This window comes from Larimichthys crocea, chromosome III (assembly GCF_000972845.2).
Source record: "Larimichthys crocea isolate SSNF chromosome III, L_crocea_2.0, whole genome shotgun sequence".
NCBI classification, from domain to species: Eukaryota; Metazoa; Chordata; class Actinopteri; family Sciaenidae; genus Larimichthys; species Larimichthys crocea.
Window position 1 is genome coordinate 13,631,830 of NC_040013.1, and position 144,179 is coordinate 13,776,008.

Here is a 144,179-nt window from a genome sequence, read left to right on the forward strand (position 1 = left end):
TTGTCCGAAGCTGTTCCAAGGTCGTTAAACTCAAAAATATCACAGCTGTTTAATATGTTTCATTCAAAGCACTTTTTAAAATTTATTTTGTTGTTAGTTATGTTTTATTATTTTGTTTTTATGGTATTATTTGAACTATTTTTCTTCCGCGAAGCACTTTGTGACCTCGCTCTGTGAAAGGTGCTACATTACATACAGATTTGATTTACTTTATACATATCTTATATTTACTATATACATATCATTTTTATGAATTAACTGTGTTCCATTTGTTCCACTAGTTAGACGAGGAAACCTTGGTTGTGAGTTTTTTACAACATGTAGTATAACTTCTTAAAGGAGTTATTATGACTGCCATTGACCTTACTGTAACCTATAATGAAATAAAGACCCAGACTGTGTTAGCGCTCAAAAATACAACACAAGTACACAGGAAATAAAGCACTGAATAACATTTATTGCACATGTGTAAGGCAGGTGCCATTAATCAGTGTAAATAAAAGATGCTGCAAAGAAAAGTGTAAAATATAACCTCTGATACCTGGTAACCACATACACACTGGATCGTCCTCCACAACAGGAACATCACCGCTCCAATTCTTTCTAAAAGATGACACTGGTGTCAACATCTGCGACTGCAATATATCTGTTTTAACATACATGTAGAGGTTTCAATTGCTTTTTTCAGTGAAAGGCAACAGTCAGTGTTAGGATTTTTTTTTTTTTTGCAAAATAGCTAATCATGTAGACGTGGTAAACCAAGATTGAGGTAGATATTCAACGAAACAAAGACTTTCAAAAACACACATTAAAGTCACTCAGCACGACTTGAGGAAGGAGCACAGAGGAGTTACAGTGAGAGCAGCAGGGAGACATTTTTAATCCGAGGGACCATGCTGAGAGGCTGATCCATATTCCCCCTCATTAGAAGCTTATTTACAAGATTAGATTATATGTGGCAACAGGATCAACTTACATTACTGCAAAAAAAAAATGAAATAAATAAATGTACTGTAGATGCATAAAACTGAATTTAAGTGAATTTTGGCCGTCTTTAACAACAGTTAATTTCAAGGATGCTTCAACACTTCATCCTTTTGCTTTTATCTAACATGTTTCACTCAGAATAAATGGATTTTAACTTGGAGCGATGTAAAATGGCTTGCAGCTAATTGCTCGTGAAGTGGGCTGTGACATCAGCAGCCATTTTGTGTCCTTCCTGTTTACCATACTGTTTAGCTAAATTGAAGTCACAAACGAGTGCACATTAATATCAGTTCGAGCTAAATTCAATATACGCAGATATTGCTCTCATCACTACCACAAAAAAGTTCAGATCACATTAGTTTGCCGATGCTGTCTCATTTGAATTTGGTCAAGGTCGGTGTTATTGTCTCTGAGGGGAACCCATTAAACTGAATATGAAAATTAGTGCGATGAAAGGACAGAAGCCAACAGAGGGAGGGGATTTTATGTAGCCTATAACCCAAAGAAAGATTGTTTTCCATTCACATTACAAGCCATGAGAAAATAAATACATGTCCAGCAGGGGGCTCTTTCAACTCACAAATGAAGTCAGTTGCACACATTTGATGTAATACCCATCTAAAATTAGACCTACTCACACTGATAAAACGAGATAAAAAAGAGAGATAAAACCAAGCCTGCAAGCTGAGAGAAATATAAAAAAAATAATTGCTGTGCATCTTCAAAGTCAGATGTGAGTTATAATTCACATGTGTAAAAGAAGCATGGCGATGTGAGACATGAAGTAAAAGGGAAAGTGTCACACAGATCTTAAAAGATGAAAACGCAGATAGGGCAGAGTCCTTAATGTCACAAAATTTCATATACACCCACAGAACTTTTCAAACATTAATCACAGCAGGACACTTAAAAGTAGAATTAAAGCCTTTGAGTCAAACTCTCATTAAACAGCGCTCCGAATGAAAGCTTGAGGAAAATAATATACATAACAGCCCAATTATGTTTTTTCTGATACAAATCTTCATTTATAAGGTGATGATAATGTTTAAGTTACTTTTTAGATGAACAAATAGTGAATTTCCTGAAAAAGAGTAATTGTACTCATCCTTCCAAATGTGAGTTTCTGTATAAGATATATCACAGGCCTGTTTAGTCAAAGTTGACTCAAAACCTTCTGAAATTAGTCGAGAACATTAAAACGACTCTGAAACCTGTTATAGCAAATAAATAAATCAAAACTCCAGTCTTAAGACAGCCCAAAAACCAGACAATACATAGTAACACAGACACAGTGCTGGTCAGTGAGTGAAAAACCAGGATGTAGACCATGATGCTGTTAAAACACACAACAAGAAAGTTCAAGTACATTCATGAGTATGAGTACAAAATAAAAAGTCTGAAGTTAGTAGTGTAGTAGTCCGATTTCCTTTGCGTGGATGAAAATCAAAGATATACAAATAAAACCAGAGGAATCATCATACACAACACTATGTAAACAATAAATGCCAATGATTATTATCTCAGGCACTCACAAACACAAATCTTCAACATTTGCAGCGATGTATGATTGATAACAAAAGTGAGAACCTTAATGCGTCATTACGATGACAAGTTGCTTATGTAATTATATTGTCAGGTCCCATCACAAGCCCCATTAGACAGGAAAAAAAGAAAACACACACACACCACTCGTTCAACCTATTTACAGATTAAACCAACAGTAAAGGTGAATGTGAGTTCACATCACACTCGATGAACATAAACAACATTAAAAGTACATTCTTTTCATGTGGAAAGAAAATCTGCTCTTGATGTATGCGTCTTAGACAAACAGAATGAGTTGCAGGTTTTTTGTATTACAAAATATATGGCGAACTGATGCATAACCTACAGAAGATGGGAAGACATCTTTATCAATGATTATACTGCAGATTCTTAAAAAAAAAAGGTCATGCACAATAAAAATGTGTCATGAGTGCTGATTTCTTAAAACAAAGCTCTCAGTAATCCAGAAATGGATTCATCCAACTTCTAGTAATAATATTACTGATGAATATCCATGCTACATTTACTACAATTATTAGTACCATCTTTAAAATACATTCTTGAAGAGCACGCTTAAAAATAAATAATTTCCATATCTGCACTTTGGTTGCATAAGGAGTTTCAAAAATCTGTTATTTTTTTTACACCTACACATAAATTCATTCAACTAATCTCTTTCTCGCACACACACACACACACACACACACACACACACACACACACACACACACACACACACACACACACACATGTGAGATGTACCTTCTGCCAGCACATTGGCTTATCTGAATAAGAACAGAAGAGTGAATAGGCATGCCCATTAAGGAGGCAAACAAATAATTAAGATTATGTTATCAGACAGGACTAAACGTGATGAAACAAAGTCATTTCATGGTCTTGAAAGACTTAATGAAAGTTGACAAGGAATGCATTACATCACAGTAGGGGGTGTAAAAACAAGAAATAACTTAAAAGTACCATTGCGAAAAAAAAAAAGGCTTTGAATTGAATTCAAAAACAAAACTGACAACATCAACACAAAAATAAACTCCTGACTGCATCCAAATGCTATTGTAAAGTGAACAAAAGAGGTCTGTTGTGAGTCTGTCCAATAAACTAGAACTGAGGAAGCTGTCAGATACAGCGAGGATGTCCCTTCTTCTGCTCTGAAGTCAGAGCTGGACGTCTGTCCTTGAGTCGGCCTAAACCGCTGTGCTGGGTTTATAGAGCTGGAAGAAGACAGTCACTGGGGTCACATGTCCCAGGAGGTCCGCGGGGCCCTGGAGAGCCAGGAGGGCCCCGAGAAGCGATCCCAGGAGGGCCTTGACAGAGAATTAGACATGATTAATTCCTATGCCAGGCTGTTATTTATCATCATCATCGTCTATGCTGGTTTTCTAGAAATGGAAGTTATGAAAGCTGTTATGGAAGCTATGGAAGTATAAAGGGAGGCTACAGTATACTTTATATCCACCACAGATATTTCTGCTAGAGTTAGACAAATAAATCAGGTTCACATATTGGCAGAAATGAACTTATTTTGTGTACATGTCGGCCAGTAAATAACAAGAAACTGTAGCACTGAAGTGTTAAAGGTCATTTAAAAAATAATGTCAACAGTGACTCTTACACTGTAAAAATGTACCGTTCAGTGTCTTGGTCATTATATCATCATATCATTATACAATTATAGTATCATTATAATGCTATTGCATGCATCATATATATTCATTATATTATTAACACAAGTGTCAGCCACACATGCTTCTTTACTCCACACACCAACCCAGATCACTAAACACAGACACACACCACTGCCTCTCATACAAACCTCAAAACAACACATGGATTAGCCACACTACTTAATCTTAATCTGATCTCTACTCTCAGACTATTATCATATTACTACATGCCTCATTATTTTTCTGTTTTAATAATACATTTAAAAAACAAAACAAGCAACCCCCTTCCTCACCCCAACAAATCTAAGGGATCTTTATCAAGATTGTTTGTTTATGTTTGTTTGTTTGTTTATGTTATGTATTTATGTTGTCTTCAGGCTTGCAATAACTATATAATATATAGATATATATATATATATATATATATATATATATATATATATAATATATATATATATATATATATATTATTATATACAAGGCCATCATGGTAGATGAGAGATTAGTATTTCCCATTACTTCAAAACAGCTTGCTGAAGTGGCAAAGCAATCCACATTGCCTCCTTGTCTCTCTTATACAGTCTATATAACACACAAACAACAGCCACTGACAACATTTTCTTTCCAAGGTATCTCTATAAGCCTCGAAAGAACACTGCAGTCCAACAACAGGAGTTCATAACATCAGTCAGACCAGTCACAGCTCAAGGGAGCCCTGCCTCCTCTACAGTTCATACAAAAGGAATCACAGGTACTGCCTTGTCCTTTTCCTCCCTCTGAAAACACTACTTGCCCTTTTCATCACTGCCACATCCATCTCCTGCTTAACTGCTCACACACAAACCTTTCACAGTGCTGTGGTGCTTTGTTCTGTCAGTACCAGAGCAAAGGTGCACAAAGTAGCAATCATTATCCAAAAATTGTTTTTTTTTCCCACTGAATTTTTTAAATCTGTGTTTTCAGGGTCAAGTATAGGTGACCACTGACAACCTGTAGTGTAACCTTGCTAATTAGCTACTGCAGGTGGGCATGACTTAAAAGCAGCATCATTGGGCATAATTGCCATCAAGGTCCATCGGGGTGCAAAACTGTGAGGGCAAAGAACATTGCTGTCACTCTCAGATAGATTACTTGATATTATCAACTTGATAGCAGTAGTTTTCATTCACTGAGATGATTCATAGAGTTTTTCTCTGGCATTGTAATCCAAACCAAGAACACAGAAGTTGTAGCCTGCCTAATAGTAAAACTGATACATTTCAGTTGTGATAATCTTCTGTATATGACTCATATCCTCCCCACTTTATGAACCTGTAGGTGGTCCAGAGGGAACCTGCCCAATGTGTAATTCAAGTGGTACGTGCTGTCCCTCATAATGATTTCCAGGTGACAGGGATTTTGGTTGGTAGAAATAATCTTTCGTTGTACAGGGACTTGTAAATCTACAATAAGCACACAGGGAAAACCAATTCAGTGGCCCAGAACATTCATAACTCTTTACAAGATGTGAAAACAGCTGAAGTCTAACTGTAGCAGTTGTACCGAAGGAGCTTTCTATCACTGTGCGCCCGTAGAAATTATATCTTTCAACTGCCGTGATTTGTTCTCTCCAAAGAAGCCACGTTTCCTTTGCCCGACACATGCATTATGCACATAGATAAGATGAGTGACTTCAGGTTTAGTGATAAACTCCTACTGTCACAGTCTGGAAGTCAGTGAGGTAATCCCACTTCTCATCACTCCATCAGGGCATGGGGAGTTATTTTTTGAGTTCACAGGAGCAAGGGACAAGCTGACATCTTGTATTGTACATAGTGAAACTTTTGTTCAGGACAACACCAAGCTGGGTTTTTTTACTTAGCAGAACAGACGTCATTGCTCCGTCACTGCAACATTTTGTCCTCTATTGGGGTCCCATTTGTGTCACAGCAGTCGGCTGGGTTTTAGCAAACATAATGCCATCTGGGAGCTGTGTTATCTCGTACATGTTGGGACACCAAATGAGGGCTGAAATAGAAGTACATACAAGTATCTGATATCATGGGAAGATACACTACGCTTCCCTCCTTTCAGTGTTAAGAAAACCCGATAAACAGTTGTATATGTGGAGGAGGCAGAGCACAGCCTGGTCATTATGTGAAAAATGTGGTATAATTGAAGCATGAGTGGCTCAACTGCCTGAGGTACCCTTATACATAGGGACAAACACTTTTTTTTTACTGGTCTTTTCAAATTGTGTTTCCACTTTATTTTAGCTCTGTTCTGCTTTCCACCCGGAGGGAAATATCTGTCTCTTTAGTGGCATAATGCTTTACTATGTTCACTGACTCTGTTTTCTGCTTGATGCTGGGTAGGTAGCGTATAATAGGTTTATCAGAACCTTTATGCTAAAATGATTGGCTTGAAATGATGCTGATAGAAGTGGTGAGAGTGAAACCAAAACAATAAGCTTTAAGATGGTAAAACACTCCATAGAGCTGAAGGGAACTGCAGAGTTGGATGATAAGTCTCTGTGGGTTCATCTTTATGAATGATGCATTTCTCTTTCTCTCTGCACACACTCATTTGATTCATTATTATTTCACAAATATTGATCATTTTATTGTTTTATAAACATCATGCAATGTGCTGGTCTTACCTGGTGGCCCCATGAGTCCTGGATCTCCTGGTAAGCCCAGACCAAGCTGCCCTCGTTCTCCTTTCTGACCCCTGTATCCTAAAGACAGACACAACACTGGCTGAGTGCATATACTGCCAAGATGAAATACTATGTGGTGCCATGTTCACGAAGAGTGGAATATTAGTAAGATTAGTACAAATGCCATAACATGAGGATGCACCTTTGCAACCTTTATCTGTCCAGGTGCCCATACAGATTAGCTTCTTGATGATAAACATCATCAATGCGACCGCAATGTCAGGCATCATGTCTGCACTAATTTTGATAAAAGCAGCTTTGATAGTCAATCTAGAGACAAGCTTCTCTGGATTCTCAGATTCAACCCCAAACCCTTTAATAATAAAAGTATGTACTGACATCCTGTCAAAATAGAAATCATCAAACAAGCCATCTGTGTGTTAGTGTTCGAAGAAGGAGGCATTGTGGGCTTGTACAGCTTTCTGTCGACAGCAGGGCCACAAGCACATCTTTGAAGATCTCAAAACAGAACAAAGAGGCTTTTTTTTTCAATTGGAGGTCTTATATGTGGGGTCACTAAACACATAGAACGAAAAGATAGACCTAATAAAAGGTGGACTCATTCAATAGAAAACAAACAAATGCAACATATGCAGAAAACAATCGTGCCTATTCATGACAGCTACCTAAACATCATAACATGAAACACAAGCTAGTCCATAAAAACACAGCTTTTTTCTGTTTTGTCCACAGAGAGAAAACTAGATCATCTCGTGTTAAAATTATGTCCAGTGTTTTCTATGATGGTGACTACCTCTAAGGTGAAAAAACAAAAACAAAACAAGCAATGCTGACACAAGGGCATGCTTAATCGGTAAAGAACAAAACAAAAAAAATGAGCAAGTGTGTTGTTTAGAAGAACATGCACACAAAAGACTCTCACTCCATGCAGAGCTGGTAAGTCTTTACAGTTTAAAACAGCAGCATACCAAGTAAGAAGGCGCTGCGAAAATATTTCCCCATGAGGCACTTAAAGTAATGGAGTCTCAGGACCAACGGTTGCATGGAGTGCATCAGAAACATTGACAGGAGTATCAAGCATTGCACCGCCTCGCCCAAAGGGGAAACGCTTCAACGCTTACATGTCAGAGAAAATCTCAGAAAAAAAGGCTTAAGAATGCTCTAAAACTGAGTCTCAAAGAGAGAGAGGGGCTATCCACACATTTCTGCAATAATGAGACTTCTTTCAACACTCACAGAGCCTGGGGCATTCATTCAGGGAGGAGACGTTCCATGGAGAAAAGAGCACTGTACCTTAAGCAAAAAAATACTGAATAGCACACAGGGCAATAAGCTTGGGTGGCATGCTGGATTGGTATACTCTGATAAATCAAAAATGCCATAGTGAGTCTGTGTAAATTGTTTCTAGGGGCACTAATGGACAAAATATGTTGAAGATAAAAAAAAAATAACATTGCCACAGAGTGGATTTCATGCTTGATTGATAGGATTGCAGCCCTGCACTTGTTGTACATGGTTGTACACAGTATTAACATCTATTCATTCATGCTATGCCTTATAAAAGAAAAACACCTTCTTTGAGCAGGTGCTCCATCAAAGACCAATTACTGTGAGATATTTACTGATATTTTCATATTGTACAGCACAAAGCAGAGCAGCTTTGAAACAAAGAGTTTACAACCTGATATAATAAAAGACACTTGTTCAGTCAGTATTAATACATACACAGAATGCACTCAAATACAAAATTATAAATGAACGTCGAAACAACAAAATGTAGAATTTATGAAATATGCACTTAAACATCATGACTTACATCAGTGAGTATTTTCATTTCGATCTCAAAAGTAAAGTATGAATAGAATGATAAATGAGCACTCAATTACAACAAAGAAGGGGGAAAAAACTAAAGAAAGAAAGAAGCAATGATGCTCTTCAGCATGCGTCCTTATGGGTCTTCTCTAACAGCCTGAGACTTTCACCCATGTGAAATCAAACCATGAGGGAAAAAAGACTGCAAATTCAACAGAGGGGTTATTTTTCTCCATAAACAATTCATTTTGGCACATTGGAGAAGAAGTCAAATTGGATATTCCAGAGGAGCACAGTCTCCAGCAGAGGATGACGAGAAATAATGAGGAAATATTACCCCAAACTCTCTCCCCAGCTGAGTGGAAGCACAAGTCAACAAAGAAAAAATTAAGAAGTTGTTGAATTTTTGATTTGTCAAGGGAAATAACTTTCCTCTTTATTTTCAATAAATATTTATTGCAAAGCTGCATTAAGAATCACCTATAAAACACTCTTTTAGCATAAAAAAATAAAACAGGCTACACAAAGTCCAAGACATGTGTAATGCAAGTGGCATTAACACAGCACAAATATTTATAGGCGAGTAGTTGCCTACTTTAACTACATTAATTATGAATGAAAGCAGCATTTTATATTATAGCAGTGGGTTAAAGTGTAAATGGTCTTGAATAATGTGAGGTAGATACAAAGCTCAAAGAGAAAGGCCAATGCAGTGGTGCTTTGATCTGCACCAACACGTAACACACTCCTCCTCTCGAAAAGTTGAGATACCGTAGTTCTGCTGCAGACACAATACAAATCTAAGCAAGTCTGAGGAATAAAGCCTGACCAGCGAACCATTAGTGTTGTATGAGCAGTCAGGAAGTTGATTCAGTTTGATAAAGAACGTCCACCCTCTTCCCTGACTATGCTCCTTTTGTACTTTAGAGGCTTTCTTTCCTGGAGTGAGGTATCAATACTGAGGCTCTTTCCTGTCCACATTGATAATACTTTCTCTTATTCACAGCCAATTCTTCCGTTTGTCTTCATATTTCCCAGAGAGCCGCTGTGCACCACACTCCTGGCCTTTCCTCTGCTTCCCGCCCCTCAGTCTGCATTGATATATGGGTGTAAGCAAGAGAAAAATACCCATGAATCCCTACAAAATAAAACCTACATTGGTGCCCCCACCTCAGTCTAGCCAATTTCAATTTGTTTCATCCCAACTCGTTGCATTGAGAAAACAGTCTTTAACTGAAGGCTGTTGCACTTCACTCTGCTGCTTCCTTTAAATATACATGCATGGTACAGCATATGGTAGTTGTACTAATTAGTATATTTAGGTACCAATGGCATGGCTATATACATAGATTGCAATTACATCGGGCAACAATGAGTTCATTAAGTTTCACCAATACTTCTGAGCAACCAAAGGTAAAGAGTGTTATTTAAAATTTAGATTTCAGCAGAGGTGGTTATTTTCCTGAGGTGGTGTTAATGTCCAGCAGTTCAGTCTGGCAGCCAGAGTGCTTACCTTGAGGACCAGGAGGCCCGGGCTCTCCTGGCGGGCCTGGTAATCCGTCCTTGCCAGGAGGTCCTGGAGGCCCTTGGAATTGTGAAGCTAAGAGGCCTGCAGGTGTCTTTTGCAGCATGGCAGAGCTCGATAGCCTCTCTACAGGGTAAGAAAAAGATATCAGAATGCAGAAAAACATCGAGAGAGTAAATATGGGGAGGAAATATGTAAAATAAATTTGGAATGATTTGTACCTTCAAAGACCTTCAAAACTTCTTTTCTGATAAATGTTTGGAGTTCATTCAAGAAGCCGGGATCACCCTGTGTGCGTGGTAGAGAAGAATAGAAACTTTACTGAGACATTTTGAATCAAAACAGCAAGTCATCTTTCATTCATAGTAATACAGCAGTTAATGGGCATGGAAATTACATGCCTAACATGTAGAATTCAATAGTTCGTTAAATCCATCTACGCTGAAAAGTCTCTATATGCCTCTAAATGTATGCATTATGAAGGCAAATATAAAAATATATGCTCTGCTCCATAACAGATTCAGAAACCCAAAATAGCACGGTCAGAAGAAGACAGTACACTTTATGTCAGTCATGTCAACCTTTCTCACAAACACTGTTAGAGCTTTGCAGGGCTGCACCAGTAACAATGGCAAACGAGAGAACCTTGAATCATTGCATTCAAAACAGTTTTTCATCTTTGAGGCGAGTGTTATATAACTGTTGTGACTGCGTACAGTATGTGTAAAATGTCTGTGACACACGGAGGTGTTTTCACTGCTCTGCAGAGCTCACGGCACGCCCACATATCTCTGTCTTTCTCTCTGTCTCCATCTCTCTCCCGCTCTGACCTTCTGTGGTGCCTAGATGAGGAGTGGGAAGCGTTGAGCAGAAAGAGAACAGCAAACCTCCCTTGCACAGCATCATTTGATGTCTCATGCAGAAATCTGTAGCTGCACCATTTTCCATACGGGGAACGAGTTACACAGGCTCAGGAAGGAAATATGAAGAATCAGGTTTTAATCATCACGGAGGATAGTCTGTTTGTTTGGAATTTGCGTCTTACCAAGACATTTGCACTCTCCAACTGTCCTGGAGGGCCAGGGTCGCCTTTTTGTCCACCTGGTCCGATCGGTCCAATTGGGCCAGGATCTCCTATACGACCCCTCTCGCCTTGAACACCTCTCGCTCCAGGAATCCCTGGATCACCCTGCAATAAAGAAGCCATACATGTTTCAGGTGCAGCACTGACCAGACTGTTAGATCTGTGTCTACAGTAAAGCTTCATTTCCTGGCTTGCACAAGCGCATATTTTCAGTAACACATACCCAGATGTATTACTTACTGTAACATGCTGTGCACTGGCCTTTTTCTCCTAATGTGTCCGGTCGGTCACCTGTCCTGAGGTTCTGCTGCCAACTATAAAGCTAAAAGCCTCATTTTGCATCCTCCATTTGCAATAGATTACAGCGGAAGTGTGACAGAGCTCTTTAATTTTGCCTTGCAAATACAATAGGAAACTGCACTGAGCGTTAAATGCCTTTATCTAGTGCTTATGTGCTTGTGGGGATTAGTCCTATTTGTGCTGAAGTGAAGACTTTCATTACTATTCATCAAAACCGTTTTTTTATGTGCATTATAGTCTGAGTCATAAAAAACAGCTTCTTTTTTTAAAGAAACAGGACTGATGCTACTTACACGTTCTCCTTTGGATCCTCTATCCCCTGGTCTACCTGTAGTTCCCTTAAAACAAAAAGCAAGGCTTTGTTGTCATAGAAACACAAGGATAATTGCAAAAAGAAATCATGCTGACCTTAAAAACTTTTCACCCATTACACACAAAGTATTGATGTTCTGTAGCATGCAGGGGCACACACAATACTCCATTATTCTAATCTATACATGTGAAGCAGAGATTTCTATTATTTAAGCCCACCATATTGACATATTGCTCATATTTACAATGATATTTGCCACAGTTTCTGTGCTGTTGCCTGAAGGGAAAAAAACTAAAACGTGAGCTGTTCCTTAATAACTTGACTTTGAGAAATGTACACTTTTCAGATGACTGTGCATTGATTGCTTCTTACTCAGCTCAGGTGTATTGCTTGTATAATATCTCCCTGTATAGAGTTTCACCTTCTACAATGTCAAGGCTTCTCTGCGTCACTCATGTTTTCATTTGAGATGCTTTCCCACTAGCTGTCTCTACTGTATGGAGGCGCTCGGAACGAAAATACCTGTCTCTGACTTCATGTCACAACGTCTTGTGTTTTCCAATGCCTCCCTGTCACTCCTCATTGCTTCTCTTTACTGTGCTCACAGCAATACCTCTGGGAACATCTTTTGTATCAATTTCCTGGTGGATTACAGGAGCCATGCAAAAGACAATCTGGCATGATGTGGTTTTAAAATGGGCATCTCTTTGTGATGCTGTTCTCCTCTGCCTACTTTAATCTGTGGTACTCTGTATTCCCCAATGCCTGATGGGAGGCTTAAATCTATCATCTTGCCCACTGAAATGTGCTTCCCTGAGCATTACATTAAACCTCAAAGCAGTGTGCAAGGAACCTGGCTAGAGGAGCAAAGCCACCTGCTAGATGGCACTGTTGCCCCACCAAAAATACAGGCACTATGTCAAAAAGACACAAGGATAAAACTGTAAAAGGGCTGCATGCAATGCTGAGATTTAGGTGGAAGCATATTAACTAATAATATTATGAAAACAATAAACTGCTGGGGCTGTCATTAAGGTATAAGCTGATAAAAATCGTGTAAATCGGAGAGCAAAACAGTATTATTCATAGTCAAACCAGTTTGGTATCAGACCATATGAGTATTCATGGCAGATCTGTTCTGCATGCTGTTAGCCCATTTTGTGTGATTATGTAGTAAATAGTGTCTCATATATTTGAGTTTGCTGCAGTATTTGTTTCAATTTCAGCCAGGTTCATCAGGCAGGAAAATGAATATTTAATCTAAGCATCTACTGCCCTCTATTACAAACATTTTATCATTGCCTGAAACCATTAACTGTATAATTTGGGTAAAAAGACAAAAAGTCAACAAAGCCTTAAATCTGCAGGATTTCATTTAGTTTTTATCGTTAAAATCTCAAATATGCAAATGGGTTTAATGCACTCAGGATGCTGTAGCTTGAGGGGGGGATAAAAATCTGCTGTGCCACCTTTCTGTAGCTCGGCTGATGTAAAGCACTTTCTATAAGGGGATTTGCAACATGTTCGCACAACTCACCTTGTATCCAGGAGTTCCATCTTTTCCAGGTCTCCCCTGCTCAAGGAGTGCAACACAAACAAAGACGTTTTGTATCAGCTCCCACCTTCGATTGGATCAGCACTGTTGCACTCTTAGTAATCTCCACAGTTAATGAGATATCTCAACCAAGGGATAATGATCCTGATTGCTGTGCGAACACTGTTCCATTGTGCGCTTACAGCGAAAATCACAGAAACCATCTCTGATGGTAATTACATAGTGGAATGTAATCATCTACAGGACAAGTGATCGCTAACATACATATTTTGTCCATATTGTCCTTGAATCATGTTATTTTTCTCACACAGGCTTATAGTAAAACAACCATGGATAAACGTTTTAATGCAGTGGAGCAGGGTGTTATTCAAATCCCTGATTCCAGCCTTACATTACTGTAAGTTGCTTTGGCAACATCTTGCAGTGATTATTATTATGGAAGAGCAACAGAAGTCATGTAGCATCCTTACAGCAACACCTTGGGGTCCCTCGGGCCCTGGGAATCCTGTCTCTCCGATCGGCCCCCTCTCACCCTGTCAGAAAACAGAGACAGCTGATGTGTCAGTCGGCAGTGACAAAGGAATGACACGTGGATTGACAGCTCAAAGAGAGTTAGAGGCTGCAGCTCACCGGCTCTCCTGGGATCCCTGGCTCGCCACGAGTGCCGGGCTTCCCCTGTCAATCAAAAACATAGGAAGAGAAGAGCTTGTGTTTGACAGGCCCTCAATTGTGTCATATCTACAGCACCTCTCCAGCCTCCTATTTATAATATACCAATCAGCCTATAGTTGCACAGAAAATCCACAGAACAGACAAAAGGTTTATATTCCAGCTCTTAAACAAAGCAGCATTGTGTTATGGGACTCTGTTATGATAGCTGCTATTCTGTGTACTTTATGAAACATCATCGACTTGTTGCCAGCAGCAGACTAAAACAACACAGATGATTGATTAAGGAGGAGTATGAGTCTGAGTAAATTAATCGAAAAAATAAATTAATAAAAAAATCATCTCACTTACCGGAGGACCTTGTATACCCTGAGGACCAGTCAAACCAATATCACCCTGAAGGAAACATTACATACATGTCAGATAGATGACATACACTTTACATAAAGATTACACATAAATCACTGTCATGTCAAGCAGACACACTATAGTGTAGTAATATCAGAATCTGCCTAAATCTGCGTATAATGAATGCCCCTGGGATCCTCACAGTTTGAACAAATGAAATGCTAAAAAAACACTTAAAAACACTCAGAAAAATCACAAATGATAAACAACCTTCTTATGAACTTAAGTCTTCTTCATATTTCAACAGCCAACACTTTGTCACACCTTTGACAGTATTCCCCTAAAGGATAAATTACTCTGGATGTCACAGAAACTGAAATGTTCCACCCCTCAATACACATACACAAACACACACACACACACACACACACACACAGCCAATCAGTGGCAACTTTTTCATACAGATTTAGATGTAGAAAGTTATAAAAAGCTATTTGTTTTGTTCCATTAAGTAAAATGTGTCCAATAGCAGCCGCTAATTGTGCAGATGGTTGAAGGCTTTGGCTCCAAAATAATTGCTGTGGTGTTACTGCGTATCCAGTACTGAGATTTCAACCTGAAATTCCTATAATATTTCAAGTGATTGAATTCTCCTAAACATAATTAGTTTTCCTTAAGTTGACTTATAACTTGAACAGGAACAAATAATGTGTTTCACTTTCACATTGGCAAGCCTTATTTTTCGGGTTATGAGCTAGATATCTCATTTCAGGAATGAACTCTTTAAATGTTCTGTAAAGAAATCAAAGTACAGATAAAGCACTTTCCCTCACTTTGTAATCAGGTTAGGTCATGGCAGATGAAATGCTTCTCTGCGCTGATACTGTTGCTTACCTTGGCACCAGGTAGCCCTTCAAGCCCGGGTAATCCCATGGCCCCTGGTTCCCCCTGTGAGAGAAAAACACCTGCTGTGTCAAGACAAAAAAGTCTTTCCTGATGTAGACTGCAGGTTGTTAGTTCACCCTTTTTGCAGGAAAAAAATGTGCTATTCTTGTCTCACAGTCCTCAATAGGAGGGTGAGTTTTATAATGAGCTACCAGAAGGTATACAGTGTCATTATATGACTGTCAGTAAACATTACACATAAATAAGCAAATATAGATCAAAGCTACATGATGGCAAGTAAATTTAATTCTGCAGGAGCCAAGATTTTACACATTCCCATCTCTCCCTTTGATATTGTCAGTCAAATATTAGTACAAGCCTGCATGTGTCAATATGAAGATAATCCTAAGAGGACAATACATCAACCTGGGCCTATAATATTATATGATCTATGGCACATGCTGTCACACCTTGTAGGCTTTAGATGGGATAGAAAAAGAGGCCCATTTGACAATCACAATCAGACTTGCTTTCTGCCCTAAAAATAGACATCCATTCCCAGTGTTGGAGCAAGTGATGGCCTCTATCCACCTCATCTTGCTCAAGCTGCCATGGAGAAATGCCATTACACAGAACAGAGGGGCAACCAGTGCTGACATAGACGGATTGTGCAGGTAATTGTCACACATGTAGATTGTCATGAATAAGCGAGTGCGGCTAAGGGGAGAGTGGGCCAGCCAGAGGATCAGCTGTGAGACGGATTGGGGCAATTCCACCACAGCACTAGAGCTGCTCACACAATTTATTAAAATGTCAAATTAACATCTTGGTGAAAAATCACTGTGCAACAAAACAATAAAAAATGCAATTGGCCCCGTGAGAATAAAGAATTCACGTTGATGGCAGAAGTGTGGAATTGTTTTCAAGCGCGTCAGTCCGAGGGTGGGAGGGGAGGCAGAAAAAGATCAGAGGTTCCCACTGGCAAGACAATATGGTACAACGGTTTCATATTTGCAGGAGACATGATCATTTTTTTTTTGCTGTGTGTTGTAGTTCTACCAAGAATAGTTAAGTGCCCAGGCTTAAGGGTGTATTGACTTATGTTGTGGAGAACCACAGAGACAATGATGGAAAGCAACTAGCAACTCTGACTCTATTTCTCGGACAGCATGGAAAATAGACAAAAATCTGAATAAAGTATGTTCCAGAATAAAAAGCAACTCACTGAGGATCCTTCATCTCCTTTGGGACCCTTAAAAGAGAGAAAAAAGGACAGATCATTCATGTGAAAGTGACAGGCGCTACCATACAAATCATAAATACAGTCTAAAATGACATGTGGCTACTGCGTGTTATTGTCGTTAAAATAAATAGCATTCATTATTGCTTCTCTTTTCTGGCAATTTCTGTCTGCAAATCATGCTCACATTGTGTTATGTCTAACTGTAGTCTTTCAAACAAGATTAAAAATGATCACATAATCCTGTCTGGTTAGCACATGTGCTTTTACAAACACTGACCATGCATGTTTAAATTTTCAGTATAGTAGTTCAGCATTTTCCCACACTAAATAAGCAAGGAATAATTGATAAATTAGGCTCCTCATTCCTCTTAGCAGTGATGAAGATGCTCTCTCATTGATTGCTCCAGAGAAGCTGTTAGGCTCTGATAGATGCAGTACAGGGAGGGGCATCCTCAGGATTTAACCGTGGTTCATGTGCGTTGTGCACTGGGGATATTGGAGTGTCTGTTTTATGACACCACCTTTAGTGTTTGTTGTGGTGGATGGACCCCTGAGAGGTATGTGAGTGTATGTCTCCCAGGACTGGACCAGATTACAGACTGTCTGATAAGGTGGAGCAGGGGCAGCTGATAAGCAAATCAGGTCATTTCTGCTTGGCACTGTGCAGAGCAAGTGGACCTCCAAGTTCATTTTGCATATCAATGAGGCTGTGTGTCCTGAGGCAGGTCAGAGACACCTGTTTCAGAGTCAGGAAGCCTCTTGGCCTTCACCACCCACCAGCTCTGAATGAACTTGACTGACCGTGATGGGGCCTCAGAAGCTGTAATAAAACTGGAGGGCTGTTTAGGCTATTTGTCTGTCAGAGGTTCTGAGGCTCATACAGTATCAACATGCCCGTGTGCTAGTGTTTCTCCACAGTACAGTGTAAAGGATTTACTTTAGGCATAACAATGAATGTGCTTACCGGCGCACCAGGAGCTCCAGGGGGGCCTAAGAGAGCTCCACCACTCTGAAAATATATATTTTTAAATGTTATGACATTATGGATCACACACATTTTAACCACAAGCATAGATTCTTTGTAGCCAATATGATTGAAGGCACTGTATGGTACATTCAATGGATGACAATGACATTATCGCTGAGCTAAGTCATTTAAAAAGTCTTTACCTGCAGCTTGTATAGACTGCTCATCCCGTTGCCCTCCACATAGGGTACACCCTAAAATACAATCAACAGTAAATCACTGTTCTGTGACTTTTAGGCACCAAGAGTCTTTACAGTAGGTCTGGAGCAGTTATACACTGTTAAGCCCTTAAAAGCTACATAAGATAGATCAATAGCTCATTTGGTGATTACACAAAGAGAGAGGAAGAGAGTGTGATAGAATGAGAAGTGAAAAGAACAGGAAAAACAGCGAACAGTAGACTTAATAATCCTTTAGCCAGCAGTAAGTCAAGTATCTCAGAAATACAAAAGAACACACCGATTAAAAGAGAATGAGTGTATGAGAACTAGGTAATCTAGACTTCTTGGGTAGTATTAGAACATAAAAGAATGTTTTTCTCATGATATATGGTAGAGGGCAGCTATTGTAAATGTAGAAGGAGTCAAGGCTCTCATTTAGAAGCAAGCGGACACTTGTGCCCTTTTCAGGCCACTGAGCCATCCCCTGTCCTCCTAGACTGCAGTTTATGAGACCAGGGTGTGAGGAGAGGGGAGAAGGGTGGGGGCACGGCAGGTTCAAGGGGATGGCTGATGAATTATAGATTTGCCTTTGGAAGTGCTTACTCACTGGCCTTTTAAAAGGAGGGAACATGATTCAATGTCAGTGAGCAGGTCGCCACAATTTTATCATATTTGTACTTGTTTGTCAGTTATGTTTTTCTCGTTACGCTAAATACTGTTAGACTGGGCAAAATGTAAGTGCACTGATGGTCATTTGTGTAGGAAGACCTGCAGAGGCAAGGTTTTCCACCTAACCTTTACTTCATCATGGATAGTGCTGATAAAAGCAAGAAAAAATCATGCTTTAATGTTTTCGCTGTGCTTGAATAGATGCTGGAAATCTGTAACCTTGTGATTTTTTTCTAACAGAATAAAGAAGTGTGTGCCATGCGAGTCAATGCAAACATATTTAAGCATATATGTCACGCTAATGGAGGTTCTGCTGCTTGTTATCACCATCTAACACTTGTTGTGGCAGGAGAAACTTACCGGAGGTCCTGGAAGCCCTTGTCTGCCCTGTGGTCCTTCATTTCCCTGCCAAACACAAACTGTTGTTACAAATGTAAATTGTTTACCAGCACAGTACAGTCCAATGCTAATGCAATATATGGAACTTTAAAAAAATTAAAATTTCTTTAAAAATCTGGTTTCCTACAGTTTGATGGACTGCATTTGAGCATTTATATTGTAGGAACTTGAGTTATTAAGTTTAATTTTAATTTTACCCATTTATTGTCAACGTATGATAAAACTATATTTATTTGGGGAAAAAGTGTAGAAGATATTGATACTGCCAGTTAAACCCATTATGTAGAAAACTGAAAAGATGTAAAAACACCTTACTTTTTCTCCTTTTCCTCCCGGCTGGCCCATTGGCCCAGGTCTACCCATAGGCCCCTGCAAACAGAGCAGCATCCATGAAATGAAATCTGCTTTGAGTATTAACCTCAGAAAAAAAAAAGCGTTGCACAAGTTGCAATAAAACTGACCTCTAACCATAAAAAGGTACTTTGTATTATGAAATAATGAAAGAAATTCTGTAAACTATCAGACCAGGGGCTAGATGTATAAATTATGTGTACAGACAAAACCCATGTGTACGCCTTTTCACATGGTTTTCAAAAGATAGCTGCAGGTGAAGTGATGTGAAATAGATGAAAGATGTAATCCAGTTTGCCAATTTCACTGTTTTTGACAATGGGGGACCATACAGTTCTGTAAAATGTCACTCAGAGGCACGTTTTAATCATTATTTTTATTTACATTGGAACCATAGATTCCCTGTTAATGATTTTTCTAGTTGATCTGGAATTCCAAAGTGCTTTGTCTGTTTCAATATGTCATGAGGTAACTTTTGTTATGATTTGGCACTAAATAAATACAACTGAATTGAATTAAATTGAATCAATATGAGCTGAGCTCTATGAATTAATCATTGATCATCTCTGACCTTTAATAATGACAATGGAGATATCACTGTGATGATGGTTTAAAGGTACAAGTGATGAATTAGTGCTATGGGTGCTATAAATAGCCGTAACATACGTAATGGCTGCATGTAATGACTGATGCAGTTGGAGAAACTTGCTGATGAAACATAATTGGTTTTAACTGCACTTTCTCTTCGTTGCCGTTCTTCTAAATGACAGGTCTAATGAGTGGCTCAGTTTCGATTTCGATTAAAGGCGTTTCCACATCCATTTATGGAAAGAAAATTAAGCTTGTGCACAGGTTCCTGTTTTCACAATTTGTGAGATTTATAACACAGGACCATGTGTATGTACAGCTTTAGATTTTACAGCTACACAGTTTGATGTGTCTGGCTGCGGGCTTCTTACCGCTGCCCCTGTGCGACCGGTGACACCGGGAAGTCCTGGTACTCCTGCGGCTCCCTGGAGAAGACAAAGTGGATTATCATATTTAAAAAAAAAAAAAAAATTTTAAACATTACTTACAGTCAGTCCATTTCTAACACTTTAATCTACGGCAATGACAGAAATAGGTGATGTGGTCAAGGTAATCATAACTGAAACTGATCCAAACTGTGTCCTTATTGCCTGTCCAGGGCTTTCTAGGAATTCATTAGTAACAACAATCACACATGAACGAATACAACACACAGAGTTTGTAACTATATTGTAGAAACCTTTTTATTGATGCAATGACTAGTGGGATTATATTCATATTTTTTGTCTTCATAGCACCTTTGAATATGTAGAAGCTGTGGAACATTTCTACATGCACCTATATTAAGGTATATCTGTACCATTGATGTGATGGCATTGAATGTGATTCTCTTAATTATTTCTTATCGCTAAAATGAAAAAAATAAAATAAAAACTTCGACAGGGCTATAAAACATGTTTTTACTGAGCCCAAATAACCTAGAAACAATTGTGCCTGTTAGCAAAACTCTTCTGCAGTTCAATGCTAAACGTCGCCCCATGAAATGCTTCTCAGCTCCTGCCTTGTTTTTAATTAGCACATAAACATGCAGGCCATCTACCTTATTTATACAGTAGCTTCAGAGTGCAAAAGATAGGGCATAGGGCACATGCAGCGCTGTGGATAGCTTTTGATAGCTTCTTTGGAAAACAGACTTTCAGAGTAGACTGTAAGATGAGGCAGACATTACAATATATTTACATTCTTTTGAAAAGCCTCCCTTTCAATGTCACGGTGACTTCCAGATGGTGAGACTACTGGATTCATTTGTTTATATTAAACTTTTTTCACTCACCTCATCACCTTTATCTCCTGAGGGGCCTGGGAACCCTCTCTCTCCTTTCACTCCCTGCAGGAAGGCAGAACCAATGACGGGGAGAAAAGTGAATGTTTTTCACAGAACATGAAAAGGCCTGAAACTAAAGGCTGATGTAAACTTCAAAATGTCTCTTCCCCTCTTACAGCACACAACTTGAAATCACCTAGCCCGTTTCACTGTGGTACAACACTGTATCCATAGCAACAACATCCGCAGTGAGCACATACAGTGTGAGAGTACAGAATAATATTCGTTGTGTAACAGCTGGTTAGGCTTCCAGAGATAATCCAAAAGGCAATTTATGAAAAGCGTTTGTCACTGTAAATCTCTTGTGTACTAGATTAAACACAGATTTCAATAAATACTATCATAGGAAGAGGCTATTAGATTTACAGACTCTTTTGTCATGCTAAGGAGCTGAATAATTAATTTAGATCCATACAAACAATTACATTATTATTTATAGAATATATTTATGTCTGACCTTAGGGCCTTCTTTCCCAGGATTACCCGTAGGACCTCTTACACCTGGATCTCCCTGTTTAGGAATAGAGGTACACAGTGAATATGGGTGTACACATTCACTCAACGTATTTATTAAACAAACCTAACAAGTGTCATGTACTGCAAAGTATCATGGTCAGAAAAACACATTTACAGTCTATTCTAAATTGCCCTCCATGATGACAAGCTACTTTTACCTTTTCTCCCACCAAGCCTTCTACTCCTTGCACTCCGGGGGACCCCTTCTCTCCCTTCTGCCCAGGAAGCCCAGGGACTCTCGCCTGGCAAACACTGCAGGCATTCTACCAACAAAGACAAGTCAGGAAGCAAAAGTGGTGGCACAGATAAGATTTCATCAAGCTGAGCTGAAGCACTGGATTTTCGCCCTTTATTATGTCACATCCCCTGGGTGGAGGACAAGACCCCAACTGACACAAAGTGTTCTCTAAATGTCTACAGTCCAGAAATAATGTGAACCCACCAAGACTGTCTCCAAGACTGTCTCTCATCTAGGTGAGTGGTGAACTTTGTCAAACTCATTGACTGTGACATTTAGGCGTGAATCTTAAATATCATTGTCCCTGATCCGGGCTAGATATCGGCACTGCACCTTCCAGGAAACAAGTAGGAGCTCTAAGTTAGAGAGATGCAATAGAAACAGGCATATGCTGCAAATGCAGCAATAAATTTGAATATAAAATACAGTGGATCATTGTTATCTAAGGAAATGCTATTGATAAAACACAATAAGAAGGGTGTGTAATTGTTTGTGAATTTATGAATGGAAACAACAAAAAACTGATGAAAATGTTCTGTCCTTTTTCGTAGACCTGTGCCATTAAGTACTAATTAGGTGCCACTAGACAACTCTAATCTAATAGAGCACTTAATGGATAAAATAAATTGACATGAAAGAAAGGGGTGACAGAAAATCATAAGACTGCAGGCAACATTAAAATGCTTTATTTGGCAAAGTGCTGTCCTGCAGGTATTATTATTAAGAAAGGTGACTAATCTGCTTCAATCAAAAGACAAAAAAGAACAAATCAGTAATTTGTATAGGTTTTGATAGAAAATGCCAGTTTTTAAAGTTAACCGTGACAAAACAAACACTTAACCTCCCTATTTACCCTGTAATCTCAGGTAATAAAAGGTGAAAGCTTAAGTGTTTCACATCAGAAATCGACCTTGATTGCTGTTTGTACCAACTGATGGTTTTGGAGCGAAAACCTTTAAGATGAACATAACGCGTTTCGTGTTTTAGGACGAGCCTTGTGAAATCTTTGGTAAGAGTGTTTTAGCATTCTTACCAAATGCTTTAACGTTTGATAATGAAGGGGATGAAGCTTTCTGTGACAAGGGAAATCTACCAGAGGAGATTAAATTAAACCATTTTAGAGCTAAAACAAGTGAGAGCTATTCTCAAAGGCTTTTCTTACATAAGTTTTTTCCAGGTTTGGACAGACAGACAGTTATGGTGTTACAGTCAGATTTATAACAGAACACAGATTATTTAGCATTTTTACATTTTGCTGCCACATTAGATCAAATCAAATCAAATCAAATTTTATTCGTATAGCCTAAAGTCTCAAAGTACATTTTCCTCATAGGGCTTTACAATCTGTACAGGGAGTGACACCCTCTGTCCTTAGACCCTCGGTTCGAGTAAGGAAAAACTTACGACTGATTTGTGCAGTATTACGTATAAATTAGGAAAGTCATCCCCTAAACAATGTATGTTTGTGTGCATCAGCAAAGAGGAATAAATTGTTATTTACAACAATTTACAATTACCAAAACCTGAAAGCCATTTCACATGTGCCTCATGACTGCTGTGAAATAAACTAATATGATATATTTAAAGAGTTTATTGATTAGTTTCTGATACTGTAATCTCTCTATCAAAGTGTTGCACTGAACAGCACTGATGTGATATTTCTATGTTTCATTATCTTTCCCTAAAGGCTTTGTTAAACATGTCGTCATACAGTGCGGCTTAACTGTGCACCTGTGGTGAATGAGTAAGCCTGTGTTTCTCAGGAGACTATTTGAATGTCTTTTGAACAGACATTTCTTACAGTCATCCTGATGGAGGCACTCGAGGGCTTTTACTATCTCTCTAAACTGATAGCATCCATACATTGATACTATAGTACCCTTTTGAAGGAACAGGTTGTGATAATTTTAGAACATAACCTGGACGACCCCTTGCATGTTATTGTTTGTGGAAAAACTACAGTAAACAGTAACTTTGAAAGTATAATACCTTAAGTAAAGCACCCATGTCTCCAACGATTGGCAGGGCAGTCTGTCAAAAAAACAGAAGAAAGAAAATCCATGAAACACCGCCGCAGTCTAACAAATCTTTCATGTTGCGGAAACGTTCTGCCATTGTTTGTTTGCTGCAACTGCATCTTGTAAATTGCTCAAAACATCAATTTAGAAGACCATCTTATATGCCTTTAAGGACTGTGGTTTCACCCCAAACATTTTTTAAGAAATTTCAATTTAGTGTTTCATTTTCAGTTTAAAGAAATGGTTTAATAACTTTGTAGCTCTAAGACAGAATGCTCACATCTTCAAAATATTGACGTTCTTTGGAGTTTGGAGAAAACATTTTGAATTGCAGCCCATGTATTTAACATACAGTGGACAATAGATGTGTTTCCTGAGTCTTTACAACACATGAATATATATATGTATTTAAATTTAAATCTTTATCTAAAATCTTTTACTTTGATGAAGCAGCAGCATTGGCGCTACCCTACAGCTATCAGAACTACTGTAAATGTTGGTTACTTGAAACACATGAAAAGACAAGAAAGACATGAAAACATGTTCTGACAACAGGGTGCTGCCAATTTGTTGTAAAAACGTTTCTTGAAAGTGATGTTGGTTAGTGAACAGCAGGACTAACTGCTAATTATCCAAAAACTGGAGCTACACTCTGAAAAGTGACTTTGAAATTGAGGTGCGCTCAGAAGTTTTCAGTGCTTCTTACTTACTGGTTCACCTGGGGGTCCAGCAGGACCTGGGAGGCCTGGTCTACCAGGGGAGCCCTTTAATTGAGACAAAGAAAAGAGTTAAAAATCCTTCTGGCTATGACAGCAAGCAGACACGCAAGGATTTACTGTAACTCCTCCCGCTTTTACACCCATCTCTGTTGGTGGGGATTTGTGTCCAGGAGCTGTGATACATCGTACTTGTTCATCCACAGTAGGTAGCTGACATTATTTCATGCTTCCAGTCATCTTTTATCTGCAGATGTGTGAGGCAGTGAATATATGTGGAAGGACAGACTCATCTCAAACTCACCTCTCTTCCCTGAGCTCCAGGAGGACCTAGGGGTCCACGAGGGCCCTGAAAAACACACAGACCCTCTATAATGTTGATGATTTTGACAATCATGTCTTATACAACCAGCTAACATCTGACACACATGGAGACTGTTATTGTAAAATAATTGCAATACTGCTGGCCACAGCATCCGTAAGGTAAAAATCAGTGAAAAATAAACTTCAACATCCTGTTTGTGTGTTGTGGACTCAGAGAATTTTCCACAAACCTCAATTCCTGGCTTTCCTGCAGGTCCCATGGGGCCCTAAGAACACATCACACATCTTGTTAACACCATCTGCCCTCTAGCACCCAGGATCCAATAAAGGAATTGTGTTAGACACCTTTTGCTCTATTGATTCTCTGTCTCCAACAATCTTGTATTTCAAAAATGAAAGCACACTCACTCGCAATCAAATCTGTGAGGTTCAAACTATCAGTTCAGAGCATATATGATGAAGGCAGAGTGCAATACGCCAGAGTCTCACAGTAATGACCAGGGTTTTCATCTGAGAGTGTACTTAATGAACACTGATCGTCATATTCAAAGAGGATCTATTTCTTTCAATACCTAAAGCCAAGAATCTGAAGGTATCACGGTTTGAAATAATGAATGTGGGAGATATAGACCAATCAATACAACATCATACTCACAGGCGGGCCCATGATACTCTCTCCAGGTTCACCTTTTTCACCATGGTCTCCAGGCAATCCTGGGACACCTCTCTCTCCCTGACAAAAAGACAAGGGAACAGTCAGTGGGGCTTCAGTGTTTGAGAATCCAGACGTCATAGAGAGCTGCATGATCATTATTCAGACTCTGCCTGAACTCGTTTTCCCTTTATGTTCCGCCTTTAGTAGCTTCAAGGGTAGGAAACACAACTATGTTCAAGGCTAGTGGCATGCACATGTTCATTATCTCTCTCATTTAAACTCATACATGTGTATTCAACGTGCCATTATTTCTTTCGATGACAACACCTTTGAACTGAGGCATCTTTAGTGCATTATTTTACGAACCTGCTCCCAAACTCAGCACGATATCATCAGAAGGTGTACGTAATGGATATATGGTTGAAATATATATCTAAAAGTAATGGATAAACGGTTGAAATACTTAATTCTAACAACTATTTATGGTATATGGCCAATTGTAGTAAATTATTATTGTAGGTTAACAATATCCACTCTTAAATATTAGCAGTAAATAACATCTAATTCAAAATCAATTTAAATGAACACATTGTGGGTGGTGTTCATGGAGTGCTTGAGTTCATCTGACAGGGGTGTGAATGTGTTGCCAACTGTTTTCCAATTAAAGCAGCTAGCAACAAAAGTCACTAAAAGTCACCAGATTACATCATATGGCGATTTCCATATTGATGAGGCCATAATGCATTCATTTGCATAAAGCTTTGTAGTCACTTGCACTGAGGGAGGGGATCACTTCAAGTCATATAAAAAGGTAGATAGAGAAATCTTGAGCCGAATAATCACAAATTCAATACGGGAACATATTTGAATAAAAACATTATTTTTTTTAAATCTACAAAGGGAGGAAGAAGATCAAACAAGTTATTTAAATATTTGCAACATGAAACGAACCATTCGCATATTTACGAGCTATTGGAATACCCTAATCCACATAATCAGAAGGGAAAGAAAGTGTCTCTACTCAAACCTGCTGTCCCACACTCCACATCTACTGCTGCCTGTTAGCATGGCGCAAAAGGAGAGGGACAGACTGGATGCTGTTTGCACAAGAGTTGTACAGCAAGCATGGGAATAAATTACAATATAATATTTGAATATTTCTCACCTTTTTTCGTGAGTTGCTAAATCTAACTTTATTCACTTTATATAAATATAGTCGCTGAGATGGTGGAACAAAATCTAGCTAAATCTAGCGAGCAACATGGCAGCACTGGTCTGTGGGGTTTTTAACAATTCTTATGTGATGACCTAAAAATAAGAATTTAAGAATGTTTTTTTAGTCATCTCAAATGCACAACAATAATTTCCACAGTAACCCACAATGGACAAACCAAGTGCTGGCTCTAGATAGGGCATCAAGTAGAGTTTCGCACCCAATGTACATTCTCCTACACGCTTGGGAGGCGAGCAGTATAAGTCAGTTGTTATGCTGTAGATGCCACTAAATCCTACACACTGGGTCTTCAAGGTTAAACATACATAGTTGCCATAAATATCATAATAAAAATCTATTTGCAGGTTAACATAGATGGTTGTGTTGGTGATGCTCCACCTCCACAGTGCTTCCTACCTTGGGCCCACGAGACCCTCTGGTTAGAGACAACCCATCGCCCTGTAAAACAACAGCAGGAAGACATCATGGTGGGGATTCACTGTGCATTTATCAGCAATTCACTTTGAAACCAAAGGTGCAGCTCAAGCACTAGAACATAGTGCTGGAACTTTAACAGGAATATCTATACGAGCTATACTCAACAGTGCAAACAGTCTGAACACAGCATTGCATTATGTGCTCATGTTCAATACTGTTTACAACATTTTTAATAGTTTCTATGTACTGGCAGAGGCAGACTGATAATGCCATACAACAGAGAAAAACCTTGATTGGAATAGAGGCTACTGTAAGCATTATTTACTGTACAGTTCAGATGAGGCATTGATTTCTGTGGTCAGCATGTATTAGTGTTACAAGTCCTACATTGCACAATGTAAATTAGCTGGGCAGAAGTTGTATTTAAACTAACACAGCAATTCTACAGTTTTAGGGTGAAATGTACCAATTCAATCAAGCATAAAACAGAGAAAAGTTTGGGAAGAACTGAACTTTATGATCCTATGCCTGCATTTTCTTTTTGAAAAACAAAAAAAGTTACATTAGGGATTATGCATCAGCACGCTACTGAAACAAAACTTTTAAATCAGTGCTTTAGAGTAGAGGGAGACTGCAAATCTATGCAAATAATAAAAGTCAAAAGAAACGAAGAGTAAATTGCTCATTATTCATTTAAAGGCAAAATCAATAAAGTGACATTAACTACTTGAGCAGGCTGACTCATTAAAGTTGCTCAGACCAGCACTGAGTTCTGTTTATTGCTTTTCTTCCTTTCTTTTCTTTGTCTTACATAACAAAGAGAATAAAATGTTTAGATTCCATTTTCCTCCAATGCCTCCAGACAGAAATGGCATTCATAAAAGACCTTCAGGATCTATGCAAAAAAACGTCTTCTACAATAGACATCTCTCTTTGTTTAGCTTTTCAGCTGTGTAACAACTTGTCATTGGCCTGTTGTAAACATCTATCATTGACACACACACACACAGCCCTCTTTTTCAATCACGTTCCAATTTTCACAGCACTGGAGTACATTAAAGAGGTTTAAATACTTCTGCCTGAACGCAATCTTTCCCTTATTACTCTGCTCAACTGAACATAGTACCACTTGCTTGATGAGTAGGCCTGCTGTCGGACTTAATGTTCAGTTCAGCTTTCCCGCACACAAACAAACATGATTGTTTAAAGCCGTAGAGCACTTGCCAGTGATTGAGGAATACAAGTGTCCTCAACCAAGACTGAGGCCTTGGCTGCACATGCACCGCCTTTTTGGTGAGGCTGTAATGAAGATTTCTATATGCAAAGCCATGTCCATAAAAGAGAGTGCTTCAACAGCTATAAGCTCCAAAATGGGAGGATAGGTCATTACACAGTGCTGGGGTTATCCAATGGTGGATTACTTATTGGCATTGCATCTCCATAATGTCATGGCAGCTACACAGCTGGGGGAGCTAGTTTCCTTTAACATATCTGCTGCTGTTACAGCTGTTTGCAGATGATCTGTTTTATGAACTTGAATTTCCCTCTGTTTTTGTTCCTGTTCTACACTAAGAGTTTCTGCTTTTGTGTCCTGAAGCAAAGAAGGTCAGATGAAGGTAACTGTATAAACTTAATATGGTACCCACCATATATCCACCTCCAGGCTCACCAGGCTCACCCTTAGGACCTGGAGGTCCTGGTAAGCCCATCACTCCACCAGAGTCCCCCTACAGACACAAAGACAGACAGTATTCAGATACTGAATGGAAAATGCAAAATGTCAGACAGGCTTTGTCATCTCAACAATGGAAAGGATCTGCTGTATTATACACAGGGATGTGAACAAAGAAGAGTCTGGGCCATTTTGCACATCAATATGTATAAACATTATTATTTTTTGTTGAAGGTGAAGTGCTGTCCACAAGGCAGAAACAGGAGCCTCTGCCTTTGGTTTCTTGCCTCAGATATATTTGGTGACTCTTGTCAGGGATAAAGTATCATTGAAATGTTTTCAATGTTCTAGCAAAAGAGCAAAATTTTGAGGCAGCGTTTCGCTCAGTCGGTAGAGCGGACGCCCCACATGCGAAGGGTCGCCGCAGGGGCCCAGGCTCGAGTCCCGACCTGTGTGTCCCTTTCCCGCATGCCATTCCCCATCTCTCATCTTCAGCTGTGCTATCAATAAAGGCAAAAAAAAGAGCAAAATTTGCTTAATTTTGATTCATCCCCCAGCAAATGTGTAAAAACAAATGTAGCACTATGCTAATTGTATGACATGCCACATTTATGTACACACATTTATTGTCCCCTGAGAATGATTTGTACTCTAGAAGGACCAAATTTAAATTTGCCCACTTCTCTAGTTAATGACTAAACACATGCAAAGCTCCAATCAGCCTCACCTACTTTGTCCTTGACACACTAAACTAACTATGGTAGACATGGTTTTAAATATTACCTATAAAATCAGCATATTAGCATTGTCACTCGGAGTATGTTAGCTTGCTGACCTTAGCATTAGCAATCTGGCATATAAAACACCATAAAACAGCAACTTATTTTTTTTAACATTTCAGTTTCTTTATGAATCAAACAAACAAAATTGAATGAATTAGTTATTCAGCTTTAGAGGTGCTGTTAGGCAGATGTATTTTATATATCCACAGAGCTAGTCTGGACTTGGTGTATCTAAAACTGAGCTAATTGTCTCCTGGTTCCAGCTGCATATTAAGCATGCAGACGTTGCTTGTTTTTTCACATGTATTTATTCATACACTGCCACACAAATGTACAACCAGAACTGCCTCTTGCATCAGTATAACAAAGATGACAGAGGAGATTTAAAAATGGGAATGGATGTAGGAGGCTTAAGCATTTTTCTGCCCTGGAGTGTAACAGTGTGACTCCAGTGGGAGGGGAATCTTGAGCACAGCTTCATTTATTTTGACGAGTGACAAACACTATCATGCATGTCAACTGTGCACTTTTCTTTAACTTTCAACACAGTATTTGCTGGTCCTACTGCAAGAAAAATGTACAAAAAACAGAGTAGTCAGAGGCATCAAAGGAACAAACACAAAGTCACAGCATGATTGAAGATGGAATGCAGGGCGAGTAATCTGAAAGGTGTCTTCACAAGTTGTCTAGCATGTTCAACCTGTGATAAAACATCATAGCTTTATTTTTTTCTTTGAGGTGAGAACTTGATTTGAAGTTTACCTACCTTTTCTCCTTTCAGGCCATCTCTCCCTGGAACCCCTCCCTCCCCTGGCGAACCCTGTAAATAGTGGTGAAAAGAGACACATCTATCACCGGGCCTTCATCTCCTCACGCACATTTATCTCCTCCTCCTCACTGCTTCAGCGGGCTGCCGTGTTCCAACATAATTTCCCTTAGCCAGGATTTATGAAATGCCTCTTTTCCCTCCCTGCTTTTGAGTAAAGACAGATGCTCATTACCGAAGCAGGTGTGGAGAACAGATTGGGCCTATGCCTCCATTCCTGGCATAAAGCGCTTAGATTTGCCTCTTTCCACTAATTAATTCTTAAATTTGATTACTGATCGTCTGTGTAAAAATTCTGGACTTTTCTTCCTACTTCCTCTCTGTCTCTGCCTGTTGACATCTTTCTGTTTATATCTCTCTTTCATTTTGGCAGAATGAATTAGATAGAAGAGGATATGGCAAGGTGATAGAAAAAAAAAGCAATGAGAAAAGAAAGGCTTGACATGAAGTGCTAGTGTCTAGTGCCAATATACTTACTGGCTCGCCTGGGAGTCCTGGGAGTCCAGGCAGGCCTTGCTTCCCCTGGCAAAACACAAAGAAAACCCAATACTTTAGGCTATTTTCTCCCATTGCTTGTTCACAGAATTGTCTGGACTTTCAAATGTTATAGCCCAGAGTTTTTTAGATAACAGTGTTGTTTAATAGCTGCTCCTGCTGTCTTTTTAATAAACCATAGTTAATTTCATGACAATTGGTACCGCTATACAATCGTTATACGGTTATTCTAGGTCAGCTGTTCATATACATTCCCACTTTTGCCTCATTATTATTCTCGCATACAAGGCTGAATTCAACAATCCACATACAGTATTACCACGGAAACTGCACAGTCAAATGATAACAGCTGAGAAAAGGAGTACACAAGCACCAGTATCCTGGCTGTTTATGTACAACACCATATGATCTAAAATATTGTTAATGAGATTCTATTAATGAAAAATAACGTAAACCTGAGTAGCCTTTGTCACACTCACAGGAGTATAATGTGGGTCAATCAACAGACCTTTTATCAATATTCAGCAGGTTTAAAATACTACAAAAGGTACCACAGACACAATACAAGACTCACCCCTGGTCCTTGATCTCCCTTTAGTCCTGGTGGCCCTATGTTTCCCTGTTAATATCCCCAAAAGGGATGAGTAAAAGGTAGGGGAGAGGAAGATTTTTTTTTTTAAAAGAACATAGTTTTAATTAGATTTTCTTTGTCAAAATAAATCTAGAATACAAAATACTGAGAGAAAGTATACATATATTTAATCTAGTATGTATCTGATTTCTTTTTTAGTTCAAGATACAGTGTTGCAACTCAAAGTGCCTTTAGACTACATATTTCATTCACCCATGCACACACATTCATACACTGATGCCATGGAAGATGCCAACTGCTGATCGGTTTTCGGAGTTAACCATTCATATGCATCCACACACCAATGGCACAGTTCGGGGTTCAATATCTTGCTCAAGGGCACTTTGACATGCAGAGGGGAGGAGCCAGGGATCGAACCGCAGATTCTCTGATTAGTGGACGACCTGCTCTACCTCCTGCCAACAAAAAGGAGTGAAGGTCCACTTCAGTCCTTTCTGAAAAGGAAGTACTTCAGTGCAGTGAAATTTTAGGCCCTGTTACAACAGCTCAAAAACACCAAAATGGATATCTACAATGATCTCTGGCAAGTTGCAGGTCTGTTGTCCGGTTCGGGACTTATTGTATGTCAAAGAAATTTTTTGTTTTATTTTCAACAATAAAAATGGCTGTTGCACAGATACTGTGCAGGGTTACACCAGGTGGTACTCAATGGACAATGAACCTGTTTTGTTGGCAGGGGATATCGATGCTCAAGTTTTTGTGCAAGTGCTAAGTCTTAAGTTACAAGCTACCTTGAAGCCTTGCGGTCCTTGAGCTCCTCTCTCCCCCTGTAAAAAGTCAAGAAGATAGACAACCATCATTTCTCAAGACGTCCAGAAAGAAAACAGTCAGGTAAGCAATTCCTCTTGCTGACTGCGGTAAGGTTTAAAACTTCCTCAAGGACCTTCATGAAGTTAGCTTTCATTTTGTGGGAAGGTTAAGAACATAGAGTTTTTCCTTTGCCAAGTTTGCTTCTTTGTTCTGAGAATGTGAATATAATCAAAGCAGAAACTTTTTCAAAACATTTTACCTCGGAGATACCATACGTAACATTTTTTGCCTCCGTTACGCTTAAACCTATCGTGGCCATATACTGAATATTTGTTTTTGACGCCTGCCATTATTCAGTAAGTCTTTCTTTCGTGGAGTCGTATCTCTGTTTGTGTAATTTCTTTTTCATTTAGCTGACATTCATTTGACGTTTGGTCAATAGCTGCTTCAGTGGCCTTTGTAATCTGCTTGCCTCACACATCTGTTGTTTTGAGGTCCAAACAATAATTGTACACCAGTGTATTCTGTGATCCAACTCTGCAGAGCACAAAGAAGATGTCGTACTCTGAACAGCAGGTGATGTTCAATTGTTCTCACTGAAATCAAATGTCAGCGCAGCTTTTGTTGATGTTATATAAGCAATGGAATAAATGTTCAAGTTGTGGTTTCAGTTGTTGGATGTGAATACAAGGTTCCTTTGGTTAAATTATCTTTAGTGAGAAATAATGATGAAGGAAATAGTTACCTGATCTCCCTTTTCTCCCTTTTGGGTCTTCTCCTTCATTTCCTCCTCAAACACAAGAGAAAACAGAGCACTTCAAAATCGGACTGGAGTGTACCTTCTGTACAAGTTGAAGGGCACCAACAGAAAAAGTCATACATAAACACTTCACGTGCTATGATACAACAGCTGCTTACAGTTCCAGAGAGCTGTCTTAATCCGTGAGCTGTCATCACCTAGAAGCAATAAAAAAGACACAGTGTTCTCTGAAGAGTCTCCACTAAACCCGCAATTAGAGTAAATAAAAATCAGATGAAAACTCTGATGGAATGTTGATTGTTTTTATACAGAAATAACACCATCTCTTACATACAAAGAGTATTTGCCCAACCTAAGTCTCCTGTTCCTGTACCAATCTGGACCTACAGTACATTAGATTAGAAAAGAATCAAACACTACTTAGATAGTTTTCTATTTCTTTTGTGTTTTCAAGTTCAGAAATGGGGTGACAGGGTCACTGCGGAGAGTCGTCTACAACAGAATAAAATAAAATGAAAGGGGAAAGGAAAGAAACAAGATAAGACACACTTAGTCCTCGAACCAATATAGCTGGAGAAAAGTCCAGATTAAATCCCAATTTAAATCAGCAATTGCTAGGAGTGTTTCTACAAAGTGACTTGATCTTCATTTCCTTATTTGCTCTAATTTTACATCAAATCAAAGAAAATAAAAATACACGACACACTGAGGACTAACTAACGTAAGTGGTCACACTGAGGACAATCGAAATCACAGTTTAACCCAAAAATGTATAAACTGAAAGTTGTGTTCAGATTTTTTTGCTTTTTCCACAACTTTAAAACACTCACACACCAGATAATGGTGAAATGGTGCAGTTACTGGTGGTACAAGACATTGGGACACTCGGACTGCTGAGAACATAACGTTTCAGTGCTGAAGACATATTAATAGCAGAGGCACATCTACCATCTAGATATGAAATGCACAGTAGAAATGTTGGTGTAAACTGCAGAAAAGGTTTTAAAGCGAGGCCAGTGTCTAAGGCCCTGTGAATAAAAAAGCGAGCAAAGCAATATCATCAGATTCTCATTACATCTTAATGTCCTCAAGGTCTTTGTGTTGTGTTAACCACATGTTTCATCCTTGTATGCAGTTATAACCAGTTCAGTCTAGGGTGGTTTTAGCATAATCAAAAAAGAAGCAAGAGACAATTGAAGCAATCTTGGAATTGAAAGTCATATCCAGGTGGGGAGACTTTTGGTGCCCCCATGGCACTTTGCCATTAGTTTACTCCCTTGATTTTTTGCCCTTGTTTCCTGACTATGTGCCTGTGAGCCCTTTGAGAGTGTTACTGTGATTAAGGGCTATACAGTACAAATAAACCTGACATGAAGAGCCTCCTTTAGCAACATGGTCAAAGTAACCTTCAGTAAGGTATTGAATCCCCTACTGTCCCTGTGGACTGTCTGCATAATCAGTCACCCTTCAACCTGCAGTCACTCACTGTAGCAGCTGCTGTCAATTTTCTTGCCTCATGCTGAACAATGTCTCAGTTCCATCAGTCAGTGACCACATCAGACATTTTTTTTTTTGCCAGAATATTTCACAAAAGCAGTGAAATGCTGCGGATTTTACTCAACATAACTTGGAATAACAGATTCAGTTTAATAGGTTATAAAACTCTATTGTAAAGCAATACTGGCAGCAATAAAAACAGGACGGTCTCAGAGCTGAAAAGACTGTTGTGCCACGTTAAAGGCGGTGGGGGAAGTGATGGCCGTGCATGCCTGTAAGCGCATTGCTCCTCCCAGTCACTAATAAATAGAGGCACAAGAAGGTTTATGAAGGGAGGGTAATGATCTGAACCCTTGCTTCTGCTGTGTAAGGGAAATCAATGCTTAACTGCCAAAATTATCTGCCACAGGAAAGCAGAGAGCACAGACAGAGACTGGTACTAAATATTCAAACAGCCTCATTTATCAAATGACTAATGTTTTCCCCTCTGCTGTGTGCTATAGCATACATCTCTTATATCCTGTGTGGCTCATTCCTCACTACACAACAATGAACAAGACTCAGTATTTCAGCTTTGATAGAACATTTCTTTATCTACCTCTCCCAGTTGAAATGAAGTTTAGGGAAAACAGACAACTATTCAAAAATAATTGCAAAGCAAGACCTCAATTAAACACCAGTTAAAATCACCTACATTGATATCTGTTCGTATTAAGGGAGTAGACTTTTTTTTTGGTTAGACAAAGACTCAGTAGGCTGCAGATATTTAGAACAAAACCCATTAACACAGAGTCATCTAAATGTCAGACCCTCTCTTTGTGACACGTTCTCCAACACCATGTTTTCATTGACACATTTTATACTTTAATTTCTATTTTACTCTTTAAAAAATGGTTCTCTTAGCTGCAGCATATCTTTGGAGTATGTACTGCCTCCCTACTGATCTATCACTGATCTTTTAGAGTCCATTTTTGATATTAAAATGTCACAGTAATGAGTTCTATCATCCCAGCAACACCCACTCTGTGTCACCTTCAGCGCACATCAGTAAACCACAATGATATCAGAGTTTCTCTATTTTATCTGCTTCTCAACTAAAAGTAGCACTAGAGTCTTCCAGCATCCTTTTTCTATAATTTACAATTATGAACATTATGAGTCGGTCATCTGCTGCATGGCCCCTATTAATTCACACTATAAAGATTCTTTTTGTAGGTAGAGCCAATTATTATTTGCATTTATGGCATCATCATCATCATAATGTGCCTGATAGTCAGTGCAATTTTAATGTGATACTAGATACACAGCTTTTAAGATATTTTGTGCATATTTCTCTGCTGTGAATAATAGTAAAGTGACTTCACCTGAAAAACAAGGGAGCAATTTTTCGAAGAAATCCAACGTGATTATTACATAACATCTTTGAAAAGGCTGTACATGTTCTGTGCCCTTTATCAACCCTGATTCACTGAATACACAGAAATTGACTGGACATTTGTTACAAGATGACATGCCAGCATGTTGGAGGTGTGAGGTAAACACTGCACTGCTCTTGCCTTTTCCTGGGCCCTCTTCTTCATATTAGAATGTGAAAAGCTTATTGATGCACAAAAGTTTGACATTTTCCCTTACAAGTGGGTCCCAGAGAACAGAGCATTGATGCTTTAATAATTTCTTATGTTGTTACTCATCCAACATGGTGTCCCTAGTGAAAACAAGATCGACAAAATCTAATACTTATTGGCCATGGATGGTATTTTGTGGGCTTTCACTGCTATATTGTACTTACAGGACCAGGAGGACCAGGGGGGCCAACGTCACCCTGAAAATACAGAAAACAGAAACATAATATCAATCACCACAGATTGACAGAGGGAAAGGAAAGGAAAGGAAATGAAAGAAAAGAAAAGAAAAGAAAAGAAAAGAAAAGAAAAGAAAAAATAGACAGCATAAAAAGGCACTTGACAAACTACTTTTAAAAGCAAGTTTTCACAGGTGACCTAGAACAGCTATATCAATAGGTTTTGAAACAACAATAAAGGAAGCAATAAGATGTCGAGACACTTAAGAGAAAATATTGTCTAATGCAATTGATGCGAGAAAAGCCATGAAATGAGAGGAAAGAAATCATTAAAGAATTCTTGTTAAAAAAGTATACAGCGATGGTGTGCATTTCATGTGCATCGTGCAGAGTGCTGCTGTACTTATCTCCTGTGTATATACAGTATATACATTACTGTGTAACCCTTTGTAATGGGCATACTGGGTACTCCAGGGAACCATACAAGGTTCTTAATTGTGATGCATTGCATTCGGGAGCCTCTATTCTCCCATTTATAATTTACAAGCTTTAACTTTCTTGCTTTTAATAAAACAAGAACACACAGCACATCTGCTACTACTATAAAAATACTCTGACAGTGCATGCTGTACCTTACCAAACCTAGACAATCCTCTACATTTTTAATTTTAAAAACAAAAAAAAGATTTAGAAGTTTTTAATCCCCATCTGGATCTGAATCAAAACACACATGATCATAGACAACCATGTTGAATACCTACATCCTGAGAACATAAGGGCTTATGGGGTTAATTAAAAAAGTCACACTGCTCAACTCCAATGTACCATGCTTTATACTTGTGTTATTTATGGGAACAGTTTTGGTTACCATACCATCATCAGGTTAAGGTTTTTAACCTTGTTAGCTGCATTTCTCTAGGGATGGCAGTGACAGCCAGTCCATCACTTTAGTCCATGTGGATGCATCACTGTTTGATGAATTGCCATGACATTTCATACAGACAATCGTGGTTCCCAGAGGATGGATCCTACTAATATTGGTGATCCCCTGACTTTTCATCTAGAAGGTCACTTAACCTGTGAAATATCTCAAGATCTACTAGATAGATCAGCACACACATACGCACACAGTCATGGTGATCCTCTAACCTTTTCTGTAGTGCCACAATTAGAACAACAATGTAGGATTGATCGTAAACACTTTGGTGATGCAGTGACTTTTTATCTAGAGTCATCATTTAATATTATTGTACCTGCTTAGCATTGGAGCATTGTCATCATTAGCATGTTAGTGTGCTCAAAGTAGAGCCTCACAGAGCGTTCCCTTTTAGGCTTAAAAGGAAACCCAAAATTTCTCTCTTTTGTGTGTTATTTTGTGTCTTATCTTGTGTCTTTTGCTGTGGATGAATTGTGAACAATACAGAATTATCAGAATTCATGGCTTTTCAATGAAAACAAATTTCAACCAGACTGCCCAGAGTTGATATGTGCACCTTGGATTGGATTAAATAAATGAGGATAATGAGTTTGACTAGAAATGATAACAAAGTGGCACTGTCTACATAAACAATAAAACATTATTTCTTGACCTAACACATGATCAAACATTCCTAAAAATTTAGCTTGATACATATTTTTTTGATTAGTATTCTGTATACTGCTAAGTGGCAGATAAACAAACTGAGGTAATTAAATAAAAGACATAAGGGCATAACTGAAAACCCTAGCCTTGGCTCTGTGCCTTCTGCAGGGAGCTTCAGAGGAAAGAGGAGGATAACTAACTCAGAAGGTTTAGCCTCTGAATTCTGGTGTATCATACCAATTATATCGCTTGAACTACCTTACCTCCACCACCTCTTTCTCTGTTTTCCTCTGCTCTGCCCCCACATCCCCTCTATACACACACAGGCTGAGTCTCAGGGACCATAAACAAAGGGAATCGTCATGTATGATGTTTGACATTGATGTGACTTACTTTTTGTCCTTTCATCCCGCTGGTCCCCTCAGCACCTGGCTGACCCTGTGGGAGGAGGCCTCTGTTAATGACTCTGTAACACGACAGCATTGTAAATGTCACTGCAGGAAAATACATACAGGGTCTCCTCTCTCTCCTTTCTCCCCTTTTTCCACTGGGACTCCAGACTCACCCTGTATGTGAAGAGAGCAGATCACTGACAGTGATTGACAGAAAAGACAGAAAGCTCAGAGAATGAAACTAATTACTATAGGAAAAGATAGACTACACTAAAAAAAAAAACACCTTGTGGCTTTATGAGGCTATGGGGTTGTAAGTCGTGCAGGATAATGAAAAACTGAAGCCCCTGTTGCATTGCAGCACTTTTCCACATTTCCATGTTAAAATCATTCCCCTGTCTGCCAACAGATGGCACTTTATGACTGCTTGTGAGCTGTCCTTGGAGTATTTTTTAAAATCTGATTTCTTCCTGTCTGTTATGTGGAGAATACTCTAAGTAAACAAAATTGTAAAACTATGTATGTTTATACGTGCACCTTGATCAATTACACATTCACACAGTGAATGAATAATTAGAAAGATTTGTGACAGAGATCTTAAGATTTTTATAAAGATATATGCAGGAGATTATAAATTATACTATGTGCGTTCCCCAACGTCTTACTACAAGTGTTTCATTTTTTATTTTTTTTATTTATTTTAGCTACACAGCAGCAGTGTGGCTAATCATTAACCAAGTGCATCTGTAATAGCAGAAACCCACATCTCACATCTCCTGACACTCTTAGTACAGCTCATTGTGATGTGTTTTTCCTCTCCAAATAGTAACACACATAACAGAGAGCAACAACAACAACAAAATAATGTGGCTGTTCATCAGAGATTATTGTAGTTTCGCGTGACATGTGTGAAGATTTGTAGGGAACGCTTCAGATACTCTGTGCTGAGACATTATAGAGCATCTGTTTAGCAATCTGAGAACTCAGAGAGGCATCTGAGAAAGGTTGCAGCGTATTTGCTCACTCTTTAGCGGCACCTGGACTCTAGCACACAATAATTTCCATTCAGTCCCAGCCCCTCCCCCATACCTTCAACTTGCTAACGACTGCCGCTGTAATACCATTCATTTAATAAGATATAGTCACTGTTTTACCATCCAAATTATGAGCTGATATTAAGTCAGCAGACTACTGCCATGTGTGAACAGATGGATTGTCCTATTAATATTTTTAGGCGGGGAGGACAGACAAGTGACAAAATTGACTTTGAGTACTAATTGTGTTCTGTGCCGATTTATCAACCACATGGGATTTCATGACTTTACCACCATAATCTTACCAATTATATCACTGTTGTCATGCTATCAGTTAGAGGCCTTTTTCCTAACAAAAGCTGCTTACAGTACTGTATTTGTAAAGTCTTACAGTAACTGTAAACCACATACTAAGCTCGTTTCCCATTGGCAGTTTTCTGAGTTATGACTGACATTCAATGTAAATTGTATTCTGCAATAGACGTTATCATTGTTCGATCTCCATGAAAGATCATTCAAAGTCAATTTATTTGGCAGAGGGGTATGTAAGTTAATAAACCTTTCAAATGAGATTAACTGCAGCACGGTCAGTATTTATCCAGATTAGCACTGTATTTACACAACGAGAAAGCCCAGCGTGTATAGGACAGGGAACCAGTCCACCAGTGGAAGTCTGTGGGTGATGTTGACTTTGAGGCACCCGGAGTCATCAAACTGCAATTAAGCCTGTCTGCATTCCTCTCCGTCTCTCCATCAATATCTGCAGTGTTCTGTCAGAACCCGTTTGAGACTGTCAGTGGGAGATACAGTTATGGAGACGTGATTCATGAGAACACCGCCTTCCCAGCACATAATTCACCGCACAGACCTCCTTTTTTTCATTTTAAAACATTCACACTCTGCTGAGTGAGCGAGAGGGGGCTCAGCTCACACAGATGTTACACAAGCTGCAGTTTAGTCTAACTTACATCTGTTTTGTCCAAGCTAAAAAATGCACAAGGACGGCCACTGAGAAGTATAGAGAATCCCTGATGCTGCTCATTTATTACTGCCTGTGGAAAACTGTTACTTTGCATTCCTCACATCTATCTGCTCATGTTGGATTGTGTAAATTCTTCCAAATTCTTGGCTTTACTTGTTTCACTTCAGTAGATTCAAATGTGAAGCCATTCTTTGCAACAAGCGAGTTCCCTTGTCCTCCACAGCAGGCATGAATTTATAATGACAAAGCAAAGATGTATCCGTAATGTAAGGGCATGACTGATTCATCGCATGGGCAAGATTGATTTGCACATTAAATTTAAGCGTTAGAGCAGTGTTTCTCAAACTTTTTACTCAAACAACCTCAGAAAACATTAGGTTTTCCCTGTACCACTATTAGACCTTAAAATACAGCAGCATAGATACAGCTATGAACGGTTTACACATGAAGCAGGTTTTAATTCCAATAAGATAATTTATTGTTGACTGTTGTTAAATCCTGAATGAAACCACTTCCAGAATCAGAGCTAATTTGGTGGAAAAAGAGGTACTCTTGATTGATACATCTATTTCTAATATTTCCCATTTAGAGACACAATTGAAGTGTTTTTGAAAAATAAATTTTTTGTCTAGTAACCTTTTTGTCCACAGATTTGAGGACTCTTCCTATTTAATTTAACAAATATTTCATGTACCATTGGAGAAACGTTACGCAACTCCAGTGGAGAACCAGTGCTGTAGAGCATTTTCTGGACCCAACAGGAGTCCTTGAGTGTGTTGTTTCTTGGAACAACAAGGGAAAAAACAGAATTAGCCATCTTGATCATTATTATTATTATCAGTAGTAGTAGTAGTAGCAGTAGTAGGAGAAGGAGTAGTTGTAGTAGTAGTAGTAGTAGTATTTCCCTTCTTCTAACTCGCTTGTCGCAAAGAATGGCTTCATATTTGAATCTCAGGGAAATACATTTCACTATGATTGGATCTTATGATTATATCTGACAAATAATAAATTGAATTAAATTAAATTGACCTGAATTGATTTGTTTTTGTAATTCCCGGGACATCAAACACATAAATGGGAAATAAAATGGATCAGCATGAGCACAACACTATACCACCTGTTGTGTTTTATGAATGCTTTACTCATATGCTATAATCATAATGAAACCTTTAATCTAGTCCCAAAGGGATAGTTTTAACAGACACTGTTTACACTGTACAATAATTATACTGTTAATTTTACATTAGCAGCACCTTTATGGCAGCTATTTTTTTCCACTGTTTTCACAAACTGCACAGTCATTTATTTCAAAGTGAAGTAGCAATTGCAAAAATGATGCTGGACCAACAACCTCAGAGCTGTTTCCTTTCTGCCAAGTGAAAGTTTGAGTTTTACGGCTTCATTTTATGATATGAGACTAATTCAAGTGAGATAATAAAGCTGCAACTGAGCAGCAAATTACAGAAAATGCATGAAAACTTCATCAAGGTAACCTCTGTTAGGTAATACTGTGCCATTTTTCATCCCAACAAAAACCACTATCCATTGTGCCTCCGCCTATGGTATACCTCCTGCAATCCCATTTGTTTTGAAGTATAATAAGTGTGTCCTCATACAGACAACTTTCTTTTTCAAGGTTGGCCAGCTGACACTTCTCCTTCCTCTGGGCAGAGGGAGCAGGAGGAATTCTGCGGCCTGAGCTGACACCCCAGCAAACGACGCACCTATACATCAAATGAACAGCTGCGGTCAAGAGGTTGTCCACTACACAATAGCTTTCACTCTCAACGTGATCACAAGTGGGCCACTGGAGCCTTGGTAGGTGGTGGGTGTGTGCTGAGGGGTTGGGGGTGTGGTTGTAAAGGAAGCAGGTAACAACAGAGACAGTGGGAGGCCTGCTAGAGGTCCATGTTTTTACACTGCACAACACATGTGCCTCTAGTGAGCTACAGCACCCCTGGGCTTCATGAAAATGATTGCAGAACCTTTCTGCAAAAAGCAATGTATGTAATGGCCATCTGTCTGCTTGGAGTGTGAGCATTTGAGTCACACTGTGCTGCGCTGCGGGAGGTGTAGGGCGGAAACGGCTATTTAACTTGCATAGCAGATACGCTACAATTGACTGAAAGGTGCCATTTCTGATGAGAGAGATCAGTCCGAGACTGCAAACACAAAAAGGTCACTCAAGGACAGGAGGTCTTGTCACACATGTGTTTGACTGACTTCTTTGGGACAACTACACACACTACATCTTTATACAGACAAAACAGTGCAGATGATTAAACTCCTCGTCCATCTGGAGGACTGCAACAGTGAAAACTGCTCAGTCATCTTGACAATTCACCCTTGCTGGAAGAGCACGTATGGGCCAGTTTATCAAACATGGAGACAGCTCAAATCTACTTTAAATGCCAAACGCCTGTACTTTGTTTTGTGATGAATAATATTTTGAGTGATACCTTGACACTTGCTCCTGCAGAGGTTCCTGAGGGACCCTGCAATTACAAGCAATGAAATAGACTTTTTACACAGACAAAGGATGAAAGATTTTGTGTCACAAAAAGACAATAATATGAACACTGTTGACTAATACGTATGTTAATATTCATCATCACTTTCTAACCTTACTAAGCCTTTCCTAACCCCCATTTAAAGCAGTGAGTTTAATTGAAAAATATTCCTTTATAATATAATATTACAACAAAGGCCTGTTGTATTATATTTTCTAACCTTTGCACTAATGCTAGCTCTCATTTAAAAAAAAACATGGCTGGCCCCCAGCAGTCTATAGATTATCTTTGAGTGTGTCTTTGTTGTGTGCCTTTCACTGACTCTCCTGTTGTCGTGCAATGCTAATTTGACTTTAAAAAATATCTGCTGCCCCCACAACTGCACTGCAATGTCCTGCTGCCAATGGACAAGAGAGAGTGATGCCCTGGTGTGTGTTTTGAATAGATGATTTTGCCCCTGAGATCTACCTCAGCAAAACAAGTGACTCATAAATGCCAATACCAGGGGATAGAGGTACGCTGGCACATGCTAAGAGTATCATCAGGACACTGCCATTTAGAAATGTCACACCTTCTCCAGCCTGCCTTTCTTTTGTCCTATGACTTTGTGTCCTACAACTTTATGAGTTATTAAGGAGGCAGGGGATTCTTTGCAGTCATGCAGCAGTGGTTTAACAGTGAGTGCCTCGATTATATTAAAGATAATTGAACCTATTGAGCAGAACAGTGACAGAAGCAGAACAGAAACTTGATCTGGATTTCTGGGCGAAATCAAAGAAGACAAACCCTATGTACTGATCAAGAATGTAATCAGGGCAATAGGGCATGAAAATAATTGGACACCCAAAGCAACAGAGCTACATGATCCTAAACAGTCCTATTTGTCCTGATATCAGAGCAGTTAAGAGTCTGACAAGCTGTCGCCTATAACACATCGCAGTGTTTGTGCCCTTTAGTGTGTGGGTCACTACACAAACACACAAACAATGACTGGGATTGGTTTGGATGCCCTGAGGAAAAGACCATAATTCAAGGAGTCAACGGGCCTTACAGGCAGACTTGTCCTACTCATCAATACGACTATTCTAAAGTGCTACCTTAATATAGCCCTTGTGGTTTTGTGCTAATAATGTAGCTTGCTTGCAGCAATATAGGGGAATGGGAGAAGATTTTAAAGAGATCAATAGAGCCTGTGTGATTGCTCTTTTTAAGCTGTATTGCATGTCTGCTGTGAGTGTTTGCTTTAATATGCTTTTATAATTACAATAACTTTGTAGCTTTCGCAATGTGTTCCATTTTAGACGAGTCTTGATGGAAAAAGACGCTTGTAATCTCTTGTAAATTCTGGGTGAAATAAAGTTGAACTGAAATTGATTTTGAATGGTAGAAAATCTAGAAAATGAGCTACTGCTGTTTTGTATCGCTTGAGCTAAGCTGTCAGTGTTTGTTATTCGGTTTCAACTGCAATCACTGCAGATGTATAGCAAGTCATTATTCATTATGGTGAGATGGACGCATGACACTCTAAACTGTTTTTATATACAACAGTAGCACTGCAGATGCTGATGGAGTTAATCTCTTTACCTTAATTTAATAGGTACAATGTCAGTACAAATGTGTCTGCGATGTGTGTGTTACTGTATAACTTACAGGCAGGCCTCTGGGTCCAGGCTCCCCAGTCTTTCCTCTTCGTCCCTAAGGAAGGCACAAAAAAAGAAAAGACCAGTGAGTGAAGATGCAACAACAGGTGTAGCACCGTATACATGCTGCCAGCAATTAAGGCTAGACAGCAACTCCTGTCGCAGTCTCTAATTTGCTTTTAATTAACAACAAGAAAACAGCTTAATTGCTGCACCCCGTGTGGCCCACTAGTCTTTGTTCCCTCCTCTGGTTTACTGCCTCCTTTCCAGCTGTGTGAGTCCCTCGGTGCATTAATCAACCCAAGGAGCAGATACAGCAGCAAACAGGCCAAGCCAGCCAGTGCTGTCCAGCATTGCAAAACAAGGTCAGACACAAGTGAGTATTTTGAAATGTCTTTTTTTTTTTGTGACATTTTGTGAATTGCAAAAACGGCCTTGGTGCTTGAAAATCTGCGAGTCTTGAAAAGCTGACATCTTAATGAGATGTAATGCTATCTGAACCAAACCAAAGTTGGTATAATTTACATCAAGAGGGTTTATGTCCTCGTGAGAAAAGAGGATAAAGCTCTGTGGATATCCTTACAGCTATCCTATAAACTGGCAGAGCATCACTAGCTGTGCGTTATAAGGAGTGCCTGGAATTAGCTGGCAAGATGGGCCGAAAATCAACCCAATTAGAAGATGTTAATACTCTGGCCAATATCAATTCACTGTACGGCAACATAATCAACAGCAGAAGCATGAGACAATGCAGATTTCTGTATTACCGCTAAATATGATTACCTCTTTCTAATAGGAGTTTCATCATCTGACACAATTGCTATATTGAAAGATTATATTTCTCTTCTACTGTATGTGTCAGTACGGGTGACACACAAAATCACTTCTTCCCTCCATCGAATTAGTGGCAGAGTAGATGTCTGTGGAGAGGAAAGGATCAGTGGCTGCTGAAAGAAAAGTAGAGAATCACAAAGCAACGCCCCCGATTCTTCCCTCTGACACTCTATGTATGCAGACTTTGATTAACTGGGTCGAATTTGACATGTGCGTTTGCCTCCAACAAAGACAAAGGGAGGAACTTCACTGAGAGATGTTGCTTTTAATCATCTGTTTTCATGTGCACCCTTGCTTATATGCTATGTGTGTTTCTCTGTTTGGAGTCCACACTTTACAGGATTATGAAAAGGTATAGTAGAGTAAATATTAACCTTAATAATGACACAGTTAAATCAGTGTGTGCCTACTCATGGGAATGGTATGCTGCTGTTTGATGTACCAACACAGCCTTGGCCAGTCTCTTTTCATGATCTGTGTTAACATAGCTAGTAGGATACATGCGTTTAATGAGAGCATGAATGAGCGCTAGGTCGACAAGAGCTGGAAGACGTCGAAATGCATTGATGTGCAGGTACACCTGCTTCAAACCTTGAAATCCTTTCCTTCAAATGACTGACATTACTGTATATTGCATTTGGGAATACCCTCTTTGAAATGTAATTGAGGTTGGTTAGGTTTGTGGCACAAAAAGAGCAGTCAAAGCAGCAAGTGTTCAGTGAGTGACTATGTATTCAATGGGTGCTACCTGCAGATTCAAAACACATCACCTTTGTGTAAAATAAATGGTTTATTTCTCTCAAACAAAGACAGAGTTTTTGGTGACGGTGGATGTTGTTATTTTTCCTCTTTCACTGATGATGAATAGGCTGACACTGATTGCTACAGTTGCAAAAAGACTGTTTTTCATAGCCTAAGCCCCTACTGCTGCCCTTTCTCCCCTGAACTCCACAACAAAAGCAGATTACGATAAGTAATTTAGTTATTGAATATTTCATATGCTATTATTCCAAGCTGGTCATGAATTATGCAGTTTTTATTCTCCATGTTTGCCCTTAAATCTATTTTAACACCAAAGTGCATGTGAATTGTATGTCCATGCATTTGCATATTATCAAAATAAAGTGCAGTAATCTAGATTTTAACTTTCAACAAATTAAGTCAGGTGGTGATCTGGGGTTAACTTCATATTATTATTAAACATGTACCTGAAGCATACCTGCAAGTTATAAAAATTTTGTTAATAAGATGGTTTGATAATGCTTTCCTACTTTTCTGTCGTACATTTTGCTCATTAATAAATACACCTATCTAAACCAAATGTATTGTAATACAACAGCCATGCTATAAATCCTACCTCTCTGATGATAATAATGTCCAATTTTTATTTAAACTTATGTAGAAAGTTGTTAAATCAGCTTAATGGCCTTTTGGAGGATTTGTGTTGCTTAATTGTATTGCATTATACTAAGAGGTGTTTTTTTTCATTACTTAGTCTCACTCATTGACATAAACGGGTTGGACAAACCACTGTATGTAGCTCAGTGTAGATAAACTTGGTGAGGTTTCTTCTTTAAAAATATATTCATTAAATATTTATAAACACCAACAGCTCAGGCAGTCCAATCCATTAAAAAAAGACTACACCAGGTGACCTTGGGGTTAAACTGACACTTAGCACACCATCCCAAACAAATCTGTGCACAGTGACAAGAAATAATTAGTCCAGAGCACAGCTGTCATCACCGTTTGCACTCAGTTGACTCTAAACTGAAACACCTGCAAGTGACACAGCGAGATAACTGCCTCTGAAGGGACATACTGGCTCTGGAATATTGAGATAATCAAGATGCCTTCGACCACCACAGTGCCCATGGAAACCCCAAAATTACAGCAACAGTTTGAGAAGTGTCTGAAGTGTTTCAGAGCATTATCTCAGGGTTTTAAGTTAAATTCGGTGTTGTTAATGCAATCCCAATTATTTATTCTGTTCTAAATGTCATGTTTGGACCTCCTGGACTTGTAAAAGAGTAACTACAGGGTTACACTGACATTTTGAATCGAGGTAATTTTATAATCATGTTGAGACATGTTAGATTTTTTCTTTAGTTACTTTGAAACTTACCTAGAAAGATTCTACACAGAGCAGGAAGGATGCAATTTGATGCTAAGATTGTTATAGCTTTCTAGATTCCAAACAAATTCCAGAATATTATGGATTTTATACAAAGTTTTATCATAGTTTTGTTTTATTATTCTTTTTTGGGGGTTGTTTTTACAATTTTTTTCTGGTGAAAAAGATAGACACAATACAAGAAGAAAGATAAATGTCAGAGGTGACATGCAGTCTAAAGCAGTCTCTAGGCAACAAGGATGAACAGGACACTGAAACTGAGGACTTCAACATCAAAGAAAAAAGAAAGAAAGGAAATGTAAGACGTGTCAGGTTGCCAGTTACGTCCATGTTTGGACTCTTATGTAGTGAAGACTTCGCAGGAATTTACGATAACAACAACAACAATAATAATAATAATAAAATTTGAAATTATCACTGTATTGACATTTATGATTACAGTGAATAATTTCTGATGAGACACATGCTGTCACTTAGAGACTTTTTTTTAGAGAGGACTGATTGAGACCTTTAACACATGATGCACCTGAAGTTCAATATCAGGAAAACCAATGAGTTTGTGGTGGATTACTAGAGGAACTGCAGACCCCCATATAGGTTACCATTCAGGGAGAGGAAGTGAATTGGGTAGTACCCTGAGGCCCAAATCAATACAAAACTGGACTGGACTCACAACACTGAAGGGCACTTCAGAATGGGACAGAGCAGACTGTTCTTCCTAAGGAGACTCAGGATAGAAATGGATTTGGCTGGACTTTGCTAAGCTATGTTGTTCTTATTCTGTTGTATGTGCGTTCCCTTCTTTGTTAGTCTCTTTGGATAAAAGTGTCTGCTAAATGACTAAATGTCAATGTAAGTCTTGTATTGTCAACAACAACCCAAGGATGTTCAGTTTGCTGTCAAAGAGGAATAAACAAACCAGAAAATGTGAGGCTGATTCAGCCTGAAGCTGACGACAGAAAATTTTAGTTCAATTACCAAAATAGTCGCTGTTTCATATAATAGTTGATAACTAATCAATTCATTTAATAATCATTGCAGCTCTAGTCACACTTTCCCTTTCTGTTGCTAAAGTTAGGGTGTTTTTGCAAAATTGTGCTCACAGTGACAGTGATGTTGACCTTTGATCGTTCGGATATAAAATACCATTACTTCATCCATTAGACATCCTGTTAGATATTTGTGTGACATTATATTATTAGTGTCATGGCCAAAAATATACTTTGCAAGGTCTCAGTGACCTCAACCTTGATGTTTCACCACCAGATTCTATGTCCAAATGGACACGTGTGCCACATTTGAAATCCCTCAAGGCATTCCTGAAAGATCACATTCACCGGACCAACCGAAAACATAATGTCTCTGGTCTCTGGCTGTCGCCGCTATGGAGGCATAAAAACTGTTTTCCTCGACATACAAGGATTGTACATTGGGACTAAAAGAGAAGTCTGCAGTTGCACTTGGACCACCCTAATTAAATGGATATTTTTGTTCTGATGAATTTCAGTCAGTTTTAAACTTAACACCTCCTGTATATGCCAAAATGCCATAGTAAAATATGTCAATATGATAATTTGAATGGCAAGTCATCAAGACCAGTCGGCAATGTCTATAAATCTTTTCTTTCAGCTGAGCCAACCTTAACTTTCTCATTTCCTTTTCTGTTCCTCCAGCTCTCATTTATCTCTCCCTTTGTGTATAATATCATACTCCTACTCTCATCTCATCCCTCACTGCTGTATCCTGTTTTTCTTGTCATCTCTCCTTCCTTCTCCTGTCTCCTGTCACTCGCCCCGTTTCTCCCTTACCCAACTTCCAGCTCCTGTTGTATCACCCCGGCAATCTCTGTTGCTATGCAACACTCAGTGTCCTATAAATTTGACAACATCCTAGTGCTTGATTATTATTTGAGCGCTGCAGTGTGAAGCCCACCTTCAGGTCATTGCAGTAGATTAGAGGTGGGGGGTATAGACGAAGGCACGTAAGGAAATGAGGGATGGAAGGGAGGGAAGTAGAACGATGAAGAGATAGTGAAGAAGAGGAATGGGGAGACACACAGAGTAAAAGATGAACTAGCTTAGGTAAATGAAAGATGGGGTGGCATGACCAAACACAAACACATATTCACTAGTGCTATTTATCTATTCAACTCTAAAAACCTGCAAATCATATAACACAACAAAGTGTTAAAAGCACTTCACGTTAACTATTAATTCAAGAATGTTACTATCAAAGCTAAAGTGAGGGCACATTGGAGCTGGGGTAAGGAGAAGGCCTTGGTAGACTGACAGCGTATTTTGAACTTCTGACTTAATCCACATGGATCCCCAGGCTTGACTCCACTACGAGTTGTTAAGTGTAAAAGTAAAGCACAGACATGGGGCCCTGCTCTGTCCTGCAACACAAGCCCCCAATCTGAGAGCAAAGTCAACAGTGACAGCGACACACAGCAGAGGCACTCGTTTATGATGACTCCATAATCCTTATCCCAAATGTCAACATGTTCCCTGAGACGTTCCATGTACGACTCCCCATACCAGGATAACACAGTGGTATAAAATGGAGAGGCTAAAACGTGACACTTTATTTTTTGCAATGAAGCAGATATACCATCAAAAAGCCACATAATCCACCTGACAAATGCCCCAGCCAAGAAGGGTCAGCAGATAAGCTACAGGAGCCCTCTGAAATGAACAACACAGAACCAACTCAAACCTGACACAGCACAGAGAGACATGGTGGATGATTTTTTTTTCTTCCTTTTGTATGTAGAGGTAGATACCAGTAGGTACATACCAAACGTATATGCAAATGTATGTACGTACAAATGTAGCCTGGTTACACCCCATATAGCAAAGCTTTATCACCAGAAATATTTGGTGTACTGTTATTTCTCCTTCTGCTATTCTGAAGTTTAATATCCTGAAGGAGAAACTATCTGACATTACCAAGCCAACTTGGTCTGCGACAATGTTATGTAGCTCATGGGAGAGATGACCTTTTCTTGACTGAAAAATTCACATGCCACTCCCACTCTTTCTGCCTGAGCTGAGTCCTGCCTCCCTCTGGGGACATCAGGCCACCTGAGCCTTTTGTCTATCTGCTGTACTGCGTTTAACTGGAACTGACTACGTGGCTTATGAGCAGCAGCTGTGTTTGCCTGGTAAACAAATGTGTATGAAACAGTGAAGATGATGCACCATCATAATATCGGCATGTGTTTTAACAATTCGCAGAGCAAAGACTAGGTGGATGTTTTCTGTTATTGTTGCCCGTGTGCAAAGTGTACTTTAGCAGTCCAGCGAGGGGCCAGAGACAAAAGAAATCATTCTTCCACACCACAAATTAAAGAATGGACGCAGACTTTCCAGAAATCCACATGGACATCGAGAAGTATGAACACAAAAAAAATACAAACACAGATGGTTAAATGTGCACATGCTGCATGCACACACACAGAAGCAAGTTTGCCACAACACAGCTTGTCACAATATTTATTCCCAAGTGAAAATGTTGTCTGCTCCTGGCCTGGGAAAGATGGGAAAAGTGACATTAATACCAGCTGCATTTGATCCCCTCAGTCCTTCAGTCACACCTAGAGTCCCTAAGGAACATTTATGGTATCTAGATTCAGACAAGATACAGGCAATTATTCACACTGCCACCAGAAGTTAATTCATTCTGTAATTAATTCTGAAATGTCACACTTTCCCCTTGCAAATATCGTTTCTTGTTTCTCATTTAAGCATGCACAAAATACCACGTAAAATAAAGATTTTTGCAGCAACCTCTTCTAGTACAGTAGTATCAAACTTCAGTGTGACAGTTTCTTAATAGTTAAGTTGTTGTTTTTTTTCCATATAGAAAGTAGAAAATGATGAGAAATCTATTAGATAGTTGTTCATTGTGAATTTATGAGAAAATATTCTAACAGGCACCTTCTTAGCTTCACCTACATCAATATTTTCACACATTACATCACCCCAGCTGCTTCTGGGCGTTAGCTTCAAAATATCAGCTGAGTATCAGCTGGAGAAGGGAACAAATATTCAGTGAATTCACCCACTATGCAGCTTGATGTACTGCAGCTGACAGAGTTCTGACCAAACCCGTTTTCACTGTGTCAATTCAGCTATAAATATGTCTGAGGTAAATTATCGATTATACTGCTCGCTTAAAATGTCACACAGCACACTGCAGAGACCGCAGCCTCACCTGCTTCTGATTAAGGATCCAATTAGAGACAGACAGACAGTGCAAATTCCACACTTCTGACTGCCCCCGCTGGATGCCATCTTAGGACACTGCACAAGCTCAGAAAATGCCTGGGCACTGGAGCTCGCAGCGATCCCTTGCACTTGGTAAAAGCCTCAATAAAATAGGATTTGTTCCAGTTGTTTACTGAGGGTTAAGAGGAGCGGCCGGGGCAGGAAGAGAACGGCAAAGCCGACAGCTGCCTGGCAGGGGCTCAAATGCAGCTTAGCATTTTTCACCATTCTGACTGGCACACAATGCTCTCTTTAACTCCGAGCCATCTAAATATTCAGGGACGTATAAAGAGATGGCTGACACTGCAGCCGACTTAAGACACAGCTCAGCTGGCCAAGATTGCACCTATAGTCTCTTGGCTAAAGCTTTCCATGAAGGCTTTCCTCACAGAGACTCAATCATAGATCCCATGTGACTAAATGGTGATTTGTACATGTGCCACTAGATGGCAAACTAGCTTCATCAGAAATTTTGCTCATGGCAGGGGACAGAGCCAATGAGGCGACTGTAAGCTCTCTATGAGAGTGGATAGATGTCCTCAATGCATGAATGTATGATGTGTGTTGGGTAACATCCCTAATTAGGCAGTCTGGCAATTAGGCACTGAATACCGTAAAGGAGTTTTTCTGTAGAGGGCTTTCAACGATGAGAGAAGAAGGAAGTAGTTGAAAGCAAGACGCTATTTGAGAGTGAGAGAGTGACAATAATTTTCATACCGCATTATGCCTCTTTTCAACAGCCACACAATACAAAAAGGGACACAGGTGGCATTACAAGGGTACCCAGTCATAGAATGCAGCATATCATTGGGTAAAATAACCATTACAGAGCTATTTCACCAAACATCAGAATCTCACTTCTCCACAGAATGCAAACACTAGAGCCGAAGGCAAACATGAGAAATGCAGACAGTAGTTGTCTATGGAAACTAAGCCAAGGCAGTCTCAAGGGAGCCTCAGAACAGCTCTTTACAATCGCCACGTCCCTACCACGTCTTCAGCGATGAGTTTTAAGAGCTCATTGACTTTAACAACTCCTAAGGAGAGGAAAGAGGGCTGATGATATTATCGGAATTTGCATTTTTATGTGGTGAAGATGATAAATCTATATTAAACCATGAGCTCAATTCCGACCTATCAGCTGAATGTCTGTGCAGTGTTTCGATGCAAGCTGGGCGCCTATTGCACTGGCTCCTCGCTAGGCCAGCATTGCCTCTTGAATGTTCTCATCTCCTAATGGATGCTGTTATTGGTCTTGGCTCTTTGAAATTTCACAGTCTCATCTGGACTTTTGGCCGTATTATCCATCCGGAGCAGATTGCTCCCGCCCTATGTTTACAGATAGAGAGTGTTTCATTAATGCATTATCCAACAAGTGAATAGGAGAGGCTGAAAATCTACTTTCAATAAACCCTGGTTCATTTTACAAACCAAATATTTGAGGTCAGAGAGAATACACTGTGCAAAGATCCAAAGGGCGCTCTCTTCGGGTACTGTAGCCCTCAGTGAGTCTTAAGCTTCATATCACTCATCACGCATAACAGATTACACTGAGGTCCCACACACTACCATCTGTATAATATCAGGCCACTGTAAATGCGCAGCTCCCTGGCATGCCATTAAAGCAGACACAGATGAATGTATCTAAATTGGTCGCGGACAGGATGAGAGTGTGAAGAATTAGAATATGGATGCCAAGCTGTAACAGTGTGCTGTAAGTGATGTAGCCTTCTACTACCCCGCCTCTGTGTTCTGCAGTGTTCATGGCTACATCGCCTGCCCGTCCAGCCTCCTTCCCCCTGCACTCTGAGCTCTCTCTGTCCTTCTCCTTCTCCTTGGCCGAAACGGCAGACAAAGATAGAGCTTACTCAGGTGGGGAGTGCGCTTCAATCCAAGCATCTTGGATCGAAAATGCCCTTTCGAAGGTATTTACATTCTCAGCATTTCTTAAATGCTGCCCCCTCTTTAAACTAACCTAAAATGCCCAGCAGAGTGTCTTTGTATATTACCAGACTGTTTGGAGCCAGACAAAATCCTATTGTTTAGATGACTGGAGCCAATGGTGTGGACCATGATACCTAGAACAGCCACCGGGGCCAGTCACCTCCTGTCCAGTGACATAACTCAACGAGTCGAGTGAATTCAGTTCAGCTGACCCTATCTGACACGTGACACTCCATTAGTGTTGCTTTGACCTGGCAGACATTGAAGCAACGTTTGAAAATGTTGGAGAGGTATTAGACACAGGCCAAGGGAATGCCAGGTCCTGATGAATTCTGACACTGGAGCGGCACGGACACGTATAATGCTGGCAGTGTCCCTGCTGCACGGTACAACTCTGTCTCCTGAGAAAGTCGTAAGGTTGTAGATGTATGAATGAGGGCCATGCTCCGGCCAACTATATCAAGCCTATCTAATGCTCAGAGGATGTGTTGACCTACATTACCCCTTGTTGAACATCAGCTTTTTACACGTATCCACACACACACAACTTACACACACACACACACGGTGACCATAAAAGCCAGTGAACAATGTGCAATCAAAGTGGCTCTCTCAAAGTCTTGCCCCCTGTATTCGTCCCTGTAATTAATTGGCCAATTAATGTGTGTTTATTCTGGACACCCATGGATGTAGCCATACTGGGGGCTCTCTGGGAAAGACGAGAGTCAGACAGATAAATCAAAGCTCTGTGCATCTGTCCTTGCATGTGCCAAACGCTTCCCCCTGTAACCCTCCTCTTTCCCAACTGGGCCCAAATGTGAGACCTTTTCATAGCCAATCAGGTCAAATCTTTGTTTCATCCTCCCTCCCAATGCACTTGACATTGACAAGATTAATTGCCTTGTGCACTGGGCAAACGTGTTACCTCCTGGTGTAATACAGGTGTCAAAAGCGTGGCTCTCTGGATTTCCTCAATATGAATTTGGGCAGAGAGGGAGAGAAAGAGAAGAATACCTCTTCCATTCTCTTCAACAAAGGGTTAACAAATCCTCTCCCTGCTTGTAAAATCACACAGGGTGTAAATCTGGCCATAAAATCTCAGCTGTGAGCCCTGCTGACCTGTAAATTCTTCTCTACGTGTTACTCTGCCATTGAGCTCCGACGGGTCGGGCCAAAACTGTAACCACATATCTACATCACGCTACTGTATTTAAACACTGCTTTATAGACACGGACCATCAATATGATCAACAACTGTGTCTCAATGGTTAAATATAGGTGTGCGTGTATGGTAGCATATGTTAAATTGCATTACACCTCATTTAACAGATGTAAATGTGAATCTGTACATATAGGAAAGGACTCACTCCAGTTAGTTATTTTTCTTAAATCACTTTCTAAAATGTGCCACAATTATACTGAACAGATCAGTAGCATGTCAGATTAAAATCAATAACAAAGATGTAAAATCTTGGCTGAGAACATAATTTCTCATATTATTGCAGCTTTGTGCTGAACCGGACAACAAAAAGCTCCAATCAGATAGCTGCTGTAATGTTATGCATTCACCCAAATCAGCAGCAGCCTCCCATGGAGAACTTCTGGCAGGAAGGCTGGTATTCTCACTAGGGACTCGTTACTTAATAATCTCGCCCCGCAGGTGCTCTGGTAGAGGTCAACAGTCTGTTACACTTGCGTCGCTGTTCATGTCTGCCTCCACCTATGGAGCAGGAAACCGCTGCCAAATGTTCCAGTCCCCACAAACCAAACTATAACTCCTTTCCCTATCACTGTCACTGTCTGCAGACACACAGACTGATCCAGATGAGCCTGGGCCAAGTCCATCAGATAGAATATGAATATTATATATACTGTGGTGGCTCAATTATCTCAAAACAACATTTGCTTTGTCCTGTAGAGAGAGGCATCTAAATTCCAGTTACAGAGGCTTTCAGAGGACGGCATACTTTTTCAGACCAAATTAGATTAAATGACAAAAGCTATTAACTGTGCAATGAGGATACATTTTAGTTTTAAAGTAGATGAATGCCATTGTATCTAATCCCACACTAATGTTTTGATCTCATTGCACCTGCATTATGCCATCTAGTACCAGTAGGATATTAGTGCACCGATAAAATGGTTCCTCACTCCATATTGTCTTCACAAGTGAATTTAAACATGGTCAAGTCAAAAACACACACACATCTTGTGCTGAGAAAATGACCAACAGTTTGGTTGGGGAAAAAATGACATAAGTGCTAGATTACATAGTTGTTCCCCTGTGTGAGAGAAAACATTTAACCACTAGTTTAGCAGACAATCTTTGAGTTGTCTGTTAGCACAACTGAGGGAGGAAAATATGGAGGAAAATGGCTGTGCTGTTGGTCAGGACTTATAGACAGCTGTCTCGGTCATTCAGCACAGGGCATGAATGGAAAATGTAAACACCACTATTACTTCCAAAAAGACAGCAATTACCTCCCTCTTCTTTGGAATTGTGGAGCAGTCCAGTTCCCAAGCAAAAACAAGACAGATGATCTTTTTGACTGTTTTGACAGATTATATCCATGCCACTTTAAAGTGCCCGGGCAGCTGTTGTAGATGTTAAGTTACATTGTCTCAGATTTTTTTTGACACAAGTGGAGAACTGAAAGTTTGTCGGCACTACAATTACTGACATGCATTGGTCTGAGACTGAGGTATCACATGATCTGAAGTGATGACAGCTGATGAATGTGACGTGACAGCGGTTGAAGTTTCGAGATACAGACTCATATTATTTTACAAATAGCCATCTCTTCTGTATAACTCGAGGAGAGTCTATTTACTGAGAAACTGTCTTCCTACCCAACAACCAACAAGTCAACGTCATGTTTACACCAAAGTTGTTCTCTTGTTTCATTCGACTTCCGGCAGAAGGATCTCATGTCTCAGCAGTCACATGACCGCACTGATATAACTTTACTGGATGTCTACCGTCACAGGGTACAAATGCATTAAAGCCACTTTTAGAGGAACCTTATACATGTGTACCTATCAACATACCTCTGTGAAAATCATTAACATAAAGAATAGTTTTAAAGTCTGAGGAGTATAGTTTAAAAGTGAACAATACATGTAAGAACTTAATGACTTGGAGATAAATAATTAATGATTAGTTGGACATGACCATGGTGGGTCTACTACAGGCTGAGCTGATTCAGCATAGGAGGAATTAAAGTATTAGTAAAATCAAAGCTCTGCCATATATTTAAGCTCTACTCTGTGATGTTTCATTCGTTATAAATAGTTAATAGTGTAGTGCTGATGTGGCGCGTCATAATATTTAGTTAGAAAAATGTCAAAAAAGGATCTCTCCAAGATTAAAAATCTCTCTCTTCATCACTTTTCGCTCCACGAGGTCATCTTGTGTGGCCTGGCCAGCAATGGGCTCCAGGCCTTTTCACCTTTATTGTGACTTTAGTCCTCTCTTATCTCTTTGACATATGGGGCACACACATCTCATGTGGCACAATGTCATCCACCCACATCCCCAGCTGTGGTATGCAGACGAATATTTCAGCAGAAGTCATTTAACGGGAGAGAGATACTAGAGACAATGTGAAGGCAGTGAATTGAGAATGTCACCTTTTACCTGATGGTAAATTCTTTGTAGCATTAAAGATTACGGAAATCTCCTCACCTCACACACAGTGAAAGACACCTGCATATTTACTACTGAGCTGCAACTCATCCATATAATTTACACCAACTACTTCACACTCTAAGCAAAAAAACTAAATTAATAACCAACTAACCAGATTTAAATAAATACATGAATAAATCAGAAAGAGGATTCACACTGCATAATTCATTTGAAGAGAACACATCCATAGACAGACAGTTGCACCGTTCTGCTTCCTCTAGGGCTTGCTGGAGTTTCATCATCTCTGCGCTAGCACAGCTATGTCTAAGAAGAACAAATACTGTGCAGCATCTGTCAGACGTGCATTTTCCAAAGGGGGACACAAGGAATCCATGACACATTAGAGACTCTCAGCTGATTGAATGGGATTTTTAATTGAGAAAAATCTCCCCAACATTTAATTGGAAAATGTGTAATATGTATGGCACTATCACACAGCTTCCATAGAAAACCAGGGAATCACCGTGGTATTTGTCAGTGTTCCATAGAAAACCAGGGAATCACCGTGGTATTTGTCAGTGACTTATATTTAGTGAGGACTTATTTTTCTATACAGGTACATTTACACAGCTAATAAGGCTTAATGTGCTGGATTAAAACTCCATGACCCACCTTGTAGTGGGAGATTTCTTAAGGTGATTACTTTTTAATCCACAGGAACCTACTACTATAGAAAGAATGAACCCATGTCTGCACAGAACCCTGCCAACTATTGAAGCAGAGTATGTTGGGGAGACTTGGCAAAACATGAATAAACCAAGCTTACCATGGCCTTAGTATATATTTTGGCTTCAGGGAAGCAGTGTGCATGGACCAAGCATAGATTTTTAGTTCTATTTTGTGAAATTACCGTTGCAATACTTTGTGCCACCAAAATCTCTTGACTTCACATCACTTCTGTCCCTCATATTTGTAGGTAGGGGTCAGGAAGGCACTTCTGTGTACTGCATGCTGTATGAGTGTACCTAATACTTGGCGTACAGCTGACTACACTTGAAATCTCTAAAATTCCATGGTTGTTCTCTTCAGCATGCATGTCTTTCACCTTCTCGACCTGTGTAGGACAGGGCCATTCTGCAATGACAACACAGAGCTTAGCACATCATTACGGCACCTGATGAAAATTTTAGCACACCACAGTTAGCAAGGGGGACATATCCTTTTTACTGGTGCTCCCCATCTTCTTTTTTGATTTGCTGTAATGTGCAACTGAATCCCAAAGTCCTACTCTTGGCCTGCCTTTCTGTGTCAATGCCATCCATAATAGATAAAACCAAGCCATTCACATTACTATTAATGGCAATGTGTAATGTGGGAGCAATACATTCCCATAAATTCCTAGACATGGTTGGACTGGCCCTTACCTCCAGCCTGACAAACTGAACTAGTCATCCATCAAGGTAATAAGATAAAATCAAGATTCTGTGAATGTTAGACATAGGGTCACAGAAGGGGGTTGGGTGACTGCCCTTGATATCCTCTCTTGCATATGTTGCTTTAAGCTTCAGAGAAGGATCAGTGCAAATAGTATCATTCCTCTTTTCCCCACTACAATGTCCTCCACATGTCCTTGAAGTAAATCTAAATAGCTTAGAGTGGTTGTATTTTCCTCAACAATAAATTGAAGCAGACAGTGTGAAAGATGGTCTGGCTTGAATCTAAGGCCTTGTGAAAGCTTTGTACTCCCGGCTATTATATAAAGGTTGTGGAGTGGTCAGTCTACGTCAGGATATTCTGCATCATTTGCACAGCAGCCATGGCTTTTAGTGAAACCAATAAGTTGCAAGCATGGACAAGAGTTGCTAATTGGGTGAGAGTCTCTTGCTGTATCAGCTGGCCACTAGCTAGCCCCTGATAATGATACACGTCCACCTTCCCAAAATAGGCCGTCAAACTGCAGAAACACAGGTTGGTCAACAACTTCGAGGCCACATGTGACTCCTAGAGCTAAGAATAAGCAGAAACCTTAGCACATTAACAGTCCCCATCAAGTCAGCCAGTCATCAAAGACAGAGTATTAATAGATCAGAACTGTCTTCAGCAACAACAACAGCAGAAAGTCTGAAATGACCATTTTAAAGGCCTAAGGCTGTTCTACCTGGAAAAAATCTTCAAAGAAATAACTAGTGCAAGAAATATTATGGGTCTATAGGAAACCAAGAACCACAACTTCAAACACAGACTTCATATTTCCTCAAAACCAATTATGATTGAAAGATTCATCATAAAACTGTATTCCAGAAGAAAAGCACACACCATAATTGATACCTCTGACACTCAGTCCCTTTGACGCTCCATTCCTACTTATGTCAGGTTAGGTATAATGCAACATGTAACTAATGAGGTAGAGACAACAGCATAACCCCCCCCCACAAAAAAAAAACATCAGCACCAGCATCTAAGCTCTTGTTGACCGCAAATACTATCCCTGAAAATAGGTTCTGTTACTTCATGCATTGTGGGAAATGATCCATTGAGAAAAACAAGTGATGATAGGTCATAAATTTTTAATGTTATTAGAACAAGTTTTGATTTTGAATGTATTCACACACAGAAGGGTGGAATTCTTGAGATACTTGTGTCCAGATGTCTCGAGTATTGTGCATCATCTCAGATCCTGCTTGATCTGAAAAGAACATTTGCCTGACCTACTTATGGGTGCTGTACTGCACAACCTGCTATATATTTTATATTTTTGCTGCAGCGGAGCCAAATGCCTTCTTGCTGTTTTATGACCATTCTCTGTAAGACAAACAGAAATACTCGGTCGTCTGAAGAGCCTATTTTTGATCGCGGTGTCACAGGTGAAGTTATTCACACCGAGTCAATTAAGTGGTACACAAAAGGACACTCTCTCCACCTGTCCTTGAACACTGCCTTTCAGCTGTGATGTCAAGGAATAATAACAATTCTTGCTGTTGGGAAATCTTCAGCCCTTATGTTAGCATGTTTATCCATTACTAATGTCAGAATAGTGTACAAAAAAGAAGAACTAAAATGTTACATTCATTCCTACAAAGAGTTTTAACTTACAAAGCTTTGAAATGAAAAAAGATGCTTTTGATTTAGACATTTCAAATCCTGACATATTTTCCTTACCACAGTAAGTGGTAAGGTCAAGTAAAGTCAGAGGTGATAGAGACGATATTTTGGGTGGTTTAGTCATGGACATTGTCTTTGTCCCAAATCAAACTGGCTTCATAAGAAACTGAATACTGTCCACCTAAGTCACCCAGTGGGACTTGACCACGTGTGCTGCCAGTCATACTATGAGTGTGTGTGACCCCTTGACCATGAGGCCCATTCATTAATTGTCATACAACAAGCATAAAACTGCCCTTCCTTATTTGCAGCCCCACAGATCATCATTACCTCCCCCAAAACAACAACAGCCACTCAGCTGCTGTTTGAAGTCATTACAACCCTAAGTCAGGCCACACAACTGGTCGACTGTTTCTGTTTACTCACCCTTTTGCCCTCTTTGCCTGGTTCCCCTGGCTGACCTGGCAATCCCTGTGGAAAGGACATGGATCATAGTGAATTGGGTGCTACATTCATGTGCATGTCATGTTACGGCTTGCTTCTTGTGAAAACTAATGCAGACAGTTTGTGCCACATGTTCTCAGCAGACCATGGAATAACTAGTGGACTTATTTGCAGTGACTGGAAACACAGAATTAGCTTAGTTAAAATTGCATGAATAGTTAGACGGGATACTGTGCAGCTTCCATTCTTACTCGTGAATAGTTTCTAGGTGACTTCCACACGATCCCCTTAATAGGCAATTTGCAGCCTCGGTTGATCAAAGCTTCATTCCATTATTCTACGCATTATCTTAAGTTAATCAAGGTATATGCTTAATCCTGATTTTGTTTTGAAGCTCTTGTCGAGGGATAAATCTTATGATGCGTTATTAATTACTTGTTGAACCTAATAGTTGTGACTGACTGCTTGAGAACATGTTATGTGGACAAGAAAAACAGATGAAAATGAAACCACTATTCTTAGACGTGGTGACTAATATGTTACCTTCTCTCCTTTGTCACCTCGAGGGCCCTGAATGACAAATAAAATATTTCTGTTTACAAGAAAGTATAAGCACGCTCTAAAGAATATAGACTGTTAACATGTTTTATTGAAAACAATATTATTGTAATTAAAGTACCTGATCCCCTTTGAGACATTCTTTGTCAACCTAGGAATCAATCAGAAAAACAAACACGTCAGGCAGCATGAAAAATGACTCACGTGTCACAGACAGTATAACAACACCAGTTTGCCAGTTATAGGCAAGCGACACAATTGGTCATGAAGTAATTATCCTTGGCTGCCATGACCTGCAGAGAAGTAAGGGCATGACTATTACAACTCCCCAGACACCCTGCTGGCCACTGTCGGAAAGGGCAAACAGAGTCGTCTATTCACCAGGCCAAAGATCGGACACAGGGCCACATAAAACATCTCAGCTTTCAAATACAAGTCGAATAATTGGTGTCTGCTTTCAATTGGCATCCAGAAGTCAAACACTGTTGACTTTTCTTGGAAACAGCTGCAGAAATGGACATTCAGAACACATGTCTTCCACGTTAGCCAAGGGCCTCACACAAAGAACAAACACCAAAAGAAAGAAAAAAAAACAATTTAACGAGGAGACTGACAACCCTAGGATATTTGCAGCTGTATCTATAAAATAGTGAGCGCTCTGACCAATGACTCCCTAAATAAAACATGCCTCACTCACCCTGCAGTGCTTTTGCTAATAAATCAATTATTCATATGTATATAACGATACATCTTTTGTTGGCTTGTGAGCACAAAGTTTTGACCTTGGGTAACAAGCAATACAATGCAAATCCACTAGCAGCAAGTCTGCACTACTTTAATAGCTTCCTCCCATTTCCTGCTTACACTCACCAACCAATTTACTGACACCGTGTGAGAAAGTTTCCTAAAACCATGTTCACTAGTCAAGTAATGATCGTTATTTTGCTTGTCCTTATAAATGTAAAAATAGCATTACGGAATAGTTAATGCATGGCAGCAGTGTTCTGTGGATATTACTGGCACTTTGGTGACATAAAAGGGGCAAGCCAGAAGCAGTGGGACACAGTTTTTGTATCACTTCAGTGTTGATTAAAACTGGCAGGCTGATCCCCTCATGATGTGTACATAATTAGCTAACCACCCGCAGTATACCTTTAATCTCCAGACACCGTCAACTCCCTGGCTACGATGTACTGAGAGCATGTGTGTTTGCATCTGTGCCCACACAGTCACTATGTGTTGATAGGTGACTATGCAAGCATATGGAAGTGCATGTACTGTATCTGCTGTCTGTTGACATACTGTATGTACCTTCAATTTGTGTGTGCACTGGAATGAGTAGATTTGTGGGTTATGCTCTCTGTCCTCCTCCATTTTGCAGGACCACAGAAACAAGACTAGTACAGCCAGTCCAATTATAAGATCGAAATACATAAAGCGAGATGTAGTTTTACCCCGGGTGTCTGTAAATGCGAGAAGTCTGCAGGGACAGCCACCAACCCAATAAGTGCATGTCTCACCCATGTAGGATACATCCAGCGACTACCTGTCAACCTTCACCCCCACCTTGAGGCTTGGAGGCCCATTCTTCTCTGCCTGACTGCTCATCCCTGTCCTTTTTGGCCCAAGGATGGAGGATGCCCACTGAGCCCTGTCTATCTGCTTCATGTTTGACCCATTCCCTTGCGATGGTAATGTGACATAGAGACTGCTCACCTGAGTGCCTCACTTTCCATCTCTGTGGGCCAGATGTTTTAACACTGTGTGTGCAACGCACCTGGTAAGCCAAAAGGCTGTGATATTTACAAAGCTCAGTCCAGCCATTTCAGGTCACGCCCGCATGAGTACATTTCAACATTTCTAGCTCCTTTGAATGTCCTTACATAGACAGGTATAATAATGAGATGGAAATGAAACAGTGTGAACTTACAGGCAGCCCTGGAGCTCCAGGCAGACCCACATCCCCCTGTGAAAGCAGATGATAATTACTAAAAAACTTCAGTCAATAATATTTTGGCTAAGGCTAAATCAATACAATATATTTTAGATGTTTAAACATCTAGTCCTAAAGGCCAGCCATCATGTTTGTGAAACAAAAACGAAGGTCAGGTCAAAATAAGATTTATTGTGCATAGCACCAATATTTCAACATTTGCACTATGTGCTATAGAAGGCCATTAACTGGTATTTACAGTATGTCTTGAAATGAAGCCTGTCTGATGACTTTCACACCGTCAGACAACTGGCAGGTGGGCTGGTGCTATTAAATGTGACAGGCCTTAAAATAAACACAATCTTACTATATCATGTAAAAGCTTTGCAGTATTAACAATGGACAAGTATGATAACATTGTTTGGTGACTGTGACATAGAAGCAGTCACGAAAAGTCATATAAGGAAAGAAGTCGATCTCTTTTGACACCAGCGTAACCCAATGTAAGCAATGATCTCACATGCTTTTTTCCTCTCTTATTTTTTGTCTTTTCAGATAAAACTCATGTATCACCGTCCAATATTTTTGCAGATCTCTCCCCTTTTTCAACACAAACCCAACAGTACTTCATAAAACACAGAGCTGAAAATCGGTGGACTTTACAACTGGCAATACGGTTTTATCAGACAAGGATGAAAGAAAAAACAGGCTTGTAGTTCATATCCATTTTGTTGTATAAATGAATGTCACAGCTAAAATATGCCTGCTATGGGATATTCAGGGGACTCATTACTTTATGCTTCCAAATCTGCCTCCCTCTGTCAGTTTCAATACAAACAAACGTTCTCTGCACCCCCACTCCCACCCTCCCATCCGGAAAATAGGATAAAATACCCTGTGATTCTCTGTTGTCTTCACAGAAACACACAGACCTCATTATAACTTCAAGGCTGGCAGGCAGAGTGTTGCACCTACAATTATGTGGTGAGTTCTTCCAAAAGACAACAACAACAAAAAAAAACAAAAAAAAAACAAGCCCCAATGTGAGAGTACGAGAGGAAAAATAAAAGAGAGAGAGAGATGGCAACTAATTACAGGAAAAAAACGTTTCATCTCAAACAGGGAAAATAATCCTACTGCGGGATGAAAAGAAAAGAACTTTAAAAAAGACCAATATTTTCTGCATTGCAACAAGACTTAATCTAATTCATGTCAGTGATGTCAGTGAATCGACTATAAAGGCTCTGCAGATAAGAACAAGATTTTGCATCAAACTCCTCTGCAGCACTTGTCTTGTCTTAAATCCTAGGCTTGTGATACCAGCCGTAGCCTACTGTACATAACTGCTGGATTTTTTTATATTTGAGACCAAATGTCAAATATATTCTGAATTAAGAGTCTGTGAAGAGTCCCCAAACAAGAAGGCAATAGTATGCAGGAAACACAATTTTGCTGTAGGCTTTAGACCCATAAAAACTGTTTAGAGAAGGCAAGATAAAGGGATTTTGTTGGGTATGTCCATTACAAACAGCTATCCATATGAATAAACAAATACTCTGCAAATATAGTGAGTGGAACATTTTCTCTAAGCCGGGATAAAAACTACTCTATATGACCATCAGTAAGGTCTTGCTACGTTATGATAGCAATAACAGTATTCTTTAGCTCTCCATGTTTGGAGTAGCAATCATAGCAGCACTTCATACAGATGGGCAAACCTGTTATTGAGACTGGGATTACAGCTCATGAAAGTCAAACAGATTCCCTGAAGTATCTATTTTCATTAAAAAAACAAGAAAAAAAAATATATATAATGTAATTTTATCCAGGCCAGTATGTATGGCAAACTCACTCACTTTGTTTCCTTTGGGACCAACTGGACCAACTGGACCAACTGGCCCTGGGTCACCTTTCAGACCCTGGGAACAAACATATACAAAACATTGAGGAATTTTTCTTTTCAGTGTGAATGAGGCGGATTAAAATGAACACAACTTGTTACTGTATGTCAGTTGATGTTGACACTCAGTAGTAACAAGTATCTCATGCAGATGTGAGATTCTCATGCCTGTCACAAAAAATCATTGAGGAAAGCGTAGATAATGTCAATCATGAGACACTGCATGCACCAAACTGCTGAGAGATTTACAATCAGCTGGTTACACATGTGTCTACCCCCAACTCCTTCTCTGTTTTCCCTCGCTGCACTTAGTTTTAGCAAGGACTGTGATTGTCATTGCTTTTACACATTGAAGCAGAGGACTTGGGGGTGGAATTGAACTACGCAAGCTTGGGGCAAAGTCAAGCCTCACGGCAGTGAAAAGTGAAAGAAAAAGGACAGCTGAGATAAAGAGTGATAGCTGATGAATGAGGCTTGACACATATTGACAGACTAAATTTGCAGCAAGCCTTGTTAGGTGTGACACATTTGGGCCAGTAGCAGCAACTCTTTGAAATAGGTTAGAGAGGGAACAGGAAAGATGGGGAATGTAAGCGGTCTGTAAAATGACTCAGAAATACAATAATTTGTCACGGTTAAATTTAGAGTTAGAAAGGCTATTAATAGTGAATTATATATCTGCAGAAGATGATTACCTTTATCACATTAAGTCTGGCTCCACCAGAGACGTGACTAATTCATTGCCTATTCCCTGCAAGTCTAGTATTAAACAGTACCATTCAGAAAGCAGAAACCACGGTAACACTGGCGTTAAATAATTGCCCCTATGGTAGTGTTGGCTAATACAGCTTGCCTATAAGTTGCACTTAGTGACATGATTGTGACATGATTTTATCAGATTGTTTCACTTTATGTGGGCCCTCAGCCCACACACACTGTCAGTAATCAAGCAGCTGTCTCATAGCTGTACATGAGAGGCCAATTCTTTACTCAAATCGACATCCTAACCACTTTACTGGAACACACAAGGGGAACCAGAAGCAGTTATTACCAAAGCCATTGCATCCGAGGATATGGCTCATCTGATAACAAGGATGTAAACAAGGTGCTGTCGATTGTGGAAGAGTAATTGATTAATCGGTAACACTTATGAAGACCACATTTACAGTGCATTCGTAGTGAATTATAATGCATTCATCATGCTTTATGAGTTCACGCACACATAATGCTTTCTGGTGCACCATATCAACAGTCATAAAATATTATAGCTGTGGCTTATAATGAACTCATAAGCTATCATTGTATGTGTTATGTAAGTAAAGTGACAAAACTTTTGCTATTTTAAGTTTTAACTCCTACAAATAAAACTACTGGGACTACAGGCTACAGTGTAACAGTGGCTGCATACAGTTGTTGATGGTTTATCCAAACACCACAACTCATTACTTTCATCCCACGGTGAAAATAAAGCTTGACAAGGTGTATTTTGTATTTTTCTTACTTTGAATACATCATATAGGCATTATACCTCATGGTCAAATAATGGCAGTTGATATAGTGAATCAGAAAGCATTATGTGTGTTTATCAGTGTAGTCATAAAGCATTATGAATGCATCATAATTCACTATGAATGCCAACATAATGGTTAGGTACATTTAAGACATGCCATATCGCCATTAAAAAATAAGTAAGTCTTCGATATGATCAAACCTGCAGCCATAAGTACAAGTGACTGGAGGTACAGATCGATAATTGTATCAGTGGCCTTAAGTTGAGGAGTGAGAAGGATTGTTTTGTCAATCCCACATTCGGCCACTCCAGTGGAGGTTCTGATCCCATGTACACATTGCAGACCTGGAGCAAAAAAGCCACAGGAGTCTTATATGACAACCCAGTATCTATATGTTGGCATTCTTTATGACATAGTCTCTGTGGACTATCTATCATAGTCTATATGCTTACAAGTCACCTGAAAAACAGGTAATTGAAGACATTTAAGCTTAAATCAGCAGATTCTACATTACATTCATAAACTAAAGCCCTGCATACCTACAGTTTGTACATCCTAAAAAACATGTTTTGCCGAGGACTGTTTGCTGCTAGTTAGAATGACTAAATAATACTATTACTATGAATATCATGAATGTTTAAGGTAACGTTGTACATCACCGTTGCAGACACAAGACAGTATGTTTACAAAATAGTTGACAGGAAACTGCTATAACTCTAACTGAATAATGCAACTGGGATTGTGCAAGAACGTGAGTTATTTTTCCCATGGTACATGTCCTCATCAGAAACCAAATTCAGGTCAGTCAGATGCTCAGTCAATCAAAAACTCACTCTCTCACATCTATTGAATTGCACACTGTGTTTTACAGCAAGTTTTGCTGCAGCGAATCTGTGAGTCACCAAAATGTTTTCAGCTGGTAAATATTTTATTTACAACAGTAAACAAAGGAGTTTTATATAAAATATTCAGAATTTATCAAGTTTGCCAAATGCACTCTCACTTTCAACTCGTGCTGAGAGATGCTCTCTTTCCCATGTGTGCTTATGATCGTTAATTTAATATAGTATAAAGTATTAGAGACACTTTTTCATAAAAAGCAGCTGGACTTGTCTGTAGAAAAGTACATAATGGCAACAAGTGCAATTAAAAGTAAACCCTTACATTATTTTGGCAGATGTTTTTTTGCCTTTTTTTTGCAAATTTTACATTAAATCCAGTCTAATTGTCTGATCTTCGTTTTTTCCTCTTGTACTGTGCTTTCTGAATTAATTTGGAGGTGGTTCACAACATCTTTTGGCGTTTAATATTAGGGCTTGTCCAAATAAATACCATAGATCATAGATTTATTTTGTCAAAAAGCTTTTATGAAATCTGAAATTATTTTTATTCTTTGGAAAAACATAAAGAAGTTTCAATTTAATTAACTTTCCCCTTTGGGAAAGACAATAAACAAAAGTGTGTTTATTAAAACTGATACATGACAAGGTTTGTCCCAAAGCCCTGAGCTAAAATGAACTATTCTTTTGCTACAACCTACCGGTTGTCACTGTGCAGTCAAGTGTTACCTGCCAATTTTATACACTTGTCACTGTGTAAAGTTGTGACTGAACACTCCATCATCCCGTTTCTCCACCTGCGGGGACTTTCTAATTCATTATAATGTGCTTGTTCATGTGAAATTAAGTCTTAGAAATAATATGTTCTCAGTTAATTAATAGTAAAACTAAATATCTGCATCAGTTAGATTATAAAATATAAGTAGAAGGAGAAAAGACATAGCATGTTTTGAACTATGTGACTGAAAACAATGATATTCTACTGACCTAGGAGAGACTGGAGAGTGTTTTAAGACCATTCATGGATCCACACATGCAAAATGTTCATTTGATTTTAAAAAGCTTGACAGTATTTATTATGTACTAAGAGATAAGATGATCTAAAAATCAAAAATAAAAAAATGCTTCATCTAAATGTTTAAATGTGTTTGTTAGGAAAACATATTATATAAGTATTATTCTAAATGATGCTGTTTTAAATGGTCTCAACTGACCAACTAAATTATTCAATTATGATATATGTTGATGACTGTCAAGAAGGTCCCATCTCTGAAGTAAGAAACACCTAATGACCCCTTAAGGGACCCTCCCACCCCACCACCCCTTTTTTATCATCCTACCTTCCACACCATAGCCTAGTTAAGATGCTGCCCTTCTGTCTAATGGACTCAGCCGTGAGCCCATAGGCCCAATTCAGGCACACAGTGACATGGAGGGAGCTAAGGGCTGGAGGGGCTGGATATATTGTTAGCTTTTGTTGCAAGCCGTGGGCTTTGTTGCATTTACAGGGAAGGATGAAGGAGGCAGAAGGGGCTGGGAATAGGCTGATGCTGGCTGTGTGACTGTCGTTCCTGCAGCACGAGGTCAGAACACTGTGGGGAGCTGTGTACACTTGCCTGCTAATTACACACACCACTGTGTCTCGTCACTCCTGTAGCGGTGGGGCCCACAAGACAATCTGGCAACTCCCCAGCACAAGACAACTAAAGCAAGCAAATAAACAGAGCCAGGGAAGCATGGGGATGTACAAATGCAGTCTAATTACGTTTACTTATAACTTTTACCATCCACAGCAGCTGCAGGTCAATGCCCTTGTCTGACAAGATGTAGAATAATTGCAATTTTTAGTTATTGTGCATAATTTAATCATCACAAACTGGGTTTGGCCTATTGGGGGGAAGCTAAATTAAAAGTGTAGATGTATTAAGTATTCAGAACATTCTGGTGGGGGGGGGGGGGTGTATGTTGTAATAGTGAATGACAGTCCTTTAAAGCTCTGTGGAACAGGATCTCTAAGTAACATAGATATCTTGAGTGCCGGCCTACAAATGCCAGGGAGGTTACAGCAGGAAATGCCTTTTGTGACTTTCCATTTGCTCAGCGATACACCGCCACATACAGTGTGGTATAAGACTAAGCACACTGACATTGATTTCTAAAAAAGATAGCTTATTAGCATGTCTAATGCACTCTATGATTAAGTATAGTGTACCAAGGTAACCAAAACAAAGGGCATTGCGTGAGGATATCAGAGTACAGTACACTGTCAGGGATCCTCTAGTGCAGAGGATATCATGTTCTATCAGTGTCGCTTGACTCCTTTTTCTATAACACTTCACTCTTCAACTGAACACCATGTATCCACAAATGTAACTTGGATTACCCAGAAGGTAACACGTTGTGCACTCCTGTCCCATAGGACGTGTATCTGCAAAACGATACTAGATCACATGCTCATACATAGAATTCTGGCTTCTCAGGTGTCTACTCAAGCCTTAAATAACATACTAGCTTTAAAAATGGAATATGAGCTAATTGCAGTAAAGGATCGGGTAATAGAGTCTGGTAGTCACAGTAGGTTAACTGAAATTATTAAGTAAGTTTATTTGGCAGCACAAACGTTTTTAATTCATATCCAATTAAAAATAGTAACATACACCTCTGCTGCTGTTCATATTAGCCACCATGGATATTATTTATAATTAATCCACAGTTTTCAGACCTAAAGGAACCATGCAATAGCCAAAAGGTCTGTGCAATATCTACATTACAAGTCCTGCAAGTAATGTCTTTTGGACTTTTAAGGGTTGAACTGATCACTGTGGGTGATTAACTGGTTAAGAGTAGGCAGCCTCTTTATTTAATGAGACTCAACCTGATCTACTCTGCTACAGAGGCACTGGGGATACTGGTTTTAATCCATTAATCGTGTACAGCTCGATGTTCACTGATGAGACATGGGGATAGGTGACCGCATATCTTTTATTTCAGTGTCCTGCCATCATATTAATCTAAATCAAATACAAGGGTTAGGTCAAGAAATCAAATAAGTCACAGAAAACAGCACTACTACGAAGAAACTAATAATGAACATTCTACCACAGGTTGATTTATGCTGTATTTTTATGGGTAGGGAGACTCTATTTTATCTTATATTTTCTTGATTTCCACAGAATTTCCAGACTGGTGCATACATAATGTAATGTACTGTATTATTCGTGATAAATGGCTGGGATTTGTCTTGGGATTATTTTCTTAAAAAAGGCAACTACTCAAAGTATAAGTAGGAAACTGTTTACTAATACATTTGATTATATCAGCTTAAAAGGTGACAATACAATATGTTAAGTGATGTGTTTATCACTTGTTTCTCCTGCCACCAAGTGGCCAAAAAATCATGGAAAAGTTCATGGTAATACAAGTTTTTTAAGCACAATGAAATACTTTTTTTACTTCAGTACTGTACTTTGCTATATTTAAAACTGCATCCACTGCAGAGCAGGTTTTCTATAAGCTCATTTAGCCAAGAGGTGTCAATGTCATATTCTCTGCTTTCAGTACAAAGGCAGTTCCAGGGAATGTTTAACCTTCCTTTGCTCAAAGACAAAGCCCAGGTGACTCTTGGATGCATTGGCGACTGGTTTGCTAGCTAACGAGATATGTTTTGAAGCACATATTTTTCACTTTTGATTTAGTTAGACCATCTGTTTTTGTGCTAAGATAGGCTAAACACATCCCAGAGCCATACATTATTATCTACAATGTGTGTGTGCAATGCTGGACAAACAGGTCTCCTAGAAGCAGTGGTTCACAAATATAGTCCCCATTTCTCAACTTTTCTTTGTTTCAAATCACTCAAGGAAGTGGGGCACAGTATAATAAATCCCTGGAGGGTATGCCTGGTGAGCCATGTGAGCGTGACCAAAGAAAGCTCAACTGCCCATATGGGATGCACAAAGATCAAAAACAAGTCAGCTCTCCTGCTACACTTCTAAGAAAACAGAATTGTGTCTCAGACTCATCCTTGTACTGGACACACAGAGGTGAGATTGATATCGATCTTGTCATCTGACAGTGAGCTTGATGGCAAGACTCTCAAAATGTTGTTGGGTTCCCTATTTTAAATCACAGGCTGAATACTGACGTAAGAATGAGTATCTCATATCTGGTTTCAGATGTTTGAGATTAAGCACTGCTAATGATAATTCCATGCCTCCCACACACACACACATACAGAGAGTAGAGAGGAGCAGGTCGCCCTCTTGATCAAAGGTCTTGGTCCACTGCTGCCAACTTAGCAGCTCACTACACTTTTCAAATCAACAGCAAATCTAGAAAGTACTCACGACCATGGACAAAATGTTGTGCAGACAAATGCATGGCGAATTTTGATTTGTACAGCAGTACAGATAAACACTGTCGTATACATGCTAGACCCATACCAGAACATTGAGTCCAGGCCTGGACTCAATGTAATGATATGCAAATGACATCAACTGGTGAAAGAGGTTTGAGCAGCTGCTTTTCTTGGAAAAGGGTTGTCATCGCAGTCTCAGTCTCTCCATAGTGAACAAGCTTCCACCTGTTTCCAGTTTATGTACCAATGATGTCCAGTCAACTGGAGCCCAGGGTGAACCAGTGAGCGCTTGAAAAAGAAGGGCTGCTCACAAACTCTGTCATTCTTTCCTCCTGATTGCTGTAGCACCAGTAGCAATCAATAACAAATAAAAGTCTGATCAGTGGAATCATGTACAACAACACTCACCTGCTTTCATTAAAGTTTGTGTAATATTATGACTACAAATCAATCAGTCTTTGATATGAATGGAGTAAATTCCCAGTTAGGTGGTCTCTATCTTTCATGGTTGGATTACAGCCAATTCCACTTTCTTAGGGTAACTCAGGGAAACACTTGGGTATGGTAATTGGGTATGGTTATAGAGGGCAAGTGAATAGGATGTCACAATCTAGTGTTTTATCAATCTTGTGTTTTATCTATTATTAAATTCAGTGTGTGTTTCGTAAACAAAATAATGACGTCTGTCTACACTGATGCAAAAGGCAGAAATATATTCAACGTTTGAAAACATCCAAAAATTATATGAGCTTTTGCATTTTGAACAGAATTATGAATGCTTTAAATTATGCATTCTTTACTTCTCCTTATCTATAAGACAATACTCAACAAAGGATATTTATTTTTCTCTATTCTAACTGATCCTTCAGTAAATCACTTGTAACAAGCTACCTTCTTACTCTGGCTAAATAGTTTTTGAATACCAGCTACTTTTATTATACTGTTTTATTATACCTGATGCTCTTTCAGCTCCATGTACTTTATTCCTGGTTTTCTTTCCTGATTTCTCTCAGAGTTACTGTTAGGGCAGAGTGAAGGTCTAGCAGAGGTGCTAATTTCTGCGGCAGCTGTTTGTCTACTCAAGGGGGTGATGGTGATGAAAAGAAGCCTCTTTATTAAACCACTTTAAACTATCTGCACAGCTACCATCTACTGGAATGGTGCCACTGTGAGAACACAAATGCTGTACAACATAAAATGCCCTTTGATTAAGGCATTTGCAGAAAAATAATCATTTACTTTTACTTCTTGTTGTGGTTTACATTACATACATTAGTCACTGCAGTCACTGTAGCCAGATTTTAAAGCATGCAATAAAGTTTAACCTAAAATGACATAGAAAGGGCTTACAGTAATATGAAAAATTAGTTTAGTCCATTAGTATGCCGAGCCTATGGTAGCATACATATCAATTAATTCACTGCAGAAGGACATTGAGGGCGAGAACACACTTAGATGTACTTCAGATATGACAGGCACCTGAAATCAGCCACACAGAAAACTGTGCTTCGCTCCTACCCCCAGGGCATCACACAGAAAATGAAAAGCCTATAAGAATTGATTCCCTGACGAAACTAGATCTGGCTGATGTGCTATGTATGGAATATATGTCTGCTGGAGATAGTAGTACTTACCTTCTCCCCATCGATTCCCTTTTGCCCTTCTGATCCAAGTTCCCCCTGCAATCACAAGATTGAAAGTTAAAAGGCAAAGAAAAGACCCTTGAAAAGTTCACACTTTAATCTTTTTTTCACTTTTACACACAGTAGGTCAAAACTATTTAGCACACTGCTTTAATACCACGTTCCTGTATTATTGGAAACATCCAGACACTCGCAAGATTGCAGAGGAACATGTTCAGTCCGAAAACCTTCTTTTCAGTGTTTTGTAGATGATCATTTATTACGTAAGTTTAAGAATACATTCATCCACAAATACTTATTCTAAATGTTCACATACCTCTTAATATGAATTCACTTAAGTCAAATCAGGTCAATTTTATTTCTTTAGCCCAACACCACAAGTTTGCCTCAATGGGCTTTACAATTCAAATAAAAAGGGAAAAACCTCAAGAAGTGCAACAAAGGAGGGATTCATCTTTCAGGACAGAGAGCTGTGCTATAGTCATGTGTGTTGAAATAAAATGACAGCATTCACATCCAGCTGTTGTCCTTGAGTTATTGTGGAAGAATGTGTCTACACTCAGACAAATACACAGATGCTACCAGGGTGACATTGTGACCCTCATGTGCTATTGTGGAAAGAAATCCTGTCTAAATGTAATGATCTGTGTTAATAAAACCATGCCATCTAGAACTTTTTAGTACTGTGCTCATTGGTGCAATCAAATTAAATCCAAACTCTTAAACTCACTCACAGCTACTCCAAACAGAGCTCAACAAGGAAACACACACTTGCACCATAGTGACATAAGGTAGGTACAAAAACACACTTGGGAACCAGATACCCGCAACATCGTTTGCTTAGTGAGCTCACTACATCATTTAAGCTTCAGCTAAGTCTATTGCATACATAAGATTATATGTTGTCAGGGAAAAAGCAGTTTGAGACTTATTTCCACTAATATCTTACTGATCACTGATTCTTTTCAAGCTACCCAGCCCCTACTTTCCACACACTCTGCCAGAAATATGTGAGATGTCTTGGAACTTGTTGGCTCTCTTATTAGAGTGTAACCTATACAGTTTCATGACCTCAGCCGGCCCATAAAACTCAAGCAAACTGCTGTATCATAGTGTCCAAGGGCAACCATATCATTGATGATATCAACAGCTGCATGAAATTGTTGTTCTCACAATATGGCTATCAAAAGAGCCTGAAAATGTGTGTCCTGGGTTTTGTCTGGGACACAGAAGACCGTTGAGCCAGCAGTACAGAACATGTCTCCGTACATCTATAGGTGCAAAAAAAAAATAAAAATAAATAAATAAATAAAAAAAAAAAAAAGACAAGCATAACACGAACACATGCTCACACACTCATAATAGAACCAAATGTTGCGATTTGCACAGTAAACTGGTTTCATAAATCTGGAACAGAAAACACTTTATTGACAAGGAATTGAGCTTAGATATAAAACACTACAGAACATGGTACTGTGCATTAGCATCATTATCAATACTACTGCTCTTTTCTTGTGCACTGTTGTGTAACCAAACGGCTTTAGCTGGCCCTTGAATCTCATCTAAGAAAGCACGAGTGGAGAAAGCTGTGCCATTAAGTGTTATTCCATATTCCATGTATCAAGGTTCATTGGCAAAAGTGTCACCCTGCAGTGAGCTTAACATCTTCAGTGGATATACAGGTCCAGGATTAAACCATCTTCCACATCCAGGAATAATCCTATTTACAGCTGATGCATAAACTGCTCCCATGACATACAGTACAATATTGATCACTTGAATGCAATATATGGATATTAATTTTTTCCTGCTATGCATTTTTCTGAGGATAGAGTCACAATCCCACACACCCTCTTTCCAGTGCATGAAAATACTACAGGTCATGCACTTTTCAAGACATGGAAACAACTCCTACATACTGGAATCATAGTAGGTGGTGGTTTCAACAAAGGCATCCTAAGTGCTATATTTGAAGGTATCCTTAGTGTGACAATATCATACAACACAGTAAGAAAGCAACAAAATAAGGATCCTGGTAAAATGTAATTTTACTGAGAGCATGAGAAACCTGGCAATTTTCTTAGCTCTTTGGGACTGAAAAAGCAACAGTGACAAAACAAGCACTTAGCCAGTCTTAAAGCTTCCAGTAAAAGAATATGCATTTGTCTCCCAATTTACATGTCTAACTCCACAGCAATGACTGTCAATCTTGACCCCAGCTATCAGAGATTGCGGGAGGGCCGTCACATATTACCTCAAATCTGCATCAATTTTTGCAAGCCATTTGTTCAGCTCAGTAAGAGCTTTGCAGACATATCTGAGACACTGAGGCGCACACTCTGAAATTCAGCCCCCTCTGTCCAGACAGCCCGACCATCTAGTAAAAGTTGCGAGTGCAGTGACAAGGACATGATCCCTTACTGGCCCTTCCAACCATGAATACTGCAAACTGTCCAATGGTGTGTCTGGCCAAACTAGCAGTGCCCCTGCTTGGGACTGAACTTATGTTTCTGCAGCAGAACCACTCACCCTGTGCCAACCTGAGCCCCACCACTCGCTGTTTTAATTTGATTTTGAGATTGCTTTGTTTTCTGTGTTACTGTGACAGGGTCAGCACAAAGCCAGGCAGTGATTCAATCCAATGATGTTAGAAAATCATCTCAGAGAGGGGCAGTGACAGATTCTATAAATCACTAAACAAAAGTGCCACCTGCTATTCACTGGATCTGAAAAGCATGCAGTAAAAACAAAAAACAATTTGAAACTATAACAACATTTATTAAAAACATAAAAAAATGAAGTTTTCAACTGTGTTTGTGTCAATCACAGATTCAATCACAGCTTTCAGGGTAAAGCAACATAGGGAGCTTTTAGACTTTTTAAGTGGTTTCATCAGTGCATGGCCTACCTTATGTCCTGGGTTTCCTTGACCCCCGGTCTCCCCTGCATCCCCCTGTGACGGAACAACAACACACAGAACAGTTAGTGAAAGGTCTCTCGTTCACACATTAGTGAATAGCTTTATGCAGGCTTGTCATTTGGTCGGCGATCTGGCTCCTACAGCTGTTCCACAAGTTCGTGCTGACACAGTGGCTCAGCAGCTGCAGACTGGCATACTATTTCCTGACAACTGGAAATCACAAATCTGAACCTTGTTAAGGTTCATTGTATTATTTTAAGAATTGTATTATTTAAGGAGGACGAAAGGAGAAAGAAAAACGTGTTTGTTTCAGGGATATAACTTTACAGGGCAAGATAGAACGAGAAAGAAAATGAAAGGTAGGGGAACAAATTGTCCACAATATTGTTAAGAGAGAGAAGATGGAGGTAGATAGTTATTCAGCAAATTAAAAACTTGCTGCAAGCTAAGAATCTAATTAAACACGATGCCCATTCATGGTCACATCTTCATTTCAAGGCCTGTTTGTTAGAACTCAATACACTTGTAGGAAGAACAAGAAAACCTAATAACTAAGATGCCATCTCTATTCCGTGGGTTATGAACCCATTATTCCAGCCATTATTCTGGACAACATAACAAGTTTACCTTTTTTATAAATATAGCATTTCATCTGTAAAAATACAGATGTTTAACGAAGTAATAATCATATGTCATATATCTGCATTTAAATGATTATTCAATTTATATGAAACTATAGAAAGGCACTGATTAAGAACAGATAAACCTCCTATACAATTCATATGGCAGTGCAAGTATTTCACAGTGCTTTCAATTCAGTCTACATTCATTCCTATTCATCCACCACACAAAACCCCTTTAGAAAAGCTAATAATATTGTAACATTGACAAATATAATAGGAACAATGGTGGGTCTTGACAGCTAATCAAAATTCAGTGTCATTGCAATAATAAATTAATATACTTCCTGGAATTATTCACTTTGAAGCTAACATGGGTGTAAACTGAATTGGAGGGCACTAATTGAAAACACAAGCCATAAGGGCAGGAGTGTTGTAAATGGTGCAAAACAAATTAAGGGTTTTGTAAAAAGGGAAGAAGTTTTAATTTCGTCATTATGCCTGTGTTTCTTTTTTTTCTTTATTTTGCATGTACATGCAGGAACTGTAAGTCTAGTAATACCAGGGTTTATGTGCAAGGCCATAGAAAATGGATTTCCTTTCAAGTAAGCTGCATTCTTATAACCCAATCTTTATCTGTTTAATTTCCTGAGGGATTCTGGATTAATCATAGCAGTCTAATCCCTTTGCAGTGCATTAGAATCCTCCATCAAACTCTGACTGTAATGCGGGATACTTTCTACTTTCTGTTGGAGTAACACATCCAAAGTAATCCACACATACTTTTCTAAGAAACCCGCTGTGTAGGTCACAATGATTGGCCTGTAGTTCTCATTATGGGTGTTTTAAATGCTCTAAATTGCCCAGATGTCTTTGATTAATCTCTACAAAGTCAAGCTAAATTCCTAATAAGTATACCCTGACTGTGTTTTAATCCTACACAGTTTAGGATTCTCATATTTGTAATTGAAAGTCTCAAGCGCTTACCTTATTAACAGTATTTGCTACGACTTTGTTATCTCCCTTTAATATATTATGATTTAAATTTAAAAGAGTGCAGCACCATTTAATATTCACAGGAAGTCCCTATCAATATGAATTAAACATGGCATCACAGAAGTGCACTGCTACCATAATTTCCCAGACAGATTAATGTGGAACAAGGTCAGAGTGATTAAAAAAAAGCAATTACTACACATGATAGTGTCAAAGCATGACATGTCTGATATACTGTACAGAGAGCTTCAAATAAACTGCATTTCTATTGTTTTTCTCCCACTGGTGCTGACATGTACATTTGTAAATCCAACAAAACCTTTTCACTTGATGATCAGTGACATTTTGTTGACTTCAAGTATCTGCTGCTCTCACTCAGAATGATTCTGTTCCAGCTGCTTACTTCACTAAAATTTCAGCTAGTCAGTGAATAGTATACCCCACATCTACTGCTTTGACATATCATATCATATGCAGCTCTGCCTGCACTGTACCTCTTGCCATGCCAGGATAATTTATTTCTAGTTATTTATTGTTAAAATAAATGTGTCACCACAACCTATTGAGCCTCAGTCTATCAAACGCAGCGACTGTAGTTTCTGTGTAAATTAAATTATCTCAAAGCACCACTGTCAGTGCGCTAATTGCTGGAATGGCACTGGAGCTGCTGTGCCTGTAGTAAAAGTATTGATTTCACTCATCATTTAGGCACGTCTCCCTGACAGAGATTTATCAAGCCAAGATTTAACCAGATCGTATTTTCTTCACACTAAGAACGTCTTCACCTCTCATGTTGTAACCACAATTCATTACACTATGCATGTATGAGGAGATGAAGGAGATGAACAAGGAGATTAGGAGGAAAAGGAGGCTGAAATGCAGAAGATCACGAACCTCTCAAGACCCACAGTGGGAGGAGCACATGTGAGAGATGTAGGTCAGTCAATTTTCAGATTCAGATTATTAACATAATGACTTTGTCTCTACAATAAAATACATGTCAAGAACAGAATATATAATTGGTTATGTTTATTTGAATATTTTGTCCTTTAAGTAAAGAATTCTGTAGACAAAGCAAGAAAACCTCAAATTGAGGTTAAATTAAATTATTATTTGATTAACTTTGATCTGATGTGACAGGGGTTTGAGATATAGGAAAGATAATGTGGCAGGAAAGATAATGTATTTTAAATTAGACATGCTATAATTACTAATGATTTTTACTAAAATAAATACATAGCTTTAAATCAGTGGCCTCAGTAAAATTGTTAATGTGGGTGACCTGTTTTGCTATCAGGATTAAATAAAGCATTATACGTTAGTTCAGTTTCAGTTCACCAGTTTATTCTCATTACATTTACCTGAACATACTATTAATACAAAGTGGAACAATGAGTTTAATATTATCATAAATCAAAAGAAAACTGTGCAAAATGAATTCAATCAGCTCATTGTGCCAGTTTACCACCACCAAGCTAGAGGTCTTAGTCATGCATCTGTAATTCCTGATCATGTTTTTTTTTCTTAACTTCATTGATTTAGTCTTCAAGCCTATAAGAGGATTTGTTATGAATTTTGTTGTTCAGTGAGTAAACAAATGGTGCCAAGTATTGATTTGTTGAAGACCTGAAATTAGATTTCAGATGTTAAGAGTATGAGCCACTGACTCTTAGCATAGTAGGACATGGCCTGCAGAATTAATAGAAAAATGGAATGGCCTGTGCTCCGCCTCGTATTTAAATAACTGCTGAGTATTGTAACATAACAGCTCAGTGATCTACTACTAAATACACTCTGAACATGATTTTTTTTTTGTACACAAGCAATCTTTGCAGATAACAGATGTGTATAATCGGTATCTTTGGATGTGCTTTGGTTAAAAAGGAACTTGGGTAATATAACTAAAGAACATGGCACGGTGCCTACTATACCACACATGCTGCCTTTTGTGAAATTTAAAATTACCTGATGCATCCTTACCCACGGAATATAGTCATAGCAATTAGTAGCGAGTAATTAATCGCCAGCACCACCAACACACTCAAAGTGCACATTACAGCTTGAGAGCTGATCCCTGCTTGGTCATTTAAGTGTCATTACAGGCCAATTATAACACATACACAAATCTAATTAGTAAAATCTCTTTCTGTAAGCACACAGAGTTTGTTGAATATAATATTCTTTATTCCTGATTTAAAAAAATACAAGAAAATGTATGATTGTTTTAAAGAAATGCATAACCTGAATTTCTTTCTTAATAAGAAATAGAAATCTTTGTCAGTTATGATTTATGTTACACTATTCAGGACAAAACAGTGTGTAATATATCAATCTTAAGTATCCAGACCAGCAGTGTCTGGTTGGTGCTGTTTACAGGATAAACAGCCTTAAACTATATGTCACAACAGTAAGAGCAATTCACAATGTAGGCAGCCGAAAAAAAAAAAGACCCCAATTTCAAATTCCAGTGCTGGGCTCGACAGGTATAATGATTTTACACACATATGTTGCTTTAGTGCCTTCCAGAAACGAGTGGTTTCCAGAAACAAAAGTCTAACAGTCATCCAGCATATCTTAATCCCACAGACACATCATGGTAATTAGGACACTGACCCCAAAAGCCATCTGGTCTTATCAGGCATACAGTACCACCACCTGTTCATCCCTATGAATTCCATTCATAGCTCAATGCATTCCCACTTGGTTCTTTTTTTAACCGTGTACAGACAGCTAAAGGGGGATTTCATACTGTGATTTGTCTAGGGAACACTTTTTTTTGTCTGGGTATTTGGTGGTTTGTTTATGTACCCTCAATTTTCAGTGACTGCGCATTTACCACTTCCACCTGTCTATTGAGCTGTCATGGAGAAAGAGTTCTCTCTTCGAACAACCTATTTTTTCTAGCGATTGGACAAATGTATGATTTCCCAATTCACACACCTTAGGAGATTTGGGGAAAAAACTCACCTTGTGAAGGTAATTGTATGGTACAAATCTAAAAGGACCTTGACTGCTGAACATGAAACTGAACATGACACGACAGCAGACATTTGCTTGCTGAGAGAGAAATGCATCAGTCTTCTTTTGACAATGACTTTATGACAAAGTATATATTTGTCCTACATGGAATTGTCCAGTCTTGACATTTAGACCTTGTGACTGTCCTAGAAAACCAGTGTACTGCCCACAGAGGAATCATTTGAGAACAAAAATTTGGTTATTTATAATAAACCACAAAACAAGGTGGCCCGGCAACAACACTCTCTATGATTGAATCAATGTTTCTGCATTATGTATGACTTACAGTGAATTGTGGATGTTGAATGTGATGCTGCCCACACACTTAAATCTACAGTGAAAATATTGCATCTCTAACATTCACTTAACCCTGCTTCCTTTACAATATATATGATATATTATAATATATCAAGAATAAATAAGTGCACATGTCAACATAATAAAAAAATGTTGTCCATACCCTTTCTCCTTTATCCCCCTTCTGTCCTGGCAGTCCAACCACACCTGGAAGACCAGCATCTCCCTGTGCACATAGTATACATTCATAGAATTACATTACATACATACAATTTATTGTAATCAATTATTAGATCTCTCTTTATCTCCCACATCTATGCCATCAACATAAACCCTGGACATTAATGATGTTTGACCATGATTTTGACATCTCATTCTTTACACTGTAGCAGACATGTGTGAGCCACTCTCAGTGCTTTAAGACTGTGCCTCCTATTGCCAACGGAGGGAACAAATCGCTGTAAGGGAGACTATTTACATTTCTAGACTCTTGATTCAAGTATTATTAAAGTTAGAAAACAAAACAGTTTTACCAGTAACTAATGAGAAGGAAATGATAATTTTGTTTATCAATAGTGTGACTCTTAGGTGCAAGAAAACACTTCTTCTTTTGTATTGCAAGAGGATAAGTGTTAAGTGGATAAGTGGATAAGTGGATAAGAATTTTGATAATGGCAAAAGACATGAAAAAACCTCTAGGCTCATCATCTATTTTAGAGCTTACTGTTGCCACGGTGATATATGGCAATGCATAGTGCTACATTGTGTATGAGCATATGATTCTGTATACTTTGAACTTTTAGAAAGAGCACATTGTTATGTATTATAAACTGTTACTCTATGGACATTGCATATACAGTAATGTACTAAAGGCTGTTAAATAAAGTATAAATAAAGTATTGACGTTAGTGACAGCGACAGAAGACTATAAACAAATTCGCACACAAAAAAATCTACTCTTGTGATTTCTGAATCAAAAACTGTACTTGACCTGAGAAGTCAGATATAATAACGTGAAAAGAATTATCTTCAATAAAGTAATGCACCATTCTGAAACATGTACAGTAATCTAAGACCCCAAAATGTCGATTTGATTGTTAGTCTATGAAGAAGTTAATTCTATTTGTAACTTACAGACAAAATGTAAAAATCATAAAAGTCTGGCTGTAGAATTGGACATCACCTTGGAGCTGTACCATCTGCTCCTTTCAAAGCGGGCTTGAAGCTTTCAGGTCTCAATTTGCATTTCAATCTAAAATTAATATTTGCAGTTGAAAGAATAATTTTGCATTTTCACAAATTTATAGCAGGGTGCAGATTTACCATGCTTAAATAGTTTGGAAGAATTATACTATTTACTAATATATTCTGGCTATATTGCCTTTGGTAGACATCCAGAGAAAATACTTTTTGGTATAAATGTCCTTAACTGACTGTGTAGTGCCTATAAAGGATTGACTGCATGCAGTGTAAATCAGTAGTGGTTCAGTTACAATGGCCATTACACTTATTCAATTAGAGGCCCGTGTTGGATAGAATTGATTGTACCTTTTGAGCTGGACAGTGACATCTGTCAATTGACTGTGGGGCCGGCTGAGACAGCATCTGGGGGAGTTGGGTTGAAACCAGGGGAGGGGAAGTCCCATTAAATGTCTTCTTGGCTTCACACTGGATCAATACAGAAATTTCACCACTTAGACACCTTCCTTTGTCATGTTTGCCACAGTTAATGGAAAAAAAACAGGTCCGGTGTAGTGCAGCACACTTAACCCGAGGCAACATGGGTTTTAGGTGGCATAGATTTACGTCATGCCGCAAATAACAAGTGTTAAAACGCATACTGTGCAGTGAAACTTAGAAAGTACTAAGCAGGCAGTCAGCGATAAGTCCTTCTCAAGGTTGTGACAATTCCCTAGGAGTAACTTTACACTGACATGACAGCATGCTTATGGAGACATGTAATGGTAAGGAGTCAAAGGTCATCTCTCCATTTGGAATCACTGTAACATTAGCTTTCATTGATTTTATGTTGATGGAAGATCTTTGTTATTAAGTTTCTATCTGGAGACACATAACCTAATGGATGACACATAAACCTTGTTACACTGTCACTGTCTGATCACTGCATAGGTTAAACTAAGCCAATACAATCTATTACTGCAGAACACAAAGGCATTTGGTGAATGTAGCATTGTATCTTCTCATTTATTTATTTAGTTGTGAAATATATATGATAACAGACAGACAGAAATGTTGTCATAGTTTTTTCCTGCTCATTACTTGTTGACACTTGATTTACAATAAACACTGGGTATAATTAATATAGTGAAACTTCATAGGACTTTACCTTTGGCTCCAGTAGCTCGCAGCAGGTTTCCATTTCAGCCATATAAGGGTCACAGTAGATCAGCATTTGTTTCATTTCAATCTGTGGGACAGAGTTCTCATTAAGTGACCAGTATCATACAAAAGTTTCACTGTCGCATCATGCTCTTCTTCTTACAGACAGTTTGAGAATTTCTATTGTTAGAAAACAGCTTAAAAAACAAAAAGGCCTAAAATATAATTTTTGAGAAAAGGATTCAACTTCTGTATGAGTTGCAGCTGCTTCAGAGCAGAATTTGAACCCTCGCACTTAGTGACTTACACTTTTACAAATTACATGGACTAAAGTCAGCTGTTAATGCTACTTAAGTTCTACTCAGAGGCATTTTATGACCAAATGGCACAGCTGACCTAATGTTTTTCTAGCTCTTTGGGGAATCTCTGAGAATGAATGTAACACATATGACACAATAGAGGATTTACACAGATTAGGAAAATATGCCCCTGAAGCATTTCAAATCTCTCTGTGTGAAGATAGTATGCTACTGATCAAACCTGGAGCTGTGTAACGAAACTAAATGTTTTGACAAAGTTTGGACGGGACATACATCTACAGGCCGTCCATCTTCCATTCGTGTAGTAATGAGAGTGCGCCCACTGGGGTCTATGCTGTCCTGCTCATCAGTCAGTCTTCTTTCTATTAGCTTGCAGTCCATGTAAATGGAGACTATGTTGCTCTGTACAGAAATGCTCAGCTTGTGCCACTGGCGATCATAGAGGGCATGTAGGTCACGGCTTTTAAACGTGTAGCGGAGAGGGTTCTTTAACAGACCCCGGGAAGAAAACTCCACCGCCTTCTTGCCACCATCAACCACAACGGATACCTGAGGAGCAAAGCAGAGTTTAAAAACAGGGTTCTTGTCCATCTCTCGAGCATATTGGTAGATAATGTAACTGATATATGAGATTAGAGAAAACATACAGTGGGGCCCACCTGACTGTCTCCTGACTGTTCAAATATCTGCCAAAGATACCATCGATCTTTTTTTGTAGTTCTCCTCACCCGGAAGATGGTGACAAGGGAGTATTCACTTGAAAGCCCATTTGGAAATATTAGTCTAAAAAAACATCAAATAACACAGTCAAATTATCACAGGATGAATAGCAAACCTATGAAAAACATCTTAAAAGGGAAAAATAACATTGCCCAGTGTCATTTCTCAATATTGAATGAAAACTCTTTTAAAGCTTTCAGGCTGGACAATGAACCAGTCAATCAACTTCGATGATCAATAAAACATTTCAATATCGTCTTGCTGCAGACTCAATCACATACATAAACCTGACAAACTTGATTCCATTTAGCTTGATGAATTTTATACTGGCTTCACTGTCATTCATATAATGAAAACATATAGACATTGATCCAATGTCACAGAAGCCAATCTTTTAGCGCACTGGGATACCATGTGCTCCAGTTAGAGGTATAGATGCCTGGTGCAATGAAGCTATAGGCTTATGTGTGACCTCAGCTGCTCTGTAAAGTCAAATAACAATTCTGAGTTCACGGCTAAAAAATATGAAGAGAGAATAAGGGTGTATGGGGAAAAAAACAATATCATATTTCAAATCAAACCCACACTTATATGAATTACAGCTTTTTCAGTAACTCATCTCTCAGCCCACAACCCCCACTCCTTTCCTAATTTTATACATTGCGTAAAAAAAACAACAGAAAAACACTGTACCCTTCAAAATGCTCTAACGCCAGACTCAGATTAACAGTCAAAAGTGGAAGAGCATAAACATAATAAATCAAGATCAGCAAAAATAATAATAATGCAATGATAAGGTCATTGAAAAGGCAGAGCATAGCCTGGAGGAGGAGGAGAGAGAGAGAGGTTTTTTTAGACAGGTTGGAAATTAGTTTTCACTCCAATATATCATCTCCTATTCTCTCAGTGCTTCATACCCTCTTCTATTGTGTCCCTTGAATTCTTTGAGATTTCGGTGTAAACGGTACATGACTAAAATGATAAATACACCAAGTTAAAGCTCTCGAAAAAATCAAATGCTTCTTTGAGAGGCCAAGGACTGGGAAGGTTATTTGTTGCCTAAGGGCTAAAGGACTATTTCAGCTGCAAATCAATGGGAAAAGTGGCAGGGCAATTTATAAAAATGAGGATTTATGAAATGAATTCAACACAGGATATTTCCATGCTGCGCATACAGTAACTGCTTGTACTAAATGTATTACACATTATTATAAGAGGCAGGGAAAGGCATAATAGAAAAATGTAGAGAATTTCAAGAGCAGATGCACTACACTGCAACTTAAGGAACATAATACATTTAAGCAGGTTTAATATAACTAAAATACTCAGAATACACCGCCGGGCTGCTTTCTGTTAGAGTTCACACCCTTCTTTGCAAAGTCTCCAACTAAGTCTACTCTTATTTCAAAACACGGTCTGTCTACAGTGCGGCACACTTGATCTCTGTGGACCTAGAGGGTTAAAGTTCTTGACCTCGTGTTGACTGCCATCTGTGGCTAAATGGCTAAACCTGGCTCAGTGAAGGTTGGTTTGAACTTTGTTTTTCTCATTCTTTGGAAAAACGCTGCTCAGCATGTTTAAGTAAGTGATAATAGGTGAATGAAAATGATCTGCGTTTGTTTTTCTTGCTCCCATGCTACAATACCAAAACAACTTTTACAATATACTGTAAGTGATTCTGCTGTGCCTGTTCCATTTATATTTAATGACTTTGCATTGGAAAAAATGTTTTGGGAGAAATGTAACTGCCTTCTGGATTTCATTCAATGACAACAGTTTATTACAGTCATGTGACGTTCATTTACTACAGAGTGGAGGAGCGTGGTCTGGTCCCGAGCCAAAGTACTGAAATAGATACAACAGTAAGAAAAAAAACACATCGTCGTGCAAAACATTGCTTTTAGAGAAGAGTTCTTCGTGCCTGGGTACTCTATATCAGGATACATTCAAGGTATTTATTTATTTTTTTTGTGCGCCAATTAAATGGCTGGTGAATGTTGATCCACTTAATAGATTACCATTACTGTTTGGCATGTTTTACCAGTATTTAGGTTGCTGGTTTGTGGTGCTAATTTTGCACCCTGTGGTATATTAAAAAAAATAGTGCACATCCATAATCATGAGAAGAACAGACGGTCACCACCCTGGCTGCCACCAGAGTTATAATCACAACTAATTCCATTTTTACAAGGAACAACCATGTGCTTTCTGGAAACTATCACCGCTGTTGGAAAATGTCTTTGACCATGCATATTGCTTGGCTGTCACTACCCCTTGTATAATCAGGGACAATGGTTTGACAGAATGTCACAGCAACACTACCGGCCTGATAGAGAATCTCCAGGAAGCGGATTTAGTGTCCTGTCTTGTAGGAAATCCTACCCAGGAGGATACTTTTAAATGAGTCAGAGGAATCAGATTGCTATAGCTGAAACAATCAAACCTCAAATGTTAGCCTAGTTGGCTCACACTCCTATCGCTGACACTCAGTCCTAAAACAGATCAAAGTGTGCTCAACCATGTCGCTTCATATGCTAAATGCATCATTCATGCTAGTGTGGACTATGACTTCCCCTCAGCATGCATTCTCTTTCCTGCTTTCCTATTAAAATGTGGAAGTGCTGTGCTCGCCAGCGTGATAGAAGACTGACACTGAGTCTAATGCATGCCTGTGATGTGGAAGAAAGATTTTACACAAGTAAATGTGCACGTCTGTAGATGTGTACAACTGCTATGTTATCATCATTCCAGTGTAAACATGTGTGCCTCTGCGCCCACACTCATGAAGAGATAACACTGGAGTTTCAAAAATGTGTGATCTGCCACCACAACTACATGCCATGAAATGAATTTAGAGTCAATTGTTACTGCCAATCAACATGGATTTGTTTTCGCAAAATGTGAAATTGTTCATTGGTATAAAAATCACTGTCATAACAAAAGTGCTTCTAGAGTACGACTATTAAACAACTTGTCACGACGGCTGCCTCCGTTGTGTTTAGTTTGCTCAGTCTGCGTCTTTGCGCCTGTCTCCAGCCACTTCTCACTTCCCCCAGGTCCATGCAAATCGTCAATGTTGCTTTGTCCCTTCGCTTCTCCAGCCACTTCAACTGTGCCAGTTCCAGTTCCTTTAACTCCGTCTCCCTGTAACTTTCACCTGCCCTGTTCCTGTTAACCTGTGGATTCTCCGCCACTTCTGTTTGGATTAGACTTTGCCTGTAAGCCTTTTGTATCATCATTTTACTCTTAAAACCACTGAACTGTTCCTGTCTGCCTGGATGTGTACATTTGGGCTCTTTTCTTTGCTCCCTTAACACATATCGTGAGTTTCAATCAACGTGGATTTGACAGTATGTATATTTCAGTTAAAGCCCTTCACAGTGGTAGCATGTGTGCAGCCATGGGCTAAAAGACCACTGAAGTCAACATATGGTTACAAAATATCTTTCCAAACAGAAACTTTAAAAATATAGGCACACACTTGACTGTATTTCCCAGAAATAATTTAGATGCCTATGATGCTACAGTATTGATTGCAGTAAGCCCACATGATTAATTAACTGACACGACAGTCACAAACCACTGAAGCCGCAGATTGATAAACAAATCCAAACCCTGGTGATTTGATACGCTATATCTCACTATGTCTCACTGGCTCCTTTGTATTTCAAACCTTCAGTGTCAACACACACAAGAAAATAACTTTATTCCAATTACAATTTACTTGTTACTAGTTGCTTTGATGATAGTTGATTCTAAGCACACAAACCACAGGATGAGACATTACACACATTCAAAGGAAATGTTGCATTCCCATTTCAGAAAAACATGCAAAAAAAAAATTGGATTTGATTTTTCTTAATCTTTAAGACCAGAAATGAAGAACAACGAATGAGAATTTCTTCAAGGCACAGCTAACAAGAAATATGAATATGTCTAAATATGTATGAAGTTATGATGTGCTTCCCACCTTTATATTTGTTTTGTTTTGTAAAACAAAGATTGTAATATTGGTCAAAAAACTAGTTCAAAGAGGCTGCCGGCTATCTTCAGTGCAAAAGGCAAGTAAAGAAAAGGAAACCACTCATTGATCCTATTTTGCTAAAGAAAGAAAATGTGTAACATGGTTAGTTAAAACACACAGAATCCCAAATGTAAATTTAGTGCATATAAATATATCAGATTTAAATATGAGACAGAAGCTCATGTAAGATATAAAGGCCAAACACTGATATGTCTCTAAAGATGTATAGCGACTGCAAAACGGTGCTTTAATACTGCATGGACGCATGTTATGAATACATGTTGCATTTTGTAGGGCAATTTGTCACTTCACACAAATGTTCCTTGAGCGTGTCAGCTCCGATTTGTGCACCATAATGTGTATTGTGCCGAGGAGCTGGCAGAACATTAGGCAGATCTTAAGAGGCGAGCATCTATTGCTGCATATCCTGCGAGTAAAGTGAGCAATGTTTTAGTGGCTGTGTCAGGGGCAGAGGGGCCTCCTGCTCCGTGCAATTGCCCTAGCTTTCCCTCCTCAGCTGACATGCGGTATCACCTGTCAAAGTACTTAGATAATTGGATATGAGAGGGATCGCGGTCTTGCCACTATAACCAATGACACTGTCAGCAGTGTCATTGAGAGCCAGCATCTTCTTGCACTATGGGCCTGGACCGAGGGAACGACTGAAGTAAATGTATTTTCAGCTGGCTGACTGAACAGCGAAGGAGATCACAAATCACCTGGCTCAAAGATTCTTTCACCTAGCCAGGGAGAGAGTGGCAGTAAATGTTTACAGTTCCATGTCATGTAAAAATGCTAAAAATATCCCCCACCCCTCCCGAAAGAATGACAAAGTGTTCTCTTTCACTGTTACAACCTAAGGACACAAAGCATTGAAGGTCTCAAAATACATTTTTAAAAATTCAAAACATCACATGTAACATGTAAAGCTAAGTTTGGCAACCATTACGTGGTCATATGTGCCACTAGTCTTGCTTGATAGAGCTGATGGTAATGAATGTAAAAGCGCAACAGGCCTTAATAAATATTATATCAAATTCAAATCCCCATTATATCATCATATCAGCATCAAGGTGAAGTCACAGAGCGGTCCCACCAGTTGACCAGGGGGATAAAGGTCGTCAGTAAATGGCACCTCAGTGTGTCATTTATGTAGTTATTTTAATATTCCTGTCTTATTATACGTGCTCAGACTTTTTTTTCCCACTCCTTTATGTCCCACTTTTTGCCCTTAGGAGATTTCTAGAATAAACGCAATATATATTAATTCTGTTCAAATTATTCCCTGTCTAACAGCTCACCTCACAGCATGCCCTTATTAGCCAAGGCAAATGGAACTATTGCTCTGAGCAGGGTATATCTGGGTTGCCTCAAGTCAACCCTTTCATGAAATCCAGTTATGGCTACATTTCTTTTTTCTTGGAATATCACTGGATCTGAAAGAAAGCAAGCTTAAATCCTCATCATGGTCTGCACAAGAGCGATGTAAAATAGCAGTTGTATTTTACAGTTTCATGTGGTCTTGCAATATTTGAGTTGCAAGAAATAACTCAAGATGCAGAACCTGTACATGAGGGAGCAAAGTAGTAATAGCCTAGGTGTTAATCCAAATGAAAACTGTAGTTTAATACTGTTGATAGCCTTGGCTACACATGAGTGACTGCGTCTAGCAATGCTTGCATTGTACTACAGTTTCATAGCAAGAGCAAGAGCGTGGTAGAAATGAAACAGCATATAGGGAGATTATTTACTGGCTCGCAGCTGAGATGGAGGCTGTCTGTCTGAGTTATCCTCAAATGTCATAAGGAACCAGGGTGCAACATCTGAACCCAAATGATGCAGAAAATAAACACACATGAGGATGCTACTCACTTTGTTGACTTAATGAGAGGACTGCTTCCTAAACGAAATGATGGCAGGTCTTCTGAAATAGTTCCCTTTCGGAGAAGAAACTTTTCTGTGAGATCGAATCCTGTGAACAGGATAACAAAGGGGTTACTGGATTCAAATGGCCAATGTAATTTTCAAAGCAATTGTGTCCATTCAGAACGTACCTGTGATGTCCAGGGGACGATCTAAAGAATCAGAAAACCTGTGATCCTCTACACTCAGAGAAGGACATGGGCCATCTAGAGAAAAGCCACAAAGAGGTTGGTTGTGCTGGGTGAAGATGTTCATTTATATTTTTAACCCGTGTTGATTAGTATCGTAGGAAAGCAAGTGATAAATCATTTCCACAGTACATTTCCTTAAATTTTAAAATCAAAACCTCTTACACATCAGAAGAGAAAATCAATTCATTTTTTTCATCAAACACTTAAATGTTTAAACTTTATAAAATAGCACTCAGAGACAAGACTTTAAGATGTAATTTAAAGGCAAGCCTGGATCTGCTTTACAGAAAATAAAATGATAAAAAAGTCTATAGTTTTGGTTCAAAGCTGTCACACTTTTTTTAAACATATGAAGTGGATCCCCTAAATAATGGCATCACAAAGGTGGTTTACCACTGAAATACATTGTGGAGGATAAATTGTTTGTAAACAGTAAAAGTATGCCTTGTGAAACATAAACCTGTTTGAAAAGAGTTATTCTTAGCTTAACAAGAGTATGGAAATGTTATCTTCTAAACGTGGATTTGGGATGTAATTCAAAGTTTTAATACATGATTATCAAAAGCCTTTTAAACATAAAAGATTGAACATCTGTCTATCTGTCAGTCATATGCCATGTCTGTTCAATCTGTTCTTTACCTCAACATAATGAGAGATAATTCATTTTATAGACAAAACTTTGCTTTATGTTGACACCAGATCATTTACAAGAAAGACCACAAATGCTACTTTTATGATGAGATGAGGACAACAAACTCACATACCTGTTCGTTCATTCACTGCCATTCCAAAAGTGCAAGGAATGGAATTTACAGTCCAAAGGAAAGCAGCCCATCTTAACAAGCAAATCATGGCGCTGACACTAGAAAGCAGTCCACGTGAAAACCTGGATGCAAACAAAAGAGTTTTACGGTTCAGTTCGTAACATTTGGTAAAATTGAAATAATGAATGAAACACAAGTCCTAACCTTAAGTAAACATTTTTCTGCTATCAAAGGCACAACTAATAGATGGAATTTAGAAGACACAAGCAAACAACGTGGCTCTGTTGATTATTATCATAAAACTTGCTATTGTGCAGCGTGCATTCAGCTAGCCTATCAATAAAATCAAGTGGCATGATCACTAAGCAAACTAAGATGGATAAAAGTTATAAGGCTGCAGTCAGATTTCACAGTTTTCTATAAATCGCCTTCAAAACATCTAATTTAAAAAAAAAAAATCCACTGAATTGATTATGCACGTGTTGTAATATTGTAAATTTCAATTTCAATTCAATTGATTCTCTTGATTAACATCCCTGCTTTTGTACCCACTCACATGTCCCCAAAGCCTCTTTGTGTATTTATGCAAAGTCCTTCAACCAGGGGAATGCACTTCTAAGTCCTTCCTTCATTAGTTTTCATGAACACCTGCCATACAGTGATGAATGGAGATATCTACACAACAGCTAAATCATTATACCCTAAGCTACATTTATGTTAGGGTTTCGGTTAACTAGCGAGCAAAGCTGCCTCTTGTTCTCCACAAGCGCTTTGTTTGTCATCACCACAAATTAGCAGCAGGAGCTTTGCCAGTGCACTTAATCTGTTTAGAACACAATCAACAACAAGATGAAGACAATGGAGAGATATTACTGTCTGATGGTCATCTGCATGCAGTATGTTGCATGATAGAAAAGATACACGTTAGGATGTTTCATCATATTCTACTTTCCCTGCAATGTGATCATCCCCTTACTGGGTGTTGAGTTGTACTGTACTCTCCTTCCAAAATGAGATTATTTCAAATTAACCTCACACTATGTGTCAGTGTGTTAGAGTAATTGTATGAGAGGTTCAATACATCTACAATACAATGTTGTTGGCTCCTGTTGGTCTGGCTTTAGTCGTAATACCATAGCTTTGATCTTCGTTTCAGTAGTACTCTATTAAAATGTTTTGATCTGCAAGCTGTCAGCAGTGTCTTGGTCAAGGACGTCTGATACAAGGATCAAACCTGGAAACCTCCAGTTACAAGCACGTCTCTTAAGCCATTTGACTATGGTGCCAAACCAAATCTTCTACATTGCTCTCATGCCATTGCAAAGAAGGCAAGAATTTTTTTAGGACCGAGTCATCGTGGATGGTAAGAGTCTGTTCCAAAGTAAAGTTAGTAAAGTATTTTAGCAAACTACTCCAACTCAAACAGAACATGTTTCAGTACCTTCTGAATTTCGTATTAGAATAGTGATGATGACTGAATACAAAAAGAAAGATGCATTTCAAGTGGGGTTTTGCCATCAAGGACTTTCAAGGACTTCAAAAACAAGAAAGACACTCAAAATTAGCCAAATGGGTTCACACAGGTTTTGTGAATATGTTCTTAAAACAGCACAGGTCATAATGAAGTGGCAAATCATAACTCACATGCTCTTTTCAGTACCTGTGATGTAGTTTTGTAACAGCACAGCAGTAATCCCGTTAAAAAGAGTATAATCCTTCCTTCCTGGTGCACATTTATCTATTTCCACTGGGGAAGAAAGGACTGAAGCCAGAGCTGAGTAATGAACTTGACCTCCACAAACCATAGTACACCCACAACACATTAAGTTAATTTATATGCACACACTCACAAAGTGTGACCAATAGTATTTTTCATGATACTCTCCTTCTTTAACTGCAGCAGTCTTATCCAAATTAATTTCCCCTCCAATGATTAATCCACATGCATGCTAGGAGCACTTGTGTCTTCTCCCACTGGATCATAAAGTTTTTGCATGCAGGCCCACGGCATCATGGCGCTTGGAGATGAAGTGACCATGCCACTTACAACTACAACCATGCATGGGCCGTAGACAAGTCACACTACAGAGGTATCACATTCCTAGTCTGTGTGAAGGCGTAATGTTATTCCCGTCATTTCTGCAAAATGCACGCAACACACGCAGCTCTAAAGCCGAACATTGCAGTCACAGTTACTCTACATCTTTACATGACTGGTTCTAATTAATGAGGATTGAGTTGGAGTTAAATAGGTACTTTAAAACCACGCGTTGTTTTACCTCATGGAGTTTGGTGTACAGAAACGCTGCTGCACCGTCTCCTGTAAACCTGCATGTATTAAATCCTAATTTGTTTTTGTTTGTATCTTATTATCACACACACACACACACATGCGCGCATCTCACAGTTTGAGGATGAATGCCTAAACCCTGTATGGTGAAGTTATTCTGCCCTGTCTCCGCATCATTCCTTCACTGGCAATAACTTCACTGTGACACTTTGCAAATTTTTAAAGAAGCGTGTTTCTCTGCGCGTCCGCTGATTGGCTGGGTGGTTTTATTTTGTAGTAATTACGGGATGAAGTGGGTTGATTTTCTTCTCAGTGTCCGACACATTTCGCACTTTGCTCTTAACAAGTGATGCAATACGGTGGGCTACATGTTTACTGCTGCAGGGCGTTCATAAATCACAAATAACCTGTTCATGAGGCATGTGTCCCGCTTAACAGGCAACTTAGAAAGATCAAACCGTGCCTACAAAATAAAACACTTAAACACCGAGCGACATAAGGATGTAAAGGTGTCCGCTATAAAGAGAGATTCAAAACATTAACACGCTCTTATTTATCCCAAGCCGAATTCTTTTAATTTACAGTGAAATTAATGTGCTGTATAAGTACTTACAGTCGCTGAGAAAGTTTCCTTCAGGGCAAAAAGAAATTAAAAAGAGCGAAAAAAGCATAATCCATGTGTGATTGCGATCAGTCTTGATTCCGGATTCCAGGACTTGGAAATAAAAGTCACAGCGGGATCGCCTGCTAGATCGCGGTCCTTATTAGTTGCTCCGAGTGGCCCTCCCACTCTGTCATTATCACTGAAATGCACTGACAGAGACCTGAGCAAACAACAGGAACACACACTGAAAGCTTTCACATTTAAGGGGAAATAAATGTCCAACGGGGGGGGGGGGGGTTCAAACAAACTGTCTTCTTTAACTTGAGCCAGGTGCGGGAATTAAACACCGTTTGATGTATTTTCATCTTATCAAATTGTTCTGAACACAGGCCTTAATTCATATGGATTTGTTTGCCTTTAAGGTGGCTCCTTATTAAGAAATAAATCAAGTAAATATGGGGACAATGCAAAAAAGTCTTAACACATCATTCATTCATACGAGGCAGAATAAAAGACAATCTCACCTGTGTATTCATTGCACGCATTAGACGTGTATAATGAGCAGTATAGGCTCTAAATGATCATATAATAATGAAGTGACAGCTCTCATCTGTAAAGGCAGGCCTAGTGCCACAGCAATACTCTACTGATCATCCACCAGAATCTTTGTAGTAAGTTTAAAAAGCAGGTTTAATGGTCTTAATGTATCAATAGACTGTTAATTCCCCCATTATTCAAAACCCGCTGAGCGTCTGCCCATGTTGAAAATGTGTCTGGACAGAGTTTGTCCACGCCACGTTGTTCGAATAACTGAAGCTGTTGGTGAGAATTAAATTAAAGTTTAAGCCCAGGTACTTTGTCCCCCTGAAGTTTTTGTTGAAACCACACACACCAACAGTTCAAGACACCCCACAGAAACAGGTGTTCAGGCTCCACACACATAACTGTTTAGACAGATGATTTCAGTGCACCCTCCCCTTCACCACAGGGACACACACACACAAAGACAGACAAGCTTTTCAGCATTAAGTGATGAAAGAAACAAAGAGTGAATGTTTTTCAAGAACAACTGAAGACAACAAGTTAAGCAGATGGCTACATTTCTTTACTGGAAATCATGCAAACACGACCGTTTTTACTTTTGAGTGGTTGCATTATTTTTTGCTCTCTCTGATTCTTTGTTTGAATTATTTGAATCATTAGCAGCTGAACAGTTAACACACAGAACAGGCTACCTTTATTTTTCTGTTACTGGAAATTCCAAGTTTGCAAGAAAGTGATGTTTATGTTGATGTTGAGGGGAGAGTTTTATTCAAAGTATTATCTATCCATCCATCCCAAACATCCATTTTCAGCAAACCGACTTTCTTTTCAGCTGCCATGCTGAGGTGTTTATTTTTACTCAGTATCTGTATCAGCTCCAGTTCTCCATCAACTGAGTCTGATAGATCTATGCGCTCACTCTCATTTTACCAGTAGTTCAGCAAGAATGTCTTTTTTTGAATCAACAATGGGTTGATAACATGGCGCTCAGAGGCACAGTTTCTCCATTCAACAGAAAAAGGATGATCTCCATCTGCAGATTATTTTACATTGAACAAAGTATTTAGTTAACCTGACATGTAGGGAGGGAACTACAGCTTCTTTTCAAGATGCCATCGATTTCTTCTGTACAAAATAAGTGAAATAAAAAAAAGTGCATTGTGGGGTGTGCGGATGGATAATTCTGAAATGAAACATTGTCCCCATTTTTCTTCACCTCTGTTGTATTGGGGTGGCAACAGAAGTCTCAGCTGTGTGCCTCCAAATGTATCTGAATGGCTCAGTACCACTAGGAAAATATATATATTTTTTTCATTTGGGCGAATTGACCCTTTAAGGTTAGGGCAAGATTGGGGCCATGGTGAAATAATGAAAAAGGTATGGCACCTTGATGGACCCGCAGGCTACATCATGTAGGTTACCATTTAACAGCCACTTCACATACTGTATGTCCTTAAAGGAGGTACATTAGTATGAAATGAAGGTATGTGTTTTTAATGTTTTAACCATAAGATAAATTCCTGCCTTCTCATATCCTGTGTGTGCAGATCCTACAGATTGTACCCTAAAATTCATCTGTCATGATGTGACCTACACATCAGTCAAGATTGACACAGGACTATAAGAAGCAAAACAGATCATGTTTGATCAAATGGTGCAAATTTTAATGAGTGGATTAATACAGTAATATAATCTACTGACAGAGAAAACATATATAGCAGAGTCTCTGGATACTGCATCATCTACAGCTTGACATCACAGTTAGTCCCCTAAACACCTAAATCACCTGAACGTGTGTGCCTTTGCTTTGCTGTCACTAAATTGATAGAGTGTCTGTCAGTGCAAAACAGGCGACAAATGCAACCCACCAATTGCTGCATCAAGGTAAGTGTTCCAAGCACACCAAACTGGAGTGACATTTTATAAACTCCAAGGTCCCCAGAGCTGACAGGAGGCTCTAAAATACCCTGGAGATGATTGTAGTTTGAGAAATACTCTGTGAAAGTATTTACACAAGAATGAACATGACTGAGAAAAATAGGGGGGGAAATAGGAAAATAAAAGTGTTGATGGAATGTAAATATTTATAAATAAGTCTTAATTTTATCTCATTGAGTTCATTATTAGCCTAACCACACATTAGGACACCTTAAAGGGCCAGTGTGTAAGACTAGGGGGATCTATTGGCAGATATGGAATATTCATAACTATGTTTTCATTACTGCATAACCACCTGAAAATGAGAACTGCGCTTTTGTTACCTTAGAGTGAGCCCTACATATTAACAGAGTGAGCATGTTGCACCGAAATGTTTTTAAATCTTGCCCTAACCTTAAAGGGTCACAAATGAAACACTGGATCTAGTGAAGGCCTTCACATTTTTGCATGTTTTTGAAGTGGCAGCCATCGGAGGTTCTCCTACATGGTTGGAGGAGTGAGGGGAGGGGTATTCAGTTGGCTGCAATCTGCAAACCTCACAGCTAGATGTCATTAATCCTTCACACTTTCATTTCTGAGTACAAGAGCAATCATTTTTGATAAAAGTCCAACATATTCAGCTTCATTATATTTGTTTGGAACAAACTCACAGTGTTGTGAAAAGGTTTGCTGCTGGTCGCTGCTCTCTGGGCAAAGACAGAGTGTGTGGGTGTTGTGTGCCAAACTTGTATGAAATTCTATCATTTGTTAGCTTGAATCTAGTGTTGGTGCTCTGCTTGTGCTAACATTAAAATCCCCACTTAATCATATGCTGTCAAAAGTTTTCTGGTTATTTCTTTGGCAGTTCCAATAAAAGCTGTTCAGTGAGGTCTGTGTATTATCCAGGACAGTAACCAGGACATTGCTTCGAAAAGGCACGTCGCTGTTGATTTTTTTAATGGTGTGAACAGCTAAAATTAAAGTCTATTCAGCTGACCTTGACGGTATCGAGTTGGAGACAAAACTCTCAGCAGCTTCCCAATTTCATATCATTAAAAATGTAATACTTGAGGGTTTTAAGTGTTGTTGAAGTAGCTGAGCAAGTGTAGTCTGTCTCCCTGACCTCTGTTTCATTGACATATTTTCAATTACAATCCATCTTTAAGTAATTATATTTCTAATAAAAAATATTAAAATACAGTATATCCAACTTTTATATGGAAGGATATGATATTCTTGACTTGGTACTTGGATGCTGGGACACAGTATTATAAACTAAACCAGATATTAGAAATTTATTTTACAAATAGATTTTCTCTTAGGAAGATGTATGCTTCTACACTACTCACCTACCTACACACACACACACACACACACACACACACACACACACACACACACACACACACATATATACTTAACCTTTGGCAGCACATACCAGTGTTTTGAAGATATTTGAGGTCCCCCAACTTCTATCCAGCTGCAATGAAAAAAAAAAGGAATGTTTACTTTAAGTTATACTGTTAATAAAATGAGAATAGCACCTGGAAGTGATAGCTGGCTCATAGTGTCAGTTAAAAATATCACTGTTTTAAATAAAGATAGTCAAAACATGAAAATAAACCCCCAAATACAGATACATTTACCTGATAGTAGACCGTCACAGCCATGAAATAGTAAACACAGGTGTTACTAATGATACTAATTAAGGTTTGTTCCATCCAGGTCAGTCAGAGTCAGGGTGCTGCTGTGGTGAAAGACTCCGCTACATTAAATGGAACTACACCTTCATTAGTGTCATTGGAAACACCTGTGTTAACCGTACTATTCCATGTCAAAGTGGCTGCTGTAGCACTTAACAGATTTTCTATTTGTTAAACAAGACGAGAAAGGAAGTCACTTGGCTAATTGCCAATCTTTGGTTATAAGTCACAATTTGAGAAACATCAAAAGATTTAAATGTGTTTGCTTTCTTATTACTTATTGCTTATTACTATCACCTCAAGACAGAAAACTCTTTGTATCCCCCCTGTGAATGTCTAAGCACGTATATTACGTGTGACCTATAGTCTTCACAGGTAGCTAGCTACCTGTTTTAGCGAGAAGTTATGAGTAAGCTAACGCGAGCTAACTCTCACTTAACTAAAACTGATAGAAGTTGAGGATAAAAAATATTTTTTGGTGGAAAGCACTTGATTGGAACTGATTCACAAATTCACTTAATCCCTCCAGTGGCTGTTAGTATGGCATATCCTTAATATGCGCTAAACCCGGATCGGTGTGGTCTCCTTTCTGCATAATATTCTGTTTTGGGGGTCTCTATGGCTTGGTGTTCTTAGTATTTCTTTCAATAAAGTCAATGCGGTAGATATTTTGTCAGATTCCCCCGTGGATAACATATATAGCACGCTCTATTTTGGTGAGATCATCCATTACACACTGTGTGGTCTGTTGTGGTCATTAACATCTGCCCATCTGCCTTGCCTTAACTGTATCCTCTTGCTGTATTTCCAATGACCATTTGCCATGATTTATGTCTATACACACACATTTATTTATACAGTAGCCCATATATAACATGTAACCCATGAACTTTTTTTTTTTAAGAGAATATTTTGGTGTTATTCTCAGTTGCTTTTCAGATAATGTGAAGGTGGTGGTTTGATATATGGGACACATTTACGGTATATTGATCTGACTGGAACTGCTCTCAGTGATAGTATTCATGGTCTGGCCATGGCATCTAAACAAAATGACTTATTGTTGATACAGTAGCTGCAGGATAAAGCAGACTTTCAGCTTCCAGAGTTTCAGTGTGTCACTGTATAATCTGTTTATTATTTACTGTTTTCACAATGTTTACTCAAAATGAAAATAATGTGACCACTTCACCGTGTCACAACACTTGTTATTGTTAAGATAACATGTTGAGCATATGCTGCATACAAACCACAAGCTTTCAGTGTGCAGTGGCCAACATCCCATGCTGCAGCCTACACTATGTCAGTATCTCTTTTGATTGAATGATTCAGGGATCTGAATCTTATTTCAAGGTGAACATTTAATGAGAAAATGCGTTCTTTAACAACACAGAACAACAATCTTCTGTTGAATAACTTTGTTTTGCTTCCCTTAATGCGGTATAGGTGCACTGAATAATGAACACGTATAATAAACAGAGCACTCTCCTCTTTGTGTGTGTGTATGCATGTGTGTATTGTCATAGTTGTGCTAGATATGTGCGTATAACCTCAGCAAACACTATTGTTTTTGGCAAACAGACATTCGCCTTGAATACAGGCGAGCTAATGACTGCTTTCTGATTGTTCATTAGGTCAGTTAAGTCACTATTGTTGAAGGGGTTTGGAAGCAAAACACCTGTCCGTTTTAGAGGATCACTTACTAAACTGACATATGGCAAAGCACTAGACAAACACAGCATACTGTGTGTCACTAATCTGTATGCAGACATAACCATTGATGTCTACCTTTCATGTTCTCATAAAAAAAATCACAAAAGCCATTAAGTAGTGTCATTCATCATTTCTGAGAGCTCACCTGGGCATGAAAGCATCCAGTATGTAGACAAAAAGAAAAAAAAAGAAAAAAAGAATTAAAAAAGATACAATAACATGTCAGTTTGTCCTGAAGCTAGTTCTATGGGAAATATGATCATATAATTGACTAATCTATTGAAAGTTAATGAAAGAAAATAATTTCTTGGCAACCGCACTGGAGTAGCTGTGTGAAACAGGTTCTCTTTGATATCATCTCAAACACTCAGTGGTTTGGAACAAGTTAGGAACATGAGGCACAAGTGCAGGCAGTATGGTAGACATGATTATTCTCATTAGTGCGTTAAATCACATTCACCAAAGCCAATCTGAGGTAACATAAACTTAAAATGGAATTTCTCTCTTGTAATATATTTTAGAGGTCATATATATATATAGCCTCTAGAGTATACAGTTTTTTACTTGATATGTTTATTGCAGCAATTGCTTTAGGAACACTTATTTTAATCATCATCTGTTGATTAGTTTCAACATTTCATTAGTTTAGAGAAATGTCCATCATTTAAAGCACTGTCAGCAAATGTCTTGTTTAGTGTGACCAACATTGCAGCATTGAATGTGTGCATGTTAATCTGCAGTCAGTACAACAAACTGCTCGCTTTGCACTACATTGCGTTGTTGGTGTTCTTCAGCATCCGGTTCTCATGTAACGATCACATGATGCTTTGCATAAATTTACCTATGATGGATTTACCTGCAAATACAGGGGTGATACACGCCCTAAGTTTGTGTGATAGTCAAGGTTAGAGTAAGGTGAGGTCACTCAACATTACTAAGATAATTTAGCTGGTAACAGTGCAGCTTTAGTCATGCTAAATTAGAAATTACACATGTACATACAGAGTATATACTTAGAGACAGCCCAAATCACACATCAAAATGACAACGACATACACCCAGTCCACATCCAACCAAATCCCTGTTCTTTATCACTGTCTGCTTTTTGTCATGTGCGCTCCATTTATTTTTTCACCCAACCAGAAGAGGTCACTTTAAATGGTGACAGACAGCATTTTCATTTTCAGTATTAAAGGACAAATTTGATTGGGGTGTAAGTGCTTTAGGGCCACAGCTATTGAACATATTTGGAAGTATTTCTACAGCAAAACTTCAGCTCGTCAAAAAACAGCAGAAAAGTGGATGAGAGATGAATGTGATAATATAATTACTTATAATTTTGCTGCAACAGAAACATCATGCTGTAGCGAAAACATTGAATTTATTGCATTGGCTTTGCAATCTGCACACTGCACAAATCCTTGTGGCTGACTAGTATAATTATAAAATGAAAAGAAGGATAAAAAAAAATCCTTCCTTGATTGACAAAAATTGTGGCAATTTCCTACCTTTTTCTCAGCAAGCTCCTTTTAATAGACTAGGTACATGGTTTCCATTAGGGCACATTGCCAAGCTGTTTGATAAAGGCATTTGTGGTTTTGAAAGGTTGCATGAATTAAGCAGACCTACCTCCCCTGTGAAAGTGAATAATGGGTTGTGAACGAACTACATTAGTTTAATTAAAATTTTTAAAGTCAGGGGCATAAATGAAGTTTTGATATATGGCTATTGATTTTAGTGAGTTGAATTTGAAAGTGTCCAAACCAGTAGTGACCAGCTAATTAACTGGTAAGAATGTTCTTCATCCCAATTAGCAACAGACTAATTTCCCCCAATACAATATAGAGAAGTATTATTTTCACTTTCAGAAACTTTAGAGCCTCAATGTCACCGTGGGCTGTTATAGTCCACCCCTTGCAGTAAGTAAAAGTAATTACTCAAGTAATAATTTAATTTCGTCTCAATAATTCCAGACATGGTGAAGCATGACTGCACCCTCTTACACTGTTGTAATTTAAGGGACAATATACTGCATAAATGGAATAGACTTCACCTGACATTATGTGCTCAAAACTGTGAAAAGGCTGGTAGAATGAAAAGGCAGCAAATTCTTTATATTGAGATACCATGGGGTCTGCATGAAAGATAAATTGGATAAGAACTGAAAGAAATGCTGAGTGTGCCTGGTGTATGGGTGGAACCTCTCCATGCACAAAAAAACCCACGCTGATTGTTACATTTCACATTGAGTCTGGGAAAGTTTATATAATCCCATTGCTGCATAAGTTTGGATCCCCTGCTGAATGAAACAGAAAAGTCATATCTCTTAAGAGTCAACTTTCTTGAAAATTTCAGTGCTATTGCTATGGATGCATTTTTATTCTTGAAATAAATACATACAGTTGCTTTTAGGGATTCATGCCCCCCTAGTCATTCAGCTGAAGAATATAAAAGAAGAAACACCTTAACAAGTTTCTCAAGTTGCAGCAGAGATATCTGACAGTACTGATTTTTGTTATATATATATATTGTTAAACCCATATAAAAATGACTCAACATAAGCTCAACATTATGTGACATGTGTGTAGGGAGTAAAATAAATATTAAGTTTACATATTTCTGAGGTCCTAGTAGAAATCACAAATGTAAATCACAAGACAGAAGGCATACTGATTATTGCCTACAGTGTCAGAGCTAACCTCCACTCTCTCGCCTCTACAATCAAAGTCACAAATCTTTGTTTGCTAACCAAGGAGACAGAAAGAAAAGAGAATATAAACTACAAAAGACATGTATATATTTAAGAGACCAAGGCCACAAAAGAAAGCTGAATAAAAATGTTTGTTATGCATAAAAAGTAGCTCTATGCTCCTCACAACAGATACTCCTCCAGTGAGCTGCTAGTCAGTAGGCAGCTGCAGAAAGATGGAATTTTGCACTTGCCTCATTAACAATATGAATTTTACCAGAAATACACTATCATATCAGCTGGGGGACTTCCTTCAGCACCAAAGATAGTGGCTGTTTTCTGGTGTGGGCCACTGCGGTGGATAATTGATAGCAAGTATTACCCCAATGATCTGCTCCACACATGGGAATACAGCTACAGGTGCATTGCACCCTAATTTCCAGTGACCTACTTCTACTTTTCCAGCAAATGTAAAGCTTAATAATGAACCAGGTTAGTTTTTTGGATATACTGAAAGAATGCTGAATGTGAATATGGCTTATATAAGAGTTTGAAAATTTGCCAACTTTCTAACAATACTATTGTGTATGCTTCTGTGATTTGTAGATTAGACTATGTGTGACATAATGTGTTTAAATGGTAGTCCAAATGTCTCCTGTCCCTGTGGATTTGACCCAGGTACACCTTTGGTAGGGCTACCATACCCCATTGCTTAGCACATCTTGATGTGGCCCTAGGGCAAAAATGAACTTTGATCCTAAATGAGACATAGCGGTGTTTCATCTGCCCTCTTTAGTCCGTGGATGCCATGTAGTTTTATAGAAAATTGGAGATAAAAGATAAGTGCCTGTCAATCTAATGTTATTGTGTGAAGTGGTGGACAGTAAATAAAGACATTAAGTCACTTTCCACTAATGAGACAAGTACTGTACTGAAACAACTTAGATCTAGAGCCAGTGTTCTGGGCTACTGTAGAAACATAGTGTTGCAACACGTGTAATCCATGGATGATACCATAGAAGTTGGATACAACATCGCTGCTCATCTTTACTTTAGTGAAAAAGCATTTTCCCCATAGACCACCATTATAAAGTCAGAAGCTAGAAAACTTTTTTTTGGTGCCTGTGCCTGCTGAGCATTTTCATTAGACTGAAAAGATGCCATTTTTGGGTCCAGTATCCAGTTCTGTAATACATCCATGAAGAGGACATGCGGCATCTGTATATATGAAAGGCTGATTCTAAGGTTACAGTAACACTTTTTTCAGGTTATACACTAATTGTTATGGAATTTTCTATACTTAGAGGTCATGTGTGGGCTTTGAGGTCCTCTGCAGTATTAGTTGTTTGGCTTTGGTTGAGAACAGTAGGTGCCAGTCCATCTCAACACTGTGGTAGCCAGGGTCAAAGAGACCTATTGCTGCCTTCCTAGTCACAATAGATAGCTTGCTGTTGACGTTCCAATCTGCGTAAACAGACATCTGTGTCTTCAAAATAGAATATGCTGACAATAACACCTGCATGAATAAAAACATTATCTTTGACTAATTCTGGGTGTACAGTATTTATGGTGTTATCTTGGGGTTTAAAATCTATCCACCAGGATGAGTTGGGCAGAATGTGAGACCGACTCAGGCACTTCTGATGAACTCTGAGAGTGTCTCTAATTCTCCTTGACCAAGCATCGATAAATACTACAGCATAAGACATCAGAGGCTTTCTTCCTTCCTGACCTCACCATTGACCTTTGACTTTGCAATTTCTCCACAACACTAATGAAAACATAGTAATGCATATTGTCCCTGTATCTTACACACTGGACCTTTAATGCATTAGGAATACCAATCCAATATAATAACAGAACATTTTGCTGATAATACTTTTAACTAGGATCTTGAATGCAGGACGTTTACTTGTCGTTTTGTATTTTAACACAGTACCATCCCTGATGGTATTCTTTAAAACAACAACTTCGAGAATAACACACCCTGAATATCTAGTTCTTTTGGCACCTTTTAATATTGTTGATATCTGTTTGTCTGCTCTGTATAGCAGTGTTAATGTGGCCTCTCTGTCGTCCTGTCCCATCACCAGTGAAGCTGTTTAATTCTACGGTTCACCAAAGACTCCCGTAATCATCAATACACACATATGGACATATCAAGATACACATATGGACTTATCAGGACACACATATGGACATTTCTGCAGACAGATGGACTTTCTGCGGAGACGTCACGGCTGCCGCTCCGCACACGTGACGTCAGCGGGAGCACGTGGGTTTGTTATTGCAGGAAGTGAAGATGGCGGCTCAGTCGTTGCTCTCCGAGTCTCTGCTCGGATGGTCTATTTTCACCTTTATACTCTTGGTAAGCACGTACGGAGTCGTTTAATCGCTTCGCCAGGCAGTAGAGCGTAACGTGGTTAATCTTGGGTGAACTGGTCGCTCGGTTAAACGTGTTAAAACGGCTGTAACGTCAACATTGGTTCAAGCTAACGTTACCATTAGCCGTGACACACTTAATTAACAGGCAGCTGTTTTGTAAGAAGCTCATTTGGTGTTTAGTCTACCTTTATATTCATGCTGCTAAGAACGGTGGCGGGTAATCTTGTCTTATTATATAAAAAAAAATGAACCTCTCCGGTTAGATGTTTCCTTTTAACAGCAGCCAATTGTGCTGTTAGCTTTCATCACAAGGTTTTTAAAGGCACTTGAATGAATATTGAAATTGAATAACTTATGCTGTTGGAAATACAAAAGCAAAGACTGCTTTTCACCACAGATACCAAACATATTATATATATATATATATAATATGGGTGTGTGTGTGTTGTTCTATATATATATATATCATAATATATATATATATTATTATCTATATGTATATATGTATATGTATGTATGGTGTCTGTATATTATTATATATAATAATTATATATATATATATATATATATTAGATATATATTTTTATATATATATTATAATTATATTATATATATATATTATATATTATATATGTATATATATATATCTCTATATATATATATATATGTATATGTAGCCTTTCCTGTCAGTCATGTTTTTTATTCACAGGACACAGCTTCAGTAGGACTTATTGCCTTAAAGTTGCTCAGCGAGGTAATCTGCAGCTCTCATTATCACAGCTGTCATTCAGAGTCACATGGCTAAATCAGTAGCCGTCCAGAACAATGCCTTGCTGCCAATAAATTGCTACGCTTCCCTACCCACCTCCAGCAGCCCCCCCCCTTTTGATATGAACAAACCTCTCAGTGGATGCTTATTTGGATGCAAAGCCCGCGTCATTACCTGGCAAAACAAGCAGCCAGAGGCTTAAGGCTTGTGGGCCTTTTAATTGATCCCGTCTGTGAATGGCAGCCCTTGATCTAAAGGGACTAGTTTTTAGCAGTGTCCTCACTTCTTACAGCTTGTGTGCCTGGAATATAACCTTGTCATTTTGAAGGCCCCGATTTTTGTTCCTTTTGTCTAATGAGTTTCCTGCCGGGGGTTACAATGACAATCCCCGTCCCTCTGTTTTTTAAAGTCTTTTTCATGTTAAACAGAGCAAGCGGCGGAATAAATTAGCACATTCATGAACTAGTTCAAAGGATTAAAATGCTTGTACGTAATTGTCCGTTAATTCCACTTGTTACAAGGAGGCAACTTTGAGTTGTTTCTTGTCAGGCCTTAACAGTGTTGGTGAGTCACCGCTATGCTGAAAGAGGATAACAGGAGGGAAGTGTGATATAATCAGATCATCTGTGCCACAGCACCTGCAGTCAGGTTATTTTCAGTGTTTAATTCCCCACGTGTTGTGTAAACACTTTGGTTTGGTTCTTTTCTGCACTCACACACACATTGTTGCACATGATGCAATGTTGATGCAGGTTTCACGATTATAATGCATTCATTTATTTTTTTTGTATAAAATCACATGAGCTTTTTTTGTTTTCTTTTTGTAGTTTTAGTAAGAATAAAACAAGGAAATGAAGAACATGTCTTATACAGGTGTTACATGCTGTTTTTGCTTTGTTATTGCTGGTTTATGTTGTTTCTGCTGCCTCATTGATGCGGCAGAAACACTCACGATTATAAAATGGCGGCGTCATAAATAGCAGTTAGTCAGTGACATCGGTTAATTGTTGCATCCTTATTAAATAGGCGTAGCGGGGTGGACACAATATTGTTAACTCTGTATGACGATGTTCAACAAATAAATCAGTGCAACACTGTTCAGTGTCACCTACACAGTGGTAGGCTTTGTCATTGGTATTATATTTTGACTCAACTCATGTGTTTATGTTTTGTTTCTTTCAGTATTTTTGAATTTTATCAAACCAGTCTCACTGAGATTACATGCAAATGCAGTGTCAAAAATGAAATTTCAATCTCTTGTACTGATTGGTTTTTCTGACTGATTTAATTGTAAAATTTTTGACTGTAAATTTGAGACCAAAGACCAAATACTTTTTTGCTAATCATGTTCCTAATTTTCACTCTTCCTCCTAGTAATATTATTTTCCATATGTTTTAACTTGATTATTAAATATTTCCCCCCTTCCTTTAGGTAATCTTGGCTTTCTGTTGGGTCTACATTCGGAAATTTCAAAGCCGTCAGGAGAGTGAAGTTGTTTCAACTATCACAGCAATATGTGCACTGGCCATTGCTTTGATAACGTCTGCACTTCTACCAGTGGATATATTCCTTGTTTCATTCATGAAGTACCCCAATGGTACCTATAAGGTTAGTATCTGTTCTTCTAACAGTGCCAGTAAAATCAATCTGTTAATGACTTATCCCGAGGCAGCTTTTAACTTTGCTTTGTAATTTTCCAAGACTTGGACTAAGTGGACATTGTGTTTGTCCAATCTAAAAGCTGAATGCGTCTCTTGGCTCATAAAATTGTTTGTTCGTTTTTACTAAGACATTTAATTTCTCCATCTATTTGAAGCTTTAGCAAAGTGTGTAGCTCGATTTGAATAGCAGGTAATTTGTTGTTATGTGTGTGCGGTGAGCTGCTTTGATTGCTTAAGGGTATTTGTTGTTTGTGTTTATACTACCTAACATAGGCTGTTATCTCATCAGGAACATAATCCCTCACTTACTTGATCAAACATGATTTTTTTTGTGAGCGCTTAGTGTTTACACTTTGTAATATAAAATAATAATAAAAAAAACAAGAAGAAAGAAACACAGAGCCATGAAAGCAAGTGGTGGCTTTTCTGTTGAAATGAAACAACTGTAAACAGAAAAATGAAAGAATACTAGAGTCTGATGGGAAAAGATCATTTTAGCATGACTCAGAGCAGTAAGAATCATGACACTGCAGAAACTGACAGAAAAAGTATTTTCTTTCAGGCTTTTGCTCTTCAAATACAGTATCTTGTTTTGAACCTTCTTGCAGATTTCCATTTTTTTTTCCAGTTGGAGAATTTATTCCTAAAATAAAATGCTGGAAATGTATGTGTATGTTGGACAATTCACATCTGTGCCATGCATAAATAAAAATAGATTTAGACAAAAGTCTGACAGTTTTGAGTTATTCCCCTCGTGCCTGTCAGTCTTGCATCATTCTCTCTATGTGTGAATTCAGTTGGGTAAACAAAGCTGCCAGAGCTCTGATATAAATCACATGCTTGCTCGTTTGGCATGATTTAATCCGCTCCAGGATCTTGGATTCATTCTTGAATTTGTGTACTGCAGTTTTTTTTTTCATGCATATAACATAATACAGAATCCAAAATGTAGCATATTTCCCCTTTTGTGTTGTTAATTATCACACTACATTCTATACTCGTTGCTTTTTTAATGAGCTTTTAATCAGATTGATGCCTGTTTTCGTTGATTGGTTTACTTGTGTCATTCCTTTTATTGCTAAACGTCTAATTTTCACCATGGACTTTTCTTTGGGTAACATCCAGGAATGGGCAGCAAACAATGAGACAAGGGGCCAAATTGAAGACACTGTGCTGTATGGATATTACAGTAAGTACATTCTCTTAATACCTGTCTATGCTAAAGCACATAAAAAAATAGAGAAAATGTTTTGTACAAAAATCTTAACTAGGAAGGATTACTGCAGAACTTAAGTAATGTATTTTTAGATAGCGATTTGTTTGAATTGAGTTTAGTTGTTTTGTGATGATGTCACTAAAAGTATTTAATTTCCACTTTTATATGCAGAATAGCAATGATGCTGCTGAAATTTGGAAATATGACTCATGATATACAGAATGAATAGCAATACTTGTAGAATAAGAGTTGCAATAAACATCGAATTTGCACCCCGAGTATCATGATGACACTGAATTGGGAAAGAAACATATCCTCCCAGCTCTAGTAGTCAGGGTTAACAGGCGTACAGGTATATAAGATATTCTCATTTACCTCCAAGCAGGTGTTAAGATGGCATATCTAGCCTTGCTGAAAAATATTGCAACCCAAGCTTCTTTTTTTTATTTTTATTTTTTTTACAATCATCCCAAAGAAAGCCTTTGCCTTTTCTTCCACCTGGGACACTATGAGGCTCATTGATGTAATAGCCACTGTGTCACAATGATGGACAGTGATGAATACATTTACTTACATCTATACAATATTTGCACTTGCATTCATAGACTTTATTATTTTCTACATTTATATATTTGAATAATATCAAATTTTCCTCTATATTCATAATATATTTTCTTTGCTGGACCCTGCTGTGTTGCAGAAATAGCTTTATTTTCTCATGGAGACCATCAAGCATCAAGTATGCTGCTTTGCATATATTGATCTGTTGCATGTGATCTGGTACAAACTCTTCCTCCTTCGTGTGAAGACATCAGGATAAGAAGGGGAAATCATGTGCTTACCGAGCAAGTTGATGACTTTGTTTGAAAGACTGGTTAGTCAGGTTTAACATAGTGGCTGTGAAAACAGCTATCACAAAAACACTCTTGACTATTTGTGTGTTTGTATTGTGGGTGACTGTAACACTATGGTTTTGAGCTGATTGTTTCATTCTGATTGACAACAGCAGTGGGTTGATTTACTCTGTACGTTTGCCTTCTTGTTATGTTACTACAACCTGTGGTAAGCCAAGTAGAGTATGTTCAAAGTAATGGTAACGTCACAACTTTAGAAAATATGTACAGTATATTTTTTCTCACCGAAACACATAGCTTCCTTCACACCAGTGGCTCACCCACACGTGTTTTCGCTTATTTTGCTGCAGTAGACGTCATCTGAGAACTGCGCAGGTTATGTTCAGACTGCGCTTGATTGATATTTGTCTGACCCTGCTATTAGGTTTTCATCACACCTTCATCATTTTTATTGGGGCACAAGATCTATTGGCTTTATACAGTGATTACAGTATAGCTCAGCCTCAACTTCAACCTGTGCAGAAGAATTGGCCTGAAAAATCCAAACTCATGTATGACTGTTCAAGGACTTTGAGGCATGGTAAACGCTTGCAGGCCATGAGATCTCCACAAAAAAGGAGCTCCGCAAGAGTGTCATTGTCAGAACAGTTTTACACATGCCAAACTATTATGATTATTGTATGATTATTATATGTTAAAATAAATCCTTTTCACAGCAGGCATTTTGAGTTGTCATAGCAGGAAAATTACAATAAATAACAATACAACAAGATAACAATAAATACGACTACATTCCATTCGGGTAAGCTACTTCTAGGTTTCTGGTATTGTGCGCGCTGCCTCGCTGTCATGGCTTACTGGAACATTTGATTGATTTGAGGTATCGTTAAAACAACACTGTGTAGAAACCGCTTTCATAAATACGGACAAGGTTTACTCCTGTCTCATGGCCACTTGCTCCTTTTCTCTTCTTAGCTTCCTCTGTCAGCGTCCTTCAGTCTCTTCTCTCTGCCATTATGTTAACAAGAGGCTGTTGAGTCCACTTACGTTGCCCACTTGACCAGTTCTGGTTCTGGCACAACACCAGCTCTGCTCCCCGTCAGATTGCACCGTGCCCCGGCCCTGAAAACCTCCTCTTGTGCCTGTGGTACAAAGTCTAATGCTCGGCTAGATAACTAAGCTGACATTAGCCAACGGCAGCTATAGTTTGCAGCAGTTTAATGTTGATAAGGAAACTCTGTAAATCACAGAGAGCTGAGCAACATCCACTGAGCAGAGGACATCCGAGGGAGAACTAGAAAACATTTTCTCCATAAAATTGAGCCCGTTTACATACTTCTCATGGGAAAACGTAGCCGTAGCTTAAAGTTGCGTAGTGCAGAAACAGGTGTACGGGTGCAGCATGGGAATGACAGAGACACCATTCTCCTGATTACAGTGTAGCAACAAAATTATTGAAAATCTTTCATTTTACTGTAGAGAGGTTCCACAATGTTGCTTTTACAAAATTAGTTTCACCTGACCTTTTCCTGCTATGACAATTTAAAAAAATGTGCCACGAAAAAGGCGTTTTAATTGACTTGTAGGTATTGAACAATACATTTTTTCTTATTGAACAGGTATTTTGAGGTTTTAAAGCTTTGTCTTTTGTCACATGGTAAGGGATATATAAATAAAAATGGGATGTACTAACAATCCAGCTTGTGACAGGATTTTACGAGTTGATTACTCTTTTATTTGTCATCATTTTCTCTTCCTAATGAGTGCTGTATGGAAAAACTGAGGATGTGTTTACAGCATTTGCAGTCATCCCAGGTCTTGCCCTATTCTACTTGGCAAAAAAAATAAAATAACAACAACCAAAACACTATGCACAGTGTTACTTTCCAAGACAACCATGCGCTACAGAGCTAGTCTTCACTTATTTCACTTGTCATATTTGTGACATTTAGCTTGCATTCAGCAAAATTATAACATTTCACTGGTGCTGACAATTTGTTTTTGGCTTGTGGCGTACTGTGTTGTGTCATTAGTGGGTTTGGACTGATACTGCCTGATTGTCTTGCTGTGAGAAGGCAGGTCCAGTCCCCATGGATTCCTCCATAATTCTAGTATTTGTCTGTGGTTTCGGTTCATGGGGACTCTATCCAGGTTATTTGGCTGTTAAATGCCTAACTCAAAGCTATTAGTGCCACTGAAATGTTCTTCATGATTGCCATCTTAAGGGATAACATGAGTTTTTTTGTCTTTGTACAATATGGAATTCAGTCATGCCAAAGACACTAGATCACACGTTTTCTAACAGATGCTGGCTTAAAGTGCCTGTCAGCAACACTGTTATGTACCGTCTGTTCAGAAATGCCAAATGCAAGGAAGACAAGCTGTCTCCTTGCCCAGACAGCCTAATCAAAGAAACAGCTTCCACTGGTATGGTGACATCAGAAAATTGGCTTTCACAGACCCATGAGCACTGAACGTGAATCCAGCATTCAAGTATATTGTCCTCTGGACACACAAATACGATTTCATACACATGATTGATTTCCTATGTTGCTATGTGTAGTTTGGATTAGACATCTCCTTAAATGGAAACTTTGCTGTTTGGAGATTTGAGAAATTAGTAATTCTGTAGGCTTCAATGCAAGGCTGTGTCCCTTAAGTAATTTAATTCATTTAATGTCCAAACTGCCTGGAAACCATGGTCACGGTGAAGCAGTTACACTTAATTTGTCACACATCAAAGGAAAGTCTCATATAGTTGGAAGTTAGTTTACTAAGTATTTCTCTGTCTGATTAGGAAGTGAAAGTCGCAGTGACTGCTAAAATTGCCTTGTGTCAAAAAGCACGTCATATTGTGGCATTCATGCTCGGCCCTTTTTATAGACGTAAATCCACATAAATGCTTTGATTATACACTGTTTTCTTTTACATAAATGCTCCTATCGAGCTGAAAAATATTAGACATACCAAGAATATGTATTCCAGGAGCTTGGAAAGGGGTAAGAGAGAAGTTTGAAAGATTTTGCTGCTTGGCTCAGGCATGTATACATATGATCATAGCTCTGGGGCTGTGTGCTGCAGAATGATCTGCTGCTTGCAAATGTGTTGCAGTGTTGTTACCTTTGGCTGTTGATATGGGAGACTGAGGGCTTGTAAAACCATCTAAGACATGTAAAATCAGAGCCTTTCAGTTTTGATTGATACTGCATTACTAAGAACATATTTTTATGAATGAAGCAAATTTAAATATTGCAATTGTACTCCACTTCGAGGTACCTGCATTTAATATGTGACACGTTCCCCAGGTCATTATACTTACACTGATACGATTTGAAGGTGTTTTCTCTTATGCCAGAATCACAACAATAGGTGTTGAGTATAGTATATATAGTAATATATTGTGAGGTTGTTACATATTTGCTTCTGTTTCAGTTGCCTGGCATATTTAGGGTTAAATATGTGTCAGTCAGTGTATTATTATTGATTATTTTTGAAAGTCAAATGGGATTTGTGACTCTGTCTCTGCAGTGAATAGATGTTTGTGAAGATGACAGGATGGGAGGACTGTGTGCTGAGACTGAGCAAAGGCATACATTGTTGAAGGCTACAGTAATAGGCTAAAATATGAAAATGTGATCAGTCTAATTTTGGCTGCATAGTCTTTTTCACTATCCTGATGTTGATGTTCATGCAGACCCACAGACTATTTTCTCTCTTTGTTGAGGGGCATTCCTTTTTTATTTGCCAGTAGGTGGAGACCAAGCTCCATGTGTGTTGTATGCATAGCTTCCTTACAAATCTAACCTTTAAAGTTGAATTCTCTTTCAGGCCATATTTGACAGTACTGTCCATTTTTCTCTCTTTATAAATGGAATAATTACAGGGTTGATATAGAGATTTCATATTTCTCCACTGGAGCATGTTTTTCTCCAAAGCAGATTGATGTGTATTCAGTGGTTGATCACAGTTAATAAGCATGTGTATGTCCAGTGATTAACAACATTATTTTCTTGATCATTTCAGGCACTTGACGGCCTTACATATCTGTCATTTGGTGAATTCATTTCAGTTGCTGGTTCAGAAACATGTACATTTTTGTCTGCTCACAAGTCAGATCAAACCTATAGTTAGCAGTGTCAACATTTCTGCAGGTGTTTTGAATGCACTTTTCTGCTGTGTTGTCATAGTGGAGTATTATAGTGTGGCAATCATGATGTAGCACAATATCAATGGTTTTGTGGCTGTTTATATGAAAGCACTGTCAGTGGTGTGTAATTTCACTATTGCTCAGACTTCTTTCTCTTATTATGGCTACAGTAACAGTAAAACCATAAGTAGGTCAGGTAAATGCACACATTTTGAACAGATGAAAACATGCATTTATGAGAGCATAAGTACCGTATAGTACATGCTATTTGCAATAGGATACAATTTAAGGTTGGGTGAAAACCCGAACACGAGTGATGAAGAGATAATAGCTTCACTGGCAAAAATAGAAAAATGAAAATATCCTGTTAATGTGAAATGTTACTTATTGTCTGCAGAGAATGAACCTTTCAGAAACTTAAACACTCACTTCCTTTTAGAGCCCAAATAGCTTTTTGTGACTTTTGATGAACCCCAAGTTTGAAAGCCTCGCCTTTCAATCTCCAGCCTCTGTCCATTTATACATTCCCTTGAACCGCTCAGTACTTCAAAGCAGTGGTGCATAAGACCCTTAAGCAACAGGGCAAATACCCTTGGGCCCTTTAAATAAATCATCGGCTTTCTGTGTGCTTTTTTAAATGCCATTTGTAGAAAAGAAGGAAGACAGGATGCAATCCTTCTCTAAATACACTGCTGTGATTCTTGTCCACCTACATATGCTGACTGAATTTTATTAGGAAGTGGTAGCCTAGTGCTCCTTTTAAGAGCATTCTGAGAACAATGACAAATTGCAGTTTTATTTTGGAGGGCAGCTTGTATGATTCAGAGGGGCCTCCAGTGTGCATAAGAAACAAAAGGCACTTTTCTTGCCACTGTGGCAAAAACTACAACCCATATCTCTTCACGTCTACCTTTAGTCTAATTGACATTTAGATCATTTTACACATTTTTTAGCTTGCAGTTTCTTCTGAATGATAAAAGCCTCTGCTATGACAATATACAGTAGAGCTGATACTGTTGGTAAATATGCTGACACCAATATATCTGTAATAAGATTTGGCTGATAATGTTGACCATTCTGATGTACTGGTCGGGCTCTAACGTTAGTATGACGATTTTTCTGTCCATTGTGTCATTGTTGCTTTGCCGTCAGTTCTAGAAGTGCTTTTATCTTATCTGCTGAATTCAACTTAATACCTAGTGATAATTCATATAAACATAAAATGTTTATTATTATTGTGTGCTACCTCTGTGTACCTTAACTAACTAACTTCTCTACTGGATTTAGTTAAGCAAGCTTGAATAAATTATTCTGTGGTGGTATCCTTAAATAATGCTCTTCTTCTAATCTGGCCTATTACAAAGCTGTCACTGAGGTTTTGTAGTGACATTTCTTATTGGTATTCAAGCTGTACTGAAAGTCAGCAATAATATGTTCTGAAACACCTTTTCCACCGTTACAGTAAATAAATAAATGTTGATGGATGTTTCACAGCCTGCCAGAAGGCTAAAAATAATTTTTCTATGTCCAGCTTTTACAATGCTCTCGTTGACAAATAATGCATAAATGTCATCACGTCATGATAAACATCCCTATGACTGCACATGGATCCAATAAGAAGACAAGGTTCAGGAGAACTTCTTCTGAATGCAGCCGGTTTTCTTTTCTTATACAGTATGCATTCACTTTCACATCAGAGTCTGTTCTGATTCCTTCAAACTACTCACTAACAGAAATAACTTTACTTAAAAACACTCACATTACAGTTAAACAACCATCCACGCTGCTGCTTTTACACGTTTGAAAAAGTCTTTGAAACTGGTTGGCGTTGACATAAAATGTTTTAAAGGCAGGATTAAGTCTCCTCTCTGTTAAAAAAAAACAAAAAAAACATTGACGGTTACGGCCGATTTCAATGCAGATCATGTCTTATGTGTAAAAGTGTGTAAATGTGTAAATATTTCTTTTAGTTTCAGGCTATTAGGCTGTTATTAATGTTTTTTTTATTTTGCAATGTATCTACAATCATGGTGCAACATGTACTCAGTTATTTTTTTCTTCTATATATAGTTGGTTGTAGTTAGTGGAGCCATAAAAATTAGAAACCCAGTGTATTTCTAGCTTATGAACCATTTGATAATGTGGTGCATAAAGATGGCATCCCTCTGAAAGGTTTTCCAGACCAGTTCACAATTGATATCCTTCAAGGCTGCTCTTGGAAATTGATGTCCCCTACTTCCTACGACAATGGACCAGCAGCCCTGTGGAGTCCATTTGTGGCTTCTTTTCAGCCTAAAAAAAGCCTAAGCATAGAACTCTGAAGTGAAACAGACTGGTAAAATATGACAACAGACTGGTTCACTTTGTCTATTGTCAAGGAGATGGCAAAAAAAATAAAAATAAAATACGTAGCTAGATGTTATTGAGTCTACATGCGGAATTAGCATCTGCAACATAACCTTTATTCCAGAGAGTCGGGTTTACTGCTCACTGCCATCTTGTCAGTCAATCTGAATTTGGGTGACAGTGTGGAATGCATGTTACGGAGAGGTGGGCAAGCAAGTAGTTGTCAAAACAGCTGAGTGTGATAGCACCTGGAAACATGTCAGTCAATGCAAACATGCTGCTAATATAAGACATGGGAGTCAGCGCAGACTGCCAGATATTAATTCTAGCAGTGTTTATTCTTAGATATTACAAGGAAGTATTTATATTGTGATGTATAGTTTAATAGGACATACTGTGTGACTTCAAAAGTATAATAAAAATGCTATTTGGGTCGCCCTGGTGGCTCATCTGGTAAAGTGTGCGCCCCTTGTACGAAACGCTGAGTATTTGCTGCAGCAACCTGTTGTTACGGCTCTCACCCTCTGCTTTCCTGTTTGTCTTGGGCTGTCCAAAATAAAGGCAAAACATGCTATATTAATATGTATATGTATATGAATCATATAAGTGAGCATACTCATACATGGGCATGGGAAACAGGGGGAGTAAATGTGTTGTTCCTGTCCCTAACTTTCACCTTCTGTATACGGTTGTACTGTAGCTACTACTCACAATTTCATGCCATTAATAATCCACAGACTAAGTCAATGTAAATTTATTTATTTGAATATTTTTTCCATCTTATTATACTTGATCTTTCACCTATAAAGCTACATCAAGTGGCATGAAGAATGACTCCCATACAAACATCAGTGAGCTTTTATACGCCATCAGTTCTTCTGTCTTGCATGTTAGTAAATATCTGTTTATTCACACATCTCGCAGAAACAGAGCAACACGGGCAGTATGTCCTTAATGCTTCCTGTCAAATTTAAGTCTAATATTCACTAGTGTTTTATCACCGGTTTGGCCCCCTCCAAAAATGGTGCCTCCCCTGATGTTTACAGGAAATGAGAGTGCAAGCTCGTAGTATCATACCTTTCAGCAAGTGTCTGCACAGACAGATATTTTCATCAGTCTCTGGAGTCCTTTGTCAGAGACAGTGTTTCTGTGAGAAATCTCCCCTGGCATTTAATTTTCACATGAAATGTAATACATTTTACCGGTCTGCGAGGGACAAGAGTCCAGGTGGTAATACCCCTGTGGAGGGCCAACGTAAGGTGAGGACAAGGGTCTAATGTTTCTCATTAAGCGCGACATGGTGCTCGGAGTGAAACTTCTGCAGTGAGCACTGCTCTGATTGATAGTTAATAATAATAGTTAGACTTGTAAATTGACACAAATAATTATTGAACTATATACAGACATAAAACTATAAAACATAAAACTATTGTCCTCATATCATTTTCCCAGCTGGCACTGAATTGGTTGATTGGACTGTAGGCTTTTATAGCCTCTTCTCCCAGTAATAAAATATATATATATGTTCTTTTATTTGAATTTTCTTTCCTTGCACTATGAGTAAATTAGAGAATATACTATATGTGAACACAAAAAACTATGAAGGGTTAAGGAAGGACATTTAATTATTTAGTCCTCTATTCTCTGTCAGCGGGATAAATGTGCTAAACTTTTATCCCTGGTCAGGCCTTCTTCCCAGTAGAAGATCTGCTTAGAGGGTAATGGATGATACATGGTAATGCAGTATGACCTATTCTCTCAGTATGTTAATATTCATGGTGTTATGATTAATTTTACTCATTGCCTTAACCCACAAGCATATGCCAGTGGTTGCATACTGTGCATGGCGTGCATTTATTGGCTCCTGGCATCATCCTAAACTCAGTTTGTCTGGCTGTAAATGAGTGTAAATGGATACCTTAGTGGAGCAATGAGCATGTGTTTATTGAAAGTAATGCCCTGTCACAATCACAGCTGGCAAAAAGCTAGCCACTATAACAGTGACATTCATTTGTCTGCAGCAGAGAGAGCATTTCTTTCTGAAATATAGTCCTTTTCACAGGGTACATGTTTGTACTTGCTTGAGGCCATGCAGTCTGGACTGATACTGAACAGTTGTTTCCACATTGTACATTGAAGTCGAAGTGAGGTGTGCATGTTTTCCATTAAATTTGATGTCTATCATGGCATTGCTTAAGGCACGTTTTTAGATGTTGTTTTATGTGTAGGGTTATGTGTGTAATGTTATATTGAGACTTTTACTCATAAATAAAAACATATTTTTATTAGTTAGCATCACAATGTGGCTTTTGTTAATGATTCACATTATCACCTCAAGGAGAGCTTGAGCTATGCTAACCATGTTGCTCAGCTCATCTTGATGACATTGCTTTTCTTTCAGTTATTTTGGGGCCGTCTAGGCCGTCTTCACCAACATCCATTTCCTGCTGGAAGAAAAGCCCCCAGCTTGAAATAGCATCTCTATATTTAAGTGTTTTTGCCTCACCTCCACTCTATGAATTCCTAATGTGAGCGTTGGTCTTTTTTCTGAAAAAAAAAAGAAAAAAAAAAAACTGCTTGCACGTGGAGAACTAAACAGCCCCAAAAAAGAGGCCTGGATCAGAGAATAGCGAGTTCTTTAGTCAAGGACAGGTGTGTTTCATGCATATGCAGGTCATGGGCTTTAGTGAATTAAGTCATTTCTGGTGCAGATTTCTTTTTCTTATTGCACTGGTCAACGTTAAAATGAGACAGATGATTACCTACTTTGTAAGTTTTGCCCAAAGCAGTGTTAAATACACCCATGACAGATTGCTAACGTTTTTCAATACAAACGCCCCCTTTGCTCTGTGCTCTGGATCTCAATCAGAATACAGATTGCACCATTCTTACTTTACAGAACACATAGTTGTATTATTACCACATTGATAATAAGGACCGCACCTGTATAAAGACTGCTATTAATGATGTGGCTTCTAATTCTTACAGTATGGTTTTGGTCCACTTATATTATGTGTAATCTTAAATCTTCAAAGTTAACTGAATGATTCAACCTGTGAATGAAATAAAAGTCTCTTTTGTGTCAGTGCCCAAGCACTCGCATGCTTGTGTTTGAATTAAGTGTGTGAATGGCGGTTTGCCCATCACTAATAGACAAAACTATATAGAAATGTTTAACAAAACAGAAATGCATTGAATGGCCGTAATGACTAAAATTTCCATGTAGTATAAGTGATTCTTTGAATGAAAATCTTAAGTATTACCTCGGCAATTAAATAAGAGCTTTTTATAAAAGGATACTTTGCTTAACAAAGCAATTCAGTAACTTTCAGATTCAGAATTCTCTGCAAAGTGGTCCTTGATTGTTTAATGGACCTTTTGGGAATTAACTAACGTCATTTTTCAAAACATGTTATTTCTAACTACCTTCTGGGCCCAAGTGTCTACTGTACATTTCCTGAAAAAAAAAAACCTCTGACAGAAGTTTCCCCCAAGCTTTCATGGGTATATGATTTAAAAAAAAAAATTTTTTTTTAAGCACTTAATCAAATTGCCACATTTCACAAAGCCACACGCCTACTTTTAACTGGAATTATTGGTTTAAAATGATTAGGAACATTGCTCTTCGAATTCGTGACCCTGTGGCAAGATATGTCACTGTCATAACGTTTGAGTTATCTGGATAGCCACACTCCAATTGCATGAGAGGAATTTGAGCAGAAAAGTGAGCACAGAACTGAAAGCAATTAAAAACAATGAGCGCAAAAATGAAAGCAAAGCACTTTCTAATAGGACTAGATTGAAACACAGCTGAAATGCTGCCATGTCTTGGGACCACAAAATACTCAAAACCAGACCCACATTGTCATCTAAAACGGAAAACAATAGATGCTATGCAGCATGTTGTTAAGAAACAAATAAGTAATAGTAATAAATTAATAGTTTTTAAAGAGGAAAATGCCCACTTTTGGGTTTGTAGAAGAAGTTCAATATGAGGTGCATCATTACAAACATTTATTTTGGGTAGCTGAATGCAAGTTAGTTCATGTTTTTCTGCAGTATCAGTAAATTAATAAGTGATCCCTGCCCTAGATTTGTCTGGAAGTTTTTAAGGAATGGGGTCATGTTGTTGTCAGTAAAAGGTAATGAAGGCTATGTAAAAGCTGTTTTCTGTAATAACTCATTGACATATCATATTTCACAACTGCTATTATCATTCAGAAATGCATTGTGTGACTAAAAGAGAAAATTATATTAGTCCATGACGATGGTACAACCTGTCTATTGCCTTTAGCCTGTCAAAGGAAATTCAACATCATTTCAGACATCCTACAGTAATATCAAACATGCATGAGAGGAATAATGTGTACTGGCTTGTGATTCAGGCCTACAGAACATAACCTGAATTGCAAATCAGAATGAAAAAACTTTATGTACTGCACTGCAGTCTTTCAACAATTTAAAGCCATTGTAGAGCGTATATATAGAGCTTTACCATGCAGTAGCTTCAGTTTTTGCAGTATGTGGCACAAAAGGATATTTCTGACTAATTGTTTTATTTCTATTCTTTTGTATCCATATAGCGCTTTACTCCATCATACTATTCTGCGTCTTCCTATGGATCCCCTTTGTTTATTTCTACTATGAAGAAAAGGATGACGACAACATGAACAAATGCTCGGTAAGAATGTGCCTTTCTTCTTTCTTCTCTCTTTTTTGTGTACTTGTACTTAAGAAACATTTAATTTTACCTGTATTTTTATTGATTAAATGACAAAAAAAAAGATTAACTTGATACCTGTAACTAGTTAATCAATATTCACTTTGTATAACTATATTAAATACAGCAATATTTCTCCTATAGTATCTATGGTATCATGCCATTTGTCCACCTGACTGTATCTTTCTATCAAAAGTCATATTCTTATGGTCCATTTAGTTAGGAAATAAACATATATTGTGCTTTTGTCATGCTATTGACTTGGTTTACTTTTTTATTCAATTATACATTTTCAAGTACACACTTGGAAATCATGTAGCGGTAGGAAAAGATGGCATGCTGCTCTTTTTAGCACTTGTGGTGCTGTAAAAACAAGTTTTGTATTCTTGTTGTCTGTTATCACGTGCCAAAAAGGTCATGCATGCACACCATGAGCACAGAGGTGACATGATATACATTTCTGCTGACTGCAGAGGTCGTATCGACAGTTAGCAGAGACAGTGTCCTGACACTGCTGTAAAAAATGACGGTTTCAGAACATTAAAAACAGGTTTGTTGCTATTTTATGAGGTAGGAAAAGCAGTCACCATGTTTTCAAGCCATTTGGGATACAATCTATGTATCTTCAAAGCTTTAAAAACACCTGTCTTAGTGATTACAGTCTAAATCTAAATTAGATTCCATAAAATCCAAATCAGTTCAATAATTTGTGGCAGTAAAAATAGTCACATTGTCAAACCTTTGCACCACTGCTTCCATACTATAAATTATAGGCTGCATTGTCACCTGAAATTTGACACAAATTTAAATCCCTATCTTCAGAAGTCTTTTGAGTGAGTGATGTACCAAAGACGAGCTATCGCATAGTCTTTTCTCCCTTCTTTGTGTCAGTTTTGAGCTGACAGAGGCACTTTCTCTCACAGACAGGGTGGCCTTTTGTATTGTTACTTTGAAAGCACCTTGAATGGCACTGGGAGTGACATGTTATCTCTGCCAGGTCAAACTGGATCTACACTCACTCCATATAGCTCTCACTCACTATAGTCCTTAGCTAAATGGACTATGACCCCCCCTTCCCTCACTAACAATGAATAATATTATTTCTCTTCATGGCCATGATTGACCAGTTTAATTTTTTTCTATTATTACAGCAAGTGAACAACGCTCTGAAGTACACAATTGGATTTGCCATTGTCTGTGTGGTGCTTCTTTTAATTGGGTAAGTTGGAGACATGGATGACTTCTTCTGCTTCGGTATACGATAGGTGGATGGGTGTGTGGATATGTCATTGTGTTCACTTAATGAGAGAGGGGCCGCTTCAAACAGCTACTATACCATTTGTCTGCCCACGATAAGCCATTCAAGACAAAATAATTCTATATGCCTGTCTAAATATAGGTTTTATTCTTGTATGATCCTAACCTAGATTCCTTGCATTTTCTCGATGTACAAAGCAAACGTGAAGGGAACATTGAGTCTTTTTCAAGACATTCTATCTACAAATCTATACTGATGCACATTCTCAGCCGTGTCCCATTTATCCACCAGTTTTATACTGGTTGTGTTCAGTAGCTCTTGCACTACATAATAGATTCCCTTTGCAGCAGTGACAGCAACATGCCTGGAGTTCAACCTATACAATTTTATGTGCTCTCTCATCCATTAAATGGTGCATTGGTGGAAAGCTTACCTGGTTTGGGAAAATAAAGGACACATGACAATACTTTCTTACAGCTTAAACTTTTAAAAGTTTTATGGACAGAAGCAATTTAGACCCTCTTTTAGCTCATGAGCTGGAACTATTGCTGCTTTGTTCTGGCAATTGTTGCTTTGGTCCTTTGATTTCCAACAACATGATAGCTTTTATCCTGCACTGCTTTTCTGATGTCGGGAGACCTAATGGCTTTATTCGCTTGTGACTGTTCACTCAGTAGTTCTTCTTTCTACAGCTTTTGTTTAGTGTTTCAAACCTAGCAAGGTGTTAAACTCCTTAAATGACCTCTGATCTTTTACAGCTACAATTCTTTTGCCACTACGAACTAACTTATCCTAACAAGTGATTTAATCTTATATTCTGCCTTTAAAACGTTTAGTGTTAATCTAAAGAATATTGATTCATGTTTTTAAAAAGTGTGGATGGAAGATTCATAGTCTCAGTACCTCATACATAATTACCAAATCACTTTTACTGTCATTTTTATTTGAGACCTAAGGCAAGACAGAATATGGCTACATATTTAAAAACTCTATGTTGTGGTGTTTACATTGCATTTATTATTGTGGAGATGTGTGTAGAGCCCAGCACGAGTGTCGCACCAAAGGGAGCCAGGCCATTAAAGATGGACTAAAACAGGAAAGCAAAGCATGAACACTATTCAAGACACAGCTGTGAAGAGTTGGACAAGGGTGTAGGTCACATTGATGCAGTGTTTTTTTCCTTAAATGAAAAATGACACATAACATGACCAAATGGAAGCACAGGAAAAAAGATTAAGTGCAAGTGTGGGCCCTCGGGGATATCCACATGATAGTGGGGCAGATGAGGTCTATTGAGACTTGAAATCCTGTTTTTTGCATATGATGCAAAGGGAAGTCTCTGAGATGCTGATGTAATGTCTTTCACCTCCCCTGGTGAAGGTTTTTTAAACTTTTTTTTTTTTTTTTTTTACCATTTTTTTTTCCAACTTCCGCAAAGTATCCCTGTAGATTTACAGAGCACCATATTTCATTACATTTTGTACATGCTAAATACCAAGTAGGATTCTGGCTTTTTTTTCTGTTTACTGTCAACGGTGATTAACGATGAATGGAGTCAAATTCTGCGCTGATATTGAGCATCAGTGCTGCTGACCTTTTCCCCACTTTAGCTTGCATAAAAATATGCTGGTAGGCTTAAGAAGTGCTGTTTCATTTGACAAACTATGTTTTTCATTCATAGCAATTTAGATACAATGTAGATACCTAGATGTACAGTACTTCTAAAAGGAAACCATGAACATGCTATAGGTCTGTCTATGTGAGAGTCAAATGCCTAAATGTAGAGCTACCAGGATATGAGAGAGCTTAATACAATAAACATCTATCTCTTTAAGGAAACCGGTTTAAAGGTTAAAACATTTGGTTGATTGGAAGATGATCTTATACCTTATGGGGCATAGATGTCAAAACTTTGTGCAAAGTACTGCTGAAGTCTCTCAGCAGGTCTTGACAGTCATTATTGGTATGGAAGGTAGAAGTGATTTCTTATGCAGCTGTTTTGGTTTGTTTGATCCTTCAGAAAACAAATTGAAAAGGACAAGAAGAGATGCAGAGTTTAGAGCACTGTCCGTTGTGTTAAGAATAGCAATTAATCCCGTTTTCGAGGGTGCAAGGATGTCTAAGGTGGATAAGCAAAAGGTCACTAAAATGGCTTCCAAGACCTTTTTATATGTATAACGGAGAAGCAAGAAAGTTCAAAAATAGATAACAAAAAAAAAAACATTCAGTTCAGAGATGTAGAGGTCCAGTTTTACAGAAATGCAGGTAAGTAAGAAGTCATGGAGCTTAGACATCTTTGCTGGAGTGGAGAAGATAAAAGCTTCTTTTCCCATTTCTGTCTGAGCATTAAGCTATATACAACATAAAAGGTCTGTGCCATGGGTTATAGATGTTAGACATGAAATGCATGTTTATGTGCTGCCTAGAAGCTTTTTAACAATCACCCTTGTTAAAATATTTTTTTTTGTTTGTTTTTTCAAATAAGCCTGCATTGTCGCTGTCACCAGCAGTCCATCTTTTTGTCTCCACTTCTCTGGCTCTCTTACCATCTTTCAGCGACAGCAGTGACAGTGGTAGCTTTACATATTCAACTGTGGTGGAATAATTCAAAAAAACATTGACAGTTTTCTTTATTTTCCTTGTATATGCGGCTCATATAAAAGGTATAGTAGTTGCTGAAACCATCAATGCCAGTACAAAGACTAAACTTAAGCAAATTGTGCACCGGGGACAGTGAAAGCCTAGAAGTAACCTAATGCACCTTTTGCAACATTTTCCCTTACTTAACTCATTTTGTTGTTGTTTTCAGAGCTTTTGTTCCACTCGAGGCCCCACCTGGTCAGAATTCCACCCAATGGGAGAAAGTACAATACCTCTTTGAGGAGCTTGGGAGTAGTCGTAAGTATATCCACTTAAACAAATACTTAAATACTAAATACTTCCACTTATTTTCAATTTGGGTCTTACTTTTTAAGTCAGTATCCTTTCATTAGTCATATTCCTAACTCCATTCCTGCTTTCTGTTATCTGGCCTCATTGATCAGTGTTACATCTTAAGGTCTGTTTAGACAGAATTACATTCATCCCAAAACCTTATGACCCTACTTTAAGAATGTATGGAAGTTCTTGGCACATTTTTTTCCCTTTTAGTGCTTATGGGAGACCAGGTTATGGAAGTAAGCATGTTTAAAATGAATGCAAAGCTTCTTAGGATCAGTTGTGAGGGATCGTGATTGTGATTATGGGTTGTGATTTTAAATGGATGTCATTTACTCATGTTGGTAAGTTGTGAAGCCCAGTTTCCGAACTGAAATGTATCATGGCGTTGATGTGGTCCAAATTATAGCACTTGGTGAATACATATTTTAATCATGTTCATTCGTATGTATTTCACCAGGCATCCTTCCTGATTTAGTTGGACAGGCAATCTGGTGACCACTCATACACGCTGAGACAAGAAATGGCGTTAACATGATTAACGCCATTTCTTGTCTTGTTAATATGATTTGCCCAGATACGCTTACTGTGGAATCACTACTTTAATTAACTTTTCCAGCAAGTTCTCACTAAATGATTCACTCACGCAAAGTTAGGAACTGAATTCACCAATGTTTCATAAACAGTCACATTATAACCTAAATATCAGTGTGAAATAAGAAATACCACATACTAAAAATAAGTTTCAAAATAATCTGGAATGATGGTTGATGTCAACACTGTGAAGACTTGGGCATCCTCACTTGTTGAACAGAGCATTACTGGTGCTTATGCTTATGGTAATGCAGGAACATTGCCAAATGTAGCAATCCTCTGGCCTTTTGCCATCTGGGGATCAAGGAGGAAGTTGAACCATCTGCCTCTATTCACAATAGTGGACCCCTACATGCTCTCCATAACCTTCCTTCCTTGGCACAGGGGGGAATTGCTCGGCTGCTGAGGAGGAAATGTGAGGATCATCCCTTTTCTAATTCCCAGTCTCTTCTCTCTCCAGATGGGAGGTTAATTGTGTAAAGAAAAGGCACTTTTGCCACCTAACCCTGCTGACTGCTTTGCAACAGCTAGTCATTAAGGCCACTGCATCTTTAATGGGTCCAACATTACATACGTTCCAATATTTCAATGATGCTGAAATGTACAGTACTTTAGATCAGTAGCTATTAATTAATTATTAATGTTGGTATTTAAGACCATTCAGTACAAGGATGATTGGTTGGTAGGAGTCCAACTTTAAAGAGTACTTGGGCAAGATTTTTAGCACTTCCACATTTTTCCCCATTATCAGTGAGAAAAGAACAAATACACGTGTATTTGCTACGTGTATGAGCTATCTAAACCATAGCACTTTTTTTTACCATTGTATTTTACTCTCTTCACTCCTTTATAGCTTAGTGTAACTTAGCTTACTGCTGACCAGCGAGAATACCACGTGTTTAATTTTTTTTGTGTATCTCCAGAGCAGTTATTCATTTCACTGTAATTTGGCAATCAACTTGATAAGTCCTATTATCGTACCATCCGTAGGATATAATTACATCATTATGGATAAAAGAAGTGTAGTGCAAATCAGTCTGTGCTTTTGAGCACAGCACATTTTCATGCCACAATAATTAAATTTCAAAAAAATATCCGAGATGTTCACTGGACTTGACTGTTGTTCCTGTGCTGCAGTTTGGAGTACCCAGCTTTCTCCAAGTCTCTGGGTTGGCTCCTGGAAAGGGCACCACCTAAGGATTCCATAGATCTGTCGTGGGATACTGAAGGATTTTGTCTTTTCTGCATTTAATTCCTCTAGATTAATTTTTGTTTAATTAATTCTCTCTCTCTCTCTCTCTCTCTCTCTCTCTCTCTCTCTCTCTCTTTTGTGTATTGGCAGTGGGACTTGATATACATAATTACATAACAGTACATAACAGACAGACAGCATTTTGTGCAAAATCAGATTTTTGTGCTTTTAGACTTGTCAATTATCCATGATGGGAGAACTGGGGTTAAAAAATTTTGTTGTAAAGAACAGTAACTGTGAGACACCACTTACAGTATATGCAGAACTATGCATTTGTCAAGTTTCAAATGTGTCTCAGAAGCCTTTTTTACTCTGGAATGCTTTTAAAACTTTTGTTTTTGAAAAAGAAGAAAAATCATCATATTCAATCATTTTTACATTCAAAGTTCTTTTTAATTTAATAAAACCATAATGTTTGTTTTAGTAATGCTTTCTGTGCATGCAGGGTACATTGTCAGATTTGTGTTTGATTAACTAAATTGGTTAAAAAAAAAATAGAGGCTATTTTGTTTTTGTTTTTTTTACGCATTTGAGGCTTCATCTGACAAATTCGTTACAAAGTTTGTGATTTTATCAGTATTAGCATGGTGCCCCTTCTTCTTAAACACAAACTACAAACTAATCATTTTCAGCTTTACCCACACAAAGAGAAGAAAACAACTATGATGGTGTCTGATAACTTTCCTATAAGCCTCCACATGCCGTTGTGTGACACTGTGGTTGCCGACAGTATACCATATCCCATCCCTTGAGCATACAGATGCTTCCTACTCGCTTTTGATGATTCTGTCATTCCACAGAAGTAGGGTGCTGGGGCTAAAGGACCTCCTCTGTACAAGTCTCATGCATGCACACAAGCTTGAAGGACTATATACAGGCTTAGATAAGAATTACCTCATTCCATTGCCGTTGGAATCGAAGCTGTACAGATGTGGAAGCACCACAGATAACAGACGATATTACCTCTGTTTAATCCCCAGAAAATCTGCTCAAGAAACCAAGAAGAGTGGCAGCAAACATCTATCCTATGCTTTGTGTAGTGTTCATGAACAGAATGTTCTCCATGCAGAACATGGGGCTATTGTCTATTTTTCCAAGCTCAACGCTAAACAAAGGCAGCAAAATCGCAATGAAACACTCGGGAATAGGAAACATGTATTCAAATGTTAATGTTTAGCCCAGCTGTCAGACTTCAAAGTTTTCTTTTTGCATACAATACAATAGGGAGCAGGCATATAATTTATCTCCATTTTCCACCCCTTTGTCCTGCCGCTTGTGAAATTGCTCTAAAAGAAAGTGATAAATGTTATAAACAGGACAAATTATACATGCCCTGAATACTGACTTAATATTCCCAATCAAATGCCACTGTCAAGGAGAAAGGCAAACAGAGAGCCACCTAAGCCCGAGTTGACAGGTGGGCTGGGTACCATGAAGTTTCTGCTGAGAGGATGTGGGATATCTATAAAGGGAAAACTGTGTAGCTTTTTACGTGGAACCCTATAACAGGTTGGATCTTGACAGGGGAGAGAGGCAATCAGTCTCTCCATCAATCCCTGTCTTCAAACTCTCAGCTCTGACAGCTGGTGTGACACCTACTGTTGCCCTTGCCTGATAGGTGGTCCCCTCTCTGCCTCAATCAAAGGTGACACACATCAACTCAACCTACATACGTTGAGAAATCCAGCTGTTTTTAAAAAAAAAAAAGAACTGTTCATGATGAATTTTCAATGATGACAAAAAAATGGTGACCAGATGTGTCATCTCAGAGGAAGATTTTGCTTCGGTGCATTGATTAAAGACATATATTTTGGACAAAGAGTCCAAAATAGCATTGAATGTGTAAGGTTGGGAGAATCGGTTGAAGTTCCAAAAAAAAGCTCCTACTCCCTAATGCACAAAAGGCATATCTGTTAAATCTATTATCTACTTTAAACTAACAATGTGTAGTCTCCAAAGCCAAGCTGCGATAGCCCTAATAATATCTATGACCTCCTTAAGGTTATTTTCCTTAGACTTAACAAAGCTTGTTTAGAGTCACAGAAGACATTATACAACTGTTTTCACGGGTTTAGTACTCCACAAAGAGTAAGCTGACCCAGTTACTCAGGATCATTTCTAGACTTCTCTAAACATTTTTGTTTGCACCTGTTTATAATATAATGTTGAACAATTTCACTGTTTCCAGTATCCACCTTCATTAGAATTGCCACTAAAAAAGTTGCACACCAGACTCCATTGATCACATCCATGATTGTTTCTCATTCTGAATGTTAGCACACTGAGTAATAATAGCTGACATTATCTTGCATATATATATTTTTTCATCCAGTTTCTGTTTTCGGTTTGGTAACAGCAGTCTTCGCTCTGTGCATTAAAACAATTTGTGTCTCGGCTAGAAACACAACATTCTTGTTCCTCTGAATTATATGTGCTGTAAGTGGGGTGATTTAGAGCAAACTACACTACGTCAAACAGTGTTTATGAGATTTTTCCTTTGGGTTGTCTGCAGGAATCTGAATGACATTTATTTTAAAAGCATTTTTAGAATATTCAAAGAAATGCATATGCAGTGTTCCTCATTTTATACAGTTGCTGCAATTTTTTGAATGTGGAAACATCTCAGCTGTCTATATTGAGTTTGAAATATAAAGACCTAACTGAAATACCATCAAAGTGCCAAAGAGTCCATTGATATTTCTGTCAGAGGTCAATGCCATTCTCTTATAGCTTTCCTCTTTTTCCACCTACAGATGGTCTACCTGCTCTGTCTTTCTCCATCAGCTCCTTGACCTTGATTGGCATGTTGGCAGTGATTACTTACACGGTGAGTTGAGACTCGAGACAAGTGGTTAATGTTTCATGTGCTCAGTGACGCTATATCTGACCAATAATTAAGACGCATCATCCAATGGCGTGATTTCCAAATAGAGTTCAGATTAAGCTGATTGAGACATGTCACTTGATGGAAATGTGTTGAAGACTAAATAGAATCGCCTCCCTTTTGTCAGATTTACCAAACAAGATTTTTCGCTGAATATGTCAGGCTTGATAATGCACATTTTTGTCAAATATTATTTGAGCTGTAATGCAGTTTCCTGGCATTTTTGGTTGCAATGTACCTCGTGATGGAGTGGCCTTTCAGTATTAGTAATGTCTTGTGATTTTAGAGCTCTGGCATTCAATTGCTCAAATTGCTCAGGCTGCTGTCTTTCACCCAAGACTTTTGCATGATGCATGTGCACCCTTCACTGGCTTATCAACCACTTATCTGCTGCCTATTTATATATATATAGATCTACCTCAATGTCCATTAATATATGCCCATATTTTGATTCCCTCAGCATTCTGCAGTTTTTCATTTTTTCCCGGATCAGAAAAATTGACTGTGCTGTAACACTCGTTAATGCTGTCCATTTTTCAAAACCGTTATCTCGGAAACTAGACTGTGAATATTCCCTGGAGGTAGTGGCACTGGTGTCAGGGTGGGAGTATCACAGAATAGTGCCTACTGGGGGAAAATGCAAAAAAGAAAAAAAAATGCCTGGGTATCAACACAGGGAGTAAGAGGGAAAGTGACAGCCAACCCCAATCTATCCAGTTTCTGTTGAGCTCAAAGAGACCTATTTGACAAATTACACAACAATTGAATGTGGAGCTCGTAATGAATAATACACAACCTAGTCAAGTAAATTGTAGAACCAATCTCCCTTAAGGACATGTAATCTGTCTCAGCTGGAATTTTATCCACTGTTCCCTCACTTTGCTTCTCACAGTTCTCCAAAGAGTGGATAATTACCTTGTACATTTTGAGGATGAAATGCTCAGATTTGCACTGACCCCATGTTGCTATTCAGTGCCCTGTGGAAATAAAAACTCCCAGTGTGTCTTTGTGTTTGATGTTCCCTGTTGAAGTCAATCAAAGAAATCAGGCCTCTGGGTGACAACAAAAGCTACCCCTCCCTGTTTTACTCTCTTATATAAAAAAATCTGAAGCTATTTCACTTTTTATCCTTTCATCTACTTTATTTGATTTCTCTTGTCTCTTCTGTCTCAAAGCGGCAAACTTTTCTTGGTGGCAACATACCCATATTTGCAAAGAGCTGTGTGATTTATCTTTCTTTACTATGTGTATGTTACTATTAGGCCTGATTAACTTAATGGAATCTAAGTGACAGGTTCCATAAGCAGCGGAAATGTTGTCCATGACTCTGTGCTAATTTATCACTACTCTTTGTGGAGAACTGGCCACCTACCCTTAATGCAAACAACCCTGTGATGTAAACAGTGTATAACACTGCAGCCTAGTGCACTTAAAATTATACAAAGTGAAGAAAGTTATTGCTTTTACTGCTTTTGGGTTTTTTTTTTTTTTTGGCACTGTCTGTGCACTGAAATTTATATTCAAGAGAGGCATGCTCTATAAACAAATAGTGTCTTCTGGTTTGACTAGGTTTTGGTCTGTGTGTGTGTGTGTGTGTGTGTATATATACATATACATATACATATACATATATTATGTGTGTATTTTGTGTGTATTTGTACTATATCTATATCTTTAATTCAGCTAGTTAATTTCAAATAGATAACTACTTTTGCATTAAATTTTTGAGATAGTCTTAGTCACTCTACTAAAGCAGTCACTTTTTAATGGTGAGGATTTCGTTCAGTAATGCAAATCTATAATCTATAATCTGTTTGATGACAGCCAGTAGTAATGACATGAGAGTGATCCGGCCGATCTCAAAGCTCATGCATCATATGAGGTTCTTTGGCTTCATTTAAAAGCTTGGCTAGCATGTTGACTTATGACTCTCATGGCTCTGTCTCCTGTGGACCTACCTTTCTCTTCCTTTTAAATTGCCAGCCATAAGATGCTGATGCTGAACTTAAGTTGGGAAGATTAATGTCTGTTGATCTAATCCCAGAGATTGACCTAGGAAGATACGCTCGCTGAGTGAATCAGAGGGCTGTAACTAATATGTCTGGAGGATTCTCCAGACATTGTGTATGTAATTTATATTTAGACCCACCTTTATACTTTTTGAAGAATAATGCATGGCATCGTAAGATTCATTGTAACTGCTTAGTCTGTAGTTTTTATAGCTAAAATAAAATCAAAATACTATCTAAACTGACTAAAAGGGAAGAATGACGTAAAATGAACATTATAAGGACAGGTTGTTTTTGGATATATACCTATTCAGCAAACTAAAAACCTAGATTATGAAAAACACCCTAGTGTGTGAAGGGGAAAATATATTTGAGCGTGTGTGCAAGTGTGTGCTGTTCTATTTAGTGACTACCGTTAAGTCATCTAACAGAAAAAGTTTGCATGCATTCATGGCATGTGGAAAGAAAATATTCTTGTAACTCGTTGATTTTGCCTACTGTGCCATGCAGTGCCTACCAGAGGAAAAAAGTTGGAAGTTGAAACAAGTCCTGAGCCAGGCCAGGCTGGCACCATTGATTAATTTCTGCAGTCCTGACTGTCTGTTGTAGCCTGTTCCTGTTTGGTGGCCAATCCAAACCACACAGTGATGGATGTACAGAGAGCAGACTGGATGATGGCAGTGTTGAACTGGATGAACAGCTCCTGAAGCAGGTTGAACTTACTCAGTTGGCAGAAAGTACATCATCTGTTGGGCCTTTTTGATGATTGTGTTGATGTTTGACACCCACTTTAGATAGATTCTAGCAACCCGAAAGTTTGCAGCAGCTATAGTGCTGTTCATGAGTACGGTGATGGGGGCGCAACATTGGAGTCCTCTGTTATCTGCACAGTTATGACTCATCACTCATTGATCTATGACAAACTTTAGGATAAACGTGGTTACCCTCCATGCCTATACAAAATCTAATCCTTAATCTGTCCTCCAGGTGGGCCAATACCAGTATCTCGAAGAATTTCATAACCAGAGATGTCAGGGTGACAGACCTGTGGTCATTGAGTCCTTAGAGGGTTTTTTTTTTTTCCGAATGGGGCCGACTTTTGAGCGTTTAAAGCAGGAGGGGACTTCACACAGCTCCAGTGATCTGTTGAAGATTTGTGTGAAGATGGAGACCAGCTGGTCAGTACAGGCTTTTAGACAGGAGGGTGACACGCCATCTGGGCCTGGTGCCTTCCTGATGTCCTGTCTCTCAAAGAGTCGACACATATCCTTTTCAAAGATGCTTCATGGGATGCAGGGGTGCAGTCGGTTACATGATGTCTGAGTCAGAGTGGGTGTGAAAAACCAGTTTATAAAATCTACAGTAAAACACATTCAAGTCGTTGGCACTTGATGGTTCTTCACGGGGTTTCTGTAGCTAGTAATGGCCTGCAGGCCTCTCCACACGGACACTGAGTTGTTGGCTAAAAACCTGTTTTTCAGCTTGTCAGAGTAGCGTCTCATTCCTACTCTGGCCTGTTTACACCTGGGATTAAAATGCGTCTCGAGTGACCACTTGTGATCTTATGATCGGATCTCACTTCCTCGCTCAATATGCAAATATAAATCTTGCAGTTTCCATTGTACTGACTCTTTGCCCCAAATGGAAATCAGGCATGTGTTTAGTGTGTATTCCAACCATGATAATTCATTTAGCCTGTTGTTTCAGCTTCTTCTGGTTGATTTGCACTTTGCACGCCGGTTGAGTTGTTTTGCGATCATATCTCAATATGTCCTCAGTGAATCTTGGATGTATTCACACCTGTACTTAAGAGCTGTCCACTTGTAATCGCATCACTCCAGACGCATGGTAATACCAGGTGTAAAGTGGGCCTTTGATCTCTTTGTCAGCGTGTCTCTGGCCTGCTTGTACATGATTCTGTCTTTGTTCTGGCCTCCTCCTTGGTCTAATAAAGCTGTCTGAGTTTAGCTGCAACCAAGGTGTGTATTATGTGCAGAAGGTTTTTATTCAGCACACACATGTCCTTTTGATATAATATGTCATATTGTTAGTGAGTTCATCCGGGTCTGTAGCTACACCCTAAAAAAAACCACATAATCATTGCAGTTAAAACAGGCTTTTAATTTCAAGTCTGCCTCCATGGTTCTTCTCTTCACAGTCTTGACCACAGGGTTAGTTTATTTCTAGTTTATTTACCTGTCAGTGAGGGAGGGAGAAGCTAAACCATTAACATTAATGACTACTGCATTCCATTTAGGCGAGTGAGTTCCTGGTATCTGGTACTGTACATGCTCAGTGACAAACATGGTTTACTGGGACTCTTAATTGAATGGGGCTATCAGATTTATAATCCAGAACAATGTGTTCTAACCCTTTAACCAAAAGCCTTATTCTCCATTTGCAGTTGCACATCAAGAAAACAAACAAAACCCCTGCACATGTTGATTTTTATTTCATTTTTTCTTGTTAAAACTCTTTACAATATCCTGTATCCTTGAATCCTCCATATGTGACAAAGTGAAAAAGAGAGCTGTAATTGTCTCATGCAGATTGTATTTTATACTTGAATGCTCAATAAAAGACATGTTTAAAAAAAAAAAAGAAAACAAACAAAACCCCTGTGTTATTATGGCAGACATGTTAGTATATAACCATACTATAAGGAAGAAACCTAAACTAATTCAAAAGAGACAGACAGGGTTTGAAAATAATGGGTCAGTTAGAAAGCTCTGAAAAGATTTATAAAAGTCAGGCTGCCAGGTGCCTTTATTTTTTATCATCATCGACTGTACTGCAATGTGTATTTTTCTATCTTTCTTCTTATTTATGGAATGATTGAGGAAGACTCACAACTGATGTGAAATTTTGTATTAAAGAACCACACTTGACTCAGATTTGTACGAAGATTAATAAAAAAAAACTTACAAATGATCTGTTAATGTCCTTACTATAATACCCAATTCAATTGTAACGACTGGGACAGGCTTTTCCCTAAACTATACAAATATTTGCCTGGCTTATAGATTCATACATCTGATGTTTGCTAGACATTTCTCAGTCTTTGAGATGAAACAATGGTATCCAACTTAAGCACTGACAACAAACTCTGTAGCTTATTTAATTGTTGTTCAGGGTTTTGGTGTTTTTCTTAAAATTTTGAGAACATTTCGTTGTGTCAGTATCTGTTATGTCACTTTATGTGATACATTTGTTTTGTAGTCTGGTGATTCTGAAGAAGATTTTAAAACCGCCACTGTGGGCACTTGACCTGAACTATTGGTAAACAGTCAGGCTGTTAACAATGGATCAACAAAACATTTATGTAGGGCACAATTAGATGTGAAAATATACTACAGATATCAGCATTTAAACTCTAGTGAAAAGTACAATAATGGTATAATGTCGACATGACTATAAACAGATCATTTTTGTTGTCTATTTTTGCTAAGAACAGTGCAAGTCACGCCAAAGAAATAGGAGAAACGCTAACTGTCTAGATGAAATGTTACTGCAGCGACACTGCTCTAACCTGTTAACACAGGCACTGAAATCAAAGCAAGAAGTTCTCTGATGCATACAAGCTGCTCAAGTAGACAGTGTAACTCGGCAATAGGCCCTACACTGTGCCTGCAACACATTTTGTGATTTGCCCAAAGTAAATTTTTAAATATATTTAAGTACAACTGTGTCATTATAGTGTGGTTTTTTTGATACCAGTCCGGCCCTCCTGAACTTTCATAATCAAGGAAGTGTCCCCTCTACTCCTGGATGTAAAGAAAGATGAGATACGTGACCCATTCCAGTCAAATTTTAATTTCAGATGATCCTCATTACATGGGTGGGGGACTTGACTTGGCAAGAACGTATGTGCATTTACTTAGTCACTCAAAATGAAATGATCAGCCATAGTCATGCAGTGGTAGAATGACTAAACATGAAACTAAAAAGACACAAAGAAACATAAGCAAAACAAAAAATGAGCTACAAACCTGACTCATTGTTAAAAAAACAGCTGATGTCTGAGGACAGATCAAGGAGGATTTAACATTAGGTTGTAACTCTTAATCAATTGAGCATCCTTCTCTGTCGATGATGGAAAGTGAAAGTTTCACAATCATGGCTGACTGCTGTGGAGGAGTTGATTCAGTTTTGGACCAAGAGAACCGTTGGACCAGAGCAGGGACTTGTCGGCCCAAATAGCACGTCGGCCCACCGGGCAAATGCACGGTATGCCAGATTGCCAGTCCGTCCCTGGTCAACAGCAATCTTACACTTAGACCCTCAACATTCTTAGTAATGCCAAACACTCTCCAATTTTGACATCTGCTCCTTGTCTTGGAGTGAAGTTCCAATCTCTGTGAGGCAAGAACCGTATGATCCATTATAGACTGTAAAGCACTCATGGAAGTGTGTGCCTCATTTCTAAAAGATTTAGTGAGCTTGACCATGAAGGAGAGGGATGGTTTTCAATATCATTTGAGATGGCTTAGGCTCAAACTCAACTCAAGTTTGTGGGCTACATATATCCAGTTTGAATCCATGTGGGTTAGACCAATAAAACTGTTGTATAATAAATAATCTATAAATATATAAATGAACCATCAATTGATGGACATCAAACAGTTGATGAATATCCTGTCTTAAGAAAAATAAGTGGTCTCTCAACAATATGTCTCTGTTTGAAAAATTGGAATGACTAAGCAATTTTCACACAAAGTCATCCAATGGATTCTGACCTGCAGGTCACATGTTTGACACCCCTGGGTTGAACTGTAGAGTGCACATGTCACCACTAATTCAATAAAAAAGAATGGATTCATCTCATGAACGTCTCATTCATGATTTTTTTTCCAGCCTTGATGGTCGTCCACATCCGAAAATGTGACTTAGCATGTAAAACAAGTGATGAAGCAGAACTGAGTGCGGGTATCTGGTGTTTGGAGAACCTTTCTTCAAATGTATAGATAGACCAACATAGAGGAAATGTGCCGGAAGGGACAGAGCTCAGGCAATTTTCTACCAAGAAAAAAAGGCCTTAAAACTGGCAAGGGCAGCAAATCATCTCTCTTAGCAATTTGAGACCTTTGAGATAGGTTTATACAAAATCTCTAGTGGAGAAAGTTGGATTTCATGACCCTTTGGACTTCTAATCACCCTCTCATTTCTAGTACAGACACATATACACATTAACAAGGCTGCTCTGCATCAGGTTTGTGGAGCTTGTCTTGCTTAATGCTCCAACCAGCCAAATTGTCCTATTAATCAACTGGAATTAGGGAAACCGGCATAGTAGTGGCAGTACTGACAAACTTTCAGGATTTATGGGGAAGGGTATGTGTTAAGTTTTTTATCTCTGAATGCATGAGCTCGGTCATTTCACATTAGTGGAATTATCTTAAAGCCATGTTGTACACTGAGTAGTTCTAATTAGCTAGGTTATACTGGATTGACCTCGTTATCAAAAGGTATTGAGAATATAGAGGGACCTCCCCTGCCTTCCTCCGCCATCACAAGTAGAAAAAGCAACAAAGAAGAGGCTTGTGTAGGAGACTCATGTCCACCTAGTGCTCCCTCTTCCCACTCAGCAGTCACATGACTCTCCCTGAATGATTTCAGCCAGTAACACCCCCTCAACCAACACACAGAGTCTTTTACACACACACGCACACACTCCCATCCAGCCTGCTCCAAGCTATTTCTGGTTATTATTGACCACACTGGGTTTTAAAATAACTTTAATGAGCATGCATGATTATGTGTGAACTATAAATGTGCACTCCAGTAGAGTTTTTTTTAATTTTTTTTTTTTTTTTTTTTTTTTTTTACTTTTATATTTCTCCCATGTAGTTGCACATTTGAGGGGAAGGGAAATGTTTCTCTTGGGATCTGGGACAGGTTTTCCTTTTATGAGTGTGTTTGATATTCGGGACATGCTCCGGCCTTAAGAGCTCCATGATTCATTGCAGGAGGCGACATTCGCCCGTAGCAGAGATCCACAGCAGAGACTAATAATAGTCTAGCCTGACTTAGTATCCCATGCGACTCTCTTAACGCTACCTAACACTCAGAAACTAGTAAAAGTTGTTTTAGAAAAATATAGGCACTGACGTTTCCCCACTTGAAAAATAGAAAAAAAAGAGGGCAGCATCTTTTGACAGGACTGAAAGTATCCTTGCACAGAAAGCCCCTTTGTTTTATTATGGACCCATAAAACGGCACTCTTCCAAGTTGGTTAGAGCAAGACGGCACAGGGAAAGCAAGAAAGCAATGGCCTGTTTGTGTTTCATTTGTATTGATTAGTTTCCTGGTGTTAGAGACGTCCCTCGTTTTTAAATGTTCAAGCATCCCTTGAGGAGATTGACTGATAGCTGACAGATAGCTGATAACGTCTCCTGAATTTTATCTTCTATGTGTCTCTCTTTGCTGTCACCGTATGCATCTGTTTGTGCATGTCCTTCTGTATGTTTGGCTGTCATTGTTTATTATTTATGACATTATATGTACCTCTGAAAGAAAAATAAATGTTGACGTGTGTTCATTTAAATTCACGTCATTCAACATTGATGCCACCTTGATTCCCCCTCCTCTAACCCAGATTTTTCTTTCTAAAATTCCACTTGAAAAAATTTCATCAAATCCTGGATAGAGGATAGTGCTGTCACATGGGGGCACTGTTAAGCTGTGAATTGCATCAGAGTGATATGAGGCAGTGATATCCACACAAAATGGTTGCAGCAAGTTCACCAGTAAACCTCAGCACAATTATAGATTCCACCATTTTAATCCTTTTTCCTCTACCAAAAATGACAAAGCCTGGGAAGCCAGGAACTATACGGTTTGCTTTGTGTACACGTGTGTGCACATGTGGGTTTACTTACCCCTCATTTGACTGATGTTATCTTATCCACATTGTGAGGGGGTTTGTCATCAGACAGGCATGGGTATGTGTGGGCGGATGCACGTGCCATCCCACAATGACAATAATGTGTGATTATAATGGTTGGTTTGGTTTGTCTTTCAGGCATACGGTATGTCTGTCCTGCCTTTGAATCTGATAAAAGGCACCCGGAGTGTGGTGTATGAACGCCTGGAGAACACAGAGGACATTGATGATGTTGAACATCAGATAGAGAAGCTGAAATCCAAGGTTGGTCTCAACAAATGACTAAGCACTGGCACAATATGTGACATAAAAACATAGTACATTTTACCTGTGAGTCATCGAATGAAGTCGTGGACAATAATCTAGAGGTGAAAAGATATAGACCATTACATTGTTATACCACAGTTATACAACAGTTATACCAGCAATGATCTTTGAAATGTATTTCTTTTATAATATCTAATATAATCTAGTGTATAATCATGCATTCATTAAAAGGTACACATTCATAGCCTCTAGCTGATGAGTCCCTCCTCCTTATCTTTTGTGTTGTGTTCCTCTGTCTTAGCACGCAATTATGGATGGTTAGCATTCTCCTTTTCAACCAAGCTCTCGATTGTAGGCAGCAGGGAAGCTGAATGTCTATTGGCTGCTGTTAGTTGCCAGTGACAACTTGAAGTTGAACACTTAAGACCAGTGTGTTCATCATTCCTCCTCTGTCCGCTGCACAGATAGATTTACTGCTAAACAATTATTAAAGATTAGGAAACTCAAGTGCAACACAGATTAGCAATAGTCTACTTTAAATTAAAAAAAAGAAAAGAAATTGAAGTTAGAGAAATTCCCATTTCTATTACATAATTTGTCATAGTACTAATTATAGCTTTTATACGTGAATCTTTAGACTGCAATGTTTTAATCCTTCATATATCCAGTATATCTAAAGAGAATGCTTAATACGTTTTTGGATATGTTTTGAAGTTTGTTTTTTTTTTCTTAATGGGTATTTTTGGGAATCACTGGGTACGCCCATTACCTTCATTTTTCCAGCATTCTTGCAGTTTACTTCAAATAATCTGATAAAGCTTCCAATTATGCCATCTCAGATCTGAACTAAAAGTACATGCATATGAGTTTTTATTGATTTATTTGTTTTCTTTTTGGTCTTCTCGGCAGTGTACTGATGGACGTCCCCTTTCATCAAGGGATAGACAAAACCTGCAGGAGCTGGAGGGCAAACTGCAGGTCCTCCGGCGCAGGGGGAGACACCTGGAAATTGCAGAGAGGAACTGTTGCACTAAAGTGGGAAGTGCTCTCAGGCCTGTCAAAGTGAGTCTTTATTATGGCTCTTATTCACAGAAATAATGTCAGATAAAGACGGTTTTGTTAACAAAGGTAAATCCTTTCAATGTCTAAATAGTGGATGTCATCTAACAAATGTCATTCTTTAGCTTTATGTGTTGAGGCCTTGTTTTAATTGGTTTCTCAGCAGAGGCAGGTTTGGGCTAAGCAACATACCAGAGCTGTTTTTTTCACTTAATAGTAGTGTAATTTCAAAATTCTTGTTGGTCAAGTCTCCTGCCTTTGTTCATTTTCTCCAGCTTCAATGTGTTCCTCCCAAACTGTTTCGTTGTGCTCAAGTTCTAATCTGGACTGCTCTAGATTTACTTTTAGTTCTACTTTACACAACTGCATATTTACACGATTCCCACGGGTAGTCTCTTCACCTAATTTACTCTGAAGTCTCTCAGGGAGTCTCACATTTCTCAGGCAGGATCTCATGGTTCCCCAGGGATAAACCAAAGCAACCACAAACTTCTCTTTGATTTTACTTTTTTTGGGTTGGGCAACCAATACCTGGACCGTATCTATGCAACTTTCATTTTGTTGTTCCCATATTCAAATTTACCCAAGGGGGTTTGGGAAGGGAGGGTGATTGTTTAAGGCTTTGAAAATCATTTCCAGTGGCAAATGTCTCGAAGTAATGCACTGATCTGCACCTATGACCTCTACGTCAGTACTTTGTCTGAATCATACACAATCAGCACTAACACAAAATAACCGTATTAAATTGAATTCTGATAGAATTGATCAACTGATCAGACATTTTACACAGTTTACTGCAGTTCACACAACCAGTTCACACATTTCCATTAAGAAGAAATAATCAGCAGAACCAAGATCCCTCAAGGTTGTCACCAACATTACGTACTGTATCCTTATCAAACCAAACCACTCGTTTACCAGGGAGCAGCAGCTGTGATCATTAGCATCTTTGTAATCTGTTTGGCATAAACAGCATTGCATTTTTAATTATCAAAAAATACTTAATTACAAATTCAAGAAGCCCAGAGGCTGCCATGACTAATATAGCTTAAAATACACAGAATCATGGCTGTAATTAATCTTGTTAAATGTGATGGTGATAGGTCAGGAACAAGGTTATTTTTCTAAACCAAAAACAATCAAAAATGTTTTTATTTGTTATTCTACATATTGGTTACCATGGATTCAGTCCTAAAGGGTTCACCAGACGGATGTAAAAATGCATACATGTATTTGTATATTACCTCTTACAGACTGTAAGGATTGACTTCAATAATCTCCACATCTTCCCATTCACATTTCACTTTACCAAACCCTCTTGCATATCTAGGTGCACAGCGCACACATTAGCATTCATTCTTGCCCTTATTGTATATTCATACATGACATAGTAGGTGATGCAGTCAAAATAGGTCCCACTGTTTTTACATCACATTTTCTGGACATTTTCAGGACAGGACGATTTCCACCACCAACTAGGATTTCTCCTAGTTCGTATTTTACTTTACCACTGCTATTCATTTTCCAGTATTTTACTGCACTGCAGGCATGCACAAACATTTTCAAACCAGTGCCAGTAACAGTTTTCTTTAACCAAGGGGGTTGCTGCTAATGACGGTCCCCTGACTCAAATTTAAACAGTAATGAGTTAGGAGATTTATTTACTGTATACTCAGGCCCTGGCGTAGAGTGATAAGCCAAATGATTGTGATTTCTCCAGAGCAGTTGTGCCACTGTTTTCTCAAACACATGCTGTCTTGTTTTTATTTCAACCCTGTTGGTAAGCACAAATGAGTTATTAAATGTGTGCAACATCTACAGTTAAAAAGAGCTTGGACCTCACCAAATGATTACTGTGGTTTGATGGGACCATAAAACAAAGGTTAAAAGTGTTTTTAGTCCTTAGGATTGTATTTTACTTTTTAATATACAATAATGTTGTTTGCATCAATAGGAAATCTCTTCTTTCGTCTTTTTGTTGGGTTTGATTAGGAGATAAGGCCAGTTTAACCAAAACATTTGAATGATTGTAATTTCCCTCCAGCGAGCAACCTAACTTTTTTAGGTTGTCATTCATGAAAAAAAAGTGTGATGATTATCAGTTTCTTGATTGTAATTGATGCTTTGCTACAATCAGTTACTTTATATCAAGGGATGTTTTGTCAAAGATAATTTGCTTGATTGATTGTGTTATTATAATGTAATCGAAATGTAGTGTTTGCATCTAGGCATTGACATGGATACTTCCATGGGGTTCTAACATGCTGGAGTGAGAAAATGAAAACATTTTTGTATATATATTTTTTTTCCCACCTGAGCACTCTTGTATCCTGACACGTGATTAGCATTATAACTGGTGATGAAGGGCCAAATATTGCCATGTATTGTTCTGTTTTCTTTTTCTGTACTTCACTGGGACATCATATATTATATATTATTATCTATTATATTTACTGATTTTTTTTTTTTCTTCACTGTGGCTCTGATTTTAGCCAAGGCCTCCTTCAGGGTGAGCAGTTGATAGGGTTTATTTCCTTTTTGGCTGCCACCCACCTTTTGCCTCCCTGGTTGCAACCTCCCTGCTCTGTCTGGGCTGTGCCATTGCTTCCCCCTGTCACCTTAAGCAAAGGTGCCAAACTGTGGCTGGCCAAGCCATATGGCCCCTCTCCTTGACAAACGACATGGTGGAAAGGTTATATTTACTGACCCAATAGAAGCCTTTGAAAACATACATTTTCCTTTATTGGGGTTCGGACATGAGGGGTACAGATCCCCCCTTTGGTTGTGGGTCACTGGTGTTGTAATGTAATGTGTTTATATTATTGTTTGTTTTTTTCAGATATTGCTGGGCATTTTCTTTATCCTGGTTGCACTGCTGTTCACTGTTGCCCTGTTCATTTCAAAGTAAGTCCTGATATGTCCCGTAACACCATAATTCTTAACACAATACATACTTATAAATTTGTGTTATGTAAGCAAGGCAGTGTGACAACAATGCACAGTGTAATCATTTGCTTTGACTTTGTTTAATAATGTGTAATACTGGAGATACATTTTTTTTCCTGCATGTTTCAGTTTGGATAAAGCTCTCCACTCTGCTGGCATCAGCTCTGGGTTCATAATTTTTGGCACCAACCTAACCAATCCTCTGAATGAACTTCTATTAGCCTTACAACCTGTGAGTATGCTCTCATCTCTCATGGTGAACAAATGATTATCCTCAATTAAGATGTGCTTAAAGCCATATTTTCTTGTCTCCATCATCATTAACCTAAATGAAGCATATTTTAAAAGGTATATTCTCGGCTATCCTTAAATGCACTTGTAATACTGTTAAAAACTTATGCATATACTTTAATATAGTACACTTGAACAAAGTCTAAACTCCAAAAGCAGCTATATACACTTAATGAGTCATATTGCTTTAAATGTCAATTAAAAGTTTGTTGCTTTTAAATACGGTCTGATAGGTACAACTTATATTTTACCAAAGACCAAAAGATAACAAAATTAGAAAACAGGGAATTATACCCTCATAAGTGCACTTTGCATTCTGCAGTAACTTAATGTTCTAAGGTAGCAGGGCGGGGAGAAATTACAACATGACAAGCACAGTTAACACAGCTATATGCAT

At 38.6% G+C, this 144,179-nt stretch overlaps 2 protein-coding genes across 6 annotated transcripts in view; one reads left to right on the plus strand and one right to left on the minus strand.

Annotated features, from left to right (window-relative positions):
- Window positions 1-452: 452 nt before the first annotated feature.
- LOC104940201 (collagen alpha-1(XIX) chain) lies at window positions 453-94,902 on the minus strand. Of its 5 annotated transcripts, none has more exons than XM_019275630.2 (54): window positions 94,751-94,902; window positions 91,848-91,969; window positions 91,024-91,098; window positions 90,842-90,941; window positions 84,885-85,008; window positions 84,499-84,774; window positions 83,913-83,993; window positions 83,114-83,233; window positions 81,729-81,791; window positions 76,623-76,667; window positions 73,706-73,750; window positions 65,321-65,383; window positions 63,462-63,497; window positions 61,653-61,682; window positions 61,517-61,543; window positions 60,956-61,000; window positions 44,630-44,674; window positions 42,929-42,964; window positions 38,574-38,627; window positions 38,455-38,499; window positions 36,468-36,500; window positions 33,340-33,378; window positions 33,167-33,211; window positions 32,403-32,438; window positions 31,594-31,638; window positions 31,002-31,046; window positions 30,465-30,518; window positions 28,891-28,971; window positions 27,224-27,265; window positions 25,594-25,671; window positions 25,169-25,204; window positions 24,919-24,963; window positions 24,609-24,662; window positions 23,870-23,911; window positions 21,801-21,905; window positions 21,584-21,637; window positions 21,076-21,129; window positions 20,174-20,227; window positions 19,179-19,232; window positions 18,825-18,869; window positions 17,778-17,828; window positions 17,572-17,616; window positions 16,590-16,616; window positions 15,374-15,427; window positions 14,483-14,527; window positions 14,093-14,137; window positions 13,933-13,995; window positions 13,445-13,480; window positions 11,888-11,932; window positions 11,256-11,399; window positions 10,432-10,498; window positions 10,199-10,336; window positions 6,853-6,930; window positions 453-3,854 (listed from the first exon to the last, which is right to left on the minus strand). In XM_019275630.2, exons 2-54 carry the CDS (start codon window positions 91,933-91,935, stop codon window positions 3,754-3,756), a joined length of 3,378 nt encoding a protein of 1,125 aa, XP_019131175.2. In that variant the 5' UTR covers window positions 91,936-91,969; window positions 94,751-94,902; the 3' UTR covers window positions 453-3,753. The 5 variants fall into 5 exon arrangements, with proteins under 5 accessions (XP_019131175.2, XP_027134228.1, XP_019131176.2 ...); XM_027278427.1 differs by lacking the exon at window positions 94,751-94,902 and adding an exon at window positions 93,492-93,667; XM_019275631.2 differs by lacking the exon at window positions 94,751-94,902 and adding an exon at window positions 93,508-93,584.
- A 10,642-nt stretch (window positions 94,903-105,544) lies between these two features.
- The window catches only part of lmbrd1 (LMBR1 domain containing 1), a 54,180-nt gene continuing 15,545 nt past the window's right edge, over window positions 105,545-144,179 (plus strand). The window contains exons 1-11 of the mRNA XM_010756531.3: window positions 105,545-105,671; window positions 107,890-108,066; window positions 109,245-109,308; window positions 121,266-121,363; window positions 122,554-122,621; window positions 125,470-125,558; window positions 130,197-130,270; window positions 139,358-139,483; window positions 140,396-140,548; window positions 143,385-143,449; window positions 143,621-143,723. Of these exons, the coding sequence (XP_010754833.1) occupies window positions 105,606-105,671; window positions 107,890-108,066; window positions 109,245-109,308; window positions 121,266-121,363; window positions 122,554-122,621; window positions 125,470-125,558; window positions 130,197-130,270; window positions 139,358-139,483; window positions 140,396-140,548; window positions 143,385-143,449; window positions 143,621-143,723 (1,083 nt within the window). The 5' untranslated portion in view covers window positions 105,545-105,605. The remainder of the gene's footprint in view (window positions 105,672-107,889; window positions 108,067-109,244; window positions 109,309-121,265; window positions 121,364-122,553; window positions 122,622-125,469; window positions 125,559-130,196; window positions 130,271-139,357; window positions 139,484-140,395; window positions 140,549-143,384; window positions 143,450-143,620; window positions 143,724-144,179) is intronic.

Bases quoted from the DNA above. Each gene is read 5' to 3' on its own strand.
- LOC104940201 (XM_027278427.1), bottom strand. From the start codon at position 93,652: ATGGTTTGTGGAGGTCAAGTTCATTACTCAGCTCTGGCTTCAGTCCTT. The intron at 21,638-21,800 runs GTAAAAGTAGCT...ATTCCTAAACAG, and splicing joins AAGGCTTGGTGGGAGAAAAG to GGAGATCCAGGTGTAAGAGG. The intron at 16,617-17,571 runs GTAAGCACATTC...CTCTCTTTTAAG, and splicing joins CTGGAGCTCCTGGTGCGCCG to GGTCCCAAAGGAGATGAAGG.